At 40.0% G+C, this 144,179-nt stretch overlaps 1 long non-coding RNA gene across 1 annotated transcript; it reads left to right on the plus strand.

The window, feature by feature from the left end:
- The first annotated feature begins 8,965 nt into the window (after nucleotides 1-8,965).
- Nucleotides 8,966-67,973, plus strand: Gm27166. Its single transcript, XR_379229.3, has 3 exons — nucleotides 8,966-9,327; nucleotides 66,025-66,129; nucleotides 66,512-67,973. It is a non-coding gene; the product is annotated as a predicted gene 27166 (long non-coding RNA).
- The last annotated feature ends 76,206 nt before the right edge of the window (nucleotides 67,974-144,179 follow it).

Genomic DNA, 144,179 nt, shown 5'->3' on the forward strand with positions numbered 1-144,179 from the left:
TTGTTACTTCTGTTCATTTCTTTTGTATAAATTAGTTCTCCAGTGCTTTCATATTTTAATGTGTCCATTATGAACATTTTCACTTGATTAGACAATTATGGCCTTTAAATCAATTAAAAATAATGTGTCCTCATAAAATAGAAATGTTCTTATGAGCTTGTAGTGCTTTTACTTTCCAGTGTGTGCCTGGATATTACCTTTTTTTATGTTTTAGTTAAAGCTATTGGTCTCTTTGGTTAAACAAGCCTTCACATGTGGAGCCGTGGTCTCAGGCTGGAGTGGCTTCTCCAGCAGCAGCAGCTATCAGAACTTCCAGTTAGTAAGTGACCTGCAGGTCTGTGTAAAAGATCTGGTAATGGCATCAAGCATTCCTAGGTGGGTAGAGGAACATTCAGGAGAAGACAAGAAGCAGAATATGGGGTTCTCTGTCTAAAGTTACAGTGCTGTTTTTATTGATGTACATATATGTTTAAATGAAGTGTTGAGAGATCATAAAAATGTCTTTATCCTCTTAGATATCCCCCCTTGATAGGGTTTTCTAGGTGATGAAAGTCCTCGAGCTCCCTCCCTGTCAAAGGTGACTGTTCCCTCCCTGTCAAAGGTGACTGTGTTTGAAAGCTGAAGCACGGTGTGTCTGTGAGCAACTAGAAGCTGGTGTGAGCATGACACAAGTAAAGGTTTCCCACTTTGTGTTTCTTTATAGCTATGGAAAGAAATGTGAAGGAATGACATGAGCTTCCAAGGACAGCATGCTGAACTAGGTTTCCACCCTTGTATGGCCTCCCTTGAGTCTCATAACATTGTTGTTTCTTTGGAACCATGTGCTTCTTCAGAAAACTTCTGGAGAAAATCTGTTTCAATGCATCTTTCAGAAATATGGTGGTAGATAGCAGGTCTTAAAATTATATGGATTTGAGTCTAAAAGTACAACATTGCTCAGTCATTCAATAGTTAAAAAAAACCTTTATTGGTCTGGGGAGAAATCTCAGTGGATAAAGAACTTGGGTCCATATGTTCAGCAGCAACCTAACAAGCAGGTGTGGCGATGTGTTAGACATATCTCCCAGTGCTGTAGATGTGGAGGCAGGAGGATCCCTGTTGTTTGACATACCCCCCTGTCTAGTTGAATAAGGTTTAGTGACAGCTCTACCCATGGCCATGTGCCCCCCCCCCACACACACACACATACACATGCAGTGGAAAAAAATCTATCAAGTATTTATTATGTTAAAAAATCAGCTTTTATGTTAGAAATATTGCACAAAAATTAAACATAAGCAGAAAATAACCAACCAGAATACATCATTACTTTCCCCAATGAAACAATACAGAAACGGGGCAGAAAGATGAATAATGTTATAACCCAGGTCCACGGCATAGATCTTCTTTTGAGAATTCCTAGAGGAGACATTCTGGGTTGTGGAAGAAATCTGAACACACAAGTAGAGAACATGTGCTTGGTTTACCAGTGAGATAAACAAAGCTATAGAGTAAAGACATATAGAAACAGTTCGGACTGAGTCCCCGACACTGCCCTGTAGAGAGTGAGAGATGGAGGTAGAAATGGCAGATGGAGAAATGGCAGAGTCTACCATGGGTGCTTGGGAAACTGGATGGTACTGCCTGCTCCAGACGTGCTTTGATTGCATGAAAAAAGCAGATTTGATTTTAATTTTAAAAGAAAGAAGAGAAGGCATTTGAGAGGGAGCTGGGGTTGGGGGCGGTTGGGAAGGGTTGCAGGGAGGGAAAGAATGAGGGAAATGATGTAATGATATTTTAATTAAATAAAAACACTTAGAATTTACTTACACTTAGAATTTACTTTTAGATTTATTGTGAATGTGCATCCCTTTCCCCCCCACATCCCTGTGTATGTGTGTGTATGTGTGTGTGTGTGCGCATATGCACATGGGGTGGGGGGAGGTGAGTGCGTGCAAGCATGCTGCACTCATGCAGATGTTGTAGCTTGTTTGTGGAGGTCAGAGGACAACCTGTGAGATTTAGCTAAGTTACTGCCTTCTATATTTTGGTACTTAGGGAAAGAACTCAGGCCATGAGAATTAGTGACGACCAGTTTTACCCACCGAGTCATCCAGCTAGCTTAGAATGTTATTTTTAGTCTAAAGTTGACAGGAACACACACCAACTGATGAATCACGAATCAATTTACAATAAATAGGAAAGATAATACTGTCTCAGTTTCAGAGATGAATCATTGAGGGTTAGAGAGGTTTAGATGACTTTCTACCAATGAAGCATAAGGTGAAAGGACAAGCTTTCTCATGGACCCAAATAGCTTCACCCTATGTATTTTTGGCCAAACAAACCCATCATGTCTCAAAACACCATCAGTCAAAACACCACAGTCCTCTGAAATTGTCTGTGTAGTTTTAATTTCTTATAAACACTGAAGAGGCTCTTATCTTGATTTGTGGAAGTAGGGGTAAACAAGACTATGGAAGAACCCTTTGCAGAGACTTTTAAAAAGCAGATGAAATATATGTTGACACTCTTAATTCCCAGCTCTGCTCCTGTACATTTTTTTTTGGTGTCTTCCAATGAAGAGATTAGAGTGTACTGAAGCCAAGTGAGAACAGAGGCAAGCTCACCAGTGCTAGGTTACTCTCCATTCAGACTAAGTAATAGCTAAGGCCACTTACCACCTCCAGATTTATCGGGATTGACTTAACTATCTGTGTAACACTTGCATCATAGGGTCAAGGCTGCAATCCTGTTGATTTCCAGAGGCAAGAGATCTCATCACTGAATATTGGCCACTGCATCTTTTACCAGTTTCTATGCAATATAAACTCTGTTCCAGTTTGGCTTCCAGTGTATGGGGCTCCTGACACTCCAGAAGGGAAACAAAATTTGTGATATAGAGAGAATTTTAGCTGAGGTAGAAAGGATTGGGAATCATTGGCAAGCTTTCTAGAGCTGCTTTGAGTTGATTCTTCCTAGGGGTCTGGGTTTTAAGACATTAACAAGTGATCACTCCATCACCTTACCCTACATAGTACAATCATCACAGATCCACAGATCCAAACTCAAAATGCACATGGAATGGAGCAACTTAGTAGTTAGAAACTTACTGATCCTTCACAGGACCAGAGCTTGGTTCTCAGCTCTCACATCTGGTAGCTTGCAAGGACCCATAATTCAGCTCCAGGGCATCTGATGCCCTCTTTTGGCCTCTGCAGGCACCTGTATGAATATGCATAACTACATACAGATGCACAGAGCACACATGAGTGTGCATGCACACACATACACGCACACTCACATACACATACAAATTAAACTAAAACAAATTCTTCACAAATGCATAGGAAATGAGATATACAGTTCTCTTCACTTGGCAGAAGCTGTGGTTTCAAGAGTAGAGATTTCTCCTTTCTTCCAGCAAATGGTTAGACTCTGGGACTCACAGAAGGGAGATGGATCTCTATCAATTCAAAGCCAACCTTGTCTCCATAGCAAGTTCCAGGATAACCAGGGCTGTATAATGAAACTCTGTCTAAATAATAGTAATAGTAATAGTAATTAATAGTAATAGTAATAGTAATAGTAATAGTAAGAATACTATAAGGGATAAAAAACATGGGAGGGGGTGTGAATAGTAAGAAATCATGTAAATACAGTGCTCATGTATGAAATTCTCAGAAAAATAATTAAAATAGAATAATTAAAATAGCCCAAAGAAACAAACAAACAACAACAACAACAACAACAAAAGGGGACTTGGTTCTTAGCTTTCAATTTCCCTTCACTTTTATTCTTCTTGACTTATTTCACATAACCAAGATTATTTTAATCTTTCACAAGTTGATAATCAGACACTTCTATAATTTGGTCTACTCTGGATTTGAATCAGTAGTTAGGAAAAATATGTGTATGTGTATGGTATGTATATGTATGCATTGATGCAAGTGGTAGGTGGCCTTAGCTATTACTTAGTCTGAATGGAGAGTAACCTATCACTGGTGAGCTCGCCTCTGTTCTCACTTGGCTTCAGTACACTCTAATCTCTTCATTGGAAGACACCAAAAAATGTACAGGAGTAGGTGAGATAGTCTTATCATCTACAAATAGATCTGTTTTGTTTGTTTGTTTGTTTGTTTGTTTTGTTTTGTTATCAAACTTCCAATCTTCTTTTTTTTGCCTTCTTTAACAATTCTGGAACTATGTTGATTATGATTTGAAAAAAGAAAATTCTTAAACATCCTTATCATGCTCCTAGTCTTAGAGAATAGACAGAGCAGCAGGAAAGCCACTTTTTATTGTGTTACGATGCTTATAGGATCTTTAAAGATGCCTCTTAGTAAACAGAAAAAGTTTACTTCTACTCGTACTTTTCTGAGACTCCTTTAAAACCCCAAGTGAGTATTGGTTTTTACCAAATGCCCTTTTCCTGTGTTAACTGATATGATCGTGTTTTCTCTTTGTTAGCTTGCTGATACGGCGGTTTGTATGATTGTTTCTGAATGCTGAATTAGTCCTGCATGTGTGAAAGAAAGCCCAGTTAGTCATGGGGTGGAATTCATTTTGTACATTGCTGTACTCAATTTGCTAAATTTTATTGTAGGCATTTACATCTAAATTAGTGAGGGATATTCATCTATTATTTTTCTGGTACTTTCTTTTCTTCTTTTCTGGCTTTGGTATCAGGACAATTTTAATCTCATGAAAATCACACAGAGAGAGGCTATATAAGATTGATTTGAATTTTTTTTTAATGCTTAATAGAATTCTTGAGTGAAACTACATGGGCCAATATACATCCTTTTTGTAAGATTTTCATTACAAATTTGATTTCTTGATAGGCACAGTACTATTCAGGTGAATGGTTTCGTGTTAAGGAGTTTGCGATATTGTTGAAATGAATTCATTTCTTCTTTAGCGTCATTGAATTTAAGTACTTTTAAAGAGTTTAGCTATATAAATAATGGCTGTGATAGCCTATGTCCAAGATGAACCCATCAGCACTGCTTTCTCTTGTTCACATCCACCCACATTATACCAGAGGTGGTCTGTACAACAGACAGATGTGCCAAAAGTAATGACCTAATATCTCTCCTCTCCCCTCCCCTTGTCTTTCTCGGTTACCATTCTTATACTGATGATGGCTCTGAAGAAAGCCAGCTGCCATGCTGTCAATAGCTTTATGAAGAGGCTCATGTGGTGAAGAATTTTACTGCCAACTCTGCGAGTCCTCATGGAGGTGAATCACTAGCTCATTCAAGCTCTCAGATAATGCGAACTCAAGCCAACATCATGATTACAACCTCATGGCAGACCCTCGCTAGAAGCATTTGCCTCTTGGATTCTGTACTTTTATTCATGTACTTTTATTCACTATATAATTTTTTCAAGTTGACAAATTTGAGCAAAACGTGTCTTGCTCACACAGGTATGATGACCTGGTACTAGGGTGAGGAGGGTCCTCCATGATAGGTACCTATATCTTTTTCTTTGATGGCACATTATTGGTGTAAGAGACTGTCTGGAATAGATCACTGCTATTATCAAGGAAGTATATAGCAGAAGCCAAATGAAAGAAACCCACAACCCTTTTGATTTTTTTCCACAAGTTTTCCCTTGTCTGCCATTGGGAAACCAGGACATCAGAAGGTAAACTGAGGAAACCATGAATGACATAACTTTTTCTCATTTTATACACACACACACACACACACACACACACACACACTTGCATGACTCAATACTGAATTTGAATAGAGCAGATAATAAACACTACTGCATGTTAGATTTAAATTCTAACTGGGTACATGAACTTTTAATGTGTCAACAAGTGAATGAGGTACACTTTGGTTTTAGTGAGGAGATGAAAAATACATGAAGAAAATAAAATTCTTTCTCTCTCTCCTCTTTTTTTTGTCTGCTAGCATACGTTCTTCAGTAAGCAAGGTAATCAAAGATTAAAAATTAAAGACTTCCCCACCACCTGCTGTGTTTGAATAATTTTGGTCTGATATTTTACTCCTTGGGGTAAATGAATGGATACTGAAAATGAATACTTATAACTCAAATTAAGAAACCATTAAAAGTATAGACTTTAATCCCAGCAAATATAACAAAGTAACAAGGAATAAATAGTTGAAAGAGCTCAAAGTATCTATTAGAATAGTCCAGGAAAAAAAAAACAAAGATGTACTTCCTGATGTATAGGTTTAATTTAAGGCATTTTGTTGGCATATACAAGATTTTATATATATATATATATATATATATATATATATATATATATATATATATATATAAGATTATATATATATATACAGACACACAGATCCTGTTGAACTGGACTTGAGGTTAGAAATCAAGGAAAAACTTTGATTTCTTTGAGAATAAACAATAAGACAAGATGAGCCACTCTACATTCATGGGCTTCTTTTCTTATTAATTTTTTCTGAGAGGTAAGGTCTTGCTCTGTATTCTGGGCTGGACTTGAAACTGGCCTCTTGAGTTCTGGAATCATTGGCAAAAGCATGTCTAGCTTGCTTCTTGCGGAGGTCTACCATATAGCCACAGTGTGGCACAGGTGTAGAATGATATGCAGAAAAGAATAGAAGCAATATAGAAATGGGCTCATATACTATTTAGTTGAGCACAACTAAATGTCAAACATTTTTACTTTGACATTATGGTAGTTTACATACAGCATGTTACCCTCACCTTAAAACACAGGGTCTAATTATACCTACAACATTGATACCAATGCTGTCAAGAAATAGAAGGTGTAGTTACAGGGAGCTTGCAGTACTCTTTCATAGGTACACTCCTCTCTTCCCCTTACCTTAATCTCTTAAAGTTACAAAGCCATTCCTTCCTATTCTGTTACCTAAAGAGCATCACCTGAATGGAATCATGAAGAGGGTGGTCCTTTAGGTCTCACATTCTTTACTTGGGTGCATGTTATTGTGCCTGCCAACAGTTTGGTGTGTCTCATAGTATACATCCATAGTATACATACAATTTTACTTAACCATTCAATCCTCTAAGAGCCTCTGGGGTTTCCAAAATTTGGCCATTATGGATCAAGATGGTCTGAGTGTTCACACACATATTCTTATCTTCACACTAAATTGAGTTTGGCACGAAAAGGAAATGCCTTCATTTGTGGAAATATTTTCACTACTAAGGAAATACCAAATTATCTAGGAACCGTGGGTCAGGGATTGTCTCCTGAAGTCTGTATGCTACCATGTCTTCCATCTCTACCTGCTGCAGTCCTCTCTCTTATACTCACTCCTTTTAGATATCCCTGACCCATGCCTTCACTGAACCTTTGTTGGGGCATAATGTGATTTTTGGCACAGAACATGGGTGTCTCCAACTTTAGTTCCCCTTTCATGACCTACAAAATATGCTTGAAGAAGGAAAGATGGATTATGGCAATGGATGGATGGAGGTAAGCGGGAAATGATCTTCCTCTTCAGAAGGTGTATGCTCTTCTTGATGTCTAAACTCAAACAGAGTTCATCGCCAATCCCATGACTTTCCTTCCAGTGCTGAGTATCTAGTCTGTATACACAATACATTTTCCTATTATTGACATGGTTCTTGATTTTATTTTGTTGTCATTGTGAAAGGGTAGCTAGGGTATAATTATTCAAAAGGCATGGGTGGATATATATATATATATATATATATATTCTTATTCTGAAATACCTTGTAAAGCCTAACTACATTGTTTAAACATGACTTGTCTAAGCTCTTTAGATAGATAGAACTATGCTGCACAGTCTAATGTCTTTATATAAATTCCATCTATTGAGTCAATACCTCATTGCTTTTTGAGCCTATGTTGCAGTGAACTCTGAGATGGTGAACTGTTAGAATTTGTTTCTAATGGTGGCTCAGCCTTTGATCCTAGAGCTCTCTGTTTATTCCAAACAAGCACTTGTGGTATGACTCAGCCCTAGCACACACCTTCAGTCCACTAGCTTAGTAAAATCAACCCTAGGTCAAGAGGCAGGGCAAGTAACCAGCTCAAAGGGAGTGAACATAAGTGAACAGAAGGGAGGGACGTTGAGTTGAAGGCTATTTAAGGCAGCTTTAGGACAGTGCGGAGAAGAAGGAGCCTTTTCTGTCTGGTGTGTCAGGGGAGTAGGAAGGCCAGCTGGGCGGTTTTTCTACTTCTCTGGGCTAGCAGCCTTTCACCCCAGCATCTGGCTCCTGTGTCTTCTTTGATAAAAATCAAATGGCTGGGATCATGTTTATTTTAAAAACAAGCTTAGAACAGTGGCTATGAGAAAAACAAAAGTAGCAATTCATAATGTCACCTGGAGCATATGAACCTGTTTAGACACACACACGCACACACACACACACACACACACAGACACACACACAGACACACAGACACACAGACACACACACACACACACACACACACAGACACACACAAACAGACACACACACACACATTTTCTTGTGGAGTAAGAAAAATCTCTATAGAATTTATAGTTTTTTTTTTTCACCCTTCTTCACAGAGGAGACAGTCATAGGCTGGAACTATCAGAGTGCTAAATTCAGAATATTATGTCAAAAAATGCAGTAATGACACTCTATGCAAATTCTAGAATAAATTCATTTGAAGTAGTAATCTACCCTCTGCTGAAAATTTCAAAATTAAAGTAGGAGTCATCAGGGCATCAAATGTGAATTTGAACAATCTAATTCTGAGGAGCCTACACAGCTCCAAGAGTCTATGTGTTTATTCACATTTAACTGAAAAATGAAAACCTTCCAGTTTCTATATCAGAAGGTACATAGAGGTGGATATATAGGTTCCATAGCCCTTAAATATTTTTAAGCATAAAAGATTTGGCAACTGAGTCGTCTACTCGATCATCAGTTGGCCTGTCTTGTTAAGTAATGTGCCAACAAATGAAACTCATGAAAGAAGCGTTATACGAACACGGAACAGCATAGAATATGTGCTTAGCTCTGCCAAATTTTTGAGTTAACTCCATTTTGTTTAATCCCTAATGCAGTTGCATTGAAAAGGGAATGTTGTTAACTCCGCACTTATAGCCTTATGATGGCTATCTATAATTTGGTTATTCAATCAGATGCTAATCAGTAGATTGGGTCAACATTTTAAGAACAGCTTTTGTATAGTGGAGGATGCTAACCTTGGTAAGGTCAGTAGCCTTCATCCACTGAACTGGAAGCCTTAAGAAGAGAAACAACAGAAGATGGGATTCTGGGTCAGGACGGTGACATCAGCTCCTATCCCTTTCTGTTCTGCCATTGCGATCTGTGGACTTCAGGCTTTGCAGCAACACTGGAGCCAAATGTGTGAGTATATGAGTGTTTAAATAACTGCCTGATTCTTTGCTCTGGAATTCTCTGACAGATACAACAGCTCTGCTATATTCACTTACTGAAAAGCGTGCCTTCAGGAGAAGATGCTGACAATTTCATTGACAGATTCCAGAGCCTAGGTTCAAATTATCCCTGCATTGATTTCTTCTATTTATATTTACTTTGTGGCAATCTGCATATATGGAAACATTTTGAATTCAACTTTATTTTTACTTTAGTTCATAACACAAGAATGTCACAGAATCATTGAATGTTAAGTATAAATATCTTAGAAATAATCTAGTCCATACTCCTACTTAATAGACAAGGAAAGTAGAGAATAAAATGATTGCTAACATTGGAACTGGGCCAGCAGCTATGTTTTCTGACACACAAATGTATCTTTCCCTTGCAACTTCTTCTTCCCCTTGTCAATCATTTCCTACCTCCTCCCGCTCTGGAAAATTGACTGATTAAGCTACCACAGGGGGAGCTAAACGAGCTCCTGGGATGAAGGGAGATGATTATGGATGGAATGGAAGAAATTATGGGGAAACGGAGTTGCTACATTCTGTTCTGGATCCCAGCCAGAAGCAAAAGCATTTAGGTCTCAAAAATTAGGGTGACCAGCCACATCCTCCGATTTGGGGAGCCCCCTAGGAACTCTGGCACAATCAAAACTAACATGTTCCACTTATGGTCACATATGTTTCAAATATGCAACTTTTGAGAGAAAAACAACAACAACAAAACTAAGTATCCAAGAAGGAAAAAACTTTACTTCCTAAGCCTGGTAGGTTGTATTTCCCTTACAAGAAGGATAGCTTATTTTTCATAAAAATCAAAGCAACAAATTAATGTCCAGATTGTGAGACATACAGAGAAAGTATCTCAGATCGTTAGCTGATCCAGGATACTGGTTTTCTCTTAGAAAGCAAAATCTTTTCCTGTGTGTAGTTGTGCAGCTAGCTCTGGTGCTGGAGGGCATCCTATCAGCATAGTACTGGAAAGACTGAATGGGTCACAATAGAAAAACATTATTTGCTTGTTAATGCCCAGAAATGGATAAAAATACGGTCCTACTATAGATCGTCCATGCTTTTTCAGCACACAGAAAAAAAAAAAAAAAAAAAAAAAAACTTCAGATTTTTTGGCTCTTAATCACATAAGTTTGAGCTCAGTTATTTCAATTTGAATATGTAAATTTGAGAATAAATGGGCAGAGTGTTTAATGACTCTAAAATGCTCTGAGCACTTTGCTGGATCTTGGTATTAACACTATGAAGCATATTGGTCAGCAACTGAGAAAACAAGATCTAAACAAAGCAATTCTTACCTTCCTTTCTAACCTACAAATAACTTAACAATAGAATTTCAATTCTAAAATTCAAGTTATCCCACTACAGATCATTTGAATCATGGCTCAGGAAAGATTCACATACCTGCATTTTAATTCCAATTGTCTAAAAAGTAATATTAATCTGTGGAATAAAGATCTCTCTCTCTCTCTCTCTCTCTCTCTCTCTCTTTATCTATCTACCTATCATCTGTTATCTATCTCACTATGTTTAGTGTAGTGTATGCACATGATTCTGTGAGTCTGTGCATGTGTGCATGTGAGCGTTAGTGGAAGAGGAAGGACCACATGTGGTGTGTTTCTCAACCTCTCTCCACTTTATATTTGAGGCACCATCACTTATCCTAAAACTCATCATTTTGGCATGGCTGGTTAGTCAATGAGCTTCAAGGATCCCTTGTCCCAACTTCTCTACCACATCATCTCCCCCAGCGTAGTTGCAGACCCTGTTCACTATGCTTAGCTTTTTTTCATAGGTGCTGCGATCCAAATGCATATCTTTGTGTTTGCACAATAGGGACTTTACCAACTGAGCTATTGCTTTGACCCTAGTAAAATTTTATTTTTATATCTGTGGAATAGCATCTTTTATAAATATTAGATAATTCCCTCAAAACTGTAAATGATGACTATGAATTTTGAAGTGGCCACATGGTTTTTGCCACTAAGTGGCACTTGGCTGGGACTCTCTGCTTCTAGATAACAGTGCTAATTTGCATCTACCCAGTGTCTTTGCTGATCAACTCTTGGGATAAGAGAGCTTCAGACACAAACACTTCTTAATGTAATGAGGTTGGTTGAGTCCTTGCTCAGGCACCCATTTCAAGAGTGGGTGCAAGGCTGATTCATTTCCTATCTCCCCAACCTACACAAACACCACAAAATCAGTAAATGTTCAATTTATAAAAATTTGGTTTAGATTCCTCATTTAGTCACCAGTTATTTCCAAAGGGCTTCTGGTGGCCAGATATAGGAGGGGAGTTAACTTATTTCCTCTTATTAGCATAGCTTGCTCCATTATGTTTGAAATACCTGTCTGAACTCAGCCTCAAGGAAGTCAGTCTCTTTTTCATCCATGACCAGGATGAGAGGGCACATTTCAACCATTGGGCCCTTTCTTCCATCTCACCCTCTCAAAAAGAAACTTTTTTCCTTAAAAAATGATACCTGACTCCTTTCTTGGACCAGGTGTGTTTGATCCTCTATCAGGATCATAAAGATAAAGCATCAACTTGCATTTTAATAAGACATTTTGCAACAATTTCTTTTTCTTTTTCTTTTTCCTTTTCTTTTTCTTTTTCTTTTCCTTTTGATTTTTGGTTTTTGAGACAGGGTTTCTCTGTATAACCCTGACTGACCTGGAACTCACTTTGTAGACCAGGCTGGCCTCAAACTCAGAAATCCACCTGCCTCTGCCTCCCGAGTGCTGGGATTAAAGGCTTGGGCCACCATGCCCAGCCTGAAACCCATTTCTTAAATCCAACCTTTTTTTTTTTTAATGTTGAATACAGTTGAATCTCACAAAACCTATGACTAAACAATAGGAATCGATAACAAAGAAACTAGGGTTGGAGACTGATAGTCAAGAGACAAAGAGAAACATCACCAAGGAAATTCTTTCTGAGTTCCATCATCAACCTTGCTTCCCATTTTAATTCTGCACCAAAGGTGATTTTATTGATGACATTGGACATTATGATACCAGATGAGGGTGGTACAGAGTGCACTTATGTTTAAAAATGGAACTTTATGTCCATGCTCAGTAATGGATTATCTGAAGATTCAACAGTTGGCTTCATCCAGCTAAACTATAGACAAACCTTAAATTCTAAACAGGATATGTGGATGATTAATAAGATGATCTGATCTTTGAGAGGACCCTTAGTAGTAATATACAGGTAGCCCCAGGCCGTAGTGAATTTGACTCACTCTTGATAATACTGCACAAAACTCTAGAGAGGAATTGAATAAAACAAATGTTTTTATTTTTATAATGCATTTTGTCTCAAAGCCAAGTCTTAGAGGATTTTGCTTGGAATCACATTCTGCTGTTTCCAAGTCAAATAGTTCCCTAGGCTGTTAGATTGGCAGAGCTTTTGAAATACTGCTCATCTGAGGCTATTTAATCTTCGTACTCTGAAAAGTTCCAATCTATTACTGCTGCTAAATTTAACCTCCTGTGAGCCACACCACTGGGGCCTGAGGTTCATCACTCTCACGGAGTGCAAGTTCCTTTTGCTCATGGTGTACTGAACACACTCAAATTATATCAACCTTCTGAAGAACAGTCCTTCAGCTTTCTACGATTTTAGGGTTTTCTTTTTCTTATGTTTCCACCATGTATTGAGACTTAAGTGTGAGATTTCAGAGATAAATCTGCTTGCAGAGAATTCAAAGCCTTGGGATGGAGAGAAAGGCACAAATCAGTGACCAAGGTAAAGTGTGAGTGTTTTGGTAGATGTAGCTTGAGGGGAAAGTTCTGTGCTCTTTCAGAATTCATCATGACTGTGTCGTGTGTGTGTGTGTGTGTGTGTGTGTGTGTGTGTGTGTACACGTAGGGATATGAGGTATTACAAAGGAACATATTCCAAATTTAGTACTTAGCACAATCAAAGCAACTATGTAATATTGTATATCTTCTTTGATAGTGAGAACATGACAAAAAGTAGGATAGTAGTAGTAGTTGACTGTACTCATATACTATAGGCTATACTGCTGCATCAGAGCCATTCCCTAACCAGGGGTTTAAGAGAGAAGGCTTTTTTGTTCAGTATACTGCTACAAAGTCTTGGCTCAGTCACACATTTCTATGGTGGTATCTCTTGGACTTATTTGTTGTGGCTCATAAACACACACACACACACACACACACACACACACACACACTGAGAGATCTTTACTCGTATGTCTGAGAGCCAGGTGGATTTCTTACATCAGCATCTTGGTTCTTCTCCACGTGGCCTTTGCAGCAGAACTCTGCCCAGACTGTTAAAATGTTGACAGTGACTTTCAAAGAGAGTCAGAATGAAAGTGACATGTTTGGCAGACATTGCCTCTTTTACAGTGTCATATTGGTGGAAATTGTTAATTGAACTAATCCACATTAAAATGGAATAAATAGCTTCACTTTCTGATGTATGTTGTCAAAAAGTTCTGGCTACTCTAAAAAAAAATCTCAGTTGTGAATAGTTAGGGAAGATGACAAGGGAAGCACTTTTGAGCTAGGACATACAAGATTATATGAGTTTGTACTTGTGTGCTAAGATGAATGTGGTACATGTGTGCATGCGTGCTTGGATTTGTGAGTCTCTCTCTCTCTCTCTTTCTCTCTCTCTCTTTGTGTGTGTGTGTGTGTGTGTGTGTGTGTGTGTGTGTGTACACGTAGGGATATGAGGTATTACAAAGGGACATATTCCAAATTTAGTACTTAGCACAATCAAAGCAACTATGTAATATTACATATCTTCTTTGATAGTGAGAACATGGCAAAAAGTAGGATAGAAGAGTCTGGAAACATAGGCAATCATGAAGAACTCTATGCCACTTGGAATAGGAAATTTGTCCTCTAGGCACTGAGCAAGCAGAAATAACTTTCATGTCTAACTTCAGACCTACCTAAGGTTTGTTAAGCACTTAAAGTCCTATTAGTGATTTGCTATTCTTAAATAGGTAGAGTTGAATTCCATAAATCTCCAGCTGCCCACTACTCTGTCTGGATCACTGACCTACCAGTAAATATTTACTCCAAGTATTTTCAGTCCATCAGTGGAACCTGGAGGGTTCTAGGCAGTAATCCAACCAGTGTGATGCTGGGGATCTTGTAAAGCCCACAGAGCTATTCACGTGTCATACTATGGCTTTGTAGGTTGACCTAGACTTGAGGTGGTGGGCTGTGAAGATACTCAAGAAGCACTCTTAAGAAACACTTCTGCTGCCTCTTCTCCCAGGGTCCTTCTAACTAGAAATCCATGCTGATAACTGAACCAATTATTTGGCTTAGTTTTTCCATCAAACTTTGTTTTTTGATGATTATAGATTTGGGATCTTGAAAAGAGTGTCCTATGTCACCCACAAGCATCTAGTAAGGTTGCTGTCTTCTTATTGTGGCAGTGCAATGTGAAAATGAGGACTCTCATTTCAGTACATCACTGGTAATAGATCAGAACATCATAATTAGTTTTCACTGCTTGTAAGGGGATGTGGCTCTTACTATCGTTCTGTTTAATCACTGCTACAATTTGTTTTAGATTTGCCTCACAATTTATAGGCACAATGATGGGTAAGGAAAGATGTTTCCTCAGAATAGAGACAAAACAGACACTTAGTTTCTGGATGAGTTTCTTGGATCACTGAGGCTTAGTGACTTCAGCCATAAAACAGAATGAGTGTGCTTTGGATTTAGAATGCTATAAAGGAGACCAAGTCCCACATGATCTGTTATGTTCTTTCCCTGCTACAATCTGCAGAGCAGTAACTGTGCTTAGCAGTAACCCTCCAGCTACTTTTGATATAAAATTGTATGTTTCTAAACTAGAAACCACTTTTGGTCTAATTTGGTCTGCTGTCATTCAGGCAGCAGTATAACTATATGCACTTACTTATAAACAGCTCCTTACAAAACCAGCAGGCAATTTTTCCATTTGAAAATGGTGGAGTTTGATTACCTGCAGGATGAAAGAAACTGAGAAACTTGTGATTGTAATTAACGTATCTGTATGGATGGAGAGAACTGAGGTTTTACAAGCTCATACACAGAGCTATGGTCATGACTAAAAACTGTGCAGATTTGGAAATGGTCCTACAGCACTGAGACAGGATCATCCTGATAGCCAGAGTTGCCCAAGTTTAGGTCATTCAGAGGTAACTAAAGACAAACCACGGAAACCCCTACAAATAGCCATATAAAGCAAAGAAATATAGAAAGGCAGGAAATGCACAGAGTTCAACAGAAATGTGGATTCGGATAAAATTGCATTCAAACAGCTAACATGAATTACAGAAAAACCATGATGAAACAAGTAGGTCCATAAAATACTAATATAAGACAGAAGTACAAGAACTGTGGGGGATTCAAAGCAACACAGGAAAGGAAAGTGATGTGAGAATTTTAGATCAGGAAGGAAAAAATTTGGAAAAATGAAAAAGGCATAACTTGGGGAAAAACAGGCAACAGAGGGAAAAAAAATCACTTCCAATGGGCTAGAATTTAAATATAATAAATACATTTAAATACAAACAAAATACATTTATATACAAATAAAAATAAAAAATTTATGTGTAACAGAAATCACAATAAAAGAAGCTATATCTCAACTAGGAAGTGGGAAAAATATACAGGACTTCTTACACTGATAATTATAACTTGTGCTTTTCAGCAAGTAACAATTAGAAAATGATAATGTAGCTGGGCGTGGTGGCGCACGCCTTTAATCCCAGCACTCGGGAGGCAGAGGCCGGCGGATTTCTGAGTTCGAGGCCAGCCTAGTCTACAAAGTGAGTTCCAGGACAGCCAGGGCTATACAGAGTAACTCTGTCTCAAACAACAACAACAACAACAACAAGAAAATGATAATGTATGGTCATAGGTCACAGAGAAAACAGTAAGTAGCTTTTCAACATAATAAACTGATAAATTCCACTTTGAGAAATAAAGAATTTATTTAATTTAGTTACTAAATTCATAACAGTGAATTCAATATTGTACTTCCAGACAGAAAAGTTTAATAAGACGTTTCAGAAAGAACCTACTATACCCTTAGTGAAAACATAATATGAAAAGGAGACTAGAATAAATAAATAAGCCTTTTTATAAAAAAACTCTCTCTCTCTCTCTCTCTCTCTCTCTCTCTCTCTCTCTCTGTGTGTGTGTGTGTGTGTGTGTGTGTGTGTGTGTGTTAATATGTAACTTAGCTCTTAGGTCTTTCCATGAGTCTAATAAACAGGTTAATCATTTCTTGGGAAAGTGGAATACTCTGTAATAAATTCTTCCGGAATATTTAAGCTTTCCTCTGCACTTTGTTTCTTATTAGAAATAATGCTGACACAAAAACTCACTTTAAGTTATCTCAATAACTCTCCTTTAATCCCCCCATCCCCCATGTGTCCTTTACTTGCTCTTCTTAGCTAGGACGTGGGAAGAAGCTCTGACCTGGAGAATTGCACATGTGTTTGCTCTATCCAGCGTCTGCATGGCTTGCACAGCATGCTTGGGAAGGTCACTCTTAGAGAGTATCATTCCCTCCTAATTGCTTCTTCCATGGAAACACAGCCATAAGTTTAGGGCTTATCCTAGACATCAGCTCTGGCCTTAGTTAGCAGCCTCTTCTCTATTGAAATACAATGATTTTTAAAAACCTGCTTAAATCACAAAATGGTTTCTATCATCAGAATGCATTTGCAGTAAAACATAAACTAGAAATTAATTAATGATATTTTCACATTAGTCTTCTAGGACATTGATTTTCCTTATAGTTGTTGAAGTCAATGGAAGCCTCAAGTTTATTTTATCAAGAATTTAATCTGTTGCACAAACTACAGTAGCTAGGTATTTGTACTACAAAAGAAAAAATACAGACTTATGAAGAATTCATGATGTTACATCTTACAGAGTTTAGTCATAAAAAAATGCTGAGATTTGTGAATAAACATTTTAGTAGGAACATCAGGATGGATGTGTGACAGATGAGCTTAATGGATGGATGTCCTGTGGACTCTTCTGGGTGGCAGTATGTTACTCTGTACAGGGATCATTGCTTATTGGTTTATTTACCATGAATAGTAAGTGAATTTTATTCCTAAAACTTTTCATTTGACTAGAACCAAGGAAAGTACTGCTGTTTTGAAAACCCCACAATAGTGGTGAGATGGGTAAGTTGTCATATGGATATCATAAACTGGGTGCAGCAGATGGCCAGTGTTTTGTGGGAGAAAGCGTTGCTCAGTAGCTGCTGTCATGAAGACCTTTAGGTTAATTTAAAGCTAAGAGCACACTATTGGTCCAATGATGGAAAAGTAGGTATTCATCATGTTGCCTATCCAGAGTCTGCTAGTGATTTTGCCCAACTCCAAACAGTAATGCAAGAATAGTGAAAGCAGACTCGAGCCCCGGGCTACCTTGCCAGCAGAGTCTTGCCCAACACCTGCAAGGGCCCACATGGGACTCCCCACGGGAACCTAAGACCTCTGGTGAGTGGACCACAGTGCCTGCCCCAATCCAATCGCGCGGAACTCGAGACTGCGGTACATAGGGAAGCAGGCTACCCGGGCCTGATCTGGGGCACAAGTCCCTTCCGCTCGACTCGAGACTCGAGCCCCGGGCTACCTTGCCAGCAGAGTCTTGCCCAACACCCGCAAGGGTCCACACGGGACTCCCCACGGGACCCTAAGACCTCTGGTGAGTGGATCACAGTGCCTGCCCCAATCCAATCGCGTGGAACTTGAGACTGCGGTACATAGGGAAGCAGGCTACCCGGGCCTGATCTGGGGCACAAGTCCCTTCCGCTCGACTCGTGACTCGAGCCCCGGGCTACCTTGCCAGCAGAGTCTTGCCCAACACCCGCAAGGGTCCACACGGGACTCCCCACGGGACCCTAAGACCTCTGGTGAGTGGATCACAGTGCCTGCCCCAATCCAATCGCGCGGAACTCGAGACTGCGGTACATAGGGAAGCAGGCTACCCGGGCCTGATCTGGGGCACAAGTCCCTTCCGCTCGACTCGAGACTCGAGCCCCGGGCTACCTTGCCAGCAGAGTCTTGCCCAACACCCGCAAGGGTCCACACGGGACTCCCCACGGGACCCTAAGACCTCTGGTGAGTGGATCACAGTGCCTGCCCCAATCCAATCGCGTGGAACTTGAGACTGCGGTACATAGGGAAGCAGGCTACCCGGGCCTGATCTGGGGCACAAGTCCCTTCCGCTCGACTCGAGACTCGAGCCCCGGGCTACCTTGCCAGCAGAGGCTTGCCCAACACCCGCAAGGGTCCACACGGGACTCCCCACGGGACCCTAAGACCTCTGGTGAGTGGATCACAGTGCCTGCCCCAATCCAATCGCGCGGAACTTGAGACTGCGGTACATAGGGAAGCAGGCTACCCGGGCCTGATCTGGGGCACAAGTCCCTTCCGCTCGACTCGAGACTCGAGCCCCGGGCTACCTTGCCAGCAGAGTCTTGCCCAACACCCGCAAGGGTCCACACGGGACTCCCCACGGGACCCTAAGACCTCTGGTGAGTGGATCACAGTGCCTGCCCCAATCCAATCGCGTGGAACTTGAGACTGCGGTACATAGGGAAGCAGGCTACCCGGGCCTGATCTGGGGCACAAGTCCCTTCCGCTCGACTCGAGACTCGAGCCCCGGGCTACCTTGCCAGCAGAGGCTTGCCCAACACCCGCAAGGGTCCACACGGGACTCCCCACGGGACCCTAAGACCTCTGGTGAGTGGATCACAGTGCCTGCCCCAATCCAATCGCGCGGAACTTGAGACTGCGGTACATAGGGAAGCAGGCTACCCGGGCCTGATCTGGGGCACAAGTCCCTTCCGCTCGACTCGAGACTCGAGCCCCGGGCTACCTTGCCAGCAGAGGCTTGCCCAACACCCGCAAGGGTCCACACGGGACTCCCCACGGGACCCTAAGACCTCTGGTGAGTGGATCACAGTGCCTGCCCCAATCCAATCGCGCGGAACTTGAGACTGCGGTACATAGGGAAGCAGGCTACCCGGGCCTGATCTGGGGCACAAGTCCCTTCCGCTCGACTCGAGACTCGAGCCCCGGGCTACCTTGACAGCAGAGTCTTGCCCAACACCCGCAAGGGCCCACACGGGACTCCCCACGGGACCCTAAGACCTCTGGTGAGTGGAACACAGCGCCTACCCCAATCCAATCGCGTGGAACTTGAGACTGCGGTACATAGGGAAGCAGGCTACCCGGGCTTGATCTGGGGCACAAACCCCTTCCACTCCACTCGAGCCCCGGCTACCTTGCCAGCTGAGTCGCCTGACACCCGCAAGGGCCCACACAGGATTCCACACGTGATCCTAAGACCTCTAGTGAGTGGAACACAACTTCTGCCAGGAGTCTGGTTCGAACACCAGATATCTGGGTACCTGCCTTGCAAGAAGAGAGCTTGCCTGCAGAGAATACTCTGCCCACTGAAACTAAGGAGAGTGCTACCCTCCAGGTCTGCTCATAGAGGCTAACAGAGTCACCTGAAGAACAAGCTCTTAACAGTGACAACTAAAACAGCTAGCTTCAGAGATTACCAGATGGCGAAAGGCAAACATAAGAATCCTACTAACAGAAATCAAGACCACTCACCATCATCAGAACGCAGCACTCCCACCCCACCTAGTCCTGGGCACCCCAACACAACCGAAAATCTAGACCCAGATTTAAAAACATTTCTCATGATGATGATAGAGGACATCAAGAAGGACTTTCATAAGTCACTTAAAGATTTACAGGAGAGCACTGCTAAAGAGTTACAGGCTCTTAAAGAAAAGCAGGAAAACACAGCCAAACAGGTGATGGAAATGAACAAAACCATACTAGAACTAAAAGGGGAAGTAGACACAATAAAGAAAACCCAAAGCGAGGCAACGCTCGAGATAGAAACCCTAGGAAAGAGATCTGGAACCATAGATGCGAGCATCAGCAACAGAATACAAGAAATGGAAGAGAGAATCTCAGGTGCAGAAGATTCCATAGAGAACATCGACACAACAGTCAAAGAAAATACAAAATGCAAAAGGATCCTAACTCAAAACATCCAGGTAATCCAGGACACAATGAGAAGACCAAACCTACGGATAATAGGAATTGATGAGAATGAAGATTTTCAACTTAAAGGGCCAGCTAATATCTTCAACAAAATAATAGAAGAAAACTTCCCAAACATAAAAAAAGAGATGCCCATGATCATACAAGAAGCATACAGAACTCCAAATAGACTGGACCAGAAAAGAAATTCCTCCCGACACATAATAATCAGAACAACAAATGCACTAAATAAAGATAGAATATTAAAAGCAGTAAGGGAGAAAGGTCAAGTAACATATAAAGGAAGGCCTATCAGAATTACACCAGACTTTTCACCAGAGACTATGAAAGCCAGAAGAGCCTGGACAGATGTTATACAGACACTAAGAGAACACAAATGCCAGCCCAGGCTACTATACCCGGCCAAACTCTCAATTACCATAGATGGAGAAACCAAAGTATTCCACGACAAAACCAAGTTCACACAATATCTTTCCACGAATCCAGCCCTTCAAAGGATAATAACAGAAAAGAAGCAATACAAGGACGGAAATCACGCCCTAGAACAACCAAGAAAGTAATCATTCAACAAACCAAAAAGAAGACAGCCACAAGAACAGAATGCCAACTCTAACAACAAAAATAAAAGGGAGCAACAATTACTTTTCCTTAATATCTCTTAATATCAATGGACTCAATTCCCCAATAAAAAGACATAGACTAACAGACTGGCTACACAAACAGGACCCAACATTCTGCTGCTTACAGGAAACCCATCTCAGGGAAAAAGACAGACACTACCTCAGAGTGAAAGGCTGGAAAACAATTTTCCAAGCAAATGGACTGAAGAAACAAGCTGGAGTAGCCATTTTAATATCGGATAAAATCGACTTCCAACCCAAAGTTATCAAAAAAGACAAGGAGGGACACTTCATACTCATCAAAGGTAAAATCCTCCAAGAGGAACTCTCAATTCTGAATATCTACGCTCCAAATGCAAGGGCAGCCACATTCATTAGAGACACTTTAGTAAAGCTCAAAGCATACATTGCACCTCACACAATAATAGTGGGAGACTTCAACACACCACTTTCTTCAAAGGACAGATCGTGGAAACAGAAACTAAACAGGGACACAGTGAAACTAACAGAAGTTATGAAACAAATGGACCTGACAGATATCTACAGAACATTTTATCCTAAAACAAAAGGATATACCTTCTTCTCAGCACCTCACGGGACCTTCTCCAAAATTGACCATATAATTGGTCACAAAACAGGCCTCAATAGATACAAAAATATTGAAATTGTCCCATGTATCCTATCAGACCACCATGGCCTAAGACTGATCTTCAATAACAACATAAATAATGGAAAGCCAACATTCACGTGGAAACTGAATAACACTCTTCTCAATGATACCTTGGTCAAGGAAGGAATAAAGAAAGAAATTAAAGACTTTTTAGAGTTTAATGAAAATGAAGCCACAACGTACCCAAACCTATGGGACACAATGAAAGCATTTCTAAGAGGGAAACTCATAGCGCTGAGTGCCTCCAAGAAGAAACGGGAGACAGCACATACTAGCAGCTTGACAACACATCTAAAAGCCCTAGAAAAAAAGGAAGCAAATTCACCCAAGAGGAGTAGACGGCAGGAAATAATCAAACTCAGGGGTGAAATCAACCAAGTGGAAACAAGAAGAACTATTCAAAGAATTAACCAAACGAGGAGTTGGTTCTTTGAGAAAATCAACAAGATAGATAAACCCTTAGCTAGACTCACTAAAGGGCACAGGGACAAAATCCTAATTAACAAAATCAGAAATGAAAAGGGAGACATAACAACAGATCCTGAAGAAATCCAAAACACCATCAGATCCTTCTACAAAAGGCTATACTCAACAAAACTGGAAAACCTGGACGAAATGGACAAATTTCTGGACAGATACCAGGTACCAAAGTTGAATCAGGATCAAGTTGACCATCTAAACAGTCCCATATCACCTAAAGAAATAGAAGCAGTTATTAATAGTCTCCCAACCAAAAAAAGCCCAGGACCAGATGGGTTTAGTGCAGAGTTCTATCAGACCTTCAAAGAAGATCTAATTCCAATTCTGCACAAACTATTTCACAAAATAGAAGTAGAAGGTACTCTACCCAACTCATTTTATGAAGCCACTATTACTCTGATACCTAAACCACAGAAAGATCCAACAAAGATAGAGAACTTCAGACCAATTTCTCTTATGAATATCGATACAAAAATCCTCAATAAAATTCTCGCTAACCGAATCCAAGAACACATTAAAGCAATCATCCATCCTGACCAAGTAGGTTTTATTCCAGGGATGCAGGGATGGTTTAATATACAAAAATCCATCAATGTAATCCATTATATAAACAAACTCAAAGACAAAAACCACATGATCATCTCGTTAGATGCAGAAAAAGCATTTGACAAGATCCAACACCCATTCATGATAAAAGTTTTGGAAAGATCAGGAATTCAAGGCCCATACCTAAACATGATAAAAGCAATCTACAGCAAACCAGTAGCCAACATCAAAGTAAATGGAGAGAAGCTGGAAGCAATCCCACTAAAATCAGGGACTAGACAAGGCTGCCCACTTTCTCCCTACCTTTTCAACATAGTACTTGAAGTATTAGCCAGAGCAATTCGACAACAAAAGGAGATCAAGGGGATACAAATTGGAAAAGAGGAAGTCAAAATATCACTTTTTGCAGATGATATGATAGTATATATAAGTGACCCTAAAAATTCTACCAGAGAACTCCTAAACCTGATAAACAGCTTCGGTGAAGTAGCTGGATATAAAATAAACTCAAACAAGTCAATGGCCTTTCTCTATACAAAGAATAAACAGGCTGAGAAAGAAATTAGGGAAACAACACCCTTCTCAATAGTCACAAATAATATAAAATATCTTGGCGTGACTCTAACTAAGGAGGTGAAAGATCTGTATGATAAAAACTTCAAATCTCTGAAGAAAGAAATTAAAGAAGATCTCAGAAGATGGAAAGATCTCCCATGCTCATGGATTGGCAGGATCAACATTGTAAAAATGGCTATCTTGCCAAAAGCAATCTACAGATTCAATGCAATCCCCATCAAAATTCCAACTCAATTCTTCAACGAATTGGAAGGAGCAATTTGCAAATTTGTCTGGAATAACAAAAAACCTAGGATAGCAAAAAGTCTTCTCAAGGATAAAAGAACTTCTGGCGGAATCACCATGCCAGACCTAAAGCTTTACTACAGAGCAATTGTGATAAAAACTGCATGGTACTGGTATAGAGACAGACAAGTAGACCAATGGAATAGAATTGAAGATCCAGAAATGAACCCACACACCTATGGTCACTTGATCTTCGACAAGGGAGCTAAAACCATCCAGTGGAAGAAAGACAGCATTTTCAACAATTGGTGCTGGCACAACTGGTTGTTATCGTGTAGAAGAATGCGAATCGATCCATACTTATCTCCTTGTACTAAGGTCAAATCTAAGTGGATCAAGGAACTTCACATAAAACCAGAGACACTGAAACTTATAGAGGAGAAAGTGGGGAAAAGCCTTGAAGATATGGGCACAGGGGAAAAATTCCTGAACAGAACAGCAATGGCTTGTGCTGTAAGATCGAGAATCGACAAATGGGACTTAATGAAACTCCAAAGTTTCTGCAAGGCAAAAGACACCGTCAATAAGACAAAAAGACCACCAACAGATTGGGAAAGGATCTTTACCTATCCTAAATCAGATAGGGGACTAATATCCAACATATATAAAGAACTCAAGAAGGTGGACTTCAGAAAATCAAATAACCCCATTAAAAAATGGGGCTCAGAACTGAACAAAGAATTCTCACCTGAGGAATACCGAATGGCAGAGAAGCACTTGAAAAAATGTTCAACATCCTTAATCATCAGGGAAATGCAAATCAAAACAACCCTGAGATTCCACCTCACACCAGTCAGAATGGCTAAGATCAAAAATTCAGGTGACAGCAGATGCTGGCGAGGATGTGGAGAAAGAGGAACACTCCTCCATTGTTGGTGGGAGTGCAGGCTTGTACAACCACTCTGGAAATCAGTCTGGCGGTTCCTCAGAAAACTGGACATAGTACTACCGGAGGATCCAGCAATACCTCTCCTGGGCATATATCCAGAAGATGCCCCAACAGGTAAGAAGGACACATGCTCCACTATGTTCATAGCAGCCTTATTTATAATAGCCAGAAGCTGGAAAGAACCTAGATGCCCCTCAACAGAGGAATGGATACAGAAAATGTGGTACATCTACACAATGGAGTACTACTCAGCTATTAAAAAGAATGAATTTATGAAATTCCTAGCCAAATGGATGGACCTGGAGGGCATCATCCTGAGTGAGGTAACACATTCACAAAGAAACTCACACAATATGTATTCACTGATAAGTGGATATTAGCCCCAAACCTAGGATACCCAAGATATAAGATATAATTTGCTAAACACATGAAACTCAAGGAGAATGAAGACTGAAGTGTGGACACTATGCCCCTCCTTAGATTTGGGAACAAAACACCCATGGAAGGAGTTACAGAGACGGAGTTTGGAGCTGAGATGAAAGGATGGACCATGTAGAGACTGCCATAGCCAGGGATCCACCCCATAATCAGCATCCAAACGCTGACACCATTGCATACACTAGCAAGATTTTATTGAAAGGACGCAGATGTAGCTGTCTCTTGTGAGACTATGCCGGGGCCCAGCAAACACAGAAGTGGATGCTCACAGTCAGCTAATGGATGGATCATAGGGCTCCCAATGGAGGAGCTAGAGAAAGTAGCCAAGGAGCTAAAGGGATCTGCAACCCTATAGGTGGAACAACATTATGAGCTAACCAGTACCCCGGAGCTCTTGACTCTAGCTGCATATATATCAAAAGATGGCCTAGTCGGCCATCACTGGAAAGAGAGGCCCATTGGACTTGCAAACTTTATATGCCCCAGTACAGGGGAATACCAGGGCCAAAAAGGGGGAGTGGGTGGGCAGGGGAGTGGGGGTGGGTGGATATGGGGGACTTTTGGTATAGCATTGGAAATGTAAATGAGTTAAATACCTAATAAAAAATGGAAAAAAAAATACAAAAAAAAAAAAAGAATAGTGAAAGCAGCTGAGGCAAACTTTCGTTGGCTCTCCCAATCACACCGAAACACCAGGCCCTGCATTCCTGATGAATGGTTCTTTCTGTCTTCAGCTGGTTTCTGCTTTCATGCCATTTTGGGGACATTCTGAACACTCATGGCTTGCATAAAAATGGCCTGCTAGTTGCTGGGTTTAAGATTGACTCAAGACTGATAATGACAAAGTGAGAAGTCAAAAAATTTACCCCAAAGAGTGCTTGATTATGCTCATTTAAGTTCACCTTTAAGGAGTAAACAACTGTAGAAGCCCTCACTGAGAAATTCACATCATGAATTTCTCTTTAAAGGCATCTGAAGCTACATGAAATAAATTAAAGTCTATGATAAATCAGGTTTTTTTTCCTACAGAGGCCAGTTTTTAACCATGTTTTATTTTAGAACCAATAACGGGCTTTCTCTGGCAAACCATTTTCCTATCGACTTAGGTTGATCACCGTGTAGGAGATACTTATTGAAATCTTGTCTCTCTCCTTTTGTGTCTGTTTTGTTGTTGTTGTTTGATTGATTCCTCAGTGCTTTGCTTACTTGTATCAATGTCCTCAGCTCCAGGAATAATAATTGGTACGTTGTAACTGTAATATATGTTATCTTATTAGTGTTGATCTTGCGAACAGCCAATGGAAGCGTTGCCACTCTGCCATTCACATTTACAGTTTTCAGTGTGTCTTGAAGATACTCTAACAAGGTAAAAGAATCAAATCACTTAACGTTACTGTACTGGCTGGTTTTGTGTGTCAACTTGACACAGGCTGGAGTTATCATAGGGAAAGGAGCTGCAGTTAGGGAAATGCCTCCATGAGATCCAGCTGTAAGGCATTTTCTCAATTAGTGATCAAGGGGGCAGGGACCCTTGTGGGTGGGACCATCTCTGGGCTGGTAGTCTTGGTTCTACAAGAAAGCAAGCTGAGCAAGGCCTAGGAAGCAAGGCAGTAAGTAACATCCCTCCATGGCCTCTGCATCAGCTCCTGCTTCCTGACCTGCATGAGTTCCACTCCTGATTTCCTTGGTGATGAACAGCAATGTGGAAGTGTAAGCAGAATAAACCCTTTCCTCCCCAACTTGCTTCTTGGTCATGATGTCTGACCCCGACTAAGACAATTACAAAGAGCACAGAAGTTCTGTGGGGCTCAAGTATGACTTAAAGGTGCAGCATTGACTGTGCACACTTAGGCAAGATATTTAAACTTTGTGTCCAGGTTCCCTATCTGTAAAATGAGTTTAATAATGATCCATAAGTCACATTTTGCGAGAATTCAATAACATATATGAAGTAACTCATATGTGATACTGGTTAAACATTGGATATTATTTATATCACCTCTTCTGTTCTACTTTTCTTTCAATGATTATGGTAAACACATGACCAAAAACAATCTGGGGAGTCCAAGTTTTATTAAGCTTCCACTTGTATGCCACGGTATATCACTGAGGGAAGTCAGGGCAGGAGGTAGATAGACCAGAGTCCATGGGAGATTGCTGCTTACTGTCTTGTTCCTCAATACTGCCTGCATTTTTATATAACCCTAGACTACTGGGCCAGCAGAGATACCACCCACATTTGGATGAGCCCTCTCACTACAATCATTAATCAGAAAATGCCCCACAGATTTGCTTATAGGTCAATCTGATAGAAGCATTTTCTCAATAAAGGTTTCCTCTTTCCAGTTGTCCCTAGCTTGTGTTAAAAACACTCCTACCACATTTTCTGTATCCATTCCTCTGTTGTTAGAGTGTTTTTTAACACAAGCTAGGCATATGTATCAGGAAGATGGCCTAGTCGGCCTTCATTGGGAAGAGAGGCCCCTTGGTCTTGCAAACTTTATATGCCTCAGTACAGGGGAACACCAGGGCCAAGAAGTGGGAGTGGGAGGGTAAGGGAGTGGGAGGGGGAGGGTCTGGGGGACTTTTGGGATAGCATTTGAAATGTAAATAAAGAAAATACTTAATTAAAATAAAACACTCTATCCATCACGCCATTGTTTCACTACTCACCAACTACAAGAAACAACAGCTCTGACATTCTAAGTCCGACATTCTGCTTTTGTACTGTGTTGTGTTACTGACCATTCCAGTAGCCATCGCTATACAGGAGGGTGGAAGTAGAATGGTTTTTCTTTCTCCAATTACTTTTATTTACATAGACCTTTGAACTGCTTGGAGAAGGTACATTATAAAAATGAGATATTGTAATTATTTGTGGCACAGACAATAGCATCAACAGGCAAATTAAGGAACAGAGTTTCCAGCACATTTTAGCAACCTTTGGAAGTCAGTATTTCTAGACATTTCTCACGTCACCAGGAAAGTTTTTGTTTTTTGTCTCTCTCTCTCTCTCTTTTTCTCAGTAGAGTATGATAATGTACTTAGCTCTGAGCTTCTTATTTTCAAACAATTTGCATCACATTCATCTATGTTGGAAAAATGGAAATAAAAAAATCGAGTCAGCTAAAACTGATTGTCCCCTTTCACTGGCTTATGGGATTCCGCTCCACACAAACAACCACAGCGCCAGCTGGTAGTTCAGCTGGAAACATCTGCAGGATCCTAAATCTTTTCTTGCATATTTTTTTTCTGTTAAATTAAGTCATCTACTGATGATTTCACTCATTGAAGAAAAATAGGATAGGGAGAAAGACAGACAGCCATGGCCAAACCACAAATAGAATAAAATATAGAATCACCTTGACAAGGTAACTACCGGATAATTAGGACAAAAACAAATTTTCATTTCAAATTTCAGGCGATTCAGAGCTAAAGCGTAATAGAATCAAATCAGTGGCTTTTGTTTTTGTTCTGTTTTGCTTTGTTTTGTTTTGTCTCAATGCTATGAATTTTTATTAATTAAATTTGCACTTAGAGAATTTCATACACATGTGTATGATGCATGTTCGTTGTCCTTAGCCCCTCCTACTTTCTTATGCCACTCTCAGCCCTGTCAACAGACCCCTTCCATACAAGTCATCTTCCCACATTATGTCTCTGTGTTCTGTGATCCAGTGAGTTTACAGAGGGCTAGCTGTATTACCATGACATGGTGCAACTCAGTAGAGCTTGGTAGGTGTACTACTGTGTGCTGATCAGAAGACAAAGATACTGCTTCACTCAGAATGCATTATTAGCCAGTAGTTCAGCAGGATGGTCTAAGGACCCAGGAGTCCCTCCACCATGCATGACTTGCTACATACCCAGGAGATAGAATTCACAGCCCTTCTCCCAGTCTTCTGGCTGTCATATTCTCTCCACCCACCTTATGGTAGTTTGAATAAGAATGTGCCCCATATTTTTATGCTCGCATATTCGGATGCTTGGGCATCAGGGAGTGGCTTGGAAGGATTAGAAGGTATGGCCTTGTTGGAAGAAGTGTGTTACTGGAAATGGGGCTGGAGGTTTTCAGAGACCCAAACCAGGCTCAGTCTCTCTCTCTCTCTCCCTCTTTCCCCCCCCCCTCTCTCTCCTGCTTCCTGCAGATCCATATGTAGAACTTTTCAGCTTCTTCTCAAGGGCCATGTCTACCTTTGTTCTGCCGTGCTTACTGTCATGACAAATGGATTAAACTTTTGAAGCTGTTAGCAAGCCTCATTTAAATGTGTTCCTTTATAAGAGGAGATGTTTTGGTCATAGTGTCTCTTCACAGCAATAGAAGACCAAGACACCCCTTCTCTATGATATTCTTTGAACCTTAGAAGTGCTGTATAAATGTCCTTACCTTACTTTCACACTCAAAGCCTGCAATCTCAGGCCCCTTTAGGTAGAGCCCACATCTATTTTACCTCTAGAACTTCATTCCCAACATCTATGGTCCTGTACTGAGTTCCTCTCCCTTCATGGGTCAGGGGATACAGCCCACCAAACATTGCAACACACCTCAGTCTATGCAGTTGAGTTTAGAGGAACTTCTGAACTGGAATCACATTAGCTGTCCCATTCATAAGTCAGCACCAAGAAGCTGTAAGAATGAGCTACAAGCATCTTGTAGCTGTCGCAAAAGCAGCTAAGCCAGAGTAACAGCAAATTCAGATCTAAATGCTCTCTTGACACAGTGGGGTGGGGACACATACTAAACTAGGAAAACAATAAACTAACTCCAGATGCCCAGATCCAATTACAAAATACACAAGCAGTTTGAAATACAGGGACAATGTGCCCACTCCCCAAGTCACTAATTCCATAGTTATGGTACATAGTGAGAACAGTTAAAGAAAACTAAGACACAAAGTTCAAAAGAAAAAAAAAACAGAATTTTTCAAAGAGTTCGGAACGCGAGAAAACACGAGAGTGAGCTTTAAAAAGATAAGGATGAAGTCCCGATTGAAGTCCGAAAAGCACAAAGACCTAGAAAAAATAAATAGGACAATCAATAAAGAAGTATAAATACTGAAGTAAACCTAAGTGAAATGAGCTGGAAAGGAAAGGACAGCAAAGTCTAATCAGTAGCTTACTGGAAAGCCTTGCCAACAGAATGAGCTGTGAGGAACACAGAGCACCAAGATCGAGGGGTTGGGTCACTCAATACAATAAAATAATAATTTAAAAGTATTTTAGTTGCTGAACATTTTACATAATGAATATTGACGTTATTCATTCTCCAACCCTCCCCTTACATTCCTCAGACCTATGTCTAACTCCAACCTCCAACTTCAAGCCCTCTCAGATCCATCCTATCTCCTGCCCTCTAACTTAGTTTCACCCCATTTTCCACACCCTAACTTCATGTCCTCTAAGATCTCACCAAACTTCCCTACCCTTCAACTTTATATCCTTTCACATTCCCCTCTTCCTTCCACTCCCAGTTTCATGGCTTGTTGTTGTTGTTGCTGTGCTGCCCATGCATTCCTGAAGGGAGGCCATCCTCTGGAGAAAATGATATATATTTTAAAAGCACAAATGGAACTGGATGTAGTGGAACGTGCCTTTAATCCCAGCACTCAGGAAAATGGATTTATGAGTTCAAGACCGATTTGGTTTACCTAGAGAGTTTTGGGGTAGCTAGGTCTGTCAACAAACAAACAAACAAATAGTGGTGAAAATCAAAACCAAACCTCCAAATAAAAAGAAAACAAACCAAAAAAGTCCATCAACTACACACACACACACACACACACATGAAACAAGCAGAATCCTAGAGATACCATGGAAAGAGCCAATCTATGAACTATGAACGTAGGAGAAGGAAAGCAATTGTGTGTCAAAAGCATAGAAAATATTATCAATAAAAATCACAGAAGAAAAATTCCCAAACCTAAGAAAAAAAGATGTCCATGTAGGTACAAGGCACACACAACGACCCATTCCGTATTATTACAACACTGAATATATGGGACAAAGAAAGGGTATTATTGAGAGCTATGAGAGAGAAGACCCAAGTCACAGGTAAAGGCAGACCTATCAGAGTAACAGACAATTTCTCAGTAGAAATATAAAAAGTCAGGAGTGTTTGGAGCAACATAATTAATGTTCTCTAATTAGTCTAACAATCAGATAGCTTATTATTTTTGTTCCAATTTTCAATAACATTTTCTACTACCACAAATCACTAGCAGTGAAATAAGTATTTAATGAGAGAGAAAAATGTAATTTCCATTTAATAATTAGTGTAATCATGTCATAATAGCATATTGCTCTAACATGTAATATTTGATATACTTTATCTCTGTTGGTATCTATGACAAGCACTCTAACCCAAAGAAATTAAAAGAGGGAATTCTTTATGTGGTTTACCCTTCCAGGTCATACTCATTCACTGAGGAAAGCAGGGGTACAATTTTAAGCAGGAACTTAAAGTAGAAACCACAGGGTGATGATGCTTGCTGACTGGTTTCTGGCTTGTTTATTTGGCTCATGCTTAGCTAACTTTTTTGTACAGTCAAGGGCTACCTGCTTAGAGATAGTGCCTCTAATAGTAGGTTGGGTCTTTCTGTATCAATAATTAAGAAAATACCCACAGACCTGTCCAGTTTCCAATTTTATCTACTTAGTTCCTCAATCAAGGCACCAGAGTATTGTTGATTTGTAGCTGAGTATCAGAGAGAAAGGAAGAGTTATGTCATTTCTGTCATTATGGTTACTCTATTGATCTCGTAAGGAACTCTCATCCACAGCTCACATGCTAGGGAAAGTGGACTCTAGCACCTTGGAGATAATGTCTTGTATTCATAATTTGAAATAGGCTATTTCTTTGTATTAAAAAGCTCTATACTTGGTGTTACATGTTTTAAATCAATATTCAGAACAATTCCCATCTTCTATCCCTTCCCCGTAAAGAATTCAAGTCCTAAAAGAATGTGGAACAAATTCTTTCCCAGACTAATGAAAAACAGTTTCCTACAAATTGTCAGTGTTCATGTGGGAACTCAAGTGGTTATGTGCAGATGGATGTGAGCATGGGATCATGGAGAGAGAGTCCGCTGCCAACACCATATATTTGGTCTGGTCACCAGCATCCCTACGGCCTTAATGTTGCTTTTAAAATTTGCATTACTATTAAAGTCTTTTCTTATGTTACAGAATTCAGGGTCTCTGCATGCACCAGCTTCTCATGGGTTGACACTGACCTTGGCAATCTGTGGAAGTGTCTATTTTGAAAGATTTTACTGCCTTGTGTTGCTGTTATAGAAGGACATCATTCTGGAGTCTAATACCTTAGTAATTCTAAAAGGGAAGTGACTGCGAACCATCTTTGTTGATTGATCAGGTGTTCAGCCAATATCACAAAATACATTTAATTATAATATAAAAGGGGGCAGTGGTCTACTACTTAGCACACAGTGACTATGGAAATATAAAGAATGCTGAGACACATCTCAGTCTCTATTAGTTACTCTTTCAAGTGAAGATAAGAAACTTGGGGGCTAAATGAGTGATTTCATGAGAGGCTCCATTACAGCTGGAGAAATGTAGCTTGGATTGCAAATGAGGAACTTTAAAAAATAATGGTGATAGAAGCAGATGAAAAAATATCATCTTTCATTTAATAAAATAGTCTCCATGTCTGAAGGTAAAAAGCCACACATTGATATTGAATCATTAGATCTTCTAATCGGGCTATTATATTTTCATTAATATTTATAACAAAAGCCACAATCTGCCATTGTCGAATTACTGATCAATTTTATGTGGAAAGTTTCCTGTCTTCCTTTTCCCTGTGGCTCCAGGTTCAGGCAGTAAAAATGATGACTTTGTGTCAGCTTCATGTAGGAGTGTAAGTAATGGAATAGGGATTGTACCCAGTCTCAGGTAGAGAAGCCAATAAATGAATAACAGTGGTTAAGAACTTGGAGCAGAAAAGAAAAGAAAAACAAAAACAGTATGTGTTTTCCCAGTAGATAGTGGATGTTAAAGTCAAGGGAAATAGATAAATTGCATTTTGGGTGTTGCTAAATCTAGATACTTTCTTGATAAAATGCTTTCTACTGTTAACTTAAACCAACAATAACTCTTTCCTACTCCCACCCCATAAGAGTGGAGCCAGGAATCTAAGTATACTGGGGTATTCCTAGTCCAGCTTTTCTGTTGAGCACTGAGGGATTATTTGTCCAAGTTCACAACTAGTCTATTGTGCATTCCCCAACAGTAGCACATACATCTATCCCTTACTTTCTCTTTGCCTCAAGCTCTTTTCATCAGGGTAGAATTAAGCAGCATTGCTTTGGGAACTGGGTAACTGATGTTGGATTATCTCTCCTGGGACTGTTCTCAGCTAGATTAACTCTCTGCTTGACCAGCAGGTTCTGATGTGGTTGTTACAGATGATCCTGTTTTTCTTGAATTACACTTGGACCAATTGGTATGCTCAAGTTATTCCCAGATATATTGAAGTACAAAGTAGCAAAATGAACACAGGAAAAGAAGGTCCTGTGAAGAGATGAACACCAAGGCTGAGTTGAATAGGAAAAGTTTGCATGGATATTTGAAATCTGGTGACAAGTATTTGGCATATTTTAAACTGAGGGAGACATTTTGCATTCCCACAGTGGTTTCTTCTCTCTGTTGAATTCAAGTGATCACTGTAGATAACATTTACATTTTAAATAATTTATCTGACAGTAAATACAATTGTGATCAATACGTTGCATATATTCCCATTTAAACTAGATATTATATAATATATTCCCACTTTTAAAATCTCCACAGGACAGTTCTAAGCAGTTATTTGCAATTAAGATTCTAAGATGTGATTCATGCTTTGAGAGTTCCTGATGGGTTGGTGAAAGATTGTGGTTTAAATTATTATATGCTTTTATAAAAAATGACATTAATAGGATGGAAAGGAAAAAATTGGGGAAAGCAAGAAAAATAGAGGTGCTGAAAGAAATAAAGGAATATATAAAAGATGGATGGCTGAAGGAAGGATGAAGGGAAGGGAGGTAAAAGGAAGAAATGATGGACAAAACAGTATAGCTACTTATTTATTCCATTTATCATAGAAATATTTCAGAAATAACTAACATGTGTTGCTTCCCAAACTACTGTTGGGAATACTGTCATTTGTTTTAAAAATGAATGTTTCCTGAATAAGTCTCAGGCTATCATTCAACCAGTTGATATTAGATGGGAAAAGACACATTAACACATGTTGAAACACAAATTAATAGAATTTAAATATAAAATTATATTAAAATAGAGCATAAAACAAATGTAAATAAAATTTAAAGTTGTTATGGAGTAATTTGAAAACCTATATTTAATACAGTGGAAATGCTAGGAAATGATTGAATTTCTAGACACATGTGATCTGCTAAATTAAGTCAAGAGTATTTAAACAACTTAAATGATTAATTTCTCTGAAATGAGGAATGATGCAAGAGTATCCAGTTTCTCCTCTCTTACTCAATATGTTGCACAAAGTTTTAGCGATATCAGACAGGAAAAATAAAATAGGTGTAAATAAGAAGAAAAAAGCCCAATCACTGTATTTTTTAGATGCCACCGCCTGTTTTTGAGAAGCCTTGAAGAGTTCATTGTGGAATTCTTAGATGTGCTAAACTTTTCAACAAACCAGTAGAACTCAAAATTCAACATTAAAATATCAGTAGTTTTTCTATATAACAATAATAAAATGCTAAGAATATGGACAGTGCCATTTGGAAAGGTTTCCAAAACCCATCAGGGACTAAACCTGCTGAATACACCCAATGTCTCTGAAATAAGATATTGAAGTCAGAAATTAAAGAAGGTTGTAGAAGATATACCTCTCCAGTCCATTGGTAATCTGTGACAGCATATACAGAATCCTGCACCTCTGTGTTTATTGTACAGATAGACAACATCTGAGATAAACAATCAGCCCAGATGTCTATCAAAAGACGGAGTTACTTAGCCACTTAAAAGTCATCGGAAGGAAAATGGATGGACAGATCATACTATAAAAGTAAGTGAGACAGATTCAGAAAGAAAAATTTAACATGCAGTCTCTTACATGTGGAACCTAGATTATTATATATTATATATTTATAAACATAGATAAATATAGAGACAAAAGTTTGACATAAAGCAGAAAGGGTATATTAGAAAAAGGAGGGACTCAAAGAAAGTAGGGGAAAAGACAGGAGAGGAAAATGGGGTTAACTTGGTCAAAGCACATGGTCTGCTTGAATGGAAATATCTTTATAAAATGCATCACACTGACAATGAGTATACATAGATACACATTGTTACAGTCGTGGGACTGAAGAGATAGCTAAGCAGGTGAAAACACTGCTCACACAAGTTTGAGGAATTTAAATGATGTGTGGGTGTGGGGCGTGGCAGTCCACCTGAAACTTCAGCATGTAGAATTTAGAGAAAGGATTGTGGGAGCAAACTGGTTGGCTAGATTTGCCCAGTATGCTAGGTTCATGTGTCAGACGTTCTCTCAATGCATACAGTAGAGAGTAATCAACGACACCTACAATGTCAGTCTTAGACCTACACACACACACACACACACACACACACACACACACAAGTGCACATGTGAGGGAACCGGGATCCGGAAAAGGGTGAGGGATGCGGGAGTCACCCACACAGAAAACAGACCCCAGACCCCAGCACTGAAGTGCAAATCTACTGTATTGTGCAACAGCAAGCATTTTGTTGTTTTTTTTTTTGTTAGTTTTATTTGTTTGTTTTTTACAGCCTTTGGACCATTGGAAAATCGACTCAAGCTCTGGAGTAGCCAATCATTCTATTAGCAATATGAGGAGGTGTCGGGCTGCCAGCACCTAGGGGACTTCCTGAAAGATAAGTGAGGTATGGGGTGGGGGTGGGGAGAAGTAAGGGCTCTGTTCAGGGCCCATTCTGAGGTTTCACTAGTTTGCTAAGTGCCTCTATTTTGTGTCTCTTGCCTCACCAGCAGACATAGGCACTTGCATTATTAGAGTGGTATGAAAATCCCTCACTGTCCATGAGCCCCACCCAGGGTGCTCAGCATCCACAGGCACTTGGTCAACACCTGTGTATATCACATGCAAGCTGTATTTATGGACACACACCATACACATGCTCACCATACCAAAAACATTACAATAGAATGAAAGTGTGTCACTTCATTGCTCCCACTGACTCCTAGCCGTGGCGATAGCCGTTTATTGGCACACTTTGGTATTAACTTTATGGCCTTTATCCTGTTAATTTCCACAACTTATTGGATGGCTCCTATCCTCACTTCCTTGGGAAGTTTCTACTTAATGCTTTCTGGGATTTTTGTAACAATTCATCACATTCACATGTGCAGCAGTGGCATTTTTGATTTAACTGTGTTTCTTTTGAAAATATCTTTTGTGTGCTAACACCTGAATGACTTTGCTACTTTATATCAATTGGCAGTATAGTTGAAGATACTTGCAGAAACAGCAATTCTTAACATTGCACTAATATAAAATCATCAAGGGCCTTTTGTTTGCATCTCCTGCCTCCAAAGGCCCTGAGCTAGTGAGGTATTTGGGGTCCAGCTTCTATATTTCTGAAAGGGTGCCAATAGCTTCTCAGGGTGTAGAAATATATCTAAAGATACTTGTCATAGTTCAAAAGACAGAGTATAAAGTGTAAATTACATTAGAATCAAGAAATAAGTATTCCTTCTTGTTTTCCTCTCCCCACAAGAGTTTCAGGCCAGATTTGTGTATGCTTATAGGGTGAGCTTACTCCTGCCTTCCTCTGAGGCCCAGAATTTAACAACTTCTTCAATTAAAGTTTTTTTTACTTTTAAAAACAGACTGTTTATTTATTTATTTGTGTGTGTGTGTGTGTGTGTGTGTGTGTGTCTGTCAGAAGACAACCCTTGTTGCCATTCATCAGGTATTGTTCAGCCTAACTTTTTGAGCCCAGCTCTCTCTCTCTCTCTCTCTCTCTCTGTCTCTGTCTCTCTCTCTCTCTCTCTCTCTCTCTCTCTCTCTCTCTCTCTCTCCTTCCCTTCCTCCCTCCCTTTCTCCCCCATCTCTCTGTTCCTCTCTATCAGGCATACATTCTCCTCTGTCTCTGTCTTCCTATTGTGCTCCCTGTCTCCTCTTCTCCTCCCTTGTCTCTTTCTCCTTCTCCCTCTCTCTCTCTCACCTCCCTCTCTCTCTTCATACCCCACAGCATGGGGAGAAAATGGAAGACAGTCAGAAATCTCAGCTACACAAGCTCATGCCTTCATCAAAGGATAATCTTGACTAAAACTACTTGAGACCGGTATAGTTTCTTGAAATTTTCAACCCAAAATATCTGTTTCAGGAAATCACATACTACTGATCTTTCCTCGTGGTTTAATTGGTTATGGTTTCTGAACTAAGAAAGAGGGTCTACATTATGATTTGTTTGTCTACTCAGAGAAAGTACCAAGACAAATGTAGTCTGTGCGCCATGATGTGAGGCTGTGGTAACTGGGGGTAGCTATCCAGTCCCTGGGCAATGTCAGCTGGACAGTAATGGCCAGGAACCCAGGTGTGGGGGAAGCAGCACCCAGGAAATGCCTGATGACATCTTTGAAAATGACTCAGGGATCAGCTGTGAGCATTAGCTTAGAGTCCTGTCTAATTTTACTGTTTGGGGTCAGTGACAGAATCTGAGGGTTTTGACTGGCTGCAAAGACTTCAGCAGTTTCTTTCGGTTCTTTCACAATTCCAGATGACCAGATTCCATACCATTCTGTGGCCTAGACTTGCCGTCTGCAGAATGACTAGAGTTAAGACTGGCTTGAAGTGCTGGGCCTTGTCTTTGGTGATGGAGGCAGGGGGAGGGGGCGGGTGATGGAAGGCAGTGGTTCTGAGGCTGAGTCCTCTGTGCTGGTGAGAATAGCTCAGCTTGTCTTTTCTCAGACAGACTTGTACTGTAAGTAACCTGAATGTGGTTACAGAGTCTCTATGACAACGTGGGGAAACTTTTTGTTAAGTGTGACTTCCTGACACTACACACAAGGAGTAATGTAAGAGCTGTGTGCATAGACAGATATATATGAGAGGCCTGTAGTACACTAACCTCTCCAAAAGATTTCTCTTGAGAAACATTTCATGTAGATTCAAATCTTGTTACAAGACTCTGTCCTGGTTGCCCTAGATAATCCAAACATCATATTGAAACCCAAGCCTCCGTGACCTACTTTGACTCTCCTTAGTACCCACCTTCGATGATGCTAGAAGAACCACAGATAGTACCCAATATGTGGTGAGGCAGAGAAAATATGACTGTGCTTCTTCTATAGACTTTCTACATTCTTGATCCTTATCTCTTCTTCGAGGTAGTCAGGTTCTAATCTGTATGCCTTCAGCTAAAGAGAGAAACAGGTAAAACTACATATGGTGCCTACAGGATGCTTTCTGGGTTCGTTTGTCTATTTTCATTTCTGTCCCTCATGGTCTGTCTGTTGGAAAGGGATGTTCAGATAAACTTGCTCTAACACTTTCTTGTATACTTTTGGTCCTGAAGAAGGGAGTTGCTTCTCAAGTCAGATAGGTAAATAGGCAATAAACCAGTCAGCATATGTAAAATGTTTAGTCACATACATTGAAGAATGAAGAAGAAAATGTTCAGTCAGCTTTTATTGTGTATGTTTACATATGAACACACATATGAATACACATAGAAATGTACATACAAACATAAATCCAGACTGACAAACATATAAGCTCACAAGCACACACATGTACATACACATACATGCACATGTATACATACACATATACTATACTCATACACACCCACACAGGCACACAAACACAGAAACTCCAGATGCTCCGCAGGATATCTATTGGAGATGCATTTGTAATCCAGAGACATGAGCTGGGACAAGGGGAATTGTAAAAATCCAGTGAAATTTCTCAGCCAAATATTTTTTTCCTGTAACTCCTCACAAGTCTTTTCCCAGGCTTCCACTTTCTCTGTGGGACAGAGTGATCCTGCTGGGAAAATGAGCCACACAGACAACTGGAATGACTTTCACAGCAGACCCCAGGATTTATGCTCATCCCTAATAATATATAAAGAAGCTTGGGGGGTGAGTTCAAACATCAATCCTGGATAACACACTTCTTTTTTCTTTTCTTTTTTTTTTTTTAGGATGGTGGAAAGAGTCAGGGACGTGTGATGTTTAGAGCAAGCACAAGAGATGGGGTTGAAGAAAGATAGGCCCCTCCCATTACCCATCGCCCATTTAATTTCTCCATGGTAGACAGGTAGTGGGCACTGTGAGCAAGGCTATATAGCCCAGTGTCCTGGAGGGAGGGTGAAGAACGAAGCATTTTGGAACATTTTGGCCTATGGAGTTATGGGATTTATAGATCACAGAATCAATAGTGTGGAGGCGTTCTGAGAGCCAAAGGTTCAAAGTTGTGTATCCACAACCATAGAAGAGCACGTGTTTCCTCCAATAGTAACTACAGCCTTCTTGGCCTCCTCTTGCCACCTGGCCTAACCTGCCTTCTTGTCTTTGAAGCCTCCATGGTCACTTGCTATAACTAAACTTTTTCATGGTTTGAAGCTTAGATACATATCCATTCTATGAAAATGGTGCTGCCCAGTTCCTGTGGGGGAAGCAGTTCCACATTATAATCTTTTGCATTGGCCTCTATATTTATTCTTCTGGTGGTGTGTTTGGGTTGTGTCTCTAATGCTTAGCCTGTGCCTGGCATAATAGTAGGCATCAAATAATGCGCGTTCAGTCTCAGGCCATTCAGAATTCTAGGAGATGCTGAAGCATGAGGCCTTCTGAGAGCTGCGGCCTCCAGTTTCCATGGCAACACTCCATGGTGTTTCACTTAATGTGGAACATCTGAGAACAGGCCCAGTGGGTGGAGTTCTGGACTTCAGGACAATGAATAGCTCATTAGTGTCAGTGAAACTTCCCTGCATGTGCAAACACACACACCATTAGCATCTGGCCCTGAATAAGCGGAGGACTCAAACAGATGTTGTCAAGGTTCCATGGCTAGCATTTTCTTCATTCACAAAAATGTGTTTCTTGTTCCTCTGTTAAGTGGCTATGTGAACAAGGAAGTGATCTTTAGAATGACCCATCTCTGCATCCCTTAAAATGAACTGTATATTTTACTTACTGCAGCCTTTGAAAGTAAAGAGAAAAAAAAAGCAAAAAAACAAAACAAAACAAAACAAAACAAAAACCCAGAACATAGAAATGTACAGATGAGCATTCGTAAACTCTCTCTCTCGGTGTGTTTGTGTGTTTGTGTGTTTGTGTGTATTGGGCATAGACCTGCTGTGCATGCTTGTGTATATGAATATTTTACTATGGATTAGTGTGTCAGGCTTGATGCAACACATGAACATGATGGCTTAAACAAAAGAAAATTTTGCCTTTCAGCTTTAATGCCTGGAAATCAAAGATATCATGCATATCTCTAGACCTTTGTCTCCCTGGATTCCTTGGTTTACACACACACACACACACACACACATTATAGTTTATTTTATATATATTGGTGATAGGGTGTCAGATCCCCCGGAACAATGAGCTGTGGGTGCTGGGAATTGAACCTGGTTCCTCTGGAAGAACCATCACTGAGCCGTCTAACCAGCTCTCTCCGTAAAGTTTCTTACTGTGTCCAGAGTTTTCTCTTTTAAAAGCCCACCAATCATTGGATTTCCCAAATGACCTCATCTCAACTTGATGATCTACAAAGACCCTGTTTACAAATAAGGGGTATATGTAGATCCTGGGATCTAGGACATAGCACAGTTCAATACATAACCCATGTTAAACCGCTTCAAGGAAGCCAAGGCCCAGAGAACAACAAATTCGTTGCATTGAATCAAACAGGCTCAGGCTAGCTCACTGCTCATTACTGTGGATTGTGCTATTTCTTGCTTCTGGGAAGACAGTGAGAAGATGGGCTGTGCTACTGTTACGCGGCAGCCTCGGCTCTCCTTGGGCTCACTCCTCAGCAGGAATATTAGTTCTAGTGCTCCTGAGAGAGAATTCAGAGGGGAAACCGCAATAAAGCAGGTAGTCAAAAGATTAACCATAGGAAGCAAGAATACACTCTAGCAAAAGAACTGGCTGAGCCAAGCAGTATCTTTGATGCTGGTATACAAGTCTGGAGATTGGATCTCTCTCTCTCTCTCTCTCTCTCTCTCTCTCTCTCTCTCTCTCTCTCTTTCTCTCTGCCCCTTTTGCCTATCATAAGGTAGGTACTATCAGGATATGGTGTGCTTTCTTTGGAAGCCTATTTCCAGAATTCTATATATTATATATATATATATATATATATATATATATATATATATATATATATATGATGCAGGAAAAGTTTACTAGGAGAAATCTAACAGGTGAAGTCCGTTTGAACTAACCCAGGTAGTTGATTGCTATCACCTGATGATGTTAGATCCTGTTTTGGGGACCCTGAGCGGGTCTATCTGTAGTCAACTACTACCACTCCCTTTACCTTTTGTTTGCAGTAGGGGTTGAACTTGCAAAGATGGAGAGACTGTAAGAAGTGTTATTTTCTTATTTAAATATTTTTTAAGATTAAAAAAATGTATGTGAATGTTTTGCCTGAAGGAATATATATGTACCATATGCATGTGTGGTGCCCTCAGAGGTCAAAGCAGGAACGCAGATCCCTAGAGTTGTAAATGGTTGTGAGCCACATTGTGAGTTAGGGGAATAACACTTAGGGTTTCTTCTAGAGCAGAAAGTGCCCTTAACTCCTGAGCCATCATTCCAGTTCTCCAGTTACTGGACTTTATGTCCTGTACCGAACTACTGGTCACTTATTCCTGTTCTAAACTTCGCTAAAACACTACAAAGAGGTTGGTCTGTTCTCATACCTTGGAAATAAAGACTATTTGCTGTCATGTGGCAATGAGAGAAATCATAGGTCTTTTACAGGTAGCTTTCTGTCTCAAGGATTATTTCAACCTAACATGATGACTACTAACTATAGCCAGAAGGGATTCATGCTACAAATTGCTACAAATACCTAACAGGCAACTGCACAGCCTTAGGAATATTCTAGAAGGGAAAAGTACTTCAGCAAACAGTACATATCACCACATACACATGGAAGGTATACTCCAATGAGCAAAAATAGTCAATAAAAAATAAAAGCATTCTTTGGAATTTATGATACCCATATTTATTTTCCAATAAAAATGAGCAAAATCAAGCCTTTGAGTTCCCAGTAATACTAAGGTAGGCTAGGCAGAAAAGAGATATGTGACAAGAAATACCTAAAGGGATCTTGTTAAGAAGTATTACAGGTAACTGAGAACTTTTTTTAACTGTAAATGCAGAGAGCAACTAAGAACACTGGCTCTAAGCAGGGATGTGCTTGGTTTGTTTGAAGAGTCTAAAATTAAGGCAGAATATATCCTTAAACACAGACTAAATTTAGCTGTAGGGGTTTCTTTATGATAGCATATTTACTGCAAAGAGGGGATTCCTATGCAGAGAGCAGAGGCTGGGCAGCAAGGATGATGTTAAAAGCCAGTGAGCATCTTCAGTCTGTGGGAACGCAACATCAAGCTTATCTTTGTGTGTTCCTGGCCTTAATCCCATAAAATAATGGAGCCACTAATAGTTTTTTTTCAGTTTTTCTCCAGACTCTCCCTCATCACGTGACCTTGTTCTTTGCTCTTTCCAGATCATTGGTCCTGTCTCTATCTGACCCCTCACAATATTACAACACATTTCTTGTACTGTGGTTTCATTTAAGAAGTGCCACTCTCTACCTCCAAAACAATGAACTATGTGTGTGTGCCCATATGTGTATGCATGCGCATGTAAGCCATGATGTATGAAAGTCAGAGGACAACTTTCTGGAGTCAGTCATTTTCTCCAACCATGCAGATTCACAGGATCAAACTCAGGTCCTCTGGCTTGGGTGCCTTTACCTGTTGAGTCATCTCTGTTTCTTCATGCTCCTTTCTTCAGAGTCCTGACTCAGTTCATTATTACAGGCAGCATAGTCAAAGACCCAAGAGCCCAGTGGGTGATTCAGAGCTTTGAGTTTATGTATCCATTATTGCTTTCTCATCCCCATTAGAGTCCCATGCCCATGTGGTGACTGTCATTCCCATGGAACCAAAGCCTGCCCCACTCTTCCCACTATTATTTGATATGGGAGATGGTACTTGGTCAAGTTGGGCCAAGTTATCTATTTTCCAGAATAATTTAAATAGAGAGCTAGAGAGATTTTGTTATGCTTCCCCAAGAAATAAGCAAGAGGAAGTAAATAGGAGAGCAATTGGAAGAAGGAGAGCATATGCTTGCAAAACAACAACAACAACAACAACAACAACAACAACAACAACAACACAAAACAAAAATTGAGTGATACCAGCAGTTTCTTGACAGCATGTCAATCATGAGTTTGCACTGTTCCAATTCTTTGCTGTTTCATTGGGGCACTGACCTCCTCTTTTGGCTTAATTTCGATTTATTTCTGGTAATAATTAACCAAATATCCAACTATTTCCACTTTCTTCCAATTGTACACAAGTGTGTGGGGGGGCACATAAATATTGTGTCAGTTTATAGAAGGGATTCCATTTACCATTGGATTTTGCCTACCATGGACTTTGCCTGTGAGGGGTCTAGGGAGGTTCATGAATTGAAGGACAATAGCCATCACACTACATGAAGCAGTGTGGGAGTAGGAGACAGGCGAGGGTGTGGAGATGGAAAAGCTGCATGCTTTTGCATTCTCTATAAAATATTGCCCTTTTATTTGTCTATGTTGCTGTAGATGACAGAACTTCCTTTTGTGAGGTTGAGTAGAATTTCAATGTCCTCAGACCAAGTATGAGTGTATGAGATGATGCTGATGCTGAATACACTGACTCAATTATTGTCTAGTGTCTATATGTAGCAAAGCATCATCCTTTACCCTGTGGAGATGCATAATTACTGTCAATTAAAATTAATTAAGCAATGAAAATTAAATAACATGAAAATGTTTATATTTAAAACAACAATCTATGTAATACATGTTCCTCTCCTTTTCTCCCTATAATGTTCTTCACATGGTACTTTTCCTTCCATCTCTACTGCCCTCCCAGGCTGCTGAATTATAGATAGTGTTTAATCAGTGGGATGTTCTATTTAATACTGAGAACCGTATCTGACACAGAGATTTACCAAGACAAGCACCTAATGACAGAATGAATTACTGAAAGAAAGAAGGAAAGAAAGAAAGGAAGGAAGGAAGGGAGAAAGGAAGGAAGGAAGGAAGGAAGGAAGGAAGGAAGGGAGAAAGGAAGGAAGGAAGGGAGAAAGTGAGGGAGGAAGGAAGGAAGGGAGGGAGGAAGGAAGGAAGGAAGGAAGGAAGGAAAGAGAGAGAGAAAGAGAGAAAGAAAGAAAGAAAGAAAGAAAGAAAGAAAGAAAGGAAGGAAGGAAGGAAGGAAGGAAGGAAGGAAGGAAGGAAGGAAGAAAGACAACGAAAGAATTTACTTGACAGAATTTGGCTAAGAACAGAATCATGGTTTAAACATTTTCCATGTTTCAACTGTGAATTGGTTAATGTGTCAACCAATGAGACTCCTCCCTATTCAAGAATTGTTTCTATGAGATAATATTGGTTTGACACCTTCTGCCCCACAATATGGGATACATTCTGCAGAGTAGCTAAGGTTCATCCCTTATCAGTCCCAAGCCAAATTTTCTACTTAGCTCCTCAGCCCATCCTTTTCTCCTTTATGCCACCTTAGTCCATGGCAGATCCAGACCATTTTGTTTCTGCCTCATGTGATTTATGAGCCCAGTGACACTAAGGTCAGAACACAGATTGTTCTGCAAGCACTCCAAAGGCCCTACATGGGCCCAGAGATCAAGTTTACAGAGAGAGCTCACAGGACATGGGACTGAGTTTGCAACAAGCAACATTTGATGACACAGAAAGTCACTAGACAGTTCAATCGGTCATTATTTTCTTCCTGCCCTTTGACCCAGACCTAAATCTACAGAGACAGAAGATGAGGGCCTCACACCCTTAGATGGACATGGATGAAGGGGGTCTAACCTGGGCAATCCACTGAGATTTTTATAGCCCTGCTATTGTCTATGGTTATGTTTGCCTAAGCTATGTGCAGAACACAACAGGATTCTTGTGGAATTTAGGTTTGGAAATGGTCAATTGTGGAAATCCCCTCAATTACTTAGAATTTAGAGAAATGTCTATACACTGGGCACTAGGGTAGAGGCTGAGTTAAAGAAGAGGGAGATGCTTGGCATGTGGTGATGAATAATTAAAATAATCTTGGATTAAATTTTACTTATTCTTTGACCTTGTTTAGCTTCATGGAGGACAAATGTGACCTTCAAACCAAGGTGATGTGCTTTATTACGCAGGAACATAGTAATATAATGCACAAATGTGCATACATTTCTGCTTGAGATTTTTTTGTTGTTCTCTAGTCCAAAAGAAGTTGTGTGATAGACTTTTCTAGAGTTGGCTTTAAAAGAACCAATGCCTAGGAGCTACCTACAGTGATCACAGGGACACAGCTAAATTCTTGAAGCTTCTAATGTGTTTCTAAAGCATAGCCAGGGATGAGTCAACTGTTTGATAAGGCAAAGTCAAATATGACATAGAGAAGAGCTTATTACCAAATGCCTGAGGCAGCTTTGAATAGCTTTGATCCTGCTGGCCATGTACACACCAACAGTTTATGCCCTATAAACTAACTCAGCAGTTAACAGTTGTCTTTACAGGCATCTTCAAGATCCATATTGAGTCTATTTCTTTAAAAAAAAAAAAACCTCTCTAGCAGAAGTCTTGCCCTTCCTCCCTTCCTCCCTTCCTCCCTTCCTCCCTTCCTCCCTTCCTCCCTTCCTCCCTTCCTCCCTTCCTCCCTTCCTCCCTTCCTCCCTTCCTCCCTTCCTCCCTTCCTCCCTTCCTCCCTCCCTCCCTCCTTCCCTCCCTCCCTCCCTCTCTCCCTCCCTTCCTTCCTTCCTTTCTTTCTTGTGTGTGTGCATGCAGGCATGTGTGAGTGTGGGTACATATGTATGTAACATGTACACATACATATGTAGCACATGTATAGAAGTCAAAGACTGATGTTGGGTGTCTCCTTCCCTTGATCTCCACTTTGTATTTTGAGGCAGTGTCTCTGAACTGAGCCTGAGCTTGCCCATTAACTAGTCGGTTGTGCTGGCTGGTTTTACTTCACCATGATACAGGCTAGAGTCATCTGACTGGAGGGAACTTTGATTTCAAAAATGTCTCCAAAACATCTAGCTGTGGGCAAGCATGGCAAGCATTTTATTAATTAGTGATTGATGGGGAGGGGACCAGTCTACTGTGGCTGTTGCCACTCATGGTCCTGGGTTCTATAAGAAAAGAGACTGAGCAAACCAGAGAAAGCAAGCCAATAAGAAGCACCACTCCATGGCCTCTCCATTAGCTCTTGCTTCCAAGTTTCTTGCATGATGGAGTTCCTGCCCTGACTTCCTTGGATGATAAATAGTGATTTGGAAGTGTGAGCCAAGCCAACCCATTCCTTCCCAAGTTGCTTTAGTTAGGGTGTTTCATACAGCAATAGCAGCTCTACCTAGGACATCTACCTAAACTTGGATCCCCTCTTGTGTGCTGGGATTACACAACCAACATTTCTGTGAGTATCAGGGATGTGAACCCACATTCTTGTGCTTGAGCAGTAATCTACTGAGTCATCTCTCCAGCCATAAAGTCTCAGCCTTCCTTTTGCCCCCTGCTTCTCTGGACTACTGGATTAGGCTTGGGAATCCAACCTTGATCTCTTTAACCTAAGCAGTACATTCAAGTGTATACTCACTACGTGAGAGTCGAAGTTCCATGAACACAAACACAAAGCAAGCAGAAAGGAAGAGAAGCAGACCAGGAAGGGCCTTTTGCAACATGTTCCTCTTAAGCTTGCTCTGCCCCAAATTCAAACCCAGGCTTGCCTAATTCCTGTTATGCCCACCTCAATGTCCCTCAACTCTTGGACATTTGGAGGCCTTTAGGACAAAGCAGCTGGCTACTCCATGGCTCACATCCCTTTGTTTCTGTCATCCTTGTTCTAAAGTGCCCACTAGCCTTAACTCCAGGTACTGAAAAAAGTATGACATTTATGATACTTTTAACCACTCTCCTCCCCCTTCAGCAATGCCCCTCTTCTGACTCTGAAAAATCAACTCCCTTGACAAATGTCAGTAAACTGACCTTCCTAGTAACCTGGATTAGGGGATCGACAACTAAATGTAAAACCGTGATTAGCCAAGGGCATTTGAAGGAGAATCAGGTGTTCCTATCTTCCTCTCCCAGCGCCAAGGCCTAGCTCTCTATTTACAGAGCACAATGTTGCTGTGATAGCCTAATTGATTTATAATGTTTTTCTCCATATTGTAGCATGTGTGCAATTAGTTCTTGAAAAGGAAACACAGCTCAGCTCAGTTGCCGCATCTGCTTCTAGTCAGGGACTTACAATTTCATGCCCTGTTTTCCAGATGGCTTGATTAACATGCAAGGAAACCTAGTGGCTTGGCCAGGGCTGCAGATGAAACCAAGTAATCTCAGGTATAATTAGACCTGGGAGAAATATTCCTGATGGGAAGAAATCTCAGCAAAATCTCAAGATAAATAAAGTACACTGGGGAAGAGGGTGGGAAGGTGGAGACACATGGAGTGTGTGTTTTAGTTTTGTTGTTGTTTTTGTCTTTGTTGTTATTCATACATTAATGCATTAGTTTATCCACGGAGCATGTAATCATTGAAAGCTTAGTAGATCACAGTTTCTCATTGATTTTACAGTGGTTAATCAAGTAGTGTTTTATTTTTTTATGGAGTCCATGGTTTGTATATGGACTTTGTAACTTTGTAGTCATAGTGAAGAAAATATGAATGCACAACAAGTGTCATGGTCTGAGAGGTACCCATGTTCTGAGTCAGAGACTTCTCTGGGGACTTCCAATAGAGAAGAGATTAGCTTCAAATGGGTACCAGCACTTTACACCAAGTGAGCAACAGATTAGAGAAAAGGTCTTGTTGAATTCCAGGAATATTAGGAAGGCCACTGTAGCTGCTCTAGGAGGAGTGGGAAAGTTTTATAGAATGAGAAGGAAACCTCAAGAAAGAAGTTAAACAAAATAGAGGATTCCCATTTCCTCTTAAGCCTTAAATATTTCTTTCACGGAATAGAAGCAAAGCAAACCTTGGATATCTAAATGAGTGGTGGTTGTGGGCAGCATGTGGATATCAACAATGGAAATGCAATGGATGGTTTAAAGAGATGTCAAGAGAGCAAGAGTAGGTGAAGTTTGGTGGTGTGTTGCAAGCAGATGATAACGTTGATCTATAATTTTTCTCAAGTAATAGAAAATACCATGCCCTGAACTGAAACGGGGCAACCTGAGAAATATTAGTTTATCATAAAGATGGAATTTCATATAAAAAGCAAAGTCAGTAATTTTGAAAGAAAGAATAGTTTGAAAGGAGGAGGAGGCTCAAGACTGAGGCTTCAGGTGTTCCAACTGCAGATGTCAAACTCGAAGAGTTCTCATAAGGAAGTGTGTCTGAAGGATATGCTATCCAATAGGCTAACAGGAAAAAGTATATACTAGACACCATAGAAATTGTATGTGAATTGGAATTAGGAGCATGGAGGGCATTCATAACCTACAAAGGAAGCGTTTCAATATTGTATTTTATGCTACATGGCATATTTACAAAAACTACAAACATAATAGCAGACTCATTCCAGAGAAGGTATCTGATAAACACAAATACACACACTTCTGTTTTCCTACATGAATGTTGAAGGGCACATCTGGACAGCTGAATGGTTCACCCAGAGCAGATTTTTCTCTATGTTCATTTTCTATTTCTTTTTGCATTAATAGACAGTCATATAAAGTGGGGATAAAGATACTTCACTTGTGGAGAAAGGAGCTGTGGACTTTCCTTTCTGGGAGAAGGGATGGGAAAAACAGCCCACATCTGCTGACACTTCAGCATATATCAAAAATCCATATTTAGCCTCCATCAATACTAGTAATTCACAAGCCTGGGAGACCACTGTAATGACCTATGGAGACTTGAAAGAGATACCCCTAAGATGTACTTTTGAATTTCATACTTCAACAGGCATGTGTTTGGTCTGGGAACTATCCAGATGTAAGTTCTATAGGTAACTTTGATTATAATTCTTGGCTTTACTCCTACCATAAAGCTTCCTGAAAATTAAAATATATATATTGTTTTTATATTACCTCATTGTTTTATAAAATATGGAAGCCATGGTGAACATACCCTTCACAATATATCAAGAAATATGAAAGCTCCTCCCTCCATCCCCATCATTAGGGAAATGGCCTGGGAAATAAGCAACAACTGACACTTGGTTTGCAAAGCTCAGTACATCCTTGGAGAGATGCTGAGAGACTACTTAACAGTACCATTTCCCAGATGAATAGCCTGGGTGCCTGTGTTAACCTACAACCATCTGATGTTTTGCCTCTGTGATGAGCTCCTGAGGGAAACCTGAGCACCATGCAGATGTTTAAAATGGAGACAGTGAGACATACTTACATAGGAAACTATGGGAGAAACTTATGCATCCTGTCTTTAAATGAGCCTGAAATCTCAGTTCTGAGAAGGAATATGTATATTTATAAGGTTCATCAAACTGATGATGGTAGGCTTCTGGGACCCAGTGAATGAAATGAGGACCACTGGATGTTGGGCCAATGTACCACCAGGTAGCATGAAGATTCTGGGTTGGAACCCAAGAAACCACAGATTTAAAGGTCATCTTCAAAACAACTTTTTTCTCTTCTCTTCTCTTCTCTTCTCTTCTCTTCTCTTCTCTTCTCTTCTCTTCTCATCTCATCTATCCATTATCTATCTATCTATCTATCTATCTATCTATCTATCTATAATCTATCTATATTTATGTGTATATGCACATGTTCCAGTATGTTTTCCTATGTGGATAAACACAGGCACACACACGTGCATGCAGGTAATACATGTGTGCATGTACATTTGGCCAGAAGACAATATCAACTGCTTTTCATTAGGCACAGTTTGTTTGTTTGTTTTGAGGCAGAATTTCTTACTTACTTGGAACTCTCCAGGTAGATTTTGTTAGTGCAGATGATGATGATCAAGTACTCTCTGAGTGAGACATACCTGAAACCAATGGTAAGAGGTCTTTTAAAGAAATGTCATTATACCTGTAATCCTATCAAAATACTTGGCAATAGGGTCTAATGAGTTTCAGACTATGCTGGACTGCACAGAGGCTGCTATCAGAGTTGCATGCAAGGATAAAGCTCTGTATAGACCAAAGGTTCTACCAGTGAGATACAAGCTGGCCCCAGCCCTCTTTTTACTTTTTACCTCGAGAAAGGGTCTCACTAATGTTTCCAGGTTGACACTGAACTCACTTTACATCTCAGGCTGGGAACTTGTGATCCTTCTGCCTTAGCCTCTCATGAATGAAATTATAGGCCTATGCCACTAGGCCTGGCTCCATCAGAATTTTACAACAGTGAAAATTGTTCAGAAATTAAATGACCTTACTCAGAGAAGACTGCATCTGGTTTTGTGTTTAGACACCAGGTGAGCATTTTGTGGGCATATTCGAAGGCTACTGTAGTATCTGCTTGACATTGATGTTGATGTGATGATTTTTAATTCCAAAACGTTATATGTATTATCTTTTTTTCAAATTGTTGGCCGGTGAGGCTCCATAGTTGCAAATATTACAAGGCATTGCCATTGTTTGTAGTTACCTCTCCCCACCAGAACTTGATGGTAAGTCCCTATTGATGATTCAACAGATTCTTGAATCACAGGACATGGAGAAATCAAACTGATACTGATCTGGAAGCTTCTTCACTGTTGGTGAGAATCTACAATGTTGTAAGTTTCTACTTGTGGAACAAAGCGAGAAAAATCATTAACAGTCTTACTCAGCTGTATACCATGTAAGCTACAACAACAATCGTTCTGTCACGAAATATACACAAGTGTGATAGTGGCATGGATATTATAGATGTAACCAACCACTTTCTGCTTGCATTTAAAATCAGATCCATGAGGCATAACTGATGCCCAGTGCCATTAACTGGGCCAGAAACCTGAAGGTGGCTAGGCACTAGGGGAGAACCTAGTACAGTTATTCTACTTAATGGACACAGTAATAAACTGAACCCTAAGTTAATAACTTTATACCTGTAGATTAGTGCATCTCATCAAAAAAGCTTCTTATTGCAGTAGATGCCTATTAAGACAGACCCTTGCGAAACACATGAAACTCAAGAAGGAAGGCCAAAGTGTGGATACTTTGTTCCTTCTTAGAATGCGGAACAAAATACCAATGGAAGGAGTTACAGTGACAGAGTTTGGAGATGAGATGGAAGAAGGACCATCCAGAAACTGCCCCACCCAGGAATCCATCCCATAAACAACCACCAAACCCAGACACTATTGCATATGCCAGCAAGATTTTGCTGACAGGACCCTGATATAGCTATCTCTTGTGAGGCTATGCCAGTGCCTGGAAAATACAGAGGTGGATGCTCACAATCTTCTATTGGATGGAACATAGGGCCCCCAATGAAGGAGCTAGAGAAAGTACCCAAGGAGCAAAAGGGGTCTGCAACCTATAGGAGGAACAACAATACAAACTAACCAGTATCCTCCAGAGCTTGTGTCTCTAGTTGCAAATGTAGCAGAGAATGCTTTAGTGGGCCATCAATGGGAGGAGAGGCCCTTGGTCTTGCGAAGATCATATGCCCCAGTACAGGGGAATGCCAGGGCCAGGAAGCAGGAGTGGGTGGAGTGGGGAGCAGGGTGGGGGGAGGGTATAGGGGACTTTTGAAGAGGAAACTGGGAAAGGGGATAGCATTTGAAATGTAAATAAAGAAAATATCTAAAAAAAAAAAAATAAAAAGACAGAGACCCACAATCAGGCAACATGCAAAGAATAAAAGAGACTGTGTAGTGGTCATCTCTAAATGGTACAACCTCACATACCCTTCTCACAAGGCTCAGGAATCATGGCATAAGAGGGAGCAGAAAGATTGTAAGAGACAGAATGAGTTACACTTATAGTGAAAAATATTTGCTAGAGATAACTATGAACAAACATGAACAAAGCCTATACAAAACAATAATCCAAACCCAAACCAGCCAAAACCCTACCATTGATGAGGGAGGAACTCAAGAAGTCCCAACAATATCTGAAGCACTATAGGCAATTGATGGATGCTAAGGAATAGTTTTATTCAGAGATTTGGGCTCTAAGAAGCTACCCATAATTCAGTAGATGGGTGCTCCTATGTTCGTGCCCATGCCCATGCCCATGCACATGTAAGGAGAACTAAAGCATACATAGACTCAATAAATATTTTTTTAAAAATCTGAAGTTGGGCTTGTGTTCCACCCCCACCCTGCCCACACCTAGAGACCTCTTGACCCCTAGGATTTGTGATATAGCCAGCTCACAGATCAGGCAATCCAGACCCCCTCCCAAAACCAGAGCTAGCCTCATCTAAGGAGGCCTAACGTTATCAGGCTCACAGGAGGGACAGACTCCATTCAGAGACAGCAAGGCCAGTTAAAACCAGAGAGGCAAGCACAAGAACATAATCAAGAGAAACAATGCTATGTAGCAACATCAGAACCTAGTTCTGCCACCACAACAAGCCGTGGATACCCTAACACACCTGAAAAGCAAGATTCTGATCTAACATTCCATCTCATGAAGATGAAGAAGACCTTAAGGAGGACATAAATAACTCCCTTAAAGAAATACAGGATAACACAGGTAAACAGGTAGTGGCCCTTAAAGAGGAGACGCATAAATCCCTTAAAGAAATACAGAAAAACATAATCAAACAAGTGAAAGAATTGGGAAAAAAAAAACATCCAGGATCTAAAAATGGAAATAAAAACAAGAAAGAAATCACAAAGGGTGACACCAAACTCTAAAGCCAGAAGATCTTGGGCAAATGTCATACAGACCCTAAGAGAACACAAATGGCAGCCCAGGCTACTGTACCTAGAAAACTCTCAATTACCATAGATGAAGAAACCAAGATATCCACGACAAAGCCAAATTTAAACAGTATTTTCCACTAAACTACAGAGGATAATAGAAGGAAAACTCCAACATAAGAGGGAAGCTACACCCAAGAACAACCAAGAAATTAATCTTCTCACAACAAACCCAAAAGAAGAGAATCACACAAGCATAATTTCATCTCTAACAACAAAAATAACTGGAAGGAATAATCATTGGTCTTTAATATCTCTCAACATCAATGGACTCTATTCCCCAATAGAAAGACACAGGTTAACAGACTGGATACGTAAACAGGACCTAGCATTTTGCTCCATACAGGAAACATACCTCAGTGAGAAAAACATGTACCACCTCAGAGTAAAAGGCTGGAAAAAAATTTCCAAGCAAATCGTCCCAACAGAGAAGCTATAGTATCCATTCTAATTATTGTATTCATTCTTGTATTCAATAAAATAGACATTCAACCAAAAGTTATCAGAAAAGAAGAGGAAAGACACTTCATACTCATCAAAGCAAAAGTACACCATGATGAACTCTCAATTATGAACATCTATGCCCCAAATGCAAGGACAATAACATATGTAAAGGGAACATTACTAAAGCTCAAATCACACATTGAACCTCATGTAATAATAGTGGGAGACTTCAACACCCCACTCTCATCAATGGACAGATCATTGAAACAGAAACTAAACAGAGACACAACGAAACTAACAGAAGTTATGGACCAAATGGATTTAACAGACATCTACAGAATATTTCACCCTAAAATAAAAGACTATACTTTCTTCTCAGCACCTCATGGAACCTTCTCCAAAACTGATCATATAATCAGACACAAAACAAGTCTCAACATATACGATAAGATTGAATTAATCCTATACATTCTATCAGACCACCACAGACTATGGCTGGTCTTCAATAATAACAAAAACAAGAAAAAGCTCATATACTCATGGAAGCTGAACAACTCTCTATTCAATGATAACTTGGTCAGGGAAGAAATAAAAAAGAAATTTAAGACTTTTTAAAATATAATGAAAATAAAGGCACCACACATCCAAACTTATGGGACACAGTGAAAGCAGTACTAAGAAGTAAGTTCATAGCTCTGAGTGCCTTCATAAAGAAACTGGAGAGATCATACACTGGCAGCTTAACAGCACACCTGAGAGCTCTGGAATAAAAAGAAGCAAATTCACCCAAGAGGAGTAGGCAGTAGAAAATAACCAAACTCAGACTGAAATCACCCAAGTAGAAACAAAAATAACTATACAAAGAATCAACCACACTAGGAGATAAACCATCTAAACAGTCCTATAACCCCTAAGGAAATAGAAACAGTCATTAAAAATCCCCCCTTCCCCAGGAACAGATTGTTTTAGTGCAGAATTCTATCAGACCTTCAAAGATGGTATTTATTAATATTACTAATCCTTCTCAAACTATTTTACAAAATAGGAAAAGAAGGAATAATACCTAATTCATCCTATGAAGCCACAGTTAATGCTGATACTAAAAGCACATAAAGACCCTACATAGAAAGACAAATTCAGACCAATTTCCTTTATGAATATCTATGCAAAATACTAAATTAAATTCTTGCCAACATAATCCAAGAACACATCAAAACAATCAGCATGATCAAGTAGGCTTCATCCCAGGGATGCAGGGATGGTTCAATATATAGAAATCTATCAATGTAATCCACTATATAGACAAACTCAAAGGAAAAAACACATGATCACCTTAATAGATGATGAAAAAGCCTTTGAAAAAATACAACAATACTTCATGTTAAAAGTCTTAGAAAGATCAGGAATTCAAGGCCCATATATAAACAGAATAAAAGCAATATGCAGCAAACCAATAGCTAATATCAAATTAAGTGGAGAGAAACTTGAAGCAATCCCACTAAAACCAGGGACGTGAAAAGACTGCCCACGCTCTCCTTATTTATTTGATGTAGTACTTGAAATCCTAGCCAGGGGAATTAGCAAAAAAAAAAAGAAAAAAAGAAAAAGGAGGTCAAAGGGATACAAATTGGAAAGGAAGAAGTCAAGATATCACTGTTTGCAGATGATATGATAGAATACTTAAGCAACCACAAAAATCCTAGTAGAGAACTCCTACAGCTGATAAAAAACTTCAGCAAAGTGCCTGGATAGAAAATTAACTCAAACAAACCAGTAGATGCTTTCTAGGATGTAGAGAAAGAGGAACACTCCTCCATTGCTGGTGGGACTGCCAGCTGGTACAACCACTCTGGAAAACAATCTGTCAGTTCCTCAGAAAATTCAAAATAGTTCTACCTGAAGACCCAGCATATACCCAAAAGATGCTCCAACATATAACAAGGACACATGCTCTGCTATGTTTATGGCAGCCTTATTTATAATAACCAGACGCTGCAAACAACCCAGATGTCCCTCAAGGAAAGAATTGATACAAAAAAATGTGGTACATTTACACAGTGGAGTACTACTCAGATATTAGAAAAAAAATGACTTCATGAAAATATCATGCTGAGTGAGGTAACCCAGACACAAAAGGACACACATTGTATGTACTCACTGATAAGTGGATATTAGCCCCAAAGCTCAGAATACCCACGATGCAACTCACAGACCATGTGAAGCTTAAAAAGAAGGAAGATGAAGGTGTGGATGCTTCAATACTATTTAAAAATAATCACAGAAAGTAGGGAGAGGGAGAGACCATGGAGTGAGAGAGGAGAGGGAGGGAAAATGGGGGGAACAGGATCAGGGGTGGGAAGAGACAAGAGAGAAGTTCAGAGGGTCAGGAAAATGAATAGAAAAATGTAGCCATGAGGGGTGGGGAACTGGGGAGAGCTTCTAGAAAGTACCAGATACTGGAGAAGTGAGAGCTTCTCAGAATCCAGTGGGGATGACACTAGCTGAAATACCCTACAAAGGGGAGGTAGAACCTGTAGAGACCACCCCCCAGTTGAGGGATAGGGTCAACTACCCATCTCAAAATTTTTAACCCAGAATTGTTCCTGTATAAAGGAAATGAAGAGATAAATGATGGAGCAGAGACTGCCCTACTTAGGGATCCATCCCATCTGCAGACAACAAACCCAGATGCTATTGCTGATGCCAAGAAGTGCTTGCTGACAGGAGCCTGGTATAGATGTCTCCTGAGAAGTTCTGCCAGCACCTGACTAATACAGATACAGATACAGCCAACCGTTGAACTGAGCTCAGAAACTCCAACGGAAGAGTTAGGGGAAGGACTGAAAGAGCTGAAAGAGATTGCAACCCCACAGGTAGAAAAATGATATCAACTAACCAGAACCCCCAGAGCTCCCAGGGACTAAACCACCAACCGAAAAGTTTACATGGACAGGTCCATGGTTCCAGTTACATATGTAGGAGAGGATTGCCTTATTTGGAATCACTGAGAGGCAAGACCCTTGGTCCCATGGAGGTCTGATGCCCCAGCATAGGAGGATGCTAGAGCGGTGAGGTTGAAATGGAGGGTGGTGGGTGGAGGAGCACCCTCTTAGAGGCAAAGAGGAGGGGGGATGAAATTGGGACGTTGAGGAGGGGAGACCGAGAAGGGGGACAACATTTGAAATATAAATAAATAAACAACCAATAAAAATGATGAAATTGTAAAAAAAATTGATGGAGGACATAGGAGGGTAGGTAAGGTATTAGAAGGGAGTGGTTGGATTCTATCAAAACGAGTTGTCTGTATGTATGAGTATCAATTAAAATATATATTTTAAACTTTATGGTTCAGCCCAAATTCTAGAATTGAATTCTGTAATTAGATTTAGAATCAAATACATGACTTTGACTTTGATTACTTTTGAACAATTACTAAAAATTTTTTTTCTAACCCTCTTAATTTTATTTGTAAAAAGCAGCTACAAAGATTTTAAAAGAAAATGAAGCACACATTGCTATTACAGAAGGAAAAGTTTCCAGATGAACTAGATATTAGCTACTTTTCAGGACCCTTCATGATCTGAGATTATACACAGATGTGACTTTCAGCCAGAATAATCAATTTGGGATTATTGGCGGCTGAGACATTGTGCCCATGAAAGAGGTTGGTTTTCTTCACTTCGCTGAGCTCTCACTGTGATGATAATGGAGAAGTCTTGTCCCTGGGTACTTAGCTCTGACCTTCAGAGCTGGTTCAAGAACGAAGTTGGGGATCGGCCTGTCTCCCTTTTGCATTTGGCACCACATTAAATCCATATCTGATCTTCAGGAAACAATGCACGCTGGAGAATGTGCTTGGCTTTGCCATCGATGGCAGCAGGGACTTTGAATCGTTCTTGAAAGCAATTCAACCACAAGGACACAATGAGGCTTTTCAGTTTTCCTACAGCTTTCCTCAAAATGTGTCTGGAAGCTTAGCTGTGGTTAAAGAATGCCCATTTAGATGTTCAATAACTCTGAGCAAAGGGCTCTGGCTTTCTGAAGGTGTAGTCTCAAAGCTGCAGTTAAAGCTGTGGGCATGACTCAGCTTCCGGTCACATCAGCACAGGTTAACGCTTGTAGCTGCTTGTGAAGTTGCTTTCTCAGGGTTTTGCTCACTCCTTAGGTTTTGCCAGAAGCTTATCTGATTTTGTTTGTTTGTTTGTTTTGTTTTCGTTCTGTTCTCAGGTGACACTGCTGCACAGGTCAGCAGATGGCACTACTGAATGGAGGTGGCAGAGAGGCTTCATAAAAGGGTTTTTCCCTTCCTCCTCATACCAGGAATGTGCTGTCTTTGCATAATGAACTGGGAAGAGTTTGCTATAACGGTAGATCCACTTTGAGTACTGAGAAGAGCTCTAAAATTAAGCTCATTTCTACTCTCCCCTTCTCCGTCTATCCCCCTTCACTCTGCCTACTAGAATTTCACGCTAAGCACAATTCTTCCAGAAATTTGAGACTAGGATGAGGCTTTAGTCACCATTCTCAGTCTCAGAGTGCCACCTTTTGGAACACACTCTCCACTCTCCGTTGTTTCCTAAAAGGGAGTTCCAGACAGCTGGTTCCTGGGGTGAATTTTCACAATTGCACTTCCTTGGTTATGGTTTGACATAATTTCCCTAGAGAGTTAAGGCTTAGGGTATGATAATATACCTTGAATCTGCAGAGCATTAAAGGGGAGGATATTGTCAGATATACGATCTAACCACGGACACAGGCCAGACGCAGTCCTTACTAAAGGAGAGGGCCTGCTTGTCCTGGTCCACCTTTCCCTGGTTTGCTTCTGCTGTGATCTATCAACGCCTTCCTTCCCCCTTCCTTATGCACAATGCTCAGTTAATATCTTCCTTTAGCCTTGCAGACAGGAGCTCACTTATGGCCATATATTCCAGGTGACAACAGTGTCTTTTCAGAGGAGCACAAACAGGAACGCCACAGAAGAGCTTCGGGCTCTTTTGCAAGACAGCTTCACTGACAAATTTCTCCCAGTGTGGAGCAGGCTGGAGGGCCTCTTTAATAAATGGGGTCAACTTTGATTGTTTGTTTCATTGATGATTTGAAATATATTTCTGGCATTAACTAAAAGCAGATGGCTGAAATATAAAAAAGAAAAACCTATCTAGGTGGAACTGTTGGAGGGAACGTTATAATGGCTGGGAATAAGGAGATAGGGCTTTGTGGTTGGAAATTCTGCTTAAAGGGAAGATCTTCTAAGTGGTCTCCAGTCAGGCTTGCTATGTGCCAGGGCTTCTGAATTCCAGTTCAGGCTGGTGATGTGACTGCATCTACACTGTCCTGCTGCCCGTCCATTCACTGGTGCACTGCTCTCGCTAGTGATGTTTATGGCTGTAGTGAGTAAAAGCTACTGGTATGTTGTCCATTTTGCCTTTAACCAAAAATATTGGTCTGCTAGCAGCTCAGTTTAGATAGAAACACTGTTAGAGACAACCTGTGAGGCGAATGGTGGAGCAAGGCTCTGATACGGTTTTTGGGCTACATTTTAGGAATGACAATAGAATGATTTCTCTGGGTCCAGTTTTATTTATCCCTAAAAGCTATTCACTTTCTTCAATAGTAACCCTCCCACCTCGAATCACCTTACCTTCTTTATCTTAAGATAGTATGCTGTGGGAAAAAAGATGAAAAAATTCAAAATCATGATACACTTCTCTTGATGTAAGTTCTTAGTAAGTTCTGTTCTGTTCTTAGTAAGTTCTCAAGACTTTGCACAAACCTACGAAGGGGCACATGGCAGAAGCATGCCCTATCCCCACCCCTGTCAACAGCCTAGTCCAAGATGCTGTGAGTATGTAGCCACTACCCCATCCGTGGCTTCCCATTCTTCTGCTCTGTCCCCACACTATGGTTATGCAGCTTAAGAGAATTTTGAGCATGTTGCTTTCCTGGTTTGCAAAGACCCACACCCATTTCTAGACACCCACGAAGGTTCTGAACTCTTCTTCTGGATCAACTATGGCTGCAGGCCAGCTGCCCCTGTTCCAAACAGTCTCCTCACCACCCTCTCCCACCAGTTGCACTGCAATTTGTTTGAATTTCTCCAGCATTATTTCTTTCTGAATTACACCTCCTTCAGTTTTTGCCTATGGGACTTCTCTTTACCACTCAAGGTTCGATATAGAAATTTTCAGTCTTCATTCAATGCTGTGATTCAACATGGAGGAAGTCACAACCTCCCCTCCACTTTTATATCATTTTATTGGCCATTTTATTATATTATCTACCATAATTTGTATTAATTTTTTTTACTTATATAAGTCTCACATTGATCTTAACTGACTTGAAGACAGGAACCTTACTGACTTAATTTTGTTTGATAAAAGCAAAATTAGGCAATCATACTTAGTGTGTAATATATCATGAAGATTCCCTAAATATTTGATAACTGAACAAATAAATAATTGGAGTAGAACTAGGTATATCTGTTTTGTAGACCCTGTTAGGTCGACAAACCTCTATTGGGAAGTTTTGGAGAGTTAAACTCCCAGGTCCTGGACTTCTAGCATGCACAGTGAGTATAAAAGAATACATGATGTCTAAGGTCTCTTCAGGTTCATTAATTGTGTGGTTTGATTTCTTCTGTCCCCTGTATCCATGCATAAGAATCTTAATTATTTATCATTGTAGTGTTAGAAAGTGAGGCTTAGCATATGATGTTTGAGGTATGGGATGGGGTTTTCATCAATGGGTTAGTGCCTTTCTCATAGAAATGTGTTTTGATACAGTGAGAATTCAGCCCCTGTTTCTTTACATCATATGCGACTGCCGGTGCATCAGAAGCTAGTACATGGTTTTGAACTTTCCAACCCCTCAGAATCACAAACCAAGCTAATTTTTATTTTGTTTTGATGAGTTAACCCATCTCAGGTATTCTCTTAGAGCAATTAAAAATATAAATAAATAAATAAATAAATAAATAAATAAGCTCTTGCATACCTTTGTCCCGACAGGCTCCATGGGAACTTTCTAATCCATAAGGTTCCATGGATTAGTCATTAAAAAGTCTTCTAGATGTGGAAGTTCAAGATTACTGAAAATATTAACAAAGTGAGCTAAGTGATTTTTTTAGAGAGGAAATCTATAATCTTCTGACCACTTTGGACAGAGCAAAATATTAGATGCCTCTTGCCTTTGACCTGACATTTGTTAGTAGAAAAGCAAACGTTCAAGTGCGTATGCTGACACCAGACCACGTGATTCAGCTCTTTTTACAAACCATTCATATTCAGCAACAGACTGAATTCTACTGAGAGTAAGCACACACTTTTCAAAGAAATAAACAGAACATTTTCTTAGGCGATCTCACCAGAGGTCCACAAGGGCAGTAAGCTCCCAAGCTCCCAAGCTGCCAGCTGCTGTCACTTTGTCCTTGTCTCTACTCAATGCACATAGTTGAAAGGGACAAGAAGTCAAGGGAGGAGAAGAGAAGGGCAGAATCCTTAGTATACTGACCGTTTATCAACATTCTTCACATGGAATTGGCACACCAAACTTCGCATGGCAAGAGCAGAATGAGCAGAGGGCCGCAACACTGAAACTTATTTTGAGCCAATTACTTTTTACTCTTCCTGCTATGCCAAACAATCACTATTTCCTCCTTAGATTATTGCAAGAAATCTTGACGTTTGGTTACACTGTGGTCCCTCATGTAGATTCTGTTCTACTCAGAGTGGTAAAAGGGTTCTTTCTAATGTGTGCATCTTATCACCACCCTCTCATACTTAAACATCTCTGTAGTTTCCAAATGTACTTTAACTCCATGCCAAACCTCTTTGCACTGCTTGGCCAACCAAAAAAGATTTAGCTTTGCCAAAATACCTGGCCTAGTAGCTCTCTGCTTCTTCAGGTTTGCATTTTAGCCATGTGTGCCCTTTGGTTTTTTGTCCCAGGTCTGGAAAAAAGCAAGTAGAAGGATGCGTATCTTCTAACATTTGGACTTCTGGTTACACTCTACACACTGGTGACTTCTTATCATGTAGGTGTTAGATCCTATCTCCTCCTATAGAGAACATCTTTGTCCTTACCAAAAACAAACAAACAAACAAACAAAGCAAACAAAAAACTTTCCTTTAAGAGTCATTTGATTTTGAAGTTACCCTATTGCTACTATTTCTTAATGTGTGCCAACATTTAAACTGTTGTATTTCTGGATTAATTACATACAAGTCCTCTGGTTCTCTCTGTCCCTATAAACAATAAAAAGCCTTTTTGTTTATAAGGAACTTCTTATGCATAGCTCAAAATTAAACATATGTGAGGCTCCTTTTGTATGTCTGTTTTTCTTCTTTGACAAGAGATATTTATGAGGATGGTCAAGTCATAAATTGATGGGCCATCAAAGAAAAGCTTGGTACCACACACACACACACACACACACACACACACACACAAAGCAGATAGATAAGGAGAATGCTTGAACACAGACTTTTCCGGTTTTTTGGTTGTTTTCCTTAGTTTTGATGTCCAATTTATATTTTCTAAGGCTGAGGTGATGACACTATTCCACTTGCAGTAAGAGCCAGTGGAGACCAGCAGGAGATAGTTGGCCCAGTGTCATGTGTCATCAACACATGACCAAACTGTGCTCTTTGCAGAGGAACTTTTAGGCAGAATTTTACATGAAAGAAATAAAAAGAATTTAACACTTTTTTGAAGTTAAATCAAGGAAACTGTAAAATCCAAAGGACCTTCTATCGTTAGATATTGCTAACCACAAAGACTCCAAGCATAGAAATTCAGACGCCATATGAAGTTAGCCTCTTAGCCACTCTCATCACAGACCAGATTGTCAACAATTTTCCTTGAAAAATTATTTTAAAAGTATGCAGCACCACTCAGAATTTCTGAAATATTGCTCTATAGCATGATAAAGACAAGATCAGGGAGAAATGGGCTGATGATCTTTTCATTTTTTTTTTTTGGACCCTTGACAGAGGTGAATTACTCTATGTAAAACAGCCCATCACAAAGTATCTCCTTCCTCCCTTCAGAAACTGTTTTTATCTATTTTACCCCAAACCCTTAGGAAGATGATGTCGAATATTTTGTATATCTTCTGTGAAGTTGGGCACGAGAAACAATGGTTAAGGAAGAAGAGCAAGCACAGACAGAGGAGCCCAGAGTACAGCCCAACAGGTCAGGAGGGAGTGGTGAGATGGAGACCACGCCCTCCAAGAGCTTCCTGACTCAGGACTTGACCTAGTCAGTCTCAACCATACAGTTACATGGAAAATACAAAAATGACATAAATTATGGCAAGGAGAAAGGGAAGGAGAGAAGGAAAGAAGAAGAAGGTGACAAAGTGTAGGACAAAAGAGGACAAGACAAGAAGAAAAGAGGAGAGAAGAAAAGAGGAGAGGAGAGGAGAGGAGAGGAGAGGAGAGGAGAGGAGAGAGGAGAGGAGAAAAGACAAGAGGGAAGGGTAGGGGAAGGAGGAGAAAAGGGGAAAGGAAGGGAAAGAAGAGAAGAGAAGAGAAGAGAAGAGAAGAGAAGAGAAGAGAAGAGAAGAGAAGAGAAGAGAAGAGAAGAGAAAAGAAAAGAGGTACAGACAGAAATAGAATGGAGAAAATGGACCTGAGAAAACAAACCCCAGGGGAGATAACGTGCTCAGAAGACAGGAAGGCTGTCTGGTCTTCCTTCCTCTAGACAGGAGTAAGAATATAGTTGCAAATAGATTTCAATAGAGAAAATTTGAAGGTATTTTGCCTTTCTAAGAAATTTAAGATAGATAAAAGAAAATCATATTGTTGTGATAAATGCTTCACTGGAAGAATAAACTCCCCAAACAGTATTTAATGTTTGTGGAATACCTATAAAGTATTGCTATTTATAGTGGAAGAAACTTGTTTGCATAGCCCTGCATGATGAAATGAACAATTTAGTAATTTGCAATTTCAATGGTAATTTCTAATTAAAATTATTTAGATTGACTCACTAGATTTTTATGTGTAGGAGTACTTTGTCTGAAAAATTATGTATGCCTGATGCCTGAGAGTTGAGAAGAGATATTTGATCCTTTGGAATTGGAGATATGGATGCTGGAACTAAACGTGGGTCCTCTACAAGAACAACAATTGTGCGTAACTGCTGACCCATCTCTCCAGATAGCTTCAATGCCATTATAAAGAAAATAAGTGAATTGGAAATGAGCAGCTTAAACAGAAGGTAGACCACAGTAAATCATGATGATGGGAGACTCGCTGCTTGCTGGCTTTTTTCCCCTGATATTTTTACTTTTCCATTCTATGTGTAATAATAGTTTACAAAGAACAAAAAATCAACACACACACACACGCACACACATACACACACACACACACATGAGAGAGAGAGAGAGAGAGAGAGAGAGAGAGAGAGAGAGAGAGAGAGAGAGAGGCTGCTTCTAAAAGAGATCATTTTGTATGATTACAGTTTTTAGAATTATTTAAACTTTTTTCAGACAATGTATTTTGAGTGTAGCCTCCCAGATCCTCCCTACCACCCAACTTCATGTTCTTTCCTTTTTTCTCTATATTTTTTTAAAGGAACCTAAAAACAAAAACAAAAACAAAAACAAAACAAAACAAAACCCCAAAAGATTTAACCACCAAACCATTACAACAACAACAACACATTAAAAAAAATCAAGACAAAATAAGACAAAACCAAAAAAATAAAAAAATAAAACAGAGTTTATTTCATATTGTTCAACTCCACCTGATCACTACAGGCCTGCCTTGGAGTGTGGTTGATATACCCTGTTCCACCTCATTGGGGGGGGGGGGGGGCGGGAACGATTTCCCTTTTCCAGCACATATCTATTGCAAATACCTTCTCAGAGATGGAACTTTGTGCCCACTTCAAGTAGGGGGAACTTTAAGAAGCTGCTGTAAATATACAGATCTGTCAGTATTTAGCAATGTTCATATACTTTAAAGCAACTTTGGAGTTTGATATTTCTGCTTCTTTTGAGACTATCTTATTTTCAAAGAGAGAGAGAGAGAAATCCAGGATTTGTTGTACACCCCTGAGCCTGTGACAAGGACTAGTTCTCCATTTCCTTCCACTTGTGCTAAGATGACAGGCTTCCCTTTGCATTGGTGGAGGAACCAATTCCATAAATAATTTTCTCTGCATGCAAGGAAGTGTTTTCTGACACTGAAGTCTGCTGTTTTTTTTTTAACTTTGTTTAGTTTACTTATTCCCAGTTATATTCTTCAAATTTTCTTTTTAAAAGTCATGTGATAATTATTTAATAGTAAACAGATACAGACAGCTCTGTTCTGATAGGTGTTTCCTGGAGGGGCAGGGGGTGGTGGTTTCAAACAGTATTCAGTGTGACTGGGTGGAACTGCAGCGGAAATACTGAAGCTTGGAAGAGCATGGAGCTGCCCTAAGGTGTGACCGTACAAGGTGCACAACTGGACCTGAGGACGTTCATTTGTTGGTAGGAAACCTTCACTGTAATGGGAAATACAACTGCCTTATTGGTGAGCATTGTCATTTCCACATTTGCTTCCTCTTCATGTAGCTATGTGATCTGTTGTCATGGAGTGCCACATTTTTATGACTCTTAAACCATAAGGCATTTTTATGTTTTTCCTGTGTTTTAAAACACTTTTCCATCAGGCAAGCAGATACAATTTCAATTATCTAATCTAGATTGCTTTTAGATATTTAAAAAGTGTGTGAGATTAAAAAAAAGTCATGTTTCTATTTTCTGAGAATATTTAATAATATGTGTCAAGGATTGTAAATATGCTTTTAACCTTAGAATTCCTGCTAGAGAAAATTAGTAATTTTAAAAAATACTCAAGATACATTAACTGTATTTGATTAGGTTTGTTTATAATTGGAAAACAAAGGCTGAAATTGAAATCAATTATGAAAAGGTCAGTGACATAAACAGTGTGATACATCAGTTTGGAATATTACACAATTACCAGAAATGATCATTGCAAATGTGTTTAGTGAGATGACAATGTGTGTGTGTGTATATATATATAAACATTATTGAGTTCTTAGTGGTAAGTAACAATGTCATTGTAACTTTAGAAATATGTATGATTTTGTGTGTATATATATATATATATATATATACATGTATATATACACATATATCTCTATGTACATATTATAACTGATACACCCCCCCACACACACAGAAATATACACCCACACCCACACCCACACCCAAATATATATATGGTGGTATACACACACAAATTATAGCTGAAACTCCAGGCTCTGGCCAGAAGCAGACAGACAAACAAACAAGCAAGCAGATGTGAGTTCTTGGTAAGTATGTCCACTTGAGTCAGATAGTGATATTGACCTTTCTTTCTTGTCTATGAAGTCTGCTTTTCTACTATTGCTTGGTCTGCATCACAGGGCACCTAGTGCTTCCTTCCTCTATGAGATCTTTTAAGTTTTCCCCTCTTCCTCTCTCACCTCAGGTATTAATCCATTCTGGAAGAACGTCAGGCCTCTGAGTTTCTCATCTTGACAGGCTGCGACTGGATGGCTTTGTAAGAGGGTTAAGATTTATAGACTGAAGCGAAGTAAGTTGCTCCTGAACAAATACTTCTTTTAGTATATATTCTCTGACTCTGGGTTTCTTGCTCAAAGCTTCTTCCTTGTGCAAGGAAAAACAGAAGAAAAAGCATGCCTTTAAGCATACTCAGTGAAAGAATAAATACTGAAAATATTAATAATTTCTCCTAGGTTTTGGTGTTTGTGACTCACTTTAACATTCTTAGTTTTATTTTCATTTGCTTTCAGGATTTTAGGACCTGAACAGACTGCATAAAAAAAGAAATGTTTCATTGAAATATTCATTTGCAAGAGAATATAAAGCCACAAAGTGCAAATAATAGTATTAGTTCTCAATCTATGCTATTACTTCTTATGCTCATAACTCCAATCATGTCACTCCTCTTTCAGATATAAAAAGGCTGGTGAGAAGCAAGAAGAAAGACTGAAGCAACCTCCGTCCTAAGGAAGTGTCGGCTAGCTGAGTGCTGCCCTTTTCTCTGTTCTGTATGTGGGAGACATTTTCTGGCTGTTCATTCCATTTGTTCTTATATTTGTAGTAGCAAACTATAGCAGGAAATCTAGCCAGAAGGGATGTCAACGTATGGCATCAAGGGAAATCTTTCTCAAACGGCGGCCATGTGAAGCAACTGGACAGTGAAGGGGCTGTCAGGGCTCCATGCTATTTGGAAGCACTGCATCTGTATTAGGGATTTATCAGGGTGGATTCTAATATCAGCAGCACTACTACTCTCAAGTGTCTCCAGCCATGCTCTGGCCTGTTATGGCTTTGTAGTATTTTTAGAATGATTTCATCAATGATAGTGTTCATATATTATTCAAAATGGGTTACCTCCAATGAGTGGGTCCTTTGGAGATGAAAGAGTTAAAGGAAACAAGTGAAGATTTTAGCTCAGGTTCTCAAAGGTGTCCCTTATCATGATCGAGGCTGAGACAGAGATGTTGGCCATGCTCATTATGATGCTGTCTCATCTGCATCTCGACTACCCTGGCAGGCTGAACTCCACAAGATGGGAAGTTTTGAGCAAAGGAGCAATGCATGGAGTCACTCATTCTGTGTTATCAAGTGGAGGCAGTGTGAATTCATCCTAAGGGCAAATGTCATGTTCTCTTCCCAAGCATCATCAGTACCAAATGGACAGTTGGTGTCTGCTCTGACAACTCTGGCGAGCAGTCACTGGGATGGGAGACCATCTGTGTTGAGCAATATGCCCAGTGTCTACACAGAGCAGAGCGGGAGAGAAGAGTGCCTAGAAAAATGGTAATTGCCCCTGAATGTTGGTATTTAGGATCTCAGGGGAGAATGCATGCCAAGAGTTGAACAGGAGACAGATTCCTCTTCGAATGGTCTCATGGGACCAAGATTCTTCCTTGTGGATTGAACTGATAAAAGAAAATGTTTAAAAACCAGCTACTGTTATGGATAAAGAAACTGGCTCATTCCTTTCTCTTCCACTGACTAGCTCTGTTTCCTGGGATAAGCTACTTGGCCCATCTTACTCTCTTGTGCATAAATTGGATGTATGTTTCCTTGCACAAATTGTTCAGTATTTATTTGTATAACTAACAAGTCCTGGGGATTTCTGAGAATTGTCCACCCATCTCTTCCATGAATTCCCCATTTCTCCTCAGCACCATATGCCTGTGTACTTCTATGTCTATTTCAACCCATCATTCCAACTGGATTCTAACATTTGCATTTGGAATGAGGCTACAGATTTGAGCTCAGAATAATCTGTTTTCTTGAACTGAAACATAAACTTGAAAACTCTTGGCAGTGTGATTTCCTATCATGTGCAAAAGGATTCTAAGAAACTATTCTGTACAAAATAGAAGAATAAAACAGATTAATAAAAAAGAAAGAAAGAAAGAAAGAGAGAGAGATAGAGAGACAGAGAAAGAAGAAAGAAAGGAAAGGAAAGGAAAGGAAAGGAAAGGAAAGGAAAGGAAAGGAAAGGAAAGGAAAGGAAAGGAAAGGAAAGGAAAGGAAAGGAAAGGAAAGGAAGGAAGGAGGAAAATAAGAAACAACAACAACAACAAAAAACTCCAGTAATTCCTGTGAACTCCCTGCTTCCTGAAGTCTAGCCCCTCTCTTCTTTCTGGTGTTTGTGTTAAAGTTTAGCACAACAGCCTACTCTTTCTTTTTTAAATTTCCTTAAGCCAGTGGTTATCAACATGTGTGTTTCAATCCCCAGTGTCGAATGACCCTTTCACAGGGGTTGCTTAAGACCATAGGAAAACACAGTATTCACATTACAGTTCATAACAGTAGCAAAATTACAGTTGTGAAGTAGCAACAAAATCAAGTTTATAGTTAGATGGCACCACAACATGAGGAACTGCATTAGAGGGTCACAGCATTGGAAGGCTGAGAACCACTGTCTTAAGTTCTTTTGTCATTTGCAACAAAAGAAAAGTTAAGATGCTAAAGCAGTTTGATCTTTGATGTATTGTGATGTTCCTTTCGTATGTGGCATTGGTTAGGAGTCTTTGGTCCTTAAGAAAAATAAAAGACTCCTGAAAAAAATCAAAGTTTTGGCTTATAAGAGATATGTCACCTCATCCTCACCTAACTATGAGTCTGTGTTTCTATGGAGATTAAAGTTTTTCATTAGTGGGGAACAAACACACAGACTAGAAAGTTAATATTTCTTCCATCAAGGTTGAATAGTAAAGCACACATACAAACAGCCATAAAATCCATCAACACCCGATGCTAAGTCCAGAAGAAACTTAAAAAGCAGGATGTGCCAGCGCAGTCCTGGCTTTAGTAGGTGATTCTGAAGTCTCAGATTTAGATCATGTCATGTGATAAGTAAATATAAGAGACTGCATAAGAAAAATATTCAAGCAAGTGCTTCACTTGTGGAAGTAGCTGGCAAGATCTGACCCTTCTGAATCCAACACTGCCTTTGCCAGGAGAATGAGATATTGGACTTGTGTAGTCGAGAATGAAGGCAGGCCTTCTGGCCCTGATAAAGTAACAGTGAAGCTAAAAGTGTGAACACGTGATCAAGTGATAGTATGGGCAGCTGGAGCTAGAACATGCATTTTTTTTTAATCTTTCCTTTCCCCCAATCTTATTCAATGTCACTCTCTGCATCTTTATTTTTTCTTGTTTTGTGACAAGGTCTCATGTAGTTGGTTTTGACCTAACTATATAGACAAAGATGAAACTTCTGATCTTCCTGCCTCCACCTCCTTAGTGCTGGGAGACTAGGGATTCACCACCTCTTTGAGTTTAGGTAGTACTAGGGTCAGAACTGGGGGCTTTATGCATTCTAGGCAAATGCTCTACCAACCAAGCCATGTCTTCACTTCTTTTATCCATCCATCCATCCATCCATCCATCCATCCATCCATCCATCCATCCATGTATTAATTTTACACAGAAGCTTGCTCCCTCTTCCCAGTTCTACAGTCACAAACCCCTTCCCCACTACCCTTTCCTCTTCACCTCAGAGAAGCAGAAACCCCTATGTGTACCAACTCACTTTGGCACATCAAGTCACAGCAGGACCAAGTGTATCCACTTCCACTGAGGCCAGACAAGGCAGCCCAGCTAGAGGAAGGGGATCAGAGTCAAAGGCAGACATCAGAATCAGAGACAGCCCCTGCTCCAATTGTTAGGGTATCCACATGAAAACCAAGCTGCACATCTGCTGCATATGTAAAGGGGCCCACATCCAGCCTATGCATGTGTTTTGGTTAGTGGTTCAGTCTCTGTGAGCCCCCATGGGCCCAAGTTAATTGACTTTGTAGGTCTTCTCGTGGTGACCTTCACCTCTCTAGGCCTCAATCTTTCCCCCAACTCTCTGACAAGACTCCCTGAGCAAGGTCCACCTAATGTTTGGCTTTGGGTCTCTGCAGCTGCCTACATCTACTGCTGGCTGAAGTCTCTCGGAGGACAGTTATGCTAGGCTCCTGTCTGAAAGCACAGCAGAATATTATTAATAGTTTCTGGGGTTGGCTTTTTCCGATGGGGTGGATCTTATGGTCGGCCAGTCATTGGTTGACCATTCCCTCAATCTCTGGAGTTAGGAGAGTCTTCTTAGACCAGTATACCATGTGTGTTGTCCTTCTAATGTGTTTTCAGCATTCTAAGGTGTCTATAATGACTTAACTCCTTCCACACAGTCCATTACCTTTAGTCCATGAGGCTATGGTCCAATTCTGTCTCTTGAAGTAAGCTCTTTGAGGAGTTTACCACAGTGCAGTGGATCCTGTATCCAAGTGTAAAATATTTGATACAGGTCTTTCTTCTTCTTCCTTCTTTCTTCCTTCTTCTTCTTCTTCTTCTTCTTCTTCTTCTTCTTCTTCTTCTTCTTCTTCTTCTTCTTCTTCTTCTTCTTCTTCTTCTTCTTCTTCTTTTTCTTCTTCAGTTAAAATGCTTGTGGTAGCTTTCTAATGCCTGGGTTAGCTCTGATGTCAGCTTCTCTACAAGATAAATACCAAACCATCATTTGCTTAATCCAGGAGGGAATTGAGTTTTATTTATAATATGCTCCAGGCAAGATTTCCAGATATTAAATGTATTTTTCTCCACATGGAGAGACAGGGGCATTGGCTCCTTCTGTCATGGACTTGTCCTTGGCTTTGAAGTTTTCTGTAATCCAGGTATCTACCAGTAGAGCCATTCCATCTGGCTTCAAAATCACACAAAGGAACCACACCCACTTTTTATCATAAGGAAGTAAGCATATGGCCTAATCCACAGGAATGATGAAAATGTAGCCCTGACTACCGAGCCCATTTTGAGAGGAGCTCTGAACTGGGAACTTGTGTTTAGCTGTCTTAAAGACAAACTTCTTTTCATTCTTCTTTATTCCCTTCTCCGCCATTTTTCTACCCCTTCCTCTTTTCGGCAAAGATTGGGCTGGCCTGAGACTTGCTTAATAGTCTATTTATAATGTACTTCTTATGTGGGTTCTTAATTTTCTGTTTCTAAACCATGTTTCTCATTTTGGTAATTAAAATTCTTGATGAACAGTCACACCTGTTATGCAATAGCACAATCTTTTATATAGTACATCACCTATCTTGAATATATTCTGTTCCTATTAAATATGTTTCATGTCCTTTACAATAAATATTATTTTTATGCTAAATTCCCCTAAAGTGGCCGAATATTGCCCTCTTCTCCCCTATGATGACTCCTTGAAACAAATATATAAGTAGACTCTTATTTTGAAGAATTGGCACAGTGCTTTGTGTAACATTTGCTCCTCAAACATGTTTGGAATAATTACAAGGTTCCAAACATGGCAAATGCTTTGGTGAAAGAAATGAAAATCCTTCAGTCTCTAACCAGGAGGAATTTGGTCAAGACTGACAAGAAAATCAAAAGGCTTAGGGACTTTTACATGTTGACATGACCATGAAGAAGCGGATAATATTTACACAGAATGAGCAGAGCCAGCATCGAGGGCAAGCAGTATGAGATCACTCACTTTATTGCTTGATCTGCTGAGATGATCTCAACGCAGAAGCCACTCTTAATGGCAACAACATTACTATTAATTAAAGTAAGTTTTATAGCACAATGCTTTATCCAGCATTGTCATTCAGGTCATGTGGTTTGCCCCCCCCCAAATGAATTTATGAAATTCCTAGGCAAATGGATGGACCTGGAGGGTATCATCCTGAGTGAAGTAACCCAATCACAAAGGAACTCGCACAATATGTACTCACTGATAAGTGGATATTAGCCCAGAAACTTAGGATACCCAAGATATAAGATACAACTTGCCAAACGCATGAAATTCAAGAAGAACGAAGACCAAAGTGTGGACACTTTACCCTTTCTTAGAAATGGGAACAAAACACCCATGGAAGGAGTTACAGAGACAAAATTTGGAGCTGTGACGAAAGGATGGACCATCTAGTGATTGCCATATGCAGGGATCCATCCCATAATCAGCTTCCAAATGCTGACACCATTGCATACACTAGCAAGATTTTGCTGAAACGACCCAGATATAGCTGTCTCTTGTGAGACTATGCTGGGGCCTAGCAAACACAGAAGTGGATGATCACAATCAGCTATTGGATGGGTCACACGGCCCCCAATGGAGGAGCTAGAGAAATTACCCAAGGAGCTAAAGGGAACTGCAACCCTATAGGTGGAACAACAATATGAACTAACCAGTACCCGGAAGCTTTTGTCTTTAGCTGCATATGTATCAAAAGATGGCCTAGTCGGCCATCACTGCAAAGAGAGGCCCATTGGACTTGCAAACTTTATATGCCCCAGTACAGGGGAACGCCAGGGCCAAAAAGGGGGAGTGGGTGGGTAGGGGGTTGGGGGGGTGGGTATGGGGGACCTTTGGGATAGCATTGAAAATGTAAACGAGAAAAATACCTAATTAAAAAAAAACTTTTACTCATTTTGATTCTGAAAGATTGTGAGCATATTTGCCAACAGTATAAAAAAAGAAAGAAAGAAAGAAAGAAAGAAAGAAAGAAAGAAAGAAAGAAACCATAGTGCTTGTCTATAAGGAGTTTTGAATTATTGTATTGTGCACCTTTAATTTCTTCCAGTTTTGAAAAGCGAGTCAATGGCAAACCCCTTGGGTTGAATGCACTTTGTGCCCCAGAGTATTGAAACAGTGGATGGGCAGAGTGTACTTTATACAGTTGCATGTAACAGTTTAAACCTATGGCTAGGAAGCTATTGCCAAGTTGCTTTTCCCATGGATGTGCTAACTTGTACTCTGATTATATATTTCTCTGGTGATCTCCAAACATTCAGATTTGAATTAGGGTCCTAACAGACAGACTAGCTTTTCTTGAGGCTGTCATGAACTCTAATTGAGGTAAAGATCTTTGCTAGTGAAGAGCTCACAACCAAAAGCCTTGTACTTGACCATCCTGCCTGTGAGGGAACTATATTAAATTTGAGCAGTGTTACAGCGACACCTGCCGGACTTTCTCTAACTAGCAAGTGCAATTCCAGCAGATCAGGGTTCTGTGTAATCACAAATATTTCTCACACATATGAGAAGTAAAGTAATTTTCCATGAAAACAAAATCAAACGGTTATCTCTCCTTCAGTATATGAAATAAGGCTTTTCCTGAGGTAAGAAGAATTAACATTGAGCACTCAATTTAACACAAAGACAAGATTAAAATAATGTCTTTATCTCCCATCCAGAAGTTAAGTAGTATCATGGTATTTTGGTTATGTAATCACACCACAGTCTGTAAATATGAGTGCATTTACACAAGCACCTGAAGAACAATTTTAAAATCATTCTTTTTGGCTCAAAAATAAATGTCAAATTCTCAGTTCATTGAGGCTGCTGGGGAGAATGCTCACTTTAGAGATCTGCTTATCCAGAATATGGTTGCTACTTCTTTGTCTCACTTCTCCTCCTCTCCTCTCCTCTCCTCTCCTCTCCTCTCCTCTCCTCTCCTCTCCTCTCCTCTCCTCCCCTCCCCTCCCCTCCCCTCCTCTCCTCTTCTCTTCACGTCTTCTATCTCACAGTTTCTTTTCAATGCTCCCCCCTACACACACACAGGGCAAGCTGCAGTGCATAGCAGCAATATCGTGGATTCCTTAAAAGCTTTGCAGTTGAGCTGAAACCCATATTTCAGATGAGTCTCAAAGTCATCAGATTCAAGCTTGTCACATTTTCTGAACACAAAATTCCAGACATGTTTTATTCACTATCTGTTTGCATCGTTGAGGTAAACATCTCCAACTCATTTCGAAGTTGGGAGATAGCCAAGAAGTCTCAACCCATCATTTCTAGATGTTTTGTTGTATGCTTTGATTCCTCCTTTGGTCAGGTATCTCATTGCTTCATAGCCCCTCTAAACACTAGGCTCAGTTGCTCATGAGAGCACCCTCCCCTACTGACATTTGAAACACTGGACCTCTCATTCATTTTTTAGTTGTATGATGTGAGCTCTAAACCATTCTTCAGTTTGCATAAGGAAAGAGGCTGAGAAACCTAGGCATGTGGTGTGGCATGGCAGGCTGCTGGCCTGCTTGGTGCTCTAGTATCTATAGTCTACCTCGGCAGCACTGTGATTCACTGATGCTAAGGAATAAAAAGACATCGGTCTGACTTCCATGATGAAAGCCTCAAGCTTGGCTCTTACACTGATTCCCAGGTAGTTTTGGACAGTGTCTGTCCCTCCTTGTTTTGTTTTGTGTTTGAAGGAAGATAATGTCTTTAATTAACCTACTGTTTATAAAGAATTTCATATGAGCATTGTGTTTAATACCCTGCCCTCAATGTGTGCACAACTCTACCCTACTGTGCTCAATCTAAAAATTATGGCTTCTTTTTATTTTCTTTAAACATATTCATATACATATATTTCAGTAGAACATGTGTACACACATAAGCCATTGATACCATTTAGTGTAATGCTATCATATAGATATAGAGATAGAGATAGAGATAGAGAGATATAGGACATATGACATATATAGGATATATGATATACGACATACGATATATGATATATGTTTTTAGGGCTAACCACTTGGTATTAGATAAGCAACTATGGGCTTCAATCCAGGGAAGACTGATTCTTTCTCTCTTTAGCAGTCATTGCCTGTGGATCTTCATCTAGGAGTGGGACCTTGTGAGACTTCCCTCACCCACATAGGCATGCCACCTATTGTTGTCCCTGTGTTGGTCAACTTTAGGCAATCACAATGTTGAAATTTTGTGGGTGAAGCTTTCCTGTCATATAGAGAAGACATACTATCTGCATCCATGTTTCTGGTTTTTACAATCTTTCCACCCGGTCTTTTGTGATGTTTGCTTAACCTCAGGTGTAGGGGTTGTGTTGTAAATGTATCAGTTGGTATTGGGCACACACCATTCCTTGTTCTCTGTGTTTTGACTAGTTGTGCCTTGCTGTAATAATGATCCTGTGCTGCAAACAGAAGCATCTTTGATGAGGAGTGAAAGCTACAGTTACTAGGTTGGATGGGTGCACAGATATGTGTCCTAGGCTAGGCCAAGCTGGACCTGGGCACAGGATGAATGCACCAGACAGAACCTGGAGGTTGGATGTGGTACAAACTTAAGTCGAGCTAGCTGGCTGAACTTGGCGATGCACAGGATGTGTGATCAAAGATCACTGTAAATTGATCTCATATGTTTGCACTTCCTAGGCTTGGGTATTTACTCTTGAAGGAAGATAATTATTTTTTTAATTATGGGTTATATATTTACCCTTGTTACACAGTTGTCATAGTAAAATCCATGTGGTAGAGATTTACCCCTGTTATACTGTCTTCGGAGTAAAAAATATGGATAAATGTATTCTAACGATATGTGATATGATAAATCAGGGACACAAGAGAAATACAGTTGTCTGAGCATCAGTGGAGTTCATTCCAGGATCCCAACATAAATACAAATCGAAGAATGATAAAGTCAATTATAGAAAAAAATATATCATTTACTAGACTCATGTATACTATACAGCTTCTATAGATTATTTAAAAGAACTAATGTGATGTGAGTGCTATATAAACAGATGTGACACTGTATGTTTTAGGGAGAAACAAAGATGCTGCTGATGTTGACCTCAGATACTCTGAATATTTTCTGTTCATGTTGGTTGAACTGTCTGATGTGACACCAGCAGATATGAGTTTAGTATATATACAGCAGATATGAGTTTAGTATATATACAGCAAAGGTTCTGATTCCCATGCTACTGACACAGTCAAATGCGATTCACAGGAATCTTCCTTTACCTACAAATGCTCATGTGCTAACTTGAAAGGTTTGAAGGAAATGGAATTGGTTAATCGTTGGCATGAGTATGCTGATGATGTTATCACAGGCTTCCATACATATGCACATTTCTCTTCTGTGACACAGCTACTTTAACTTACTGAATATGTAAGTATGAAAAAAATGAACCCAGAAAGTTAAAACACAATTTTTGTAAAGAGAACTTTGTGGAAAGGCCGTATCAATGATCAAAATACTCTCATCTTCAACCCACAAAATATCAAATGGAAACATTAATTCATAAATCACTTGGCCAGTCAGCAAATAGCCTGGCACCCAAGTACAGGCCTCTTACAGGGTATACCATTATAGAATATTCCAAAGCACTTAAGAATTTCTCACATGACATACCAGGATGGAAACAGATAATTGGGAGTAGAAATTTATTTTTATTTTAATTCCCATTCTAGATGCTACCAATTGCCTGCTTATCACCTACTGGAGGATTTAAACCTTATATCCTGTCTCATACAATACCAAAATATGACTAATAATGGCTTAATAGAAATTCATGAGAGTATATATATATAGACACTGTTCACTGGTAATTTAAAGCCCCTAGTGGGCAGGAAGTAGTTCCTTGGTAGTGCGCGCGCGCGCGCACACACACACACACACACACACACACACACACACACACACACAGAGAGAGAGAGAGACAGAAGTTATATAGTTATAGTGTAGATATGACTGTAGAGGCCAGCAGACAACCTCAAGTGTTAGTCTTGCCTTATATCTTGTTTGAGACAATCCTTTCATTGTTCATCATTATGTACACAAGACCAACTGGCCCATGAGCTTCCAGAGGTTTTTCGGTCTCTACCCCCATCTCACAAAATGAGTGCTATGGTTACAGACTCTTGCCAACACGGAAGGCAATACCAGCTTCTGGAGATTTGACCTCAGGTCTTTGTTTGCATAACAAGCACTTTGCCTACTGAGCCTAAGGATATGTGTTAAAAGAGAACTCTTGGTTGTGCTACTCAAGGATTGGCAGTGGCTAGAATATAAAAAAAAATAAATGTCTATACTACAAAAACACAGCAATAGGTCTTTAAAGAGGAGCTATTGTTAGGGACAGGAAACCTTTGTGGCTGCAGTCAGTGGCACAGGCACTCATGCCGATGGCTTAGTGTCTGGCGAGTCTGAGCTTTGACTTTTTGGCTAGTGAGCTTCAGACCTGCACTTAGCCCTTCCTCCTGCCTCCTTTTAAATTTACCGTTCTAGTCACAGGGGCATAATAGAAACCAAGTTGTCAGAGGACAGTGCTTTGACAGTAAAATGGCCTCTGGCTTTGAAAATAATGTCTCAGTTTCCTTGAGACTTTCTTTGGCAGCAGGGGACCATTAGCTTGTCACATTGTCCAGTCCTACTGATATTATCTTTTAATTGCTCCCAAAGACCCATCTCTTAATCAATGTGTCTGGGGTTCTCAAAGAGCTAAGTTCTCTGGACTGACAATCTGTTCTATCATTTGAGTTCAAAAGTAAAGGGGCTGGGGGAAAGATCGATGACTTAAGAATGGAAAATAGCGTTTTGGGGAGACATACAACTGTAGTCAAGATAATAATTTGAAATAAAATGGCGAAGAAGGCACCTGTCCTGTAAAGATTCTAGGGACATCATAATATGACCATGTACACAAGGACAAGTATGCCACACTAAATAGGACATTCAATATACAAATGCTTTCAAGATTTATTTTATTTTATTTGAAATTATGTGCTTGAGTGTTCATGTGTGAGTGGGGATGGGGTGTGAGTTCAGCACTGTGAAGGATGACGTGAATGTCACATCACCCAGAGCTGGTTATTTGCCACCTGACATGGGGGCTGGGAACTGAACTCAGGTCTTCTGCAGGATCAGGGAACGCTGTTGACCATTGAGCCATCTTGTTATCTGACACCAAAATAAGCTTTCTGAAATAAGTGTTTTTATGTTCTTGTATAAGGTATAACTCGAGAATCTCCCTCCCTTCCTGGTCTCAGTATATTTGCTCTGCCCTCAGATTATAGATAGGTCAGATAGATAGGTGTGATCTTTGTTGTCATCATTGTTTGTGCTAAGCATGTGAGGACAGATGATTAGGAAGGTGGCCCACAGTTCCCTACAAAATGTATGCACTATAGACAACATGCAGCATCAGACTTGGCACACAAGAAGAGGGAAAACAGGATTTATTTATGCAGACTTTGAAAGGCAATCATGTCTTGGTTTCTTTTAATTCTGTTGCTGCTCAGGGATGGTTGTGCCACAACCTGGTCAGAAGATCCCTGGGGTATATGAAGCTTGATCAGAGAGCTCTCTCAGGATCTAAGTGTGTTGAACTGGCTCTGATAAGTTACATAAAGAACGACTGCAACTGCAGGGGATACCGGTGCAGCATAAGAGATGGTAAGAGATGGATTTAGTTTACTTGAAGGTTCCTTTTCTCCTGCTCACATCGAAGGGTTTATGTTCACCATCTTGGTTGCTATTTGCTTCTCCCTGGTGGTCACTCATTAGGAAAATGAGCTTTGTGTAAATATTCTCTGTCCATGCCTCCTGAGGACTCAAGTCAGCACTGCCTCCACTGAAAGCTATTTTGGGGATGTACATTCCCCAGTGTCAGATTCAGAAGTGGTGGTGCCCCACCCTTGTTTCCAGTTCACAATAGATCTTGGCTGCCAGGCTCTGATTAGGAGCCTCCCTGAGCCTCTTTCTGCAGCCAGCCCTCTCTTTCCCATCCCTTTTCCTGTTCTTGTCCTGCTCACTCCTGATAAGATTACGCTTGTCCTCAAGAAGAGAAATTTTCTTTCCTGTACGTTAATGCTTTTCAAAGACCACAAATGAAAAGATCTCCTTGCTAATGTCAGATAATTTATTCTAGGTGTTGCGAGATCCAAGAGAGGAACAGGAGGTCCTGGGAGGCACTTAAGAAACATCTGACCCAATATCACTGAGCTTCTGATCCTGATTTCCAAACGCAGTTCTGTTTTGGCTACAGAGGAAGGAATCTCATTTTAGTAACTGGAGTTCTTAATTCATCTGTGAAGGTGGAGTTGGGTGAGGTGTGCTGTCCTGTTGTATTTAATGGTTAGTAGAAGGTTATATAAGTTAATTCAGAGCTAGCTTCAGTTTCCTCAATAGCAAAAGGCAGTTTTTTTTTCTTTTAATCAGACTTTGGTTCTTGTGAGTATTAGTGAAACTGTCTGTTACCCTCTCTTTCTAAGTGGGAAATAAGAAATGTAGTTTTATCTCCTAAACATAACCTGGGACTCAAGAGGAATTGCATGGACTGTAGGAAACAAACCCCAAAGAGGGTGCTAGAAAGTTCTCACATCATCTTTGTTCTTACAATAAGCTCCCAGATCCGTCTCAACACAGGCACCTGGTTTAAAAATTCCGTGGAAATCTGTTAAAACTCTGCAAGTGTTAAGTGAACCTTGGCAATTCTTTTATAGAAGATAAAATTGAGACCTAGAAGGGAGAAAACATTCAAGATGTCACCTTGCTCCTCCTCTCCTTGTCCTCTCCTCTTCTCTCCAAATAATGCTTTAATAAATGCACTCTGAACAGAAGCAGCACTCTGGTCAAGCGAAGGGGCCTACCCCTCCACTTCCCCAGTTGCTTTTTAAAAGTATCTTGTAAGAGTGCTGAGATGGAGTCACCACTGTCTCAGCATCCAACACAACCCTGTTAACTACAGCCCTGCATCAATAGACTTTCCAACAACTCTATACTTCAGCTATGGCTTCTTCTCAGCCCAGCCTCCAGTTTTCCCACTGGGAATGTGCATATCATGGTTGTCATTACTCTTTAAAAGTCCCCTGGAAACATAGGCCTACTGTAAGCTGCCTAGCATCAAAACAGGGGGCTCTGGCTTGAGTTTCTTGCCTTTGACTATCAAGGCTGTTGCTGGTCTGCTGTTTTTTTTTTTATTTGTCCTGTGCAGGGCCTGGCAGCCCTTCTGTTGAATTTGCTGACTTATTGAACCCCAACTGAATATGGCTTGCTGACATAACCAGAAATAGCTAGAGGGCAGTTAGCTTGTGGTCCATTTGTCACTATTTATATACTCTGAAGACACTACTAGTGGAAGGAAGATAGTGTAACAAAAATTTCCAAGGTTATGAACTCCTCCTCCTTTGGATTATCCATTAGCTTATGTACAATCGGAGAAGCAGAATCTCTACTTATGAAGGTATTTTTCACAAAGCATATGATAGCTTCTTGCCATCTGGAAGCAATGGGGTATTATCTCTTAATATGGAAAAAAGTAGACATTAGCCTAGCATTTAGACGTGAATTACAGAGAATTAATATAAACTGGTTTTCATTAAGTCATTAAGCATATTGTCTGCCTTAATGCACACAGCAACCTTATTACACAGATGCTGTTTAAAAATAAAAAAACTAAAACGGGAAGGGGATAAAGATTTTAGAAAAAGTAGCTTCCCAAAGTCATTAAGCTAGGCTTTTTATTCAGATCCAGCCTGCTCCATCAGTGGATGATGTCCAAGCAAAGGACAGGAATGGAGAGACGTTTGGGGAGCATTGGAAAATGGCAAGATAAGCTGTGAAGCTGAAGCCCTTTGGGACAGAGCGTCTGCCAATCAGGCTTGGACAGTGAGACTTGATGGAAAGAAGAGAGCTCCCAAATCCACAATTTGGCTTGCAGGTTCTTTCGTTGGCTACAGCAGTACTAGCTCTACGGAGTAATCCCATGCTAGTTTATGGGTGTACAAACAGGGGCTTTGCAGAGTCCAGAAGCAAAGTGATTTGTAAACCTTGTTTCTATTTTTAATCATTTAGGATCTAGCCCAAGACCTTTTTGTGTTTATAAACCTTTTCTACACTCTTATTTCCTTCCCCTTTTCATTTTGTTTGAGATCGAGTCTCCCTTATGTAGCCTAGGCTGGTCTTGAATTCATATTCTCTCTGATGTTAGCTCCTATCTGTTGAGATTACAGTGTAGGTGCCAACTTTGATCTATATTCTGATTTCTACTGAGCTTATTTCATTACTCTGTACATGGGTGTTGCTCTTAATAGGTCTCCTATTGTGGGACTTCAATTCTTATTCATTTGTCCTCTTTATACAACACAGTTATAGCAACATATATTTACACAGCTTACAAATTACCAATCTTCTACATTTTAATGTAAAACTCCTTTAATATTAGCTATATTATTAATCATATTAATGTTAATTTAATGACATTTATGTATTTGTATTGTTAATGCTGTTGGTGTGTGTTATTCCATTATGCTAGGGTAAGGCTTCTTTTATTAGTTTCCCCTTCAGCATTGTCACAGGCTGTTTGTGTCAACGTTGAAAGTGGGTATTAATATTTCTCAGCACTAATTGGAAGGGTAAACATTTGGTGCCACAATAATGTTTTTAAATTGGTATTGCATTGTCTCAGAACATCACAAAGAAACATTCAAACAAATGAGTTTTTACTCCCTCCTGCAATCCTACTGGTCAGAGAAGTATTCCCTCAAATTATCATTGAGGCACACAACACACTCCCTCCTTAGACTGATGTCCCACACCATTCTTTATTGCCCTGGAGTGAGCTTCTGATTTAGAAATCCTAAACAGATAGCAAGTGCATGTTACAGTAGAAAAGATGCACATTTTTCTGAGCTTTTTGAGTTTGAGAATGGAAGAAAGGAGTTTACTCCTTTAAAAGCCCAGACATTCTATTTGGTTCTTCATTTTTTCTTTCACTCCCACCCGTCTTAGTCATTTTGTTTGCCAACTAACCTAGGCATCAAGGGTTTTTTTTTGGGGGGGGGGGTATGGAGGGGATAAACCAGAGCTGTACAGACAATATATAATACCCCCACGAGGGTGTCCGAATCTGGCAGCCTTCAATAGGTTAATTTTTCAAAGTGGTAAGCTGATATTTCTGTATAAAATGCACATCTGCAGGGGGAGTGGTATTAAGTGTTGGTGAATTATGGCCTCAGCCTAGGGGTCACTTGAGCCTCGGTGCTACAAGCACCTTAATGCTTTCTTGAACGAAGGCTCTGCTAATTGCTTCCATATGACTCTTTCTAGTGTGGAGGCCCCTCCTCCCGGCTCCCATCACTGTCCCCAACCCCCCACCCACTTCTTAATGTAGCTGTGGCACTCACAGGAATAATGAGCTATGAAATTGTACCACACTGATTAGAAGTGGGGCTTACAAAAGAACCTGCCATTTTTTCCCCTGGATATTCTTTGACTCTTTAGTTCAGACAGCTTTGGGGGTCAAGTCCCAGAAGGCCAGGTCTTCCCCTCTGCTCCCTTCTCCTCCATTCCTTTACACCACTGGGAGTGCACATTTATGCTGTGAATGGGCAGGCAGACCATTAATTAGTTTGCCTGCTAAGCTGTTGTTGGAAGGCCGAGCTGGGGACATTTTACAGGGTATGTTGGCATGTTGATGGAGAGGGAGGCAAGAAAGGGAGTTATAAGCATATCACACTGTGCCCTTGGAAGGATATCTTGTTTGGGAAGCCACTCTAGACAGGAATCTTCTGAGGTTTACTGTACCCAGCAGCTGAGGAATACAAGGACTGACTCTGGCTGGCTTCTGGGAGGTTAACTTAGAAACTGTTTTGTATTTGACTTGTCAGCAGAGAAAATGGAAGCAGGGAATTGTATGAATTAGATATCATTGCACACCAGATACAGCCATAAGCACCATTCCCTCTCTTGGTGTGAACATGCTCCCTTGCAAAGAGGAAGAAAGGGCTCATCCATCCATTTGGTGGCTTGAGATTACTACTGTTATACAGATGGGCCACTTAGTACAAACGTGTACACATGTAGTAAAATATCTCTGCTAGCCTGCTGTGAAAATAAAATACAACCTCCATGAAGCAGCAAAGGGTGTAGCATCTATTTAACATTCAGAGAATGAGTTATCAGTGGTTGCGGTTCCTATCACTTGTATCTGCGCATACACTTTCATTTCCCAGTGTCACATACTCCTTGACACCCAGCTGTGTCTGGAGCTGCCATTCCCAGCCTTCACTAATTCCAGGCGCCAATTCTTCCTCCCAAAATTGTTCAGATTGAAGTGACATCATGCCCTCTTGAATTCTTCTAAGGCTACCTGTCCTGTTCTTTTGGCAATAAAACACACTGCCCTCTGCCTTTAATTAGATGGCTGATCTGGCATTTGTATTCTGCAGCTGTTTAATTTACCCCATGTTTATGGCTCCTTCTCCTTCAGCTAAATTATTGTAATCCCTGTAGGGCAGTGGTCTCATGGTTCATGTATTTTCTTGTATATTCTGCTTAACACTATGCCGGTACAGTTTCACTAAGGAATTTTGAGAATAACATTAAATAAATAAACAATAAAGAATACAAAAAAAACCTTTTCAAATATTTTAGTGATATTTACTTTTATTCAATACATCAATGGTCTAGTCTACTGTGTACCTGTCTGGGCAGAGCTGCCTGTGTCTAGAACCCATTGCTGCTTTTGCTGGAATTGTAACATGATCCAGAGTTTGGTAATGCAATTCTTTTATTAAATAATCAAATGAAGAAACCAAAGAAATAGGAGAGCTCTAGCAAATGAAACAGTTTCAAAAATTAGTGATTTCAGATTAAATTTTACTGTTTAACAATCAACTCTCCCACAAATGTATTGCACTGTATCAGACTTGTGAGCTTATATTTACCCAGCACATACTCATGCTGAATGTTTGTTCTGAATGTTCATTCAGATATATTATTCAAAATATCAACACACTACCTTGAGGGGAAAAATATGCTTAGATAAACTTAAAACCAGTCTCAGATAAATAATGATACAGTTTACAGTCTCACAAAATTGAGAGGAACCTAACCCAAAATGAAGTGCATGGAGAAAAATAATAAAGAAAAACAAAAGCGACTTTGAATCTCCATCTCACGCTAATTAAAATGGAAAAAATCAACAACAAATAAAGGACAAGAAATGCTGATGGAAAGGCAAGGAAACTAGTGAATCCACTGTTCCCTGTTGGTGGGATTGCCAACTGGCCTAACTACTCTTGTTACCAACATGGAGGAGAGAGAGAGAATGAGAGAGAGAGAGAGAGAGAGAGAGAGAGAGAGAGAGAGAGAGAGAGAGAGAGAGAGGAAGGAGAAGGAGAAGAATATGAAGAAGAAGAAGAGGAGGAGGAGGAGGAGGAAGGAAGGAAGGAAAGAAGGAAGGAAGGAAGGAAGGAAGGAAGGAAGGAAGGAAGGAAGAAGAGAAAGAAAAATCCTAAAAATAAATCTACATGAAACAGCTATAGGACTCCTTAGCATACACTCAAATAACAAAACATTGCCATGTTCATTGCTGGTCTATTCATGACAGCTAGAAAATGGAAACATTGTTCTTCAAATGATGAGTAGGATAATGAAATTGTGGTACATCTACACTACAGAATATTATTCAGCTGTTAAGAAAAATAAAATGAACTTTGCAGGTAAATGGATGGAGCTAGAAAATGTCATATTGAATGAACTTACCCTGGCCTAGAAAGAGATCTGAATGTATATCCTGCATGACTGAGAAACAAGGGAATTAAGAAGGGACAAATGCTGGGGGAGGGGGAGAGGCTGCAGTGTACAAGTACTCTAATTATGAAAATGCCAAAAGGGGTCCTAATTAGTGGGGAAGAGAAATATGGAAGGTATGAGGAGGTAAAGTAATATTAACAATGTATGCATAGTGAATCATATTGTTAACTGTTGGCCCAATTAAAAAACTATACTGCAATTTAAGTCTTTATATAAATATAGATATATAGTTTAAATGACATTTTCTCATGCGTGCTGACAAGGTAACACCCAAGAGTAAAAGAGCATGAAATAGAAATCCCAGTATCACACTTGAGCAACTCTCTTTTGAGCAGTCTGTCGGATTTGTCTAAGAGATTTCCCAAATGCTGAAGACTATTGACCTTGTCTGCTCCTTAGAGGGGGGATAGTGAGTCTCTACTTCTGAAGATAACATGTGCTTCAGTGGCAGGGGTCTAGGGCACTAGAAAGTACCATGCAAGTTCCCATAGCAGGGAAGCAAGCAACATCTTACCCAGCTGTGATGACCATAAACCACAGTAATATCTAGCATGATACACTAACCTTAGGGGCACAGTGGTGGCAAACAGACCTTAGTGGTAACCATTGGCTCTCCAATAGGACTTAAGACTCATTCAACAAGAGAAAAGCTGTGTCTGATAGTAGAGACCTAGCCAACTACCCAGAGCTTGTAAAACCATAGATCAAGAAGACCTTCCAACGACCATTTTACTAAACCAGAACAATCCCTAACTACATTCTAAGTATTTATCCTTACACCCATAGATGGATATAGGTCTCATCCCTCATCAAAGGAACTTCACTTGGCAATATATAGAGACCATTATAGAAAACCAAGGCCAATCTATAAAACACTCTCTCATCTAAGGCTTAGATTATAGAAGAGGTGATAGAAAGAGTGTGAGAGCCATAGCACCTGTGGAATTGCTGTGACACTGTTTCTGCTATTAATTTGAGAAGGCATATTCATAAAATCTTACCAACATGACTGTCTAAACATGATGTCTGGATATGTCTAAGTAATTTCAACAATATATATGCCAAAATATGGGGGCAAGGCTAGGAGGCCACAAACCTATGAAAACACAAACAAATTAAAAAAAAAAGCCTATAAGCAAGTAAGAAATGCTAAGAGTGGGAGAAATAATTTCCCCCAGGAAAGAATACACCAGTTGGTTATCTAATACCAAAAGAACAGCCCTAAAAACGTACATACAAGTAACATTGTACAGACTATGCAGGTTTATACACACACAAACACACACACACACACACATCTTCATGGCCTTGTCTGTGTGTGTGTGTGTGTGTGTGTGTGTGTGTGTGTGTGCTACCCAGGGCCAGATGTTTAGTAAATACTGAAAGATTATGCAAGAAGATTATGCAAATACATATACTTTAGTATATTCAATTCACTTTCAGTGACAGCTGTATGCAAGGCACAGTTGAAGAGTTAAAAAAAATCCCTGTTAAAAACGCTTCAAGATGTCTTTCTTCATCTACACTAATCCCAATGGCTCAGGAAGCAACATCAAGAATATGTATGTGTGTAACAACAGTTGATGACAAAGAGGGTCATGAATTTGAGAAAGACCAAGAAGTATATGGGAGGGTTTGGAGGGAGGAAAGGGAACGAGGAAGTGATGTAATTACATTATAATCTCAAAAATAAAAGAAATAATAACGATAAAATTCATTGCTTTTAAACCACCAACTCTCCTGTAAATGCTCTGTGGCAAAACTATGGGCATATTTGTATCTTTACTCAGCACAAAGTCATGCTAAATGTGTTTATGCTTAGGTTTCATTCAGACATGTTTTTCAAAGTATCAACACAATCTCGCTTAAGAAAAAAAAGATGCTCGGATAAACTGAGAAACAGAATGTCACATAAATAGCTTAAAGATGATACAGTTGAAAGTCTTAAAAATTGAAAAGGCTAACATAAACACAGTGCATGGGGAGAAGCAATAATGATCAGGGTAAAAGCTCATAGCAAGGAGATGAAAAGGCAACACAAAGAGAATCAACTAAACTTTAGAAAAAGACACACGGGGCCTAGCAAACACAGAAGTGGATGCTCACAGTCAGCTAATGGATGGATCACAGGGCTCCCAATGGAGGAGCTAGAAAAAGTACCCAAGGAGCTAAAGGGATCTGCAACCCTATAGGTGGAACAACATTATGAACTAACCAGTACCCCGGAGCTCTTGGCTCTAGCTGCATATGTATCAAAAGATGGCCTAGTCGGCCATCACTGGAAAGAGAGGCCCATTGGACACGCAAACTTTATATGCCCCAGAACCTTTTTGGCCAGGGCCAAAAAGGGGGAGTGGGCGGGTAGGGGAGTGGGGGTGGGTGGGTATGGGGGACTTTTGGTATAGCATTGGAAATGTAAATGAGCTAAATACCTAATAAAAAATGAAAAAAAAAAATAAAATAAAATAAAATAAAATAAAAAGAAAAAGACACACATGACAGTAACCTGCCTAGCATAACTCCTCTGAGAGGCTCACCAGAAGCTGATGAAAACAGATACAGAGACCCACGGACAAACGTTAGGCAGAGCTAGGGGAATCTTATGGAAGAAGCGGAGGCAGGATAGAAGGAGCCAGAGGAGTAAAGAATACCATAAGAAGATCTGCAGAATCAACTAGCCTGATCCTATAGGGTCTTACAGAGACTGAACTATCAACCAAAGAGATCTATGTAACAGATGTGCAGATTGGTTTTTATATAGGACCTCTAACAATTGGATCAGGGGGCTGTCTGTGACTCTGTTGCCTGCCTTTGGACCCTTTCCCTGTAATTAGGCTGCTTTGACAAGGCTCAAAGGAGAAGAAGTGCCCAGTCTTACTGCAACTTGATGTGCCAAAGCTGATTGATGTCTGTGAGAGGCCTTTCCTTCTCTGAAGAGAAAGGGAGAGGGGGGAAGGGAGAGGTGAAGTGAGAGGGAGGGGCTAGGAGGTCAGGAGGGAGGGTAAGCTGTAATCTGGATGTAAAGTAAACAAATAATAAAAATGGAAAAATTAATGAACAAGTTCAACAAACTTGTAGTGGCAAAAAGCAGAAGATGGAGAAAAGAGCCAGATTGACAAAGTTAGGGAAAAGGGAACATTACAACAGATACCAATGAAATGTGGAGGAAAAAAGGGAACATTGGAATAATCTGAACACTATTTTTTTTCAAAGAAAGAACAACCTGAAATAAATAGGTAAATGACTACACACATATGAACAATTCCATAGGAGATAAACAAGGAAATGGTGTCAAGTGTACCAGGCATCCAGTCAGTCAGACAGAGTTGGGTTTTAGAAACCCAAGCCACAGGCTGGTCTCAGGATACACGGATTGGAATACAGCTTCTGGGTATAGCAGCAGAAATATGAACCAAGAGTCTGAAGCCAAAGGATCTTCAGTAGCCTTCATTTCCTCATACCCACTGATGGGTGGGTGAGCTGTAAAGGGTAAGGATATATGGTGATTAGAGATGATGAAAGATAACTAGGTAGAAATTCTAGAAATGAATTAATTCTTGTTAATTAGCTAAGCAGGACATAATACCAACTCAAGGCAGACAATGATGCTTACAGTTGTAGAGAGGCATAGGAACCTGAAACTGAGACATCTTTTCTGTGGCCTGATTTCACCTATACATGGCATCACTTGACCAAGCTACATAAGAGTGCATGGCAGATATGAGCTCTGGGGGTACTGGTTAGTTCATATTGTGTTCCACCTATAGAGTTGTAGACCCCTTCAGCTCCCTGGGTGCTTTCTCTAGCTTCCCCATTGGGGGCCCTGTGTTCCATCTTATAGATGATTGTGAGTATCCACTTCTGTATCTGCCAGGAACTGGCATAGCCTCATACGAGACAGCTATAACAGGGTCCCTTCAGCAAAATCTTTCTGGCATATGCAATAGTGTCTGGGTTTGGTGGCTGATTACGGGATGATCCCTGGGTGGGGCAGTCTCTGGATAGTCCATCCTTTCATCTTAGCTCCAAACTTTGTTTCTGTAATTCCTTTCATGGGTATTTTGCTCCCTATTCTAAGGAGGAATGAAGCATCCACCCATTGGTCTTCCCTCTTCTTGATTTTCTTGTGTTTTGCAAATTGTATCTTGGGTGTTCTATGTTTCTGGGCTAATATCCACCACAGGGAAGAGAGGCCCCTTGGTGTTGCAAACTTTATATGCCTCAGTACAGGGGAATTCCAGGGCCAAGAAGTGGGAGTGGGTAGATAGGGGAGCAGGGCAGAGGGAGGGCATAGGGAACTTTCGGGATAGCATTTGGAATGTATATAAAGAAAATATCTAAAATAAATAAATAAATAAATAAATAAATAAATAAAAGTTTTTAAAAAGACATATTACACACCAGGAAAAAAATCAATTTTTAATAAAAGAAAATAAAAGATATCAATTGGAAAAAAAAAGAGTGCATGGCAGAACTTGTTGCAGCACATTTTATATTTTCTTAGTCACAATAAAACCTATGTGAACAGGTTTGAGCCTCAAAGCACCAGAGATAAGACTGCACCTTGCAGCCTATGAAATTGGACAAAAGAATTTTAGAAAACAGAATTTTGAAACACACAAAACAATCATTTGGAATGACCCACTAACTCAACTTTCTTGAATTACTGAGACTAATAGCTGCTCCATCCTCAGAAACATCTGAATTCTAAAAAAAAAAAAAAAAAAAAAAAAAAAAAAAAAAGTCAATACAGGGGAGACACAATTAACCAATACTGACTGAGGGAATGATACCTTCTATTTCTTCTTAAAAATATTTACACCCTTATGTATTGATTGTCTTTTTCATTTTAATATTTACTTTATGTGCCTTTCCGAAACCCGATTCACAGTATTTCTCATAACTCTGCATACAGGCCTTCCTCTCCATCTTTCTTCACTCCCTTTCTCCTTTCCCATTTCCTTAATCTATTCTTGAAATACTAATACTCTCAGAATAAACACTACCTATCCCCCAGCCAGTACCACATGATACTATGTTTGAATCTTATAGGAAACACAAGGGAGGGAAAGTATTTTACTACAGTTAACACAGAGGCTACTGCAAACCAATATATCTGTTACTGCAATTGCAATCCATAATCAGATTCCAGAATAGATTCAAAGAAGGCTGTTGTAAAACAAAAGAAACAAAACAAAACAACACCCCCCAGAAGACAGATGGTGAAGGGGTCATCATAAAAACTGGAAGACATATCATCCCAATAGATGCACAAAACATAAGCAAGAGAAACACACACACACACACACACAAAAGAAAAATATCCCACATCTCCATAAGCTTATAACTTCTCAATACCAGAAAACAGAGATGAAATAGCTGAACTGGAAAAAAAAAAGGTCAGTAGAGGACCACTTTTGTAGGGAATAAGTTATTGGATGTATGGCTCAGATAGTCAAGTATGCATAGATTCAGGATCTAAACAATACAGTTGTCAAAGTAGATGAAATGGTCAATAAATTGGAGGAGAATTTTTAAATCACTGAGGAAAGATTCCTCAAGGAAACCAGAATGCTGAGAGAAACCCAAATAGAAATTACAAACATGAAATAGTTCAATAAAAAACAGAGTGAAAAAACTACCAATAGACAAGAGCAAGGAAAAGAACTCATTTCAGGGATGGAGGACAAAGTCAAGGCAGCAATACATTTACACACATTTAAGGAAAAATAATGTATATGAAACTTTAGGAATCATGGAATGCATTTGAGAAACCAAAATTGGAATCCATGGAGTTAAAAAAAAGGCTAAGATAAAGTCTAAATGTATAGGCAATTTATTACATGAAATTATAGCAAGAAAATCCAAACAGAGAAAGAAATAAACACTAAAAACAAAAGTATTTAAAAATCCAAATAAACATGACCAGAGAACTTCTGCATGACACATTACAGTCAAGATACCAACCACAGAAGCCACGAAGCACCATTAAAGCTGGAAGCGAAAAAGGCCAACCCACATTCAAAGGCAAAAAGATCCACCTCACACCACATGAGCTGGGAAAACAGGGTGTGATATAGTTCAATTATTGAAACAAAATAACTGTCAGCCAAAACTGCCACCACACTTAAGACTTACATTTGATACAGAAACAAGGAAATTTAAAATTAAACACAAGTTAAGGCAGTTCCTGACAAGCAAGCCAGCCTTATAGAATATCCCCCCAAAGACTGAGATATGCAAAAGAGGAAGACATTCGGATTCTCCTGAGCAGGGAAAAGAATGCATTTCATGAGAGAAATAGATGAACAGAAGAGATCTGGGAAGGAATCCTAATGTCTAACACTGTGAATTAGAAACACCCAATACTAACAGGGAGGGAAAAGGGACTACCAATTAATTAAGAAACCAGAACAACTACAGAACATAGAAGATAACAAACTGTACTGGCTGGTTTTGTGTCAACTGGACACACACTGGAGTTGTCACAGAGAAAGGAGCATCAGTTGGGGAAGTACCTCCGTGCGAATCAGCTGTAATGCATTTTCTCAATTAGTGATCAAAGCGGGAGGGCCCCTTGTGAAAGGTACCATCTCTGGGCTGGTAGTCTTGGGTTCTATAAGAAAGTAAGCTGAGCAATCCAGGGGAAGCAAACCAGTAAATAACATCCCTTCATGGCCTCTGTATCAGCTCCTGCTTCCTGACCTGTTTGAGTTCCTGTCCTGACTTCCTTTGGTGATGAACAGCAGTGTGGAAGTGTAAGCGGAATAAACCCTTTCCTCCCCAACTTGCATCTTGGTTATGATGTTTGTGCGGGAATAGAAACCCTGACTAAGAGACAAACCCTTCTTAATAGTGAACTTAAATGCAAATGACCTCATTGACAATCAAGTCCAAAACCTAAGTTAAAGGACTGCAATTCTCCTATCCAGCAAAAGAAAGTTAAAAAAAAAAAGAAAGAAAGAAAAGAAAAGAAAAGAAAAGAAAAGAAAAGAAAAGAAAAAGCTGACATAACAAATGCTACACCTGATGAAATAAATTTAAATTTGAAACTAGTCAAAAAAGATACAGAAGGCCATTAAGTATTAATAAATTAACAATTCATTAAGGTGATATAACAGATATGATTTATTTGTACAGCAAATGTTAGTGTTCCCAGCCTCATAAGACAAGGACTACAGGCTGTGACAGATCAGTTGCATCATGATACAGTACTGGTGGGAGACCTAAGGATCTCACTCTCATCTTTAACTATGTCTTTCAAAGTAAAAGTCAAAAAAAACTTCATTGTTAAATTATACCATAGATAAATTGGATGTAAGGAAGATCAACAGACTATCTTATCTAACAATGCATATAGAATCTTCTTCAAAATCTATCACACGGCAAACACTTTGGAAAGAGAGGGTAAAAATTAGAACTGAAATAGAATTTATTACAGCAAACTCAGGTATCCAGAGGCTCATTAGGGAATACTTTGAAAATCTGTATTCAAAAAAATAAAAAGCTTGAAAAAAACTAGAAAAATGGGAAATTCTTAAATACATGTATCAAAATAAAATCAAGGACATATAAGAAACTAAGACTTATAGCAGGCAATCAAATTGAATAGAATTTGAGTTTTCATACAAGGAGAAGCCAAGGACTGGTTGAAATTACTGTCAAGTTTTACTAGACATTTAAGGACTTAACATTAATAGTCCTCAAACTAGTTTTCAATAGAGGGAAAATATGCTGCCAATCTCTTGCAAAGCCAGGATTACACTGATACCAAGACAGATAAAGACTTAAGGAAGAAAGAAAATAATACATAGACTACAATCCATGACTAACCTTAAAAATTCCCCATAAAATGCTCAAGAACTAAAATTAACACACATATAAACCAGAGATATGTTGTTTAGATAACAGAATCAATAAATATCATATACCATATAAAAACAAATATCATTACTATCTATGTAGATGCAAAGCAGACACTTAACAGGTTCAACATGTCCTCATGTCAAAAGTCCTAAAGAAATTATGAGTAGTAGAAACATAAGTCAGATCTACAACAAACATTATACTAAATTGGAGTAAAATTAAAGATTTTTTAAAAATATGGAATAGGATTAGGTTGTCCATTCTCCACACTTGTTCAATATAGTGCTCAAAGTTTTAGCTAAAGTAATAAGACATGAAAAGAAATGAAAAAGAAGCAAGCTGGTCAGTAAGAAGTCAAATTTCTCTGATTTCCGGATGGCACTATCTTGTACTTAAACAACACAACAGACTCTAGTAGCAAACTCGGATCTGATGAACTTGTTCAATAAAGTAGCAAAATATAAAACCAGATGTAAAAATAAGCAGATATCTATATACCGAGTATGAGCTGGATGAGAAAGAAATGAAGGAAATGTAACATTTGCAATAGCTTAACATTTCAATACCTGGGAATCAAGCTAACCACATGGTGAAAGTTTTTTATGATGGAATCTGTAAGACACTGAAGGAACTGAAGGCAATAGAAAATACACAGGCCTCTCTTGCTCATAGAGTGACAGGTTTAATCTCGAGAAAATTGCTACATTGCTGAAAGCTATCTACAAATTCACTGCAATTCCCATCAAAATTTAAATGGCTTTCTTAGTAGCACTAGAAAAAAATCAATCCTAAGATGACACGAGTGTAAAATTCAAATAGAGAACTCAGTACTGAGCAGAAAACAATGATGATCTTACCCCATTTTATAACACAGAACTATAGTGACAAAGACATAATTGTATTGGCAGAGAACAAGACTTACAGACCAACATAAAAAAATAGAGAGCCCTGAAATAAACCCACAGAGTAATAACTACCTAACACTTGACAAATGTGTCAAAAATATATTGCAGTAAAAAGTCAGAATCTCCAATAAATGATGGTGGGGATATTGGATACTCACGTAGAGAAGAATGAAATTAGCCCCTCATCTCCATCCTGATATCAAAAAAATCACTTCAAAATAGAACAAAGTCCTTGATAGAAAACCTGAAATTCTGAAACTGCTAGAGTAAAACAAAGGAATGTAGACATAGAGACAGTTTTCTTAATGTGATTCCAGTGGTCCCGGAAATAAGCCCACATGTCGACGAATGACATTCTGTGGGGTTAAAAACCTTCTGCACAGCAGGTGAAACTAGTGGCACACTAAAGAGATAGAGTATGTAATAGGAGAAAAGATGCTGACTGTCCTACTGAGTGTTAACTTTCTATTTGAAACAGCCTACAATCACCCCCCAAAAAGGAGTTTCAATAGAATGCCTTTATCAGATTTGTATATGGGAAGGTCTGTGAGTGAATGTCTTGTTTCAGTTGTTATAATAGGGGGCCCCAAGCAACTGCAGGTGGGTCCATTTCTTGGGCAAGTGGTCCCGGCCTGCATAAGAAATCAGAGCATGTGCCAGAGAGCAAGGCAGAGAGAGGGAACCAAATGATGTGCTTCTCCATCGTTCCTGCCTCCAGGTTTCTGCCTTGGCTTCCTTTAATGGTAGAATATGACCTGCAAGTGTAAGTCAAACAAATTATTTCCCATCTAAGCTGCTTTTGGTCAGAGTATTTTGTAAGAACAATGGAATGACACTTAAGTGCCAACTATTCCCTAGTCAGGGCCTAAAATCTGAAGACTACAAAGAGCTTCAAAATTAAAACATATGAACAAACACAAGACAAATCAACAACAAAAACAACAAACCCAAATCTTCTAATTAAAAAAAAAAAGACAATGAGTTAAACAAACAAGTCTCAAAAAAAAAAAAATGGAAGAAATGCACACAATAAATTCTTGAAGAACCATTCCATATCCTATGCATCAGGGAATTTCAAATACATGTTGCTTTAAGAGTTCGTAACATACTTTTAACTTAATAGTTACAAGTAAGAAAAAGAAACAAATGACTAGGGAAGATGTGAGGAAAAGAGTAAACCTTCTTTCCAATGGAAACCCGTGTGGCCAATGTAAACTATTTCCCACAAAGTTAGAAATAGAGCCACCGCCTGACACATTATACAACACTGGCTGTGTACTAAGGGACTCCACATTCTGCCACAGTGACCCCTGCACACTCGCTTTACTAGTCACACTGGTTAGAAATGGAAGTGGTCTAGCTGTCCATCAACAGTTGGATAAGAAGTTGTGCCTTATACGCAGAATAGATTGGATTTGGCCTTAAAGAATCATGAAATCTTCAGAAAAAAAAAAAGTATGTAACTGGAGAATATTGTCTCAAGCAAAGTATCCCAGGCTTAGAAGCATAAATAGTGCATGTTTCTTTACCATTTGTGGATATCAGAATTTAATTTTTATATGTATAACAGGGGAAAGTTAAAGGGGAAGTTAAAGGGAAAAATGTATTAAAAAAAACATTTGCAGAGCTGAGGAAGAAGAAATAGAAGGCCAACAAAAATATCCATGGCTTATCGGAATCAGGGGGCGCTACTCAAGGGGAGGAGGGGGGCAGGAAATTGGAAAAGACATGAGAGAAGAACATCACAAAAGTACATGACCCAGAATTGTTCCTGAATAAAATAGCTGCTGGGACCAAAGTGGAGACTGAGGGAGAGAAGGTCCAGTGACCAGGCCAAATTGGAACCCAGCTTGAGGGCAGGCTCCAAGGCCTGATACTATTATTGATGCTATGGTGTGCTTACAGACAGGAGCCTAGCATGACTGCCTTTGGAGAGGCCCAACAAGCATCGTACTGAAACAGACACATATTTACAACCAACCAATGGACTGAAGTCTAGAACTGCTGTGGTTGAATTCAGGAAAGGGTAGAATAAGCTGGGGAAGAGGGCAATCCTATAGGAAGACCAGCAGTCTCAATTAACCCAGACCCTGAGAACTGTTAGATACTGAGCTACCAACCAGGCAGCATTCACCAGCTGGTCCAAGGCCCCTAATAAATATACAGCAGAGGACTGCCTGGTCTGGCCTCAGTGAGAGAAGACGCACCTAACCTGATGGAGTTGGGTAGGGTGGGGTGGGTGGGGTGGGTGGGGTGGAGAGTTGGGGACATCCTCTTGGAGATGGTGGGGGGTGGAGGAGGAGGAATGGGATGAGGAACTGTTGGAGGACACACCAAAGGGGTGTGTGTGTAATGACAATATTGTAAAAAAAAAAGAAAAAAAAAGGTTAAATATACTATTTTAAAATCCCATTATGAAACCTATGACTTTGCATATTAATTTAAACCTAACAAAAATTAAAACTTACAAATATGAACAAATGTATCACAAGCCAAAAATTTTAAATCACTAATAAATTCTCCCACCAAAAGAAACCTGGACTGCATAGATATATGACTAAATTCTACAAAAACATTAAAGAGGGCTAACATCAACATTCCCCAAGTTTCTGTGAAAGAGAGGAAAGGAACACTACCACACTCATTTTTCAATAACTGTCTATTACTCTGATTCCAAAGTTGGGTACCATGCTAAAAAAAGGCAAAAAAAAAAAAAAAAAAAAAAAAAAAAAAAAAAAAAGGCAAAAAATAAATAAATAAATAAAAGACTAGTTTCTCTGATGAACATAGATCAAAAAAAAAAAAAACTCAATAAAATACTTGCAATCACATTTCAAGAACATATTAGTAATATCATGGCCGTTTTCATCTTATGAATGCAAGGATGATTTAATAAGCAAAATTCAATAGGTGTGAAAGAGAACATAAATAGACTTTGGGACAGAAATTCCAGGATCATCTTAATATATGCAGCAAAGGCTTTTGACAAATTCCAGCATCCCTTCAAGATAAAAGTCCCGAAGAAAAGAAGAGAGATATTGCAACTTAAGAAGACTGTAAACAGCAAACCTACAGGCAATGTTATACAACATGGGAAAAGGTCAGACGCATTTCCTCTGAAGTTACAAATGAGATAAGAGTTTCCTCTCTCCCAATTCTTATTCAATATAGTTCTTGAAGTCTTAACTATAATAACGAGGTAAGGAAACAATGAAATTTTAGAAATATGAAGGCAAGAAGTCAAATTATTCTTATTCCCAGATGGTATATTTAAAACTCGAAGCCTGTACCAAAAAAATTCTTAGATTTTATGATCACTTTAAGCAAAGTAATGTGATGTAGAATCAACATGCATAATTTATTAGGTTTTCTCTATAGCAATAATGAGCTTTCTGAAAATGAAGGCAGGAAAAATAATCCCATTTTTAACAGGTTTAAAACTCTCTGGGAACACAAGGAATAACCCCAACCAAGGCAGTAAAAGATATGCACAATCAAAGCGATAAAAGTTAAAGAAATAAACTGAAGATGACGGTAGATGATGGGAAGATATCCCATAACCCTCTGACAACAGGCAAAGATCCCAACAGTCATATGAGGTAAAAGCTATGGAAGAAAATGGCTGAAGTTGTTTCTGCACTGCTCGACTAGAAATCACCAGTCACAGAAAGGATGGATTCTAGAAGGAAGTGAAGATAAGCTGGGGTCTGGACAAGGATAATAGATGGCTGGATGCGGAATGAAAGACTTTCATATCTATTAGAATTCCAGAAAAGCAGAAAATTAAATCATTTTTCATTCATTAATTATTTTATTCACTTTGCATCCCGATCATAGTTCCCTTCCTTTCTCTCCTCCTAGTCCCACCCTCACAAGCCTCTCCCCCGTTTCCCCCTCCCCTTCTCCTCAGAGAAGAGGAAGTCCCCTTTGGGTACCATTCCACCCTGAAATATCCAGTTTCAGCAGGACTAAGCACATTCTCTCCCACTGTGGCTGAACAAGGCAGTCCAGTTAGGGAAAGGGGATCCAACATCAGGCAATGGAGTTAGATACAGCCCTTGCTCCAATTGTTAGGAGACCCATATAAGAACCAAGTTGCACATTTCTTCCAAACGTGTAGGGGGCCTAGGTTCAGCCACTGCATGCTCTTTGGTTGCTGATTCAGTTTCTGTGAGCCCTCACTAGTCCAGGTTAGTTGACTCTTTAGGTCTTTATGTAGTGTTCTTGATCCCCTGTGTTTGCTCAATTCTACTCCCGACCCACATTTCCACAAGATGCCCCAAGCTCCATCTGATGTTTAGCTATGTGTCTCATCATCTATTTCCATCAGCTCCTGGATGAAGCCTCTCAGGAGACAGTTATACAAGGCTCTGTCTGCAAGCATAGTGGAGTAATATTAATAATACCAGGGCTTGGCTCTCTCCAGGAGGTGGGTCTCAAGTTGGGACCCTCATTGATTGTTCATTCCTTCAATCTCTGTGCCTTTTTTATCCCTGCATATCGTGTAGGCAGACACATTTTAGGTTGAAGGTTTTGTGAGGGGTTGAGGTCCTCCTCCCTCCACTAGAAGTCCTGCCTAGTTATAGGAGGTGTACACGTGGGTCTCAATATCCTCTCTTGGTAGGAATCTCAGTAAGGGTCACCTCCATAAACATCCTGGGACCTCCCCTATCGCTGGTCTCCAGCTAATTCCAGAAAAATGCCCCACCAATTTCCATTCTCATTCCCAGGCCTCCTTCTTCCCCTCTCCACACCTGATCCCCATCCAAAACAAAACGGGTTAATTGGCTAACAAACAGGATCCTGAAAGGAGTAGAGAGAGAATAAGGTGTGTAGTGGAAGGGATCCCCCTTACAAACACATGGCCTCACAGAGAAGCTTGACCAGAATTCTTGAGTGCTATGCTCAGCCAACCTACCTGGTGTGTGTGTGTGTGTGTGTGTGTGTGTGTGTGTGTGTGTGTGTGTGTGTTTGTGTGTGTGTGTGTGTGTTTGTGTATTTGATCTGAAGAGAGTGGAAAGACTTCTTCAGTGTTCCCTGTCACCAAAGAGATTAGTCAGTTCACAGTGCAAAAAGCAATGAACCTTTGAGTCTCTGTCTCTATCTGTCTCTCTCTCTTTCTCTCTGTCTCTCTCTGTCTCTCTCTCTCACATACACATGCACACACACCCCACAGCTTTGAGAATATGAAGGTTATGTCCTTTTATGCACCATTTTAAAATTTCTTTCATTTGTATCCACAGATGAAGTAAAGCTCAACCTTCCTTTAGCTTCATGTCTTGGATATTGTTTATTTATATCCACATTTTGTCCTATTAGTGCATACTGAGACATGACCCCACACAGGGTTTATCTGTGTGTTTTCCATATCTCATAACACTGTTGATGTGCTGTGGTAAATAACGTAAGAGTTATTATTCTGAGTGCTCTACAAATTCATAACTGCTACAGAATCATTCCATAGGGTAGTCAACATTAACATTTTTCTAATGAATAAACAAGGGCACAAATGTTGAACCAACATCTAAGCTCCCACGGCTTTAAATGTTGATGCCAGAATTTGAAGCCAAGAAGTCTACCATCAGGATCCATGATCTTATTCTTTGTGCTACACTACCTTCTGAGTGCCAGAATTAGTTAATTAATTAGTAAAACCAAATTGGAGCCATAGAACTCCCGTACACTCAGGGAGAAGACCCAATAAAACACCTGGGGGTGGGGGCTGGTGAGATGGCTCAGTGGTTAAGAGCACTTCCAAAGGTCCTGAGTTCAAATCCCAGCAACCACATGGTGACTCACAGCTATCCATAACGAAATCTGATGCCCTCTTCTGGAGTGTCTGAAGACAGCTACAGTGTACTCATATATAATAAATAAATAAATCTTTAAAAGAAAAAAAAAAAACACCCAGGGGTGAATGGTTCTTTTGGAGAAGCCACAGAAGTGTAGCATGTTCATTGACAACACTCTAAGACTTGCCTGAGAAGCTTGGCTATTTCCCAGGTTTTAAGTCTGCCCTCTATGCTTCAACTTACCTTGGCTTTCTTTGCAAAATAGGCATAACCAAATGGCAAACATAGGGCTTATAATGGCTGAGAGTAACCCCTAATTCTACTCTGGTAAATTACAGTAATTATATAATTTCCATTTCTTATCATATCTCAGGTTTCTTAAATCTCTTTTTAGCATGCTATTGTCACAAAGTATAACCCATAATATCTCTAGCAGAACTTTAAGGGCACATTCAAATGTAACCTTATCAGTTTCCTCATGCTTGTGAAAATATGCATAACTGAAACAACTTAAGAGGCCAGATTGTTCTCTTGGCCCCAAGCACTTGGATGATACACCAGGGCATCTGAAACCTGTGACAGCATAGCTTCTTCACATCAGTGTGGCTGGGAGGCAGAGAAGGAGGCAAAGCCTGAAGGCATTCACATTAATTCCAACAGTGACCCACCTCTAGATAGGCCCACTTCCCTGGCTTTACAACCTATGAAATGGTATCACCAACTGGGAACAAGACCTCAACAGATGAACTTATTTAAGTCATAAAACAACAGGTGTGTAACAAATGCTCAGGGAAATTTTTTGTTTTGTGGAAAAATAAATGACTTTTTTCTTTATTTTAAAAAAAATTATTGAAAAGAAATAGACTCTTCTCTCATACAATACATGCTGACTACCATTTTCCCTCCCTGGACTCCTATCAGTGCACTGCAACCTCCCCTCTTCCTCAGATCCACTCCCTACCCTTTTACTCTTCAGAAAAGAGCATGCCTCCAAGAGACGACAGGCAAACAGGACAAAACAAGATAAGACAAGACAGATGTCTTCATATTGAAGCTGGACAAGGCAACACAATAGGAGGAAAAGAGTCCCAAGAGCCAGCGAAGGAGTCAGAGGTACACCTCTTCCCACTGTTAGGAATCCCACAAGAACATCAGGCTAACATCCATACCATTTTCAGCGTACCTGATTCTGGCCCATGAATGCTCTGGGTTTGCCCCTTCAGTCTCTGTGAGCCCCTGTGAGCACTGTTTAGTTGATTCAGTGTGCCATGTTCTCTTAGCATCTTCCAACTCCTTCTACTCCTACACTCTTTCCTCCCCCTTTTCCCAGGGCTTCCTGGGCCTCCAAGTGGAGTGTCTATATTGTGGAAATGCTTTCCATTAATTTTACCAGTGAACATTAAATCAGGAGCTTGATGGTTATTGAGAGTGTATGAATATTTTTTAGATAGTAATATTGTAGATGTAGATTTTTGCCCCTTTATCTTGGATCTATGAGTAGTGCCCTTGAAGTTTCTTCAGCTCCTTGTTACTTTGGTATTCTGGTCTCTGACATCCTTGTGGAGTGTATTCATGGAGTTCTGTGGTTTGGTTCTCATGGTTCGTAATAGGCTGTTGGCACCTTGTTTGGAAATATCATGAGTTCTCCATGATGTTAAACTCAACCCTTCAGATTTCTGGAGCAGATCGGTTGTCATAGAATGTACATGAGCACAGATTCCTTACCTTCATTTACACCACCATCCCTGTTGGGTTAGCAAAGAATTTATGAAATAACTTACTGGAAACTGGTGCTAATGCTTTTGGATCTGCATGTCCAGATGCCAAAGGTGCTTGTCCCCAATTGGTTTTTGGTCAATCAATAAAGATGTCAGCAGCTAATGGTTGGACATAGGATGGGACTCTTGGAGAATCAGAGGACTCAGGAAGAATGGAATGCAGTAGCAACAAGAGATAAAGATTACAAACCATGTGAGTTTTCAGGTAAGTGGCCACTGGCCACCTCCCTGATTGGGCCTGGGGCTGCAGGGGAAGGTGTGTGTGTGTGTGTGTGTGTGTGTGTGTGTGTGTCTGCTTTCCATTAGTGGATCTGAGGTAGCCCCTGGGCTGGTGTGTGCATGTGACCAGCCAGGAACAACAATGACTGACTCAACAAATTGGGAAGAAGAATTTTAATGGAACTTGCCTAACCAATGTCCACTGGGAGCCAAAAAACCATAAATCACTGGTAAAAAAAATACTTGAAAAATCAGTCCTCAGATGATGGCACATTGGAATGAATCTGAGGCAGGAGCAGGAATGATTGCCACAGTCCTTGTTTGCGGTCAATACCACATTCTATAGCTTTCACATTCACTGCTAGGGCCTAGAGAGTTCTAGTTAAATCATTCATATCTAAGGAGTCACATCTTTTTCTACCCAACTATGGGCTAGAAAGCCATCAATTCTATTTTCAAAATACTTTGGTTGAGTTAATACAGGTATTTATTTTTATAAATATACCTCCATGGATAAAGGTATAGATCATTGACTTTCATAGGCTGTTATGTATATTTAATTAGTCTAATGTTAATTATGTTTTCTTGCAGTGTGCCTATTTTTGCACTGGAATACTATCCCTACCCTTTGATTTGTAGGAGCTTCTTATGGCTGGTGTCTCTTTGGGACACATCTAGTATGTAGTTTTCAAGTTTCTCTGTTTGTTGACTGCCAGCCATACAACTAATACCTGCTTTATTTAAAGCAACACTATTAAAGAAAAAAATAACATTTTTGCTAACACGTTGTGGTATAAAGGGCAGTGTCAGTGTAATATGGCTACATTGTTTTCTATAGCAATAAATGTCCTAATTTATGTGACTGACGATATAAAGTATTAACTGCCCATCTACATCCATTCCAGCTCTCCTTGTGTTGGCTATACAACACTCTTTTTTTCATCCTAGGACCCAAGCTGAATGAATGACTCCAGTAGAGACTTCATATTCAAACAAAGCACATGCCAAGACTGCCATAAATGATAGTGAGAAAGGACGCAGGAATCAATTCAGTGGACAGAGACAACTATGCTGACCAAATTACCTACAACCAACCACATCTAGGACCCATCAGCCCTTGTTCTCTACAGTTAGTTAGACACCTGAGCTTGAGTTGAGTCCTGCCTAAGTGCACATTTTCCAGCCACACTTGCAGAGAGCTGTGCTGTTGATTCTAATTCTTCCTACCGAAGACTGCTGAAACTGAGACTTTCAAAGCAAGAGGTATACCTTTATTTCATCTTCTTTCCTCATCACTGATTTTGATGAATTCCAAGTTACATTATCCCCCCCTGATTTCACGGATTTTGTTTCATTTCAGAAAGACATTTTCCTATATAGTTTATCTAAAACATTTATACTTCTAGCTCTTATATTTTACTCTATATCCATTTTCAAGTTAGATTTTTTTTCCCTACAATATAGATGAGACTCTGAGTTCATTCTTCTGACTATGGATGTTTATCTAACCTAGAATCCTCACAGCAAGTACTCTTTGCATCAAATTACTTTGTCAAAAGTCAATTGGCTGCAAAATCAAAGGTGTGTGGGTCCTTACTTCTGCTTCTTTACACTGATCTATTCCATGAATGCAGATATGCACCTTTGTGTTAGTAATTCTGTACCTTTATAGTAGATCTTATAGTCGATGTCACAGTCTTCTATTTTTAAAAGAGTCATCTTAGTTCTTCTGAGTCATTTATTCAACAACAAAAATCCCACTTGAATTTTGGTACAGATTGTATTTAAATCAATAACTCAATTTGAGAAGACTGACTCTCTAGTGTTGAGTTCTCAGACCACAAATATAAAGTTATTCCAGTGAATTTTAAACTTGTTAAGCAAGGCCATGCAGTTTACAGACACACTTTGCTCTCCTTTTGTTGTATCAACTCTAAAGTAGTTTATGTATTTTATTCTACTGTATGAAATTTTTATTATATAAAAATTGTTACTATTAGTGAATTGTGAGGGGGAGATTTGACATTCTCCCCCCCCCACACACACACACGCAGAAAATGTATAGAGGTAAGAGAACTCTATGTTGTAGAATCAATATTCTCTGTCCAACTTTATGTGGATTCCAGGGATTGAACTCAGGTCACCAAGCTTGCACAAGAAGCACCTTTACCCACTGAATAATTTCATCAGTCCCAGAGCTGTTTTTTGGTTTTTTTGTTTTTAATTATTTATTGGCGCACCTATTGCTAACACATAGAATTGTAAAAAAAAAAAAAAAAAAAAAAAAAATTCATTGTAGTAGACAATTTAAACATCCAGACCCACTAAAAACATAACTGATATTACACAAGCATTCATTTTAATTGAATTGAATAATTTAGTTGTATGTTAGAAATTAGTGTATAACCCAAATTAGAATTTCATGAAATTGTATATTTCAATCTCTGTTTTTAATTTGACTTGTTGTGAGATAGTCTTTCTATGTTGCTGAGGCTAACCTTAATCTTTTATTCCTTCCACTTATACCCTCCCCAAGATTATAAAATTCACTTGTTCACGTATAGCAGTCATTGTATTTTAACTTGAAAAGTTCTATCAAGCATTCATATAAAGAACACTCACGAGGTTCCGCAGGAGCCATCTTGTTTCTGGGACTCCGAGGAGGGCAGTCTGCACAGGTGAGAGTGGAATACGGAGGCTAGCAGCTTCTGGGACAGGCGAGAGCCACAGAGCTTCTGAGGCGGCGCCATTTTCGGCTCCAGACAACCAACCACCTTCCCGGCCAGAGGACAGGTGTCCGCCCGGCCTGGGAGGCTTCTGCCTCAGGTTCTGCAGGAGCCATCTTGGTTCAGGGACTCTTCGGAGGGCAGTCTGCACAGGTGAGAGTGTGGACTACAGAGCCTAGCAACTTCTGGGTCACTCGAGAGCCGCAGAGCTTCTGTGGCAGCACCATTTTCCGGCTCCAGACATCTGTTCACCTTCCTGGCCAGAGGACAGGTGTCCTCCCAGCCTGGGAGGCCTTTGCCTCAGGATATGTGGGAGCCATCTTGGTTCCGGGACTCCACAGAAAGTAGTCTACACAGGTGAGAATGTGGACTACTGAAACAAAGGCTTCTGTGACAGGCCAAAGCAACACAGCTTCTGGGAAAGATCCTGTTTGGGCCTTCATCTTTGGCCAGGAGGAAGTCCAAATGCCAGATAACTGTGCACCTTCCCTGAAAGAGGAGAACTTGCCTGCAGAGACTGCTCTGACCACTGAAACTCAGAGGAGAGAGCTAGGTTCCCAGCTCTGCTGATAGAGGGTAACGAAATCACCAGAGGAACAATCTCTAAACAGAGACAACTATAACAACTAACGCCAGAGATTACCAGATGGCGAAAGGTAAATGTAAGAATCTTACTAACAGAAACCAGGACCACTCACCATCATCAGAGCCCAGCACTCTCACTTCGCCCAGTCCAGGGCACCCCAACACACCCGAAAACCTAGACCTGGATTTAAAAGCATATCTCATGATGATGGTAGAGGACATCAAGAAGGACTTAAATAACTCACTTAAAGAAATACAAGAGAACACTGCTAAACAGGTAGAAGACATTAAAGAGGAAGCACAAAAATCCCTTAAAGAATTGCAGGAAAACACAACCAAACAGGTGATGGAATTGAATAAAACCATCCAAGACCTAAAAAGGGAAGTAGACACAATAAAGAAAACCCAAAGTGAGGCAATGCTGGAGATAGAAACCCTAGGAAAGAAATCTGGAACCATAGATGCCAGCATCAGCAACAGAATACAAGAGATGGAAGAGAGAATCTCAAGTGCAGAAGATTCCATAGAGAACACCGGCACAACAATCAAAGAAAATGGAAAATGCAAAAAGATCCTAACTCAAAACATCCAGGAAATCCAGGACACAATGAGAAGACCAAATCTACGGATAATAGGAGTGGATGAGAATGAAGATTTTCAACTCAAAGGACCAGCTAATATCTTCAACAAAATTATTGAAGAAAACTTCCCAAATCTAAAGAAAGAGATGCCCATGAACATACAAGAAGCCTACAGAACTCCAAATAGACTGGACCAGAAAAGAAATTCCTCCCGACACATAATAATCAGAACAACAAATGCACTAAATAAAGATAGAATACTAAAAGCAGTAAGGGAAAAAGGTCAAGTAACATATAAAGGCAAGCCTATCAGAATTACACCAGATTTTTCACCAGAGACTATGAAAGCCAGAAGAGCCTGGACAGATGTTATACAGACACTAAGAGAACACAAATGCTAGCCCAGGCTACTGTACCCAGCCAAACTCTCAATTACCATAGATGGAGAAACCAAAGTATTCCGTGACAAAACCAAATTCATGCATTATCTCTCCAAGAATCCAGCCCCTTCAAAGGATAATAACAGAAAAAAACCAATACAAGGACGGGAACCATGCCCTAGAAAAAACAAGAAGGTAATCCCTCAACAAACCTAAAAGAAGACAGCCACAAGAACAGAATGCCAACTTTAACAACAAAAATACCAGGAAGCAACAATTACTTTTCCTTAATATCTCTTAATATAAATGGACTCAACCCCCCAATAAAAGACATAGACTAACAAACTGGCTACACAAACAAGATCCAACATGTTGCTGCTTACAGGAAACTCATCTTAAAGAAAAAGATAGACACTACCTCAGAATGAAAGGCTGGAAAACAATTTTCCAAGCAAATGATAGGAAGAAACAAGCTGGAGTAGCCATTCTAATATCTAACAAAATCGACTTCCAACCCAAGTAATCAAAAAAGACAAGGAGGGACACTTCATACTCATCAAAGGTAAAATCCTCCAAGAGGAACTCTCAATTCTGAATATCTATGCTCCAAATACAAGGGCAGCCACATTCATTAAAGAAACTTTAGTAAAGCTCAAAGCACACATTGCACCTCACACAATAATAGTGGGAGACTTTAACACACCACTTTCACCAATGGACAGATCATGGAAACAGAAACTAAACAGGGACACAGTGAAACTAACAGAAGTGATGAAACAAATGGTCTTAACAGATATCTACAGAACATTTTATCCTAAAACAAAAAGATATATCTTATTCTCAGCACCTCATGGTACATTCTCCAAAATGGACCACATAATTGGTCACAAAACAAGTCTCAACATACACAAAAATATTGAAATTGTCCCATGCATCCTATCAGATCACCATGGACTAAAGCTGATCTTCAATAACAAAATAAATAATAGAAAGCCAACATTCACATGGAAACTGAACAACACTCTTCTCAATGATACATTGATCAAGGAAGGAATAAAGAAAGAAATTAAGGACTTTTTGGAGTTTAATGAAAATGAAGCCACAACATACCCAAACTTATGGGACACAATGAAAGCATTTCTAAGAGGAAAACTCATAGTTCTGAGTGCCTCCAAAAAGAAACTAGAGAGGGCACACATTAGCAGCTTGAAAACACACCTAAAAGCTCTAGAACAAAAGGAAATAATCAAACTCAGGGGTGAAATCAACCAAGTGGAAACAAGATGAACTATTCAAAGAATCAACCAAACGAGGAGCTGGTTCTTTGAGAAAATCAACAAGATAGATAAATCCTTAGCCAGACTCACTAAAGGGCACAGGGAAAGCATTCTAATTAACAAAATCAGAAATGAAAAGGGAGACATAATAACAGATCCTGAAGAAATCCAAAACACCATCAGATCCTTCTACAAAAGTCTATACTCAACAAAACTGGAGGACCTGGATGAAATGGACAAGTTTCTAGACAGATACCAGGTACCAAAGTTAAATCAAGATCAGGTTAATGATCTAAACAGTCCTATATCCCCTAAAGAAATAGAAGCAGTCATTAATAATCTCCCAACCAAAGAAAGCCCAGGACCAGATGGGTTTAGTGCAGAGTTCTATCAGACCTTCAAAGAAGATCTAATCCCAGTTCTTCACAAACTATTCCACAAAATAGAAACAGAAGGTACTCTACCCAACTCATTTTATGAAGTCACAATTACTCTGATACCTAAATCACAAAAAGACCCAACAAAGATAGAGAACTTCAGGCCAATTTCCCTTATGAATATCGATACAAAAATCCTCAATAAAGTTCTTGCTAACTGAATCCAAGAACACATCACAACAATCATCCATCCTGACCAAGTAGGTTTCATCCCAGGGATGCATGGATGGTTCAATATACAGAAATCCATCAATGTAATCCAGTATATAAACAAACTCAAAGACAAAAACCACATGATCATCTCCTTAGATGCTGAGAAAGCATTTGACAAAATCCAACACCCATTCATGATAAAAGTCTTCGAAAGATCAGGAATTCAAGGCCCATACCTAAACATGATAAAATCAATCTATAGGAAACCAGTAGCCAACATCAAAGTAAATGGTGAGAAGCTGGAAGCAATCCCACTAAAATCAGGGACTAGACAAGGCTGTCCACTCTCTCCCTACCTATTCAACATTGTACTTGAAGTCCTAGCCAGAGCAATTAGACAACAAAAGGAGATGAAGGGGATACAAATTGGAAAGGAAGAAGTCAAAATATCACTTTTTGCAGATGATATGATATATATATATGTATAAGTGACCCTAAAAATTCCACCAGAGAACTCCTAAACCTGATAAACAGCTTCAATGAAGTAGCTGAATATAAAATTAACTCAAACAAGTCAATGGCCTTTCTCTATACAAAGAATAAACAGGCTGAGAAAGAAATTAGGGAAACAACACCCTTCTCAATAGTCACAAATAATATAAAATATCTTGGCCTGACTCTAACTAAGGAAGTGAAAGATCTGTATGAAAAAAACTTCAAGTCCCTAAAGAAAGAATTTAAAGAAGATCTCAGAAGATGGAAAGATCTCCCATGCTCATGGATTGGCAGGATCAACATTGTAAAAATGGCTATCTTGCCAAAAGCAATCTACAGATTCAATGCAATCCCCATCAAAATTCCAACTCAGTTCTTCAGTGAATTAGAAAGGGCAATCGGGAGATTCATCTGGAATAACAAAAAACCTAGGATAGCAAAAAGTCTTCTCAAGGATAAAAGAACCTCTGGTGGAATCACCATGCCCGATAAAGCTGTATTACAGAGCAATTGCGAGAAAAAACTGCATGATACTGGCATAGTGACAGACATGTAGACCAATGGAACAGAATTGAAGACCCAGAGATGAACCCACATACCTATGGTCAATTGATCTTTGACAAGGGAGCTAAAACCATCCAGTGAAAAAAAGACAGCATTTTCAGCAAATGGTGCTGGCACAACTGGCTGTTATCATGTAGAAGATTGTGAATTGATCCATTTCTATCTCCACGTAAAACCAGAAACACTGAAAAGAGGAGAAAGTAGGGAAAAGCCTCGAAGAAGTACAGCGGGAAAATTCCTGAATAGATCAGCAATGGCTTGTGCTGTAAGATGGAAAATCGATAAATGGGACCTCATAAAATTGCAAAGCCCCTGCAAAGCAAAAGACACCGTCAATAAGACAAAAAGACCACCAACAGATTGGGAAAGGATTTTATTGCCTGAGCTTTTGTCCCCGCTGGCAAGAACACACTCAGGACAACCGGAAACTTCTGAGGCAAAAAGCTTTATTGCTTACTTCTCAGGAGGAAGATCCCGAACCAGGAAAATGGCGCTGCTTATATAGCCCGCAGCGTGACGTTTCAGCACTTGATGTGGCGTGACAGCTCCTGATTCGTTGCTTGCCCATTACCCCATTACTGCGCAGCGAGATGGGCAGTGACTAGGAGTGAGTTCACTCTTGCACTTGCGCATAAGGCTTGTTTACTAGTTAGGCCCAGTGGAAGCCAACGCCATCTTATAATGGCAATTGCTCACCGCACGCACGCGATTGCTTGCGGCATGGCTCTCCACAGGATCTTTACCTATCCCAAATCGAATAGGGGACTAATATCCAATATATATAAAGAACTCAAGAAGGTAGACTCCAGAAAATCAAATAACCCCATTAAAAAATGGGGCTCAGTGCTGCACAAAGAATTCTCACCTGAGGAATACCGAATGGCAGAGAAGCACCTGAAAAAATGTTCAACATCCTTAATCATCAGGGAAATGAAAATCAAAACAACCCTGAGATTCCACCTCACATCATTCAGAATGGCTAAGATAAAAAAATTCAGGTGACAGCAGATGCTGGCAAGGATATGGAGAAAGAGGAACACTCCTCCATTGTTGGTGGGATTGCAATTTTGTACAACCACTCTGGAAATCAGTCTGGCGGTTCCTCAGAAAATTGGACATAGTACTACTGGAGGATCTCGCAATACCTCTCCTGGGCATATATCCAGAAGATGTCCCAACCGGTAAGAAGGACACATGCTCCACTAAGCAGCCTTATTTATAATAGCCAGAAGCTGGAAAGAACCCAGATGCTCCTCAACAGAGGAATGGATACAGAAAATGTGGTACATCTACACAATGGAGTACTACTCAGCTATTAAAAAGAATGAATTTATGAAATTCCTAGCCAAATGGATGGACCTGGAGGCCATCATCCTGAGTGAGGTAAGCCAATCACAAAGGAACTCACACAATGTGTACTTACTGATAAGTGGATATTAGCCCAGAAATTTAGGATACCCAAGATATAAGATACAATTTGCTAAACGCATGAAAATCAAGAAGAACGAAGACCAAAGTGTGGACACTTTGCCCCTTCTTAGAAATGGGGAACAAAACACCCATGGAAGGAGTTACAGAGACAAAATTTGGAGCTGTGATGAAGTGATGGACCATCTAGTGATTGCCATATCCAGTGATCCATCCTATAATCAGCTTCCAAACGCTGACACCATTGCATACACTAGCAAGATTTTGCTGAAAGGACCCAGATATAGCTGTCTCTTGTGAGACTATGGCCTAGCAAACACAGAAGTGGATGCTCACAGTCAGCTATTGGATGGGTCACATAGCCCCCAATGGAGGAGCTAGAGAAAGTAACCAAGGAGCTAAAGGGATCTGCAACCCTATAGGTGGAACAACATTATGAACTAAGCAGTACCCCAGAGCTCTTGACTCTAGCTGCATATGTATCAAAAGATGGCCTAGTCGGCCATCACTGCAAAGAGAGGCCCATTGGACTTGCAAACTTTATATGCCCCAGTACAGGGGAACATCATGGTCAAAAAGGGGGAGTGGGTGGGTAGGGGATTGTGGGGATGGGTATGGGGAACTTTTGGGATAGCATTGGAAATGTAAACGAGGAAAATACCTAATAAATAAAAAAAAAGAAGACTCACTACAATGCAGTTTCTGCTCTTGCTTACTTGGAATTACACTGGTCAGTGTTCATCTCTGTCGGAGAGATCTGCTTGCTTAAAATTCTTGGCCAATGTCTTTCTTGTGTACTTCAAGGTTTCTTATTTTATTACCTTATGGTCTTTCATTTTACTAAAAATCCAGGAGTTAATTTTGTGATAATTTCCTTATATATTATGAGTCATTTCCCAAGATAATCTGTTGTTAGCTTTTGATAATTTATAATTAATCAAGATGTGGATCTTAGTATCTATAATATTTGGAGTTAATTGGATGTCTTCAATGTGCATTTTGATTTGTTCACCATGTTCAGTGCCAATAGTTATCCTAATATTCTTTTTGTTTCTCTCCCCTGCTCCTGTTCTCTCCCCTGTACCTCACATTATGTCCAGGTAGATGATCACTGTTGTCCCACAGGCCTCAGGATGCTACTCACTTTCTTCATGCTATTTTGCTGACTCAAGACTATTTCCAAGCCGCTTTTGTGAACTATTCATTTCAGTAAGGATACTTTTCAACTCTAGAAATTTCCATTTGATGGTTATGTTAATGTTTAGAATGTGCTAGGACTTAAAAATATTTTCATTTTGAAACAGTTATAGGCTCACAGGAAGCTGCAAATATAAGCAGAGGAATCCTTAGCTGTCTTCCAGGTGCCCTCAGTACCATTACTTATACAATAGCTTAAATTCAAAAGTAGAAATTTGATGATAATGCAAATGAATATTTATTGATTGGACTTTCTTTCTCTTGTCTGCAGATTTGTGTAACTATGACCATAAAACTAATCTTATCACTAGGTTTCATAAAAAATATTTCTTTTCTTTCATTAGCTATAACCTTGGACAATTACTTTTTTCCATCTCTATACCCTCTTGCTTCAAATATCATTATCTAAATGAAATTATATTTGACAATTCCAATTTTCATACTGCCCTCCCACTTTGTATAATGTTCTCCAACCTTTTGAATTTGTTGCCTTCATCAATAATTGATTATTTTATTACTGAGAATAATTCCATTGTATAACTATATCATACAATTAAATATTCTACCATTTGAACTCATGATGGTTTGAAAGAGAGATTTTTACAGGTATTTGAATGCTTGGTTGGCCTCTAAGCATTTATGGTCTCCCTCCACCTCCTCTTTCCCTTTCCTCTGCTCCCTGTGTGGAAAAAAACATCATATCATCCAGCTTCCAGGGTCCTGCCCTGCTCTCATCCTTTCCTAGCAGGCAGTATGCCTTTCCTACCCTTCTCCACTCTATTCCTCTGCAACCACGAGCCAAAATAAAATGAACACTTTTCAACTCTAAGTTGATTTTTGGCAATGGTGTTTGGAATGTTCTAATACACACACACACATACACACATACACACGTGTTATATATACATACACATATATATGTGTATATATATATATACATATATATATATAGTATGTATATATATGAAAGATCTCTCACACACATACACACACACACACACACACACACACACACACACATATATATATATAAAATGTGGTCTTGATTGGCATTTTTAATGCCCAGTGATATTACATGTTTCTCAAATGCTTATTTTCTATCTGTACAAGATTTTCAGTGGAATGTCTTTCTTTTGTTCATTTTCTACTGTATTGCTTTTTTTTACTAGCACATCTTCTGATTTTTTGTATATTTTAATTTATTCATGATATACACAGTGTTCTCTTGGTGTGTAGTTCCTACTTATCTTCATACAACAATCTTTTACATAGAAAAAACTTTACATTTTTATGAAATTCAACTTACCAGTTTTCTTTCTTTCTTTTTATTCTATGTCTTGATTTTATTTTATTTTTTATTAGATATTTTCTATATATACATTTAAAATGCTATCCCTAAAGTTCCCTATACCCTCCCTCCGACCTACTCCCCTACCCACCCACTCCCGCTTCTTGGCTCTGGCATTCCCCTGTACTGGGGCATATAAAGTTTGCTAGACCAAGGGGCCTCTCTTGCCAATGATAGCTGACTAGGCCATCTTCTGCTACATATGCAGCTAGAGATACATTATGAATACTTTCAGTATTATGAGTAAGACTTCCCACTGAATTCCAAGTTTGAAGGGTTTTATTGAATTATTTTCTTTTTTTAAATTGGATATTTTCTTCATTTACATTTCAAATGCTATTCCAAAGGTCCCCTATACCCTCCCCACCCCGCCCTGCTCTCCTACCCACCCACTCCCACTTCTTGGCCCTGACTTTCCCCTGTACTGAGGCATATAAAGTTTGCTAGACCAAGGGTCCTCTCTTTCCAATGATGGCGGACTAGGCCATCTTCTGTTACATATGCAGCTAGAGACATGAGTTCTGGGGGTACTGATTAGTTCATATTGTTGTTCCACCTATATGGTTGCAGACCCCTTCAGCTCTTGGGTTATTTTCTCTAGCTCCTACATTGAGGGCCCTGTGTTCCATCCTATAGATGACTGTGAGCATCCACTTCTGTATTTGCCAGGCACTGGCAAAGCCTCATAGGAGACAGCTATATCAAGGTCCCTTCAGTAAAATCTTGCTGGCATATGCAATAGTGTTTGCGTTTGGAAGCTGATTATGGGATGGACCCCCCAGGGTGGGACAGTCTCTGGATGGTCCATGCCTTTGTCTTAGCTCTAAACTTTGTCTCTGCAACTCCTTCCACTGATATTTTATTCCCTATTCTAGGTAGGAATGAAGTATCCACGAGTTATTCTTCCTTCTTGATTTTCTTGTATTTTGGAAGTTGTATCTTGGGATCTAGGTTTTCTGGGCTAATATCCACTCATCAGTGAGTGCATATCTAATGACTTCTTTTGTGACTGGGTTACCTCACTCAGGATGATGCCCTCCAGGTCCATCCATTTGCCTAGGAATTTCATAAATTCATTCTTTTTAATAGCTGAGTAGCACTCCATTGTGTAAATGTACCACATTTTCTGTATCCATTCCTCTGTTGAGGGACATCTGGGTTCATTCCAGCTTCTGGCTATTATAAATAAGACTGCTATGAACATAGTGGAGCATGTGTCCTTATTACCAGTTGGAACATCTTCTGGGTATATGCCCATGAGAGGTATTGCTGGATCTACCAGTAGTACCAGTTTTCTGAGGAACCACCAGACTGATTTCCAGAGTGGTTGTACAAGCTTGCAATCCCACCAGTAATGGAGGAGTGTTCTTTCTCCACATCCTCGCCAGCATCTGCTGTTTTTCTTTTTAAACAAAATAAAACAAAACATACTTTCCAAATGTTTTGCAAGTAGCACAATTCCTCTCAAACTTAAGTATAACGGATTTTTAATAGTATTTCTCTTTCATGTATTGACACACATTTCTTCAGGCTTTTCCATGCCTTTTAGATGTGACTCTATTTACATCATTTACATACCTTGTGCCAAGAGTGACTTTGTTTTGTTTGTCTGTTTATCCACTGAAGAGCTGCTTGGTTGCTTTTAAGGATGGAAAATTATAAATAAAAAAATTCATTAACATTTGTGTATAGACTTTTGTGTGAGACAAAAAACTGATCTCCCTTGATAAATACCAAGGAGTACAACTCCTTCATGTGTAAAGGGAGTGCCTTAATTTTGTAGAAAACTGAGAGTCTTCCAAATTAGCTGTGTCATGTTCCATATCTACAGCAATGAATGAGAGTTCCTCTCTGACTACAACAGCATTTGACATTGCTAGTTATTTTTATATTAATTATTCCAGTACATGTGTATTGGCATATAATTGTTTTTTTTTATTTTTGCCTGTTTCTAATACTCTTACTAATGTGATTCTTTAGTTTTCAATGCCCTTTATATATTCAGATAATAGCCCTTATCAGATATGCATTTGTAAGTTATTTTCCTTCAGGTGTTGGTTTTCAGTTCATCTTTAAATATTGACTGGGATGGCAAAGAAGAATCCATAATCAAGCTAGGAAAAGCAAACATCTTGGTAATATTAGGCTCCCTACCCATGAATACAAAATATTTCCATATTTCTTTACATTTTTATTTCTTTCATCAGTATTTTGAACTTCATTTTGCTCTGTATATGGGATTCATATGAATTTTGTTATCATTATACATGAATGTTTCACTATTTGGTACTAATATAAGTAGTGTTATGTTTTTCATTTCGAATTTCTCTCTTTTATTGTGGAAAAGTAATTGACCAAGTATATTGACTGAGTATTCTTCAACCTTCCTGTCAGCTAATATTATTTGCATTATTTACTGGTTGATTGTTGAAGATTTTCTGTATATTATGGCATAGATGAACAAAAATTGTATTGTTTTTCCTAAGATGTATCACTTTCCCGTACTTATTACCTTAGTTACACCTTCAAATAAAATACTGACTAAGAGTGATATTAACTGTAGGTACATCCTTAACTTGTCCTTATTTTAGCAGAAATAAATCTATTTTTAATACTTTCCATATGGTGCTAAAATACAGGTTCTTTCTTCCAAGAGGAAATTTCCTCCTATTCCTTATGTAATGCTTTCATCCATGAGTGGGTATTTGATCTCAAAAATATTTTTTATAGATTTTTATGAGACAGTGAAAATTCTGTCTTTAACACATTAAATAATCGGATTTTCTTTTGAGACAGTGTCCTACTTGACTAGTAGTTGGAAATGCTGACCTTCCATAAAAATATTAGCATGACTGATCATGTACTTTGTATTTTAAAAACTGTTCTTCTCGGAAGTTATGAACCAAATGGATCTAACAGATATTTATAGAACATTTCATCCTAAAGCAAAAGAATATACCTTCTTCTCGGCACTTCATGGTACCTTCTCCCAAAATGACCATATAATTGGTCACAAAAGAGGCCTCAACAGATACAAGAAGATTGAAATAATCCCATGCAACCTATCAGATCACCACAGACTAAGGCTGGTCCTAAGTACTAACAATAACATCAGAAATCACACATACACATGGAAACTGAACAACACTGTACTAAATGATAACTCAATGAAATCAAGAAATTAAAGACTTTTTAGAATTTAATGAAAATGAAGACACATCATACCAAAACTTATGGGACACAATGAAAGCAGTGTTAAGAGGAAAACTCATAGCTCTGAGTGCCTCCAAAAAGAAACTGAAGGGAGTCTACATTAGCATCTTGACAGCACTCCTGAAGGCCCTAGAACAAAAAAACAAAACAAAACAAAACAAAACAACAAATACACCCAAGAGGAGTAGACAGCAGTAATAATCAAACCAAATAGAAACAAAAATAACTGTACAAAAAAAAATCAACAAAACCAGGAGCTGGTTCTTTGAGAAAATCAACAAGATAGATAAACCTTTAGCAAGACTAACCAGAGGGCACAGAGACAGTATCCAAATTAATAAAAACAGAAATGAAAAGAGAGACATAACAACAAAGTATATATTAAAATAACTATTCCGTTTGTTGAATATCAACAGTTGAAAATACTAAAATCATGTTCTACAAACATCACAGAAATATTGATAATTTTTCTTACTGTGCTTGAAATTAGCATTTTCTTAATGTTTAGCTTCAAAGAGTTTTTGCTATTTTGAAAATTTTAAAATATACTTACTGATAAAATAATTACTCTTCTAGAAACAATGTCAATCTTTTTTAAGTAAACTGATTGTTAGACAATGTACAGAGATATATAATGCATTTTAAGTACTCTCTCACTATGTCAGGTGGTATCATATAAAGGCTTTTGAATATATTTCTTAATGATCCATTTTTAACATTTTATTCTATTTTATTATGCTTAACTCCCAAAGAAATTTTGTATATTTTGAAACAATTTAGTATTCAACATTAGATATTGGATTTTCAGTTATGGATAGTATTAAATACTCATTAATGATAATTTTTAGGGTATGAAAGGATATGAATATAAATATTGAACAAAATTTTTGTGTATTATTTAATTCTCAAAATAATCAATATTTTCATATGTTTGATGTATAAAATACATTTAAATAATTAAAAAATGAGAAAAAAAACTGTTCTTTTTATATAACCCAGACTGGTCACAAAATTGCTCTATATAGCAGCCTGGCCTTGAACTTATGTTTCTCCTACCTTTGCCTCCCCAGTGACCACTGCATTTGAATTACAGGTAGGGACCAGTATAGCCAGACTAACAAATTACATCAACCCTGCATACCCAGGAAAAATCTCACATAGACATTCTATGCCTTTCTGCAAGAAGTTTGCTAATACTTTGTAGCATCTATATAGTAGCTCAGGATGTTTTTGGATTTGTTATGAGAATAATATATGCCTTATAATATGATATAACCTTTCTGCTTATCATTACTGAAAAAGGGTATAAACACTTGACATATATTAAGAATGCTGACTTTAAATGCATAGTATGCAAATGTACATTTACAATGAATACATGTTCATTTTAACTAACATACCACTTCACAAGTAGGAGAGATAGATACCTGTAGCAAAATATTATTCTTTTAATTTATTCATTTTTATTATTCATTCATTTCTTCATAGCTTAGTCCAACTCAAAATATTCCAGCAATTATGTAAATAAAGTTACTGTTGCAGTCATTAAAGCAAGAAACATAGAAAATTCTATTACCTCTTATTTATTCCTTTTCTTTTGATCTCAGTTTTTTAAAGGTTGTGTGCACACATGAGTGTATGTGATATATATATATATATATATATATATATATATATATATATATATATATATATATATATATACTACATATATGTAAATGCTCACAGAGGCATCAGATGCCCTAGGACTGGAGTGAGCAGTCTATGTGAGCCTCCAAGTGTGTGCTGGGAACCTAACCCAGATCTTCTGCAAGGACAGCATGTGCTAGTAACCCTTAAGCCATTTCTCCCTGGACATAACCTATAATTAAGTATACATATTATTATTTCATTCTTATTATGGAATGATAAATATGGCTGCAGAAATGTATGTGTTTTTCCATTGTTTTAAATATTTTAGTTTACTTTCTTTTTCCTTCTATATTTCTTCTAGAACTCTTTGAGGGTCTTATCCTTATTTGCCCATAGGTAAAGTTAATAGTTTAATTTTCCTTCTTTCAACTCATGTGCTCTTTACTGAGAGTCTAGTATGTATAACTGGGTGTTTGTCACCATTTTTGGAAAATGCTCAACCATTACAACTTCAAATAATTTTCACTTCTCTTTCGCTTCTACAAATACCTTTAGGTTTGTTTTACACATCTATAGTTATCCCACAATTTCTTGATATTTCTTTACACTTCTAAAAACCATATTTTCTCTGTAGGATTCAGTGTGCAGTTTGTGCCAACATATCTTCAAGTAACTTCTTTAGTCTCTCACTTTGTATGGTCTAGAGCTAGGCTCACCTGAGACACACGGTCCATGTGACAGTGCTTCTCACATTGTAGAATTTTTCTATTCACTGCTTTATTGGTGCTTCCATTTCCTGGATTTTAGTAATCTATTTTAAATTATTGTGTATTTTTTTTAACCTTGGTATATTAAAATTAGTATTTCAAATTTATAATCTGGCCATTCCAAAATTTCTGTGCCTTACAATTTGGTCTGCATGCCAGCCCCACTACCTACTCGTGTTTTCTCTAATGTTTTGCGTGCATCTATTGAATGTGAATACATTCATTCAGTGATTTCTCTGCTATCTCCATGCATCTGCTTAACCTGCAGCCAGGATAACACTAATGAAACCTTTGTGGTTCATACAGTGAGCAATGCGAGCTCCATGGCTGACGTTGTCCCTAGTCCCAGACCATCAAGAATGAGTTCTCTACTGTCTAGCCATCAAAAGTGGAGTTATGTTAAAATGGTTAGAGTCTAAAAATTTCAATTTCAATAATTACAACTCTCAGAATTGACCAGAACCCTTTTATGAGTTTTAGGCAAACTCTTGCTTCAGGATTGATCAGTGAATGCTAACAATGGCAGTCACCTAGACAAGTGACCTAGGAAGAGAGCCCACCCCAGAGTCAGTCCCATAAAAGAATTATAACTGGAAAACTTTCTGGGGTCCTCCCTCTAACAAGATTAAAAGTTAAAATCCCAAGGGGATGTCCTTAAAGAAACCCTCACACTGTATTTAAATCACAGGCCTACCTATCTGGCTGTCAAGGTGAAAATCAGAGAACATATTCTTTATGCTTCATTCAGTAGAAAAGAAAAATTAACCATTTTTCAAATATGTCAAGAGTATTACTGTTCTCCTTAACAATGCTCACTTTTAAAACAAACCATTTTATTATATCCTGACTGCCAGGGGCTTTATCAGAGTCTCAACAATGAGGGACCAGAGAAATATTAAGCTCTAAGCTCCCAACTCCTTCATGGAAGACAATGGAACGACCGAAGTACATTCCCACCTACAGTTCTTATATCACTGAAGGAGTGAGAAGACAAACTCACTAAGATACTGTGAGATAACTATTGGACTCAAGGGAACGCCTGCTTGTCCACATCTGTCACCTCAGCATTAGAGTTCCATACAGTATCAAGTGTCAGATTCCGACTTTGCAAGTCTCCAAATTTATTTAAGGAGACTCTTCTATGGAAACCAAAAAGACCAAGAACAAGAAAAGAATCCAGGCTTGAATATCTATGGCAACAGGAACATAGATTAACTCTGAGACATAAAATGGAGATATATTGGGCTCAGTTGATTTTCAGCCTATACATAATGTCTGTCATGTAGTAAAAATACAGCATGTTTTTTAAATCACAAGAGAGAGGGAGAAGGAGGCACAACAAAGCACAGATTTGGAAGAAATTTTGGAATTGGATACAAAATTGAACTTTTTGCTCTTGGGGTCCCATGTGCATCCTAAATTACTCAATGAATAATTCAGAATGGCATACTTTTAAGGCAAATTTTTAGCAATAACCTCTCAAGTATATATTTCATTTAATTATGTTAAAAATGAGATTTTCCCCAAAGAAAAATAAACGTGAAGTCAAATTATTTAGCAATATTTACAAGAGGCAAGGATTATACCTTTCTATGCCACTGTATCATGAAAAGCCAGAGCTTGCCATTACTTGAGATGGGTCTCATGTTTAGGGCAACCATGGCTTAGTTATAAGACAGTAATCTCATGGGTCAGGAGACATCTTTTTCATGAGGTTTTAGAACATCAGATGGCACAAGTAAGTGAAAAGCCAAAATATCAGCAAGATTTTATCCACATAATGAAAAGCAAATGGCATTTAAGAAACCATGAATCTCAATAAACTGTATGGATGGGCTGCACAAAGGAGAAAAGAGAATGAGCTAGGGCACTGAGAAGCTGGCAATAAAAGATTAAAGAGATCAGTATTTCTCTTCTAGAATCCTCTTTTCCTCTTTTTATTGCCTTTTTTTCTATTTTAAAAGTAATGGTAGGAAATTCCAGAAACACAAAATTATAAATAAGAGAATTTAAATCCCACTTAATACCCAAAGCCAATTGATTCTCAATTCAGTATATATTATTTTCTTCCTATCAATTTCCATTTCAGTCTATGTTATTTTATTCTTCCAGAATTTTTCCTTAGAGTGGGCTTAAGCCAATGCTACTGAAGTAGGATAAGAATGGGGTGATGTGTTAGTGCTAGAGATGAGGTGTATACCAGCAAAGGCGTTATGCAGGTGGAGGAGTTGGGATTATGTCCTCAGAATAAAGGGGTCATGGTGAACTGTGGCCACTTGCAAATTCATCACGTGCTCTTGCAACTTGAAAACAAGAAGACCTTTTAAAACAGAATTCTCTCATCTGGAGTTGTGGGAATGTTGTCCCATGGCCAATTAAGACTAGAAAGTGTTCATTATTGTTGACTGGAACAATCTCAAGACCACGTCAGTTTATCAATGATTGGGTTGAATGACTTCAACCAGGTTTCTTTACTGTAGAATATCTCCTGTCACATAAAATGAGCTAAGAGAAGGAGTGCTGCCTGTGTATCTATCTGCTGAAGGTTAATATTCCTGAAATTGCAAATGGTGATCTAGGGAGCCAGGATTCCAAAGGATCTATGTATCAGTAACAGAGATGACAGGTTCTGAAAAAATGCATGGGAATCTTGGTTACTGAATTAACATCACAGAATATGTTTAGAAGATTACAACCTTATAAGTGATGTAAACTAATGAATGTAACATCACACATGGCCCCTCCTTGTCCAGAATGCCATGCTACTTACTGTACACGATGCTTTGAGGATCTTTGGGGGAACTTTATGTACATTTGGGTTGATGTTTTGTTTATGTTTCCAGAGACATATAAGTAAAAGGTCAGATACTCTATAAAGGCCATCATGAAGCAGAAGCCACCGCTATGTACACAGCACAGAAGAGGGAACCTTTTGAGCTTGCTCTCAGCCACTCAACTTATTTAGAGCATCAAGTAGATGCTCTTACTCTAGTGAGGTAGAGCAAGTAGAAAACCAGATGTGGACAAGCCCCTTCCGCTCCACTCCAGCCCCGGGCTTCCTTGCCAGTGGAGTCGCCTGACACCCGCAAGGGCCCACACAGGATTCCCCACGGGATCCTAAGACCTCTGGTGAGTGGAACACAACTTCTGCCAGGAGTCCGGTTCGAACACCAGATATCTGGGTACCTTCCCTGCAAGAAGAGAGCTTTCCTGCAGAGAATACTCTACCCACTGAAACTAAGGAGAGTGCTACCCTCCCAGGTCTGCTTATAGAGGCTAACAGAGTCACCTGAATAACAAACTCTTAACAGAGACAATTATAACAGCTAGCTTCAGAGATTACCAGATGGCGAAAGGCAAACGTAAGAATCCTACTAACAGAAATCAAGACCACTCACCATCATCAGAATGCAGCACTCCCACCCCACCTAGTCCTGGGCACCCCAAACAACCGAAAATCTAGACCCAGATTTAAAAACATTTCTCATGATAATGATAGAGGACATCAAGAAGGACTTTCATAAGTGACTTAAAGAATTACAGGAGAGCACTGCTAAAGAGTTACAGGCCCTTAAAGAAAAGCAGGAAAACACAGCCAAACAGGTAGAAGTCCTTAAAGAAAAACAGGAAAACACATCCAAACAGGTAATGGAAATGAACAAAACCATACTAGAACTAAAAAGGGAAGTAGACACAGTAAAGAAAACCCAAAGCAAGGCAACGCTGGAGATAGAAACCCTAGGAAAGAGATCTGGAACCATAGATGCGAGCATCAGCAACAGAATACAAGAAATGGAAGAGAGAATCTCAGGTGCAGAAGATTCCATAGAGAACATCGACACAACAGTCAAAGAAAATACAAAATGCAAAAGGATCCTAACTCAAAACATCCAGGAAATCCAGGACACAATGAGAAGACCAAACCTACGGATAATAGGAATTGATGAGAATGAAGATTTTCAACTTAAAGGGCCAGCTAATATCTTCAACAAAATAATTGAAGAAAACTTCCCAAACATAAAGAAAGAGATGCCCATGATCATACAAGAAGCCTACAGAACTCCAAATAGACTGGACCAGAAAAGAAATTCCTCCCGACACATAATAATCAGAACAACAAATGCACTAAATAAAGATAGAATATTAAAATCAGTAAGGGAGAAAGGTCAAGTAACATATAAAGGAAGGCCTATCAGAATTACACCAGACTTTTCACCAGAGACTATGAAAGCCAGAAGAGCCTGGACAGATGTTATACAGACACTAAGAGAACACAAATGCCAGCCCAGGCTAATATACCCGGCCAAACTCTCAATTACCATAGATGGAGAAACCAAAGTATTCCACGACAAAACCAAATTCACACATTATCTTTCCACGAATCCAGCCCTTCAAGGGATAATAACAGAAAAGAAGCAATACAAGGACGGAAATCACGCCCTAGAACAAGCAAGAAAGTAATCCCTCAACAAACCAAAAAGAAGACAGCCACAAGAACAGAATGTCAACTCTAACAACAAAAATAAAAGGAAGCAACAATCACTTTTCCTTAATATCTCTTAATAGCAATGGACTTAATTCCCCAATAAAAAGACATAGACTAACAGACTGGCTACACAAACAGGACCCAACATTCTGCTGCTTAGAGGAAACCCATCTCAGGGAAAAAGACAGATACTACCTCAGAGTGAAAGGCTGGAAAACAATTTTCCAAGCAAATGGTCTGAAGAAACAAGCTGGAGTAGCCATTCTAATATCGGATAAAATTGACTTCCAACCCAAAGTTATCAAAAAAGACAAGGAGGGACACTTCATACTCATCAAAGGTAAAATCCTCCAAGAGGAACTCTCAATTCTGAATATCTACGCTCCAAATGCAAGGGCAGCCACATTCATTAAAGACACTTTAGTAAAGCTCAAAGCACACATTGCACCTCACACAATAATAGTGGGAGACTTCAACACACCACTTTCATCAATGGACAGATCGTGGAAACAGAAACTAAACAGGGACACAGTGAAACTAACAGAAGTTATGAAACAAATGGACCTGACAGATATCTACAGAACATTTTATCCTAAAACAAAAGGATATACCTTCTTCTCAGCACCTCACGGGACCTTCTCCAAAATTGACCATATAATTGGTCACAAAACAGGCCTCAACAGATACAAAAATATTGAAATTGTCCCATGTATCCTATCAGACCACCATGGCCTAAGACTGATCTTCAATAACAACATAAATAATGGAAAGCCAACATTCACGTGGAAACTGAACAACACTCTTCTCAATGATACCTTGGTCAAGGAAGGAATAAAGAAAGAAATTAAAGACTTTTTAGAGTTTAATGAAAATAAAGCCACAACATACCCAAACCTTTGGGACACAATGAAAGCATTTCTAAGAGGGAAACTCATAGCTCTGAGGGCCTCCAATAAGAAACGGGAGCGAGCACATACTAGCAGCTTGACAACACATCTAAAAGCTCTAGAAAAAAAGGAAGCAAATTCACCCAAGAGGAGTAGACGGCAGGAAATAATCAAACTCAGGGGTGAAATCAACCAAGTGGAAACAAGAAGAACTATTCAAAGAATTAACCAAACGGGGAGTTGGTTCTTTGAGAAAATCAACAAGATAGATAAACCCTTAGCTAGACTCACTAAAGGGCACAGGGACAAAATCCTAATTAACAAAATCAGAAATGAAAGGGGAGACATAACAACAGATCCTGAAGAAATCCAAAACACCATCAGATCCTTCTACAAAAGGTTATACTCAACAAAACTGGAAAACCTGGACGAAATGGACAAATTTCTGGACAGATACCAGGTACCAAAGTTGAGTCAGGATCAAGTTGACCATCTAAACAGTCCCATATCACCTAAAGAAATAGAAGCAGTTATTAATAGTCTCCCAGCCAAAAAAAGCCCAGGACCAGATGGGTTTAGTGCAGAGTTCTATCAGACCTTCAAAGAAGATCTAATTCCAGTTCTGCACAAACTATTTCACAAAATAGAAGTAGAAGCTACTCTACCCAACTCATTTTATGAAGCCACTATTATTCTGATACCTAAACCACAGAAAGACTCAACAAAGATAGAGAACTTCAGACCAATTTCTCTTATGAATATCGATGCAAAAATCCTCAATAAAATTTTTGCTAACTGAATCCAAGGACACATTAAAGCAATCATCCATCCTGACCAAGTAGGTTTTATTCCAGGAATGCAGGGATGGTTTAATATACGAAAATCCATCAATGTAATCCATTATATAAACAAACTCAAAGACAAAAACCACATGATTATCTCGTTAGATGCAGAGAAAGCATTTGACAAGATTCAACACCCATTCATGGTAAAAGTTTTGGAAAGATCAGAAATTCAAGGCCCATACCTAAACATAATAAAAACAATCTACAGCAAACCAGTAGCCAACATCAAAGTAAATGGAGAGAAGCTGGAAGCAATCCCACTAAAATCAGGGACTAGACAAGGCTGCCCACTTTCTCCCTACCTTTTCAACATAGTACTTGAAGTATTAGCCAGAGCAATTCAACAACAAAAGGAGATCAAGGGGATACAAATTGGAAAAGAGGAAGTCAAAATATCACTTTTTGCAGATGATATGATAGTATATATAAGTGACCCTAAAAATTCTACCAGAGAACTCCTAAACCTGATAAACAGCTTCAATGAAGTAGCTGGATATAAAATTAACTCAAACAAGTCAATGGCCTTTCTCTATACAAAGAATAAACAGGCTAAGAAAGAAATTAGGGAAACAACACCCTTCTAAATAGTCACAAATAATATAAAATATCTTGGCGTGACTCTAACTAAGGAGGTGAAAGATCTGTATGATAAAAACTTCAAATCTCTGAAGAAAGAAATTAAAGAAGATCTCAGAAGATGGAAAGATCTCCCATGCTCATGGATTGGCAGGATCAACATTGTAAAAATGGCTATCTTGCCAAAAGCAATCTACAGATTCAATGCAATCCCCATCAAAATTCCAACTCAATTCTTCAACGAATTAGAAGGAGCAATTTGCAAATTCATCTGGAATAACAAAAAACCTAGGATAGCAAAAAGTCTTCTCAAGGATAAAAGAACCTCTGGTGGAATCACCATGCCTGACCTAAAGCTTTACTACAGAGCAATTGTGATAAAAACTGCATGGTACTGGTATAGAGACAGACAAGTAGACCAATGGAATAGAATTGAAGACACAGAAATGAACCCACACACCTATGGTCACTTGATCTTCGACAAGGGAGCTAAAACCATCCAGTGGAAGAAAGACAGCATTTTCAACAATTGGTGCTGGCACAACTGGTTGTTATCATGTAGAAGAATGCGAATTGATCCATACTTATCTCCTTGTACTAAGGTCAAATCTAAGTGGATCAAGGAACTTCACATAAAACCAGAGACACTGAAACTTATAGAGGAGAAAGTGGGGAAAAGCCTTGAAGATATGGGCACAGGGGAAAAATTCCTGAACAGAACAGCAATGGCTTGTGCTGTAAGATCGAGAATTGACAAATGGGACCTAATGAAACTCCAAAGTTTCTGCAAGGCATAAGACACCGTCAATAAGACAAAAAGACCACCAACAGATTGGGAAAGGATCTTTACCTATCCTAAATCAGATAGGGGACTAATATCCAACATATATAAAGAACTCAAGAAGGTGGACTTCAGAAAATCGAATAACCCCATTAAAAAATGGGGCTCAGAACTGAACAAAGAATTCTCACCTGAGGAATACCGAATGGCAGAGAAGCACCTGAAAAAAATGTTCAACATCCTTAATCATCAGGGAAATGCAAATCAAAACAACCCTGAGATTCCACCTCACACCAGTCAGAATGGCTAAGATCAAAAATTCAGGTGACAGCAGATGCTGGCGTGGATGTGGAGAAAGAGGAACACTCCTCCATTGTTGGTGGGATTGCAGGCTTGTACAACCACTCTGGAAATCAGTCTGGCGGTTCCTCAGAAAATTGGACATAGTTCTACCGGAGGATCCAGCAATACCTCTCCTGGGCATATATCCAGAAGATGCCCCAACTGGTAAGAAGGACACATGCTCCACTATGTTCATAGCAGCCTTATTTATAATAGCCAGAAGCTGGAAAGAACCCAGATGCCCCTCAACAGAGGAATGGATACAGAAAATGTGGTACATCTACCCAATGGAATACTACTCAGCTATTAAAAAAATGAATTTATGAAATTCCTAGCCAAATGGATGGACCTGGAGGGCATCATCCTGAGTGAGGTAACACATTCACAAAGGAACTCACACAATATGCACTCACTGATAAGTGGATATTAGCCCCAAACCTAGGATTCCCAAGATATAAGATACAATTTGCTAAACGCATGAAACTCAAGAAGAACGAAGACCAAAGTGTGGACACTTCACCCTTTCTTAGAAATGGGAACAAAACACCCATGGAAGGAGTTACAGAGACAAAGTTTGGAGCTGAGATGAAAGGATGGACCATGTAGAGACTGCCATATCCAGGGATCCACCCCATAATCAGCATCCAAACGCTCACACCATTGCATACACTAGTAAGATTTTATCGAAAGGACCCAGATGTAGCTGTCTCTTGTGAGACTAGGCCGGGGCCTAGCAAACACAGAAGTGGATGCTCACAGTCAGCTATTGAATGGACCACAGGGCCCCCAATGGAGGAATTAGAGAAAGCACCCAAGGAGCTAAAGGGATCTGCAACCCTATAGGTGGAACAACATTATGAACTAACCAGTACTCCGGAGCTCTTGACTCTAGCTGCATATGTATCAAAAGATGGCCTAGTCGGCCATCACTGGAAAGAGAGGCCCATTGGAAATGCAAACTTTATATGCCCCAGTACAGGGGAACGCCAGGGCCAAAAAGGGGGAGTGGGTGGGTAGGGGAGTGGGGGTGGGTGGGTATGGGGGACTTTTGGTATAGCATTGGAAATGTAAATGAGCTAAATACCTAATAAAAAATGGAAAAAAAAAAAAGAAAACCAGATGTGGTTCATAGAACACAGGGTGACCCAGGATCCCTTGCTCCAGTTCTGCTTTTACCCATAGTCTTGCTACAGAGAGAGGCAGCTAGTCAGGCCTCTGGAAACAAGTTGCTCCTGGGTTTTCTCATTAGGCAAGAAGCTGTTCTTTTTGGTGGAAAAATATTCAAAATAAAGATTTTTTTATTACAAAACATACTTTTGTCTTCAAAAATGTGCTTTGTAAGCCAGGCCATGGTCATCCAGTTCACATCGATGTAGACTACTGTATTGTTTTTAGTTACTTCAGGGAGGTTCAATGGAGACCAAGGCAAATTGTACAGTTTGCAAAGGAGCTGAATGAAGTCAAAACCTCAGCATTCTTCAAGGTATATCAACTGTTGTTATGATTTTCTAACATGAGAAATATGGGGTTGGCAACTGGGCCTTTTTATTTCTCATCAAAGAATGAGAGATTTTAGGTCCTAGCTGTATGATGGAAAAACTGGTTATGGACGTTAAGGTAGCAAAGACTATCATTTAAATTCTTATGTAATTTAGCTGGGGTGTAGGTCAGTATAGAAGGTTTTCTTAGCATGCTTAAGACCCTATGGTGTAATTCCCATGCTAGAAAAATAAAGTAATAGCTTTCTTTGCCTTGTACCCAGGTCAAGAATAGGGTCAAGCCATAAGTAACTATAATGTTCTTTATATCCTCTGAGTTTAACTTTTAGAAATGTGTTGAATATTGGACTATTGTTGTGAAACCTCAATTCTGCATATAAAAAAATTAGATTAGTGATACTTAACCTATAATGTTTAAATGATGTAGAATCTAAATGTGTATAACATGGCCTATAAAGTTCTCAAGAACATAGTAAGTGGTTTAAAAAGAAAGCATCCACTATGTAGGTTAGAGACAGATTAAGCACATTTCACCTCATTTATGGTTTAAGGTACAGCTCATCAACTCTGACATTTTCTATTATCACCAATAAGTGGCCTTGGTTATTTAAACTGAGATGCCTGTATAACTTCGGATAAATTATTAAATATAGCTGTCCTCTGTGTGTCTTTAGAAATAATTCCATCTTAACCTAGCATAAAATAGTTTTTTGGATTAAAAGTCCTGGGCAGGAGGGCTCAATAACTTAACATTTGTGAGTCTCAATTTCCTTGTTCATCAATGCTCAGGCTATTTGCCAATCAGTCCTGCAGTCGTATAGTCAAGAACAATTGAGATAAAGTGTTCATACATACTGCATAAGCTCTGTGAAGTGGATAATCAGCTTTGGAGGAAGCATGCTCACAGGTGTCTGCTGCTAACCCATCTAGGACACAGGTGGAAGAGGAAGTGGAGAGGGAAATAATGCCATTGTTCAATCCCACAGACCTCCCCCTGTCCCAGGTCTGATTTCTAACAGTGGGGCATGTCGAGCCTGAAGAGGCCACCTTCTGTAGCCAGGAAAGACTCACATTGGAGGGACAAGGGTAGCAGTCTACTCACAAAGTCTTTGACCCAAAATATGTCCTGCTTACAAGATGTGCAGGGACAAAAATAGAACAGAGATGGAGGAAATGACCAACCAATGACTGGTCCAAATATAGAGACACATTTCATGGGCAAGAACCAATCCCTGACACTATTAATGCTACTCTATTACGCTTGCAGACAGGATCTTATCGTAATTGTTCTCTGAGAGACTGCACCCAGCAGCTGATGGAAACAGATGCAGAGATCCACAGTCAAACATTAGATGAAGCTCGGGAGTCTTGTGGAAGATCTGGAGAGAGGATTGAGGTACCTGAAGAGAATAGGGACTTCCAACAGGAAGTAATTAACCTCTACCCTTGAGAGCTCCCAGAGATTATACCACCAACCAAAATCTAGCATGGGGTGGACCTAGAACCCCTGCACATGTGTAGTGGATGTGCCGCTTGACCTTTATGCAGATACCCTGCCAACTGGAGCAGGGGTTGTTCCTCAGTCCGTTTTCTGTCTGTGTATTCCATTCCCCTAAGCGGGCTGCCTTGTCTGGCCTCAGTGGGAGAGAATGTGCCTAGTCCTGCAGAGACTTGGTGTGTCAAGGTGGGGTGAAACCCGGGGGTGGGTGCCTCTGCCTTCCCAAAGGAAAAGAGGAGGAAGAATAGGAGAAGGAGCTGTGGAAGAGGGCAACTTGGAGGAAAGGGGAGGGGTGGATGTTAGGATGTAAAATGAATAAATAAATAAATAAATGCAAAAAATAATGTCACTCTTAAAAAATAGATGCCATTATCAGTCACATTCTGTGTCTGCTCGTGTTGTCTCTGACGTTTAATTCTACGTAGTTATTCTGTTAACCTTCTCCTGCTATTGAAAATAATTTGGGAGGTATTAAAAAAAGATCTGAATAGGATTCTAAGATTTCTTTCTGCCATCCATTCTAGGAGTTGATTCCAGGCCTTTACTTCTGGCCTTTTAAGGGACATCATCCGCCTTTGTAAGTCTAATTGGATTCAGTTGTTCCTAGAGCGATACCTGCCAGTGGTATAGAGTATTTTGATAAGCCTGCTGTGTTTCTGCAAAATTACAACTGTTATTTATTTCTTTCAGCAGACATAAAAGCACAGCCTGGCCTCTTTTGCCAAAGAACTTTTTGTCCCGCAGTTTTGCTGGGTGGAGACCAGGTGCCAACAAGCAAGTGATCCTTGAGGAATTTCACTTTGGTGCTGCTGAGGACAAAGGGGTCATTTAAAACTTTCACAATCCCTGGCAAGCTCTGCACCTAGTGTGAGGCATGGAGCCTGATTAATTGGGCTGTCACTCCCAACAATCCTGAGCTTTGGCCTTTCCATTTGCCAGCTAAAAAGAAGAAAGTAACATTCCTACAATTAATTTTCACAACCTTGAACCAAGAGCATGTGACAGAGGCTGGCTATTTCTCAACCATGAATTTTTTTCCCCCTAGATACTACTTAACTTCACTGGTTCATTTCAATTGTCAGAGTGAGGTAACACGTTAAAGTCTGAAAGCTCAAAACCATTTCTAAACACTCACTCCCAAGATGTAACCACCCACCCACACTGGACACAAATACACAGCTTTGAGAAACAAAGTATTTGAAAATCTAAGCTCATTTTGGTAGAACTTTGATTTTTTTAGGAGATGTGTGATTTATTTTCCTAAGATGTATTATATTTTCCTTTCTGTTTCTTCTTACTTCAGTTAACCACTGGTGGCAATATTTATGGTGATAGTCAGAACAGCTGACTTCTGTTGAATGCTGATTATAAGGCTCTGGAGCAAGCTCTTTATAGGCAGTATAGTCTCAGACTGTAGGCTTGTATAGACTCGGTACATGAAGAAATAGGTTAAATAAATGGGTAACAAAGGCTCTTACTTGAAGATGGGTAACAATTATGGGAAATTTAAGCATTTGCTAATTTTATATATAGTTTCAGATGTGTATGTTCAAATTTAATATTTCATTGCATTTATTTCTTTTGCTTATGTGTGTACACATGCTAGGGATTTAGAAGACAATTTGCTGGAGTTGCTGTATCTTTCCATCAAGTGGGGACTGCTGTTTAAACTCTGGTTCTAAGACTTAGTGGCAAGTGCCTTTACTCTCTCGCTGACTCTTTATGCTCAGACTTAAAATCTCCCACAAGCAGTGTATTTTAAAAGCCAAAATAATTCTACGTCCCACCTAAACAACTTAACATCAAATACCTCTTCTGATTTGGGCCTTGTTCTGGTTATTGAAACAGGGAATGAGTAAAAATCTTTTAATCTCAAAGTAGGAAATCACAGCTTAAACTATACTAGTTGATTCTCTGTCTCTGCCTCTGCCTCTGTCTGTCTGTCTGTCTGTCTGTCTGTCGGTCTCTCTTTCTCTGTATAAATGGGGAGTGAGTGTGCTTGTGCAGGCACACCTGTAAGCAAAGATTCGTGTCAAATATAGGTCTCCATCATGATCCATAGACTTTTTGAAGACAGAATGTTTCACAAAATCTACATCTTACTGATTGGCTATACTGGTTGAACAATGGGCTCCCTAAAAGCTCCCAGTCTCTGCCTGCCTCCTCTATCTCAGGGCTTACATATTCGTGCTGTACTATGCTTTCCCATGGATGCTGAGGCTCAGAACTCAGGACCTTACATTTAGCCTACAAGCATCTGACCAATTGAGCCAGCTCCCTAGCTTTCCACTGTTATTAGACGCGTTCTCACGACCGGCCAGGAAGAACACAACAACCAGAATCTTCTACGGCAAAGCTTTATTGCTTACATCTTTATGGGGCCAGAGTGTAAGAAGCAAGAGAGAGAGAAAACGAAACCCCCTTCCCTCTTTAAAGAGAACAACAATTGCCTAGGACGCATCACTCCCTGATTGGCTGCAGCCCATGGCCGAGCTGACGTTCACGGGAAAAACAGAGTACAAGTAGTCGTAAATACCCTTGGCACATGCGCAGATTATTTGTTTACCAACTTAGAACACAGGATGTCAGCGCCATCTTGTGACGGCGAATGTGGGGGCGGCTTCCCACAGTTCCCCCTTTTCTATTAATAAGAGCAAATAGGCCACCCATATTAATGAGAGTGGAGATAGAGGTCAAATCCCCAGTGTGTAGGTAAAGGAACCATGTACAGGATTAGCTCTTAGGCTCACAGGCTTTTACCCAGAGCAACCCTGACCTGCTCCCGTGTCGTTTTGCCTGGGGGAAGGGAACTAGGACACTGAACCTTCATGAAAGATGACATGTCTCCCTAGAATAGGCTCATATGTGCCGCAGAGCCCTTCTACTGCAGTGCTTAGCCTTGCAACTCTCTCGGGCTGCTGAAGCACACTCACTCTATCTCGTGCAATGAGACTAGCCTCGTGAGATATAAGAGCTGAGTGGCCAGCGACCTATTGCCTAAGCATAGATATATCAGGGGAAGCTCCATGTTCTAGTCCTGCAAGCGCCTGGGCAATAACCACCTTGTCTCTCTTAGTTTGGGCCTTAAGCTTACAGACCAATCAAAGAAGCAACACTAATCCACAGCAAAGTGTATCTCCAAATAATATTAATCCCACCCATTTTTTAAAGAAAGAAAATGCTGAGGAGATCTAATTGGGTAATCCTTTGGTCAGGGACAGGTCCAAGCGCGTGGAGTTGACCTGAAGTCTCAATTCCCGAAGGGATCTGTTCAAATTCAGCCATCCAATTCTGTAACATATACTGAAAAAGACTTTTTGACAAATTAGCTGCCCTAGTAAATTTAACATACTGAATGGAAATAACACACAATCCCGGAAACTTTTGTTCACATCCCTGCTGAGTTATTTGTCATAATACATCTAGTTGTTTCTGGACAAGATCTATGAGTTGATTAACCAGCATGAGACCTCTCTGTATCTTGACATTAGCTGAGGCCTGTTCATCTATGACTGTAGTCACTGAGGCTGACAAAGTGTTAATGGTGTCAGTCATCTGGACCTGTCCAGACAGAACCAAGGCTGTCTGAATTAAGGCCAAACCCAGTTCCCAGTTAGTGGTAAAAAAGGCAGGAGAATACTTGAGCATTATACATCACCGTCATTGGGAGTGGAAATGTCGACATTATCCCCCAACGCTGCTCTCTCTTTATTATTGACGCCCTGGACATCACCAAGACGAGGGACATTAGTATTCCCTTGGTCAGTCTGGATTTTTCGGGTGAGTCTTTCTGGTACCCAAAATGGGTTGTCTTCATTCTGTGGGAAAACACAGATAGCTCCCCTGGATCTTATCAAAATAGGATCCGGGCCATACCATTTATTATCAAGGACATTTTTCCATTTAACCATCTCATTGGGCCTATCTGGCTCTGAACAATGACGTTCAGCCGCAGTATGGCCATGAGCATCAATATTTAAAAAATTGAGTGTAAAGAGTGCCAAAGACACCGACACTCTTGGTGCTCGGGGTAAAATCTCTTCAATTCCCCTCTTCTGTTTTATAAGATAGGTTTTGAGGGTGCGATGCGCACGCTCAACAATACCCTGTCCTTGAGGGTTGTATGGAAGTCCAGTCAGGTGGGTCACGTCCATCTGACGGCAGAACTGCTGAAATTTTTGAGACGTATAAGCTGGTCCATTATCAGTCTTAAGGAGTCTGGGTTTCCCCCAAGCACTCCATGCCTCAAGACAATGTTGAATCACATGTGAAGCTTTTTCTCCAGTTAACGGAGAAGCAAACATGATGCCAGAACATGTGTCAATGGACACATGGAGATATTGAAGTTTTCCAAAGGAAGAAACATGTGTAACATCCATTTGCCAGACCTGTAGAGGTCGAATACCGCGTGGGTTAATTCCCACATGAGGAACTGGCAAGAACTCACAGCAGCTTTGACATTGAGTAACAATGTCACGGGCTTCTTTTCTTGTCAAGGAGAAACGACTGCGTAATGTTTCAGCCGTCACATGAAAATTATTATGAAAATTTCTTGCAGCCTCTACCGGGGATGATAGGGCAGCAGCCACCACTTTAGTGGCCTTATCTGCCAAATCATTTCCCAGAGCCATGGGGCCAGGTAGGCCTGAATGGGCTCTAACATGAGTAATATAAACAGGAGATCTTCTAGATAACAAAACTAATTGTATCTGCTGAAAAATATTGGCAACTCTACTGGAAGGCTTAATCACTCCAGCCACTTCTAAAAGATTTACTGCATTTACCACATAACAGGAATCTGACACAATATTAAGGGGTTCTAAAAAGGTTTTTAAAACTTCTAAGACCACTAAACATTCTACCACTTGAGGTGAATTTTCATTATATTGTTTGGATACCACTTTACCATTAGCCACATAGGCACCTATGCCAGTTTTTGATCCATCAGTATATACCACAATCCCATTTTTAAGTGGGTTTCTTACTGTTATTTGTGGAAACACAACAGATTGATTTTGGGCAAACTGTAAGATTGGATGTTTTGGATAATGGTTATCTATTTTTCCTGAAAAGGAGGTAACTAAAACTGCCCAATCATTAGATGCGGCTGCCAAGGTTTGAACCTGTGCAGCGGTATAAGGTACAATTAAAAGATATGGACTTTGCCCAAAGTGGGTGATTGCTGCTTTTAGGCCTTTAAGGGCAAGCTGTGCAATTGCATCAGGATACCAATCTATTATTTTAGCTGGGGATACGTTTGGATGGATCCACAACAATGGCCCATTCTGCCACAAAACTGCAGTTGGCAATTGTGCTGTCTTAAAGACACACAAACTGAAAGGCTGCGAATCCTCAATACGTTGTAATTGTGCATTCTGTAAGGCCTTTTCCACTTTTTGTAAGGCCTGGTTAGCAGCTAGAGTAAGAGTCCTAGGGGAGGAGATATGAGGATCTCCTTCTAAAATACTAAACAAAGGCCTTAACTCAGCGGAAGGAATCTTTAAAAAAGGTCTGAGCCAATTAATATCTCCCAACAGCTTTTGAAAATCATTTAAGGTATGGAGGTGATCTCTTCTTATCTCTACCTTTTGGGGCACAATCTTATCTGGGGACACCACAGAGCCCAAGAATTGTCCTGTATCAGAAATTTGGACCTTTTCTGTGGCTATCTGTAGACCCCACTGACTTAAAGTTTTAAGTAGAAAAGGATATGCCTTTTGTAGCATGGTAAGGTCTTTATGGCACAGGAGGATGTCATCCATGTAAAGGAGCAAAATTAAAGAGGGGAATTGTTCCCTCACTGGCAAAAGAGCTTCTTGTACATAAAGTTGACACATAGTAGGACTATTGGACATTCCCTGTGGTAAGACCTTCCATTGATACCTCTTATCAGGTTCCATGTGATTAATAGAGGGGATGGTAAAGGCAAATCTGGGCCTATCTCTTGGACACAAAGGTATAGAAAAGAAACAATCTTTAATATCTATAATGATTAAATTCCAGCCACGTGGTAAGGCGGAAAGTACAGGGAGACCCCTCTGTACTGGGCCAAATAAGTTCATTTGCTCATTAATGGCTCTGAGGTCATGGAGCAGTCTCCACTTTCCTGACTTTTTCTTAATTACAAAAATTGGAGTATTCCAAGGTGAGGTAGAGGGTTCAATATGGCCTAGTTTTAATTGTTCCTCTACCAGTTGAATCACAGCTTCTAGTTTTTCAGAGGATAGGTGCCATTGAGGAACCCACACTGGGTCCCCTGTTTTCCATGGTATGGGTCGTGCTGCCCCAATGGCCGCTAAGGAAAACCCAGACCCTGTCTGTCTTGGTTTCCATTAGGTGAGATGGGCTCTATCCTTCCCTGTTCTTGATGTCCTAACCCTTTTCCTTCTTTATAACCCATCTTTGCCATGATATTTTTTGCTTTAGCTGAATACCCTCCTGATGGGGCGTTTTCATTGGACAAAATAAGGCCCAAATGCTGCATAATATCCCTTCCCCAGAGGTTAACCGGGAGTGGGAGCACATAAGGTATGAATTTCCCTTGCTGCCCTTCAGAGGATTCCCACGTCAAGGCAACGGAGCTTATAGTGGGACATGATTGATATCCTAGGCCCTGTAATGAATGAGATGACTCTGTGGTGGGCCATGCTTTGGGCCACCAATGTGTAGAAATTATACTTTTATCTGCTCCGGTATCAAGGATGCCTTCAAACTCTTTTCCATTAATCTTAAGGCGGAGCTTAGGTCTATCATTTAAAGATACAACCAAATAAGCAGAATCATTTCCTGAGGAGCCCATTTTCTTTATCTCAGGTCCTGCAGATTTCTCCCTGGTATTATCAGGGAGGAGCAGCAGCTGAGCTATCCTATCTCCTTTACTAATAGAAAAAACGCCCTTAGGGCTTGAGCACAGGACCTGTATTTCAGGGGAATGTTGACAATCCATAATTCCAGGGTGGACTACTAAGCCCTGCAAGGTGAGTGAACCTCGGCCGAGAATAAGGCCCATGGTTCCCGGGGGCAAGGATGGTATAGGCTCCACCGGCACCGGCTGAATACTCATTTGAGGCATTAATAGGAAGTCGGAGGCGGCACGCAGGTCCACCCTTGTGGGTCTTCCTGGGTCGCCTCTCTGACTGCTTCCTGGGTCCTGACAAACCGGTTCCCATATCTTTGAGGGCCCTGGGACCGAGGGCCCGATGACCCGTTTTTTGGCACATAAGCTGATTGACTATCAGGTGGGGGAAGGACTCTGCCCCTTATATCCCTCACAGAGCGACACTGGTCAGCTCTATGATAACCCTTGCCACACTTAGAGCAAAGAGTGAGAGTCCCTCCCTGTTTATCTGGAGCTCTGCAATCTTTCTTAAAATGCCCAGGCTTTCCGCAATTAAAACATGTCCTCTGATTATTTCTGCCCATGGAGCGGTTCTGAGATTGAAGGATGGCAGCCGCTAAACCTGCATTGCTGAGAGGTCCCCCAAGCTCTCGACAGACCCTGAGCCAGTCTTGTAAGCCTTTGTTCTTTCTTGGGGCTATGGCCGCTCGGCACTCCTTTGTGGCTTGCTCGTAGATTAGCTGTTCTATGAGAGGCGCAGCTTGCTCTGACTCTCCAAAAATACGCTCTGCTGCCTCTGTCATTCTGGCCACAAAATCTGAGAAAGATTCCTGAGGTCCCTGGATTATTTTTGTTAACTGACCAGTGGTTTCACCTGCTCGAGAGAGCGCCTTCCAGGCCCTAATAGCCGTGGAAGAAATCTGGGCATAAGCTCCCCAATGGTAGTTTGTCTGATCAGCAGAATAAGCTCCCTGACCCGTTAACAAGTCAAAAGTCCAATCTCTCTGCTCTGGAGTCAAAGCAGCTGCGTTTGCTCGGGCCTGCGCCTGTGCAGCTTCGTGCCAAAGCGCTTTCCATTCCATATATTTGCCCATACTAGGGAGAGCGGCTTTTACAACCGTTTGCCAGTCGGCAGGAGTTAGTGCCATGCCAGCGAGCCTGTCTAACTGCACCAAGGTAAAATTAGCATTGGTTCCGTATTTACGAACCGACTCGGCAATTTCCTTAATCTGTACGTATTCTACCGGAGCGTGGACACGCCCACCCTCGGCTCCTTCAAAGACTGGAAATGCCTGTTGTATTTTCTTTTGTTCCTCTCCGGGAATGAATGAGTCTGCGCACTGCCTCTCTGCGCACTGCCTCTCTGCGCACTGCCTCTCTGCGCATCTCTCTGCGCACTGCCTCTCTGCGCATCTCTCTGCGCATTGCCTCTCTGCGCATTGCTGACGCACTACGCAGGGCGGGGGCTCCGCATAGGGCGGACCTTGAAACCGACTGCCGGGAGGTTGAACAGTACGCTGACTTTCGCCAGCCGCTTTTGGCTTTTTTCTTGACCAATTAGCTGGCTGGTAATGGGCTGCTTCTTCCTCCCAGTCTGTTTCCTCAGAGGAGGATTCTTCACCTGCTTCAGAGTTACTAAGAGCTGGCTCCCCGAGCTCATCTAGTGACGAGTATCTCCTAGAGACCTCCGCTAATCGATCTTTTTTCTTCTCCCTTTTTCCTCTTTTTCTTCTAATCTCTCTCCAGGTATTCCTACCTAACCTTAACTTTTCCTCGGGTTCAAGACCCTTGGAAAGGCCTGTATACTTATTTTGTGTACCATACTTCCTCTTTGTTCCTACTCTCTCTCCCCGCTTTACTTCTGATAGATTGTCCTGAATTTCCTCTAGAATTTTCAGCCCTATCTTAATCACTTGATAGCATGTGAAAAAGAACAAAAGGGCTCCTAACACCAGAAAAAATTCAAGGCCAAACATACTCACTGGTACTCTCGTTCCCCAGCTGAAAAGTTCTGAATTCATACAGTTGAATCCTTCTTAACAGTCTGCTTTACGGGAACCTTTATCACCGTCGTTCCCCAGCTGATGAGTTCTGAATTCGGCAGTTGAATCCTTCTCAACAGTCTGTGTTACGGGAACCTTTATAAACGTGATCCGCAGTTCTGGTTCTGAAATGAAGTATCCCTCCTGCGCCAGTCCGGAGTTTTTTCTCGTCCCGGGTTTTCGGCACCAATTGTTATTAGACGCGTTCTCACGACCGGCCAGGAAGAACACAACAACCAGAATCTTCTACGGCAAAGCTTTATTGCTTACATCTTTATGGGGCCAGAGTGTAAGAAGCAAGAGAGAGAGAAAACGAAACCCCCTTCCCTCTTTAAAGAGAACAACAATTGCCTAGGACGCATCACTCCCTGATTGGCTGCAGCCCATGGCCGAGCTGACGTTCACGGGAAAAACAGAGTACAAGTAGTCGTAAATACCCTTGGCACATGCGCAGATTATTTGTTTACCAACTTAGAACACAGGATGTCAGCGCCATCTTGTGACGGCGAATGTGGGGGCGGCTTCCCACATTCCACACCTCTACTTTTGTTTCTTTAAGACAAATATCACCAAATACTAGGACAGCAGCATGTCCCATCACACCCAGCCACTACTGGTTCTTTTAAATTACAGAAGTCTCAATCTATTTTATATTAACAAATTCAAAATAAGAATGATCATAAACCAGGATATCTCAAACCAGATCCAGACTAGAAATTTTAAGGAGCCTGTACTGGCTAGTTTTGTGTCAACTTGACACAGCCGGAGTTATTACAGAGAAAGAGCTTCAGTTGAGGAAATGACTCCATGAGATACAATTGAAAGGCATTTCCTCAATTACTGATCAAGGGGGAAAGGCCCCTTGTGGTGGGACCATCTCTGGGCTGGTAGTCTTGGTTCTATAAGAGAGCAGGCTGAGCAAGCCAGGGGAAGCAAACCAGTAAAGAACATTCCTCCATGGCCTCTGCATCAGCTCCTGCTTCCTGAGTTGTTTGAGTTCCAGTCCTGACTTCCTTGGTGATAAACAGCAATGTGGAAGTGTAAGCTGAATAAAACCTTTTCTCCCCGACTTGCTTCTTGGTCATGATGTTTGTGCAGGAAGAGAAACCCTGACTAAGACACATTGGTACCAGCATAGTGTGGTATTCCTGTGACAACCTGACCATGTTTTGGGGAGGACTGTGGAAGGACTTTGGAACTTAGGGCTTGAAGATCCATTCATTGTTAAGAATTCTGTCAGATATTGTGTAGGAGCTTGGAAGATATGTTGAGAACAGTGCAGAAGATGGAGGTCTGGCTTGTGAAACTTCAGAGGGAAAATTTAAAGACTCTTTTCAGAGCCATTGCTGTTTTGATTGTGAAGATTCTGTAGTTCTGGTTAGCTGGGGCTGAAGAATCAGCTGTGATAAACAAGATACCAGAACTACTAAAACAAAAACTTTGCAGTACTGGGACTATTGATGCTGGTTAGCTGGAGCTAAGAAATTAGCGGTGATTAAGAAGAGACCAGCATCATTGAGGTGACATCTTCTGGGAAGTGTTTGCAGTGGGAATTGGTAATGTGTAAGGGTCACTCAGGTAGTACTGGTTTTGAAGGCATGAAGGGGTCACACAGAGCAGCTGAGGCTCGGCACTGTGAGAGGCCATGGAAGGCCATTGGTGAAAGTGCAGCCTCAGTTACAATTGACGACTCAGGACTGAAGGGGTCATGTAGTGTTTTGGAGATGCCAGTACCATGAGATGACCACCAAGAGCAGCAGCAGCACTGTAGTACAGGCATCTGGAGCCTAGAGGACGATGCATGTGCTACAAAGGGCATGGCTGGAGAAGTGACCCAAGTCCTTAGAGGAGCCCAGAAGATCATGAGTTGGATCCCAGACATTGGATGGTTAGAGATTGATTTTTGCTTTTGATTGTGACTGTGCCCTGATATTTTCCCTCTTGAAGGAAGAAACTATTTTAGTGGAGCCCACAAATAGGAGACTTTTAATTGTAAAAAGACTTTGGATTTTAAAAGAGATGGCTATTTTAAAGAGATTGAAATTTTAAGAATATGTAAAGACTAAGACTGTGGGATGTTTAAAGTTATTTAGACCTTGGGGATGAATAAGAATGTAAGGGTTGAGGCTTACTAGTGATGTGTTTATGTGTCAGGTTGACAAGGGGTCAATTGTACTGGCTAGTTTTGTGTCAACTTGACACAGCTGGAGTTACCACAGAGAAAGGAGCTTCAGTTGAGGAAATGACTCCATGAGATACAACTGAAAGGCATTTCCTCAATTACTGATCAAGGGAGAAATGCCTCTTGTGGTGGGGCCATCTCTGGGCTGGTAGTCTTGGTTCTATAAGAGAGCAGGCTGAGCAAGCCAGGGGAAGCAAGCCAGTAAAGAACATTCCTCCATGGCCTCTGCATCAGCTCCTGCTTCCTGACCTGTTTGAGTTCCAGTCCTGACTTCCTTGGTGATGAACAGCAGTATGGAAGTATAAGTTGAATAAACCCTTTTCTCCCCAACTTGCTTCTTGGTTATGATGTTTGTGCAGGAATAGAAACACTGACTAAGACAGAACCAAACAAACAATATTAATTATGTGAAACATTCATAGGAGATAAAAGGGAACTAGAATTGAAACTCAGATATAGAGCAAATTGTCCTTCTATTAGTTTGTTCCTGACAAGACAGTAAACCATTGAGTGTTCCCCAAACACCTGTTTGTGCCTTGTGTGGTGAGAAAGAGGTGTTTTTAAAAAGTTCAATTCAAAACCTCAGGTGACAACACATGTTGGAGAGGATGTAAAGAGGAACACTCCTCCATTGCTAGTGGGATTGCAAACTGGTACAGTCACTCTGAAAATCACCGTGGAGGTTTCTCAGAAAATAGATCTACATGAAGACACAGCTCTTACCACTCTTAGAAATATACCCAATGGATGCCCCACCATGCCACAGGGGCAAGTATTCCAGTATGTTCACAGCAACCTTATTTGTGATAGCCAGAAGCTAGAAACAACCTAGATGTCCCACAACAGAAGAATGGATACAGAGAATGTGGTTCATTTACACAATGGAATACTACTCAGCTAGTAAGAATGAGGACTTGCTGAGTTTTGCAGGCAAATGGCTGGAACTAGAAAATACCATCCTGAGTGAGGTAACTCAGACCCAAAAGACATGTATGGTATATACTCACAAATAAGTGGATATTAGAAAAAAATCAACAACAAAAAACATACAGAATACATAAGATACAGTTCGCAGAATTCAAAAAGGTCAAGCTGAAGTGCCCAAGTGAGGACACCTCAGTCCCACTTGGGAGAGAGAAAAAAGCAATCATAAGGGGGGAGGGAGGAGGGATCTGGGAGGGAAAGTGGACAGGGGTTGGTGGTGTGATCTGTTGTCCAGTGAAGGAAACAGACTGAAACCCTGAGGGCTAGCAGAAAGAATGGAAACAGACAACCTCAGGAAATAGGAGGTTGGGGGAACCTTTCAGAATGCACCAGAGACCTGGGAGGTCAAAGACTCTCAGGAATCCAAGGGAGGGACCTTAGATGAAATGCCCAACGGTAGGGAAAGGGAACTTATAGATCCCACCTCCTGCAGGAAGACAGAGCATCAAGTGGGGGATGGGGTTGCCATCCCACAGTCACATCTCTGACCCATGATTGTTCCTCTCTGAAAGAATTACAGGGATGGAAATGGAGAGGAGCCTGAGAAAAAGAAGATCCAATGACAGGTGCAAAGTGGGATCCAGCTCAAGGGGAAGAGGTTGAAAGACCTGACACTATTACTGAGGCTACAGAGAGCTCACAAAAAGAAATCTATCTTGATTGGCCTCCAAAAGACCCAACAAACAGATCAAAGAGTCAGATGCACATATTTGCACCCAACCAATGGACAAAACAGCTGACTGCTGTTGTTGAATTAGGGAAGGCAGAAAGAAGCTGAGGAGAAGGGCGATCCTGTAGGAGGACCAGCAGTCTCAATTAATCTGGGCCCCCAAGATCTCTCAAACACGGGACCACCAAACAGGTAGCATACACCAGCTGATATGAAGCCTCCAACACACACACAGTAGAGGACTTCCAGGTCTGTGTTCATTCAAAGATGATGCACCTAACCCTCAAGAGAATGGAGGCCCCACGAAGTTTAAAGGTCAGGTGGGATTGGGGGTGGGGACATCCACGTGGAGACAGGGCATGTGGGGAGGAGATGTGGAATATGGAGCAGTCAGAGGGTGGAAGGGGGTGGTGGAATATGGAGTGTAAAAAATAAACTAATTTTTAAAAAAATTTCAGTTCAGGGGCTCAGGGAGTGGTGTGCTCATAGTGTCAACAACTTGAGTTTTAACTATTTCAGAGTTTTGGTTTTCTGCCCTAACTGGTGCTAGTTTGATGACAGAAGCCCAAATCAATCCTGGTCAAGTGAATACTTCTGTGTTCCTTTCGGCTACTGTTGATTTTCTGTCAACTGGTATCTGCTTTTCTATGTACAAAGGCACACTTACCCAACTTAGATGGAGAGGGAGGGGTACAGGGTCTCCTAGCTCTTCTCAGGGGAGTTGGCCTCTAAGCTCACAGGCCTTCCTGGGAGGGGGAGGGGCTGCTCAACCCAAATTAAGTCAGTTCTAGGACTGACATGGAAATGAGTACAGGCTCCTTGGCTCTGTCTGCCCTTTCAGAAGGTAATCAAGTCAAATTATCTATGAGAAGAAAGAAGCTCAAGGCTGAGAGGGTGTGCAAATGAAAACCAGATTCAGAAGGAGGCTTGCATGAGAAAGCACAGGAGAGGGAGAAGGTGTCTGAGCTCAGGGAGCTGGGGTGGAGGGTGGGTGGGTGAGGCGGTGGGGTTTGAGGTTTGCTCTCCAGGACCAGACTCTAGTTTCTTTATATATTTATTTCAGGTTGTATCTCTGTTGATTCTTGACCCCTTTTACATCTTTGTATAGTTCTCTGGATTGTTTGGAACCAAACAGAGGATTTCCCGATGGGGAGTGGTGGATAAGTCTTTGTGAACCTGTAAAAGAAAAGATGGGAGAGAACAGGATCCTGCTCAGAGTGACTACCCTGCAGGAATGAGAGAGGTAGTCTGGAACTCACAGCTGCCCCTATTGGTCTAAACCACTGTTTCTCATGACCTCTGAAACACAGCTGAATTCTGGGGACTCATGGCTCTACAACAGCAATTTTACTCTCAGATGTCACTTGGCAGTACCTGGACGCATTTGAAGTTGTCATGTTGTTAAAAGGTAAGATTTGCTTCAGACACAGTTGAGACCGGGCAGCTGCTACACACTGTTTCAGAAAGCCAGGAGAGTTTTCCACCTATAGAGATATCTGCCTCAAAATGTCAGCTGTGCCCAGATTAAGAAATCTGATAGCAGAAAAATAACAATAACGGTATCTTGAAGGATAAGCTGCCTCCAATGTTTTTCTCTATTATGAACTTAGCATCATCCCCTGTCCCTTATGCAGCCAGAAGCTAAAGTTGCATTGGAAGTTAATTCTCCAATAGTCATCTTTTCCTCTTGAAAATGTAGCAGAAATGTTGTAACCGGCGATGTGAGGGGTTCCCATTGAGCTAGGCTTATTCTTCCATCTACCCTTGAAAGCCATAATTTCCCCCTTTCTGATCAAAATCCGATCCAGAAAGCATCTGTTAAAACTAGATTATGGGTACTAATTACATCCCTTCCCCATAGTTTACTGTGTTTCTAGGTGAAATCACAGAGGCCTTAAAGGGGGAAAAATCCAGTATGGTAGTCTTTATAGAGTAGTAGTCTGTATAGAGTGTATAGATTTAAAGAAAGAAATTCAATTTATTATACCTTAAGATCAGACAAATGGTTCTCTCAAAGCATTGCTAGATAGCTTGGCACTAGTCAATAAAGGATCATTTGGATCTCTACATATTTATATCTGTGAGGCAGCTCAGCAATGGGAAGGTAAGAGCTAGGCACCATAGTGCCCTTGGGGCATGACTCATTTCGTTCTCTGACACTCCTAGCCTAATTCTTTATGTCTATCCCAAGATGATCAGCCCTTATGGATCACTATATATTTACATCGATGTGGCAGGTCAGCAATAGGAAGATAAAAGCTAGGCAGCATAGTGCCCTTGGGGCATGGCTTATTTTGTTCTCTGACATTCATAGGCTTCTTCATTTCTATCCCACGATGATCAGTCCTTTGGAACATCCTTGAGAGTGTCTTTGCAACTCACAGGGTCAACCTCTGCCCCAGTTTCCATGTAATCTCCTAAAGGGAAGCCTGCCATTTCTAAATCTAGAGAAAACACGTAACCCATGTTTCAGAAGCCCACACAGGTTCTAACAGCAAAGCATCTATCATAAGTAGAGTCAGCAGCACCAGCAGATTTGACTGATCACAGAGCTCTGCTCCCATCTGAGTAAATGAGCCTGTGGAACCGGTGAGCTCTCTAGGAAAGGGTCAGTTAACCTTGGGACTCTGGTTTCTGCACCCTAAGCTAGAAGGCAGCAATAAAGGCCACACTTTATTGGGGCAAAATAAGAGCAAGGATGCACATTTCCAGTTTTTAGGAAGACTACTGCTGTGTTACTTTCCTGGCTCCTCCTTTCTGTTCCTGCTTCCCTAGCTCTT

The sequence above is a fragment of the Mus musculus genome, chromosome 9 (assembly GCF_000001635.26).
Source record: "Mus musculus strain C57BL/6J chromosome 9, GRCm38.p6 C57BL/6J".
NCBI lineage: Eukaryota > Metazoa > Chordata > Mammalia > Rodentia > Muridae > Mus > Mus musculus.